Genomic DNA, 115,799 nt, shown 5'->3' on the forward strand with positions numbered 1-115,799 from the left:
ACTGAATAGTTAATTTAACAACTGCAGTGATTCACTTAACAACTGTGACAAGATAGGTCGTAAACTGGGGCAAAATTCACATAACAAATATCTCAGCAACAGAAATTTGGGGCTCAGTTTTGGTCATAAGATGAGGACTATCTGTACTTGATACTCTATGTGAACTTGAAAGGGCCAATTTAGTGAATCCTATAGACAGCTTTTTAAAGCCATAGGATTCTCATCTTAGTGCTTATAGCGATTTTGAAATTTTAAGATATTTTGATTTAGATGCTATGGGTCTACACTTTTTTTCTTCTTCATTTGCATCCTCAAACTATGAACCTACAGCTATTACAGCCTTTTGTCTGGGCCTCATATTAAGCTTGATTTAGACTTCTGTGTCACTGCATGCAGGAACGTGCGTGTCTGTCATTCAGAGACAGTTGCATAGCTGTTGCAGTGGTATTTCTGTAAATGTTAACATTCTGGTTAGGCAGCGCTCAAACAACAATGTGCCTTGCCTTCCACCTACCTCCCAACAAGAAGTCAGAATGACCAATCAGCATGCAGGAAGGGCATCTCAACATATAGTTGAGATTTGGGGGTATAGTTGAGATTTGGAGGTGTTGACTCATCTGCAATCATCTACAACCTGCGCTTAAACATCAACCCCTTTGCAGCATAGGTCTGCATCAACGCCTCTGTGCAGTTGCAGACAAGTCTAAATCAAGCTTTAGAAGGTCCAAGTGATTGATAGCAAACATAACAACTTATATGTTAAGTTAGTATCACAGTTGTTAAATGAATCTGGCTTCCCCATTGACTTTGCTCATCTGAAGGTTGCAAAAGGTGATCACGTGGCCCTCGGACACTGTAACTCCCATAAATATGAGCCAGCTACCAAGCATCTGAATTTTGATCATGTGCCCATGGGGATGCTGGAAAAGTTGTGTGAAAAACAGTCATAAGTCACCATTATAACTTTGAATGATCACCAAATGAAGGGTTGTCAGATGATGATTATCTGCAATAAGTTTTTAATTTTATTAAGTCATTCCTAGCCTGTCCCACTTAGAGAACCATTAGTAATTAAAGACTAGGATTAGATTACTCTGCCATTCCAACAGGCAGGCTTTCAATCATGGATCTTCCTTTCTGATCACAGGAGGAAATTCCATATTGTCTTATGACCTTTCCTAGCATTTTACAATGGTTTCTCTGAGCTTAACATAGTAAGAATACATTTGAAAGAATTTGGTATATAAATCAGTTATTGCAAAAGTTGCATTATTTTTGCTGATAATGCTATAAGAATATTATTGCCAGACAAATGACAACTAATCCAGTAATCCTGTGCATATATTGATTTCTCTTTCAAGGTGTAGAAAGAAACCTTCAGCCTTGGAAGAATATTGGCCTTCGGGTGTCAAGATCTTATCTTCTCAACAACAATGGTTTGATCCTAGAAAGAAGAAAAAGGATGGATCAGAGGGGACTGCTTTCCAATATCAAACCATTGTTGTTGAGAAGATAAGATCTGCTGAAGAGTCCACAAAAGGAACATCTGAAGGCCAATCTTCTTTCAAGGCAGAAAGTTTCCTTCTACACTTAGAGGGAGAAATCAATACATGCACAGGGTTACTGGATTACTAAAAGGATTATGTTTTGAATCTACAAGATTCATGGCTCCCCTTCACATGTCCTCAAGCTACCTTCTACTCTTCTTTAGCCCTGCAGTTGATTAGATTACCGTATTTTCAGGCGTATAAGACAACTGGGCATATAAAACGACTCCCAACTTTGGAGAAGATTTGCATGGTTAGAAAGTCGTCTTATACACCAGAAAATATGGTAGTTCTAATCATTACCAGAGCTGATACTGCTATCAGTTTGGTGACTGGCTATTTTTTACTTATCCTAGGTGTTTCATAATATTATGCTGGATTGTGTTTAAACCTTTCTGCTATGAGGCTTTGGGATTATTCATGGGTAAAGTTGCTTGGCAATTTTAACATGTTTTGGCACTTTTTAGGCCTTGTTATCAGCCTGATATTTTAGGATGAAGGACATATTTTAAATACTTTGATATTCAAGGCATTTACAAGTTGGTATCTATACCAAAACTACATAAAAGAATAGGTGTGTATCATGCATATTGTGTCATTGTGGAGAACAAAAGTAGTATAGGATTATTTCAAAATCTATGTGAATTACAACAGTCCTGAAAAACCAGACAGCTCATGCTCCTATCCTTGCTTAGTAATGTAACTCATAAGGATTCAGTGTTTCTCAGGGCAGAATGACACATTCTGCTTGGCCCGTCATCAGTGTGGGCCACTCACATAAACAGGAAGAGATGATGTCATCCACCCTAAATGTGCTGAACACAAATGAGGAACAAACGTGGGGATAGTAGGATAGTAGGCAGTATGTAAAGAGCCTTTGGTTACCTCGCTCTCATCATTTGCCTTATGGTTAAAGGACTCCTAAGGTTCAAAGCGACAATGAGTGTCCAGCACTGTTTCACAACAAACATCTAAACTAGAGGTGTCCAATCTAGAGGCCACATGTGGTTCTGGAGAGCTAGAATGCAGCCCCACAAGATTATCAACAATATTTAAAAATAAAAGAAATTTGTTATGTATATACACATTAACTATACTATATATTTTATATGCAGCCCAGGACAATTCCTCTTCACTCAGTGTGTGCCAGGGAAGCCAAAAGGTTGGACAACCATGATCTAGTCTCAAAATATTTTGAATATATAAAATGGTAATAATTTCAGATCCTACAAAACTCAAACTTGCCTGGCATTTTCAAATTCTATTCGTGCTCATTGCACTGCAACAGTTAAGCATTCAATTACTTCAGCTGTCTAAATAGCCAGTCGTATGATTTTTTAAAGAAAAATGTGCCACTTTATTTTGTTTTAAATTTTACCTATAACAGCCAAGTATTTGAAAATATGCATAGTTTTCCAAGGACAGATTGGATAAAGCTCACATAATCAGAGGTGGTGATAAGATTTTTTTAACGATATAATATATGAAATACTCTTATTTTGGGGATGTTGCCATAAGAGGAAGCAGCTTCTTGAACAAATGAATATGGTTACAAATAGATTCTGGGCTGATTAGGTTCTGTTGAATCATAGAATCCCAGAATCATAGGGTTGGAAGGAATTTTGGAGGCTTGAGTCAACCTTCCGCCCACTGCTGGAACACTTCATACCATCCTGGATAAATGATAGTCCTTTAAAACAAAAAACACCTTCTGGTGATGGAGCACACTCAGCCTCACATTCAACTTAATGTTTAGAGTTAACATTTTACTAGCAGTCACTACTTCAGGAGGCAAGCTGTTCTCTTGCTTAATGGCTTTCATGGAATAGGAAATTTCTCCTTATCTCAAGTTTGGATCTCTCACTGTAATGGTTCTTATCCTACCCTCTAGTGTTATGTAGAATAAATCCACATCCTCTTCCTTGTTACTTCCCTTCATTTAATGGAAGACTACTGTCATGTCTTTCCTTAGCCTTCTTTTCTTTAGGTTAAACATACCACAAATGGTTGTTGTGGGATTTAGTCTCCAAGCCCCTGACCATCTTTACATCCTCTACACTCTTTCCAATTTCTCAGTGTCCTTATTGTATTGTGGCAACCAGAACTGGGCACAATGTTTCAAGTTTAATCTGACCAGCACAGCATAGAATGATGCTCTCACTTCATGTTATGTTGACACTATACTTCTATTAATGCAGCCCAAAACTGCACAGGCTGTTTTGGGATGTATACCACATTGCTAGCTCATGCTTAATCTGTGACCTCTCATAAATACTATTTTCTTGTACCTGGGCATCTGGTTTTTCCTGCCTAAGAGCAGAACCTAACATTTCTCATCACTGAAAATTTAGTTAGATAGGATCATGATCATGTTCATATCTCTTAAGACCCTTTGGAATCTTGAACTTGTATTTTGGGGTGTTAAAATTGTGTCATCCCTTCGTATGGACATAGACCCATTAAGTACCGTGCATTGGCTATGGTTGTTCAGCCATCTATGAATCCATCTAAGAGTGGACCATGCATTCCACATTGTTTCAGTTTTCCAAAACAGAGATTATGGCCAACTTTATGAAATCTAAGTATACTACATCTGCAACATTCTGTTAGTTCACCAACCTATTTACACGATCAAAGAAAACAATAATGTTTGTCTGGCACAGCTTGTTTTTAGCAAACCCATACAGGTTTCAGGTAATCATCCTCTTCATTTATAAGTGCTTGCAAACCTACTGCTTGATTATTTTTTCCCTAGGATTTTCCCTGGTATTGACATTTAAAACCATCTGTCACCAAGCAGATGGCGCAGACTCTGAATGCTCTCCAAAATTTGCTAATGACTTTCAGACAACCTTGGCAACTTCATTTTTGTGTACACAGGTGATGCCCTTTTATGTTTTCACACACAGAGAAATGAAGAACTAAAATGTGCAGAGAAATATAGTTATTGCATACTGCTTTTGTTGTATGAAGTTTTACTAAACTTCAGTGGTGAAATAAAAGCCTTTGAAGAAAGAATCCTTTGATGTGTATTGACCTTTTTATTCCAAAGTTAACATTTTACTAGTTTGTAAGTCTTTATTTTGTATACTGCCTCTTATATTGCATAGACAATATTACATCAGACATATCCAATTTTACTCAATTTTTGCAAAGTTTAACAGGATGCATGTGCAAGTAAACATCCATAGGTTTGTCACTATTATTACTTTTAAAGTAACTTTTCTCATACATATATATATCCATGGCTGCCTGACCCTCACCACAACACAGACTGAAGAAATATGTGGGTGTGATTTCTCAGTACAAATTTTTCCCTTTCACATTTTCACGAGGAAGTAAACAATGGATGAAGTTTGGTTCATAATTCACATTTCTAACTTGTCTACATCTTCTTTAGAATCTAAAATTATATGTTGGGCTTATCTGATAATGTTAGGAGAGGATTACCATAGCTGGAGAGTTATAGTTATATTTATAATTATATAATTATTATATAATAAACACAGGATACAAATAAATAAATAAATAAATAGAACACCTATAAGTTAAAATCAAGAACATGGATCTTTATATATCTTCATTTCTGAGGGAATCATAGTTCCAGCATTATTTTCATACAATTGCTCTGCGTTGGGCATAGTGAATGCAACACACCAAGGCCTGTGCTTAGAGCATTTTCTAATGAGCCCAATGCAGCATTTCCATTATGGAAAAGTCAGTGGAACTTCAAATGCCACATTTATTATGCTGTGAGCACATGCCAAAGGTAGCTGTGGCTCATAAGCGCAAGAATTCATGCCGTCATTCCAAATGGCTTTGAAGCATTTAAGGCTCAGATTTTTTTCAGAAGAGACCCATGATTCTTCTTAGTGTGGCAGAATGAACTGCTGTGATAAGAAAAAAAAAGTTATTTACAGCATCATAAATGTCAAGGTCAAATGTTTTCTTCCTAATAGCTGAAGGCTAAAGCCATGCCAGCATTTACAGGGGAAAAAAGGCCCTAGGAATTCCTGCAATCTGGCCCTGGGCATATAAGAACCACAATAGTTAGGCAGCAGTCAAGATGGGGATTCTTTCAGGTCACAGCTGAGGCTCACACATCTTCAAGTTGCCAAGTTTGAAAGACACTGGTCTTCTGTTGGTGAAAGGAGCAACTGGATGAGCTGAGGACACCAAGAAGGTTGACAGCTGCAGACTGGTAAGAGGATTGAAGAAAATCCACAGTTGGCTGACAGAGATTTCAAGTAAAGCTGCTGGAAGGAGAGACTGTCCGAACAAGGAAGAAAATCAGCTTTGTTAGCAAGGCAGCCCTGCTCTAAATACTATTGCAAAGCTTGCTAGATTGGTTTAGGACAGTGTTTCCCAAACTTGACAATTTTCAGGCATGTGGACTTCAACTCCCAGAATTCCACAGCCAGCAATGCTGGCTGTGGAATTCTGGGAGTTGAAGTCCACATGCCTTAAAATTGTCAAGTTTGGGAAACACTGGTTTAGGAAGAAATTTAGAGCCTTTTGGCTTTCTTCCCCTCCATTCTGTCCCACTCTGCCCCTTCTTCTCCCAGGAAAGTAAAAAGAAGGCTAGCTAACTGTTTAAAAGAGAAATTTGCTTGGTTTGTTTAGTTAGGCCAGTATTTCCCAAACTTGACAATTTTAAGGCATGTGGACTTCAACTCCCAGAATTCCACAGCCAGCATTGCTGGCTGTGGAATTCTGGGAGTTGAAGTCCACATGCCTTAAAATTGTCAAGTTTGGGAAACACTGAGTTAGGCTTACACTTAAATATTCACACTAAGAATAGGCCAATATAATAACAATAGTTGTTGTGGTATTAGTTTCAACAGAGCAATACATTTCACTTTATGTCTATGGAGATTCTCAGTCATCCAGGTCATGGTTGTCCCAAAGGTGCTTTTTCAAGAGGCAACTGGACTTTCTTGTTTTTCTTTGAAGACATTTGGCTTCTCATCCAAGAAGCTTCTTCAGCTCATCCAAGAAGCTTCTTGGATGAGATGAAGAAGTTTCTTGAATGAGCTGAAGAAGCTTCTTGGATGAGAAGCGAAATGTCTCCAAAGAAAAACAAGAAAGTCCAGTTGCCTATTGAAAAAGCATCTTTGGGAAATTTAACTTTAATTAACATCTCAGCTCCATGTATGACTGTATTGGTTATTATTCTTAGCCACTGTCCCAAATTTATCTTCTTGTCCATTAGGCTTCTGGGTACAGCCTTAACATTTAAGAGAATCAGAGTTGTGCCAGGGTGCAGTGAAAACTAACCTGGAAATTGACGGTAATAGGATTTCCTGCCTGATATCTATTTCTCCCTTCAGGTGGGTAGGGAAGTTGCAAAGTATGGTTTCTAGTGGTAAAAATGAAGTTGCCTGTTGTCTGTCAGTTCGAGGGAACATCTTACAGAGCAAAGAAACTGTAACAACAGCAACATACATTAAATCAGTGTTTCTCAACCTGAGCAACTTCAAGAGGGTCTAAGACAGGGGTGGGGAACCTTGGCTCTTTTATGCAGGCTCAGGAATTCTGGGAGTTGAGTCTACAAGTTGTAAAAGAACCAAGGTTCCCCACCCCTGGTCTAAGACAACTTGCTATCCAGTCAGGCCAGCCAACTTATCCCGGCCAACTTGTCCTGCCTGGCCAACTCATGTAGGATAACTCTCTTTGGGACAATTCAGGATAACTCAAGAGGGGGACAAGTGAATTGCAGCAGGCCTTGTCTTGCTTTAGGTTTAAACCTTCTCAAGTTAGAAGTCCTCAAGGGACAGGTGAACTGCAATTCTACTTGTCCCTCTCTTGAGTTATCTCATGGCATGTTGTCCTGTGGCAAGTTGCATGCACTGAGCTTTCCCACAGTCAATTGGCAAGATGGCTAGGGTGAGTTGTCCCATTCCAACTTTAAGATGGGTGAACTTCAAGTCAGTCACATGAATTTTGGAAACTAAAGTCCACCTATCTTAAAGTCACTAAGGTTAAGAAACATTGCATTGAATAATATATTCAGTTTATATTTGCTTCAAATTTTACAACCTTCAATGAGAAAGTAAGAACTAGCAAGTGGTGAGATCCAATAAAAATATTCCAGCTCTATTCCTGTTTAGATTATTAAATGTATATACTACAGTTACTGAAAGCATGAATTTGGATTCTTTCCCCCCTTTTCATATACATATTATTTAGTACTTAAGTGATCAAGGAAAGTAATATAAAGAATTTTATTGTCTTTACAATTATTATATAGGGAAATAAGGCTTCAATAATAAACTTTAGCTAAGCATTTGCTCTAGATGAATACCTCAATTATTTGCTCACCTAGTTTCCATTTTCACTATATGATAGTAAGCTTTGTGTATTTATGATAACCTTAATCTGAAATACCTGTTTACTTTCATGAATAACCCTCAAGGATATGCCTCTTTATAAAAGGGCCATGCATGTTTAGCTTAAGCTTTGTCTAGAATTCAAGCAAATGCTACGCAGTAAGTCACATCTTATTTCATCAAATAAAATTCTTCAGTTGATATATTTTCATTATTTGCTATAACTACCTTAGATGTAAGTTAAAAATTAATATAAATTATTCTTAACACCCATTCCTCTGGTTTCTCTTTGTTTTAAAAAATATTTTAGATGCTTGCCTTTTGGACCATTCTGCTTTCATTGCTCCTTGCGGTTAGAGGTAAGACCTGATTGTTTTATGCAACAATTTCAAGCTGCTGTTTGTTTATCCATATTTTGTATCCACTGAAGTAGCAACACCAGGGAATTGTATTATGAAGCATCACGTCAAGCTGAACGGTCTTGGGATTCCAAATTTTCTTTCCTGTAGTCCTAAGTAGAAATATTACTAAAATTTCAGTCCCTTCGTAGGGTTTATGCATTTATGCATTTCCAGAAATGCTTCCATACCACATTCTTATCAACGGACAGGGAAAAACAGATAAAACCTAGCCAAAATAGATTACTATTTCTTGCAAATAAAACTGATTTCCATGCAACAAAATTAATCCACCTATCAAAGTGATGTAGAGAACTGAGGACCTAACTCCTTCCCATACAGCTTGTATATTGCTTTCAGAAGTCTTTTCATTCAAGGTTAGATTAAACCATATTGACTTCAGAAGAGTTTCCCAAATGTCAAGGAAAGCATGGAGAAAATCAATGACTTCGTAGTTTGATAAAAGAATGGATATGCCGCTGACATCACTACCAGAGAAGATGTGCTGGTTGAGGAATTCTGGGAGTTGAAGTCCACAAGTCTCAAAGTTGCCAAGGTTGGGGACTTCTGTTGTAGAAGATAGAATATGAACTTTTGCTTCAGTCACTCATGCCTTAATTATCTGACCCACATATAACAGGCAGAGAAGTTTGCTATGACCGCCTGGGCTGCTTTACAGATGACATACCATGGTCTGGAACAGTGGAACGGCCCATTGCACGACTCCCTTGGTCACCTCAAGAAATAAATACACGCTTTCTTATGTATACTAAAAAGAACCAAGACAACTTTCAGGTAAGATCTACCCTCCCTCAGTTAAATTTTGAAACATTTTGGAAGAACCATCTTTCAAAAAAATAGAAATGACAACGTAAATAATGACTAAATATTTGTATATAACTTCTTAAAAGAGAGGGGGGGGACAAACCTCTGTCCCAAAGCATAAATGCATATTCATTAGATATTTCTATTCTTTTTAATATATACAGTTTGTAAACAAAAAATGAACACATATTGGCAATTAAGATGTGTACAGTACATCTGGATTACACTGTGTTTCCACTTAAAGAGTATGTTTTCTGCTGTCTTCCCACGCTTGCTAAATCCATACCGGTAGTTCTTCAAATAGTGATGGGTTCCATGTTTTGAATGTACACTTTCAAAAATACAGTCACATCTGCCTAGATCTCTGCTGTTTGCTCCACGTGGGGCTGCCTTTGAAGCAATTCAGAAGTTGCAACTAAGCTAGATGTTACCTTGCTGGTTGTTCAATATCTAAAGAGTACAGTAAGGTCAATTTTGGGTTCAGCTGTGTTAGTTACCAGTGTGTTTCTGAGTTGCCCCCTGTAGTGAAGCTGCCTCATTTCTATTGACTTTCTGAAAGGGACTCAAAACTCTGCTATACCACTGCATTTTGAGTAGAACTACAAGGCTTCTAGAATTATTCCAGTCCCTATATCATCAGTGGCCATAGGAAATGTCTTTATTTTTTTTTCTTGTACTGAAGTAGAGTGCTATCTATGAATGTTTTTCTGCTTTTCTCTCAGGTTGTATCTGTCTGTGTTCATGTATGTGAGCAATGAGAATGACAGGGCAGTCCACTTATACTCTGCTGTGGGTCATATATTCAAGAGTGCACAGGAATGCATATTTTGAGTAGAGAAGCCACTGCCCAACTATCTGTGCCATGGGAATGCTCTGGCTTAAGTTTTTCTAGAATTTTCTCTACAATCCCCAGTCAGATTCAATCCTTCAGTTTAGTATTGCTTTTGCCAGCTACTTCATCCATACAGAGTCACCTTGTAGGGGATATGGATGGCATAGAAATTTAATGAATAAATAAACTAAATAAATACTAAATTTGGTTCCATTCTGTTCAGTTTTTGGAGAGTTGTTGTGCTGATGGACAGATGGATAGAATCCCAAGCCATTTTACATAATTTATTTCCAACATTTCAGTGAGATGAAAACTTTAAAAGGTATCATTATAGACATCCCATAATATCAACACAAAGGAGTCAGCATATGTGTTATACCACAAAATTAAAAAAAACATTCATAAATAGATTTTCTTCCTATTTTCATAGCTTCATAGCTATAATACTTTAGCAAGAGAAGTAGTAGTAATTTTAACTGTTCCGTCGTATCTGACTTTTGGCAATTTTATATGCAAGTGCTCTCCATGCTTTAGCAAGAGAAAGGCCCAGCTAAATAGACAGTTTGATCATGTGTATTTAAAAGTAAAGCTATTAATATAAAATTTTATTTATCTTTTTCTTGGTTACATTTGATTTAGTAATATATAACCCATGTCCAGTATATCTTTAAAAAGTTGATTTATTGAATCTTTATATATTTTACCTTGATGCCTTTAATAACTTATTACACTTGTTCCATGTGAGAGATCTGTAATGTATTTGATTCAATGAATAAAGAGTGAAGTGCATAAAAAGAATGAAGTTCAGATTTTATTCTCCTAAACATTTTATAAAATTAAGGTGATGGTTATCTTGGATAAGAGTTCAAGAGTTTCCCATATACTTTTTTCATGTTTTCATTTTTAGTTTTCCATGAAACAAAACTAATAATATAATAAATTGCTAATTATAATAATAAGCAATAATCAGAAAACAATACAATTCTTTAATCAAGGAGCTACCAAAAAGAAAACCACAGCCCCACCAATCCTGGCAGGGCAAGCTATTGTGTATAAACAAGAAGCAAACCCCAAACTCACTAGCACTGATTATGTTACCTAGTTAGGTAAACAAATGTTTGCACACAAACAACCAAGTTCACAGGGCACAAAGGACTCCACAGCATTAATAAGTGTGATTATGTACATGTCTTAGAGTATTAAAAAAAACAACCAAACCATTTAGAGAATATCTATAAGCAAAATTATTTGGTTCTTTTTGTATTTACTTTATAAAATGTAGACATTTTAATAAAGACATATATTTAAATACTATCTAGAAAAAAATGAGATGACTAATAATAGTTGATGTTTTTGGAACAGCATCTGAAATAAATATAATACTCTCGTTATATTTATTAATGCATTCAATTAGGGCCTGAGACACCAGAAAATACTCTTGTAGACAAAACTCTGATGTGGAACTGAGGGGAAAAAGTATATTACTGCTGCAGAAAATCTAAAATTAATCTACAGCATATATATTTGCAATACTTTTATTGTACAAGAATTAGATAGGTAGTATTAATAATGGACCTAAAAATCTCCACCCATACAACTATCTAATGTATGAAATATTAATATTTCCAAGGTGCTCATGAGTAAAGTGAAATTGTTTCAGTTATGACAATGCTTAAGAGTAGAGAAAAAAACAAAAGCTCTCTTGCTCGCTCTACCTAATATTTATGTAGATATTTATATTTTTACAGGAAATCAGTGCAATTCATCCAGAAACAATTGAGCAGTCCAACTTCAATGCCAGCAAGAAAATCCGCTTCATCACCCATGGATTCATTGACCAAGGAGAAGAAAGGTGGTTGTCAGATATGTGCAAGGTACAGTAAAATAAAAACATTTATATTATGCCTTAATTTTGGCACCTCTTAACACCCAGACAAGTAACTCTGAAAAGTATCACTTCTTTTTGACATAGATATGCCTGCTGGAACAATTAAGAAAAAAAATACAGGTAGTCTTCATTTAGCTATGTTATGAGAACTGAAACTCCATTGTTAAGCAATACAGTCATAAATAAAAAAAATGTGGCTTGCACTGCTTAGCAATGGCAGTTCCAGAAGTACAAAGTCTGATCCTAACTACCACTACTTCATTGCCATCATAAATTCAAATGGTCACTGAAGAAGTGCCATTAAATGAGGACCACCTCTAAGAACTTACAGTTGAGGGTGAATTTTAGAATTAGTTTGCCACTGTGATCAAACTGGAAGGTTTAAAAGTCAGTGCAGCCAAGATCCATGAAATCATATTAAGTTGCCCTGATCCTTTAATTCATAAAACGTCATATAATATTCACAAAATATTCACACAAGTAGATAGAGATGTAGAGAGCTAGAGAAACTCCAGCATGTTGCTCGATTTCCTTACACAATATGGCAAGAGGATCCCACCAAAATTTGCAATGCGAATTGCTTATGTTCAGGGTTCCAAGAAGCCAGCCATTATATTTCTCAGGACACTCTATCCCAGGGGTAGGCAACCTTGGCTCTTTTGTGACTCAGAATTCCTGAGCCAGCTATGCTGAGGGGAAAGGGAGAGGTTTCCAAGCTGAGCCTTCCTGCTCAGTTGAGACTAAGTCAGAAATCTGCCACGCCTCCTTCTGGGCTGGACCTTGCCCAGTTTTTGACCAAGGTGAAGCAAAACATGACGAAGTCCGACGCTTTGGCTCCTCCTACTCTGACACAGGCCCAGACAGCCTTTAAGGTGGGTGTGGATTCTACATCATCATGCTGAGAAAAGGCGTTCAGGTAAGACAACGCCCCTTCTCCAGCATGATGAGTGTAGAATCCACCGGTGAGACATACCAAAGCCGCTCATGTCCCTAAGGGGGGGGGAATAGTCTGGGCTTGTGTCCCACCAGAAGGAACTACTTGCTGTAACACTCTCTGGCCAAACGAAGCATCCGCAGAGGCAAACTTGTCTAGCTTGTAATGTCTGATGAATGAAGAAGGAGAGGACCAAGTTGCCGCCCTGCAGATTTCCTCAATGGACGCCTGGGTAGACCAGGCCGCTGACATAGCCATACTGTGAGTGGAGTGGGCAATAATGCATCTGGGGACCAGTAGGGACTGAGAGACATAGGCACAGGCAATGCATGCCTTAATCCACCTTCCAATGGTTGAAGAGGAAACCTTCTGACCCATGGAAGAAGGTTGGAAAGACACAAACAAGGCCTCTGACTTGTGAAAGGCAGAGGTTCATTTTACATAATAGCGCAGAGCCCTGCATACGTCTAGCTTATGCCACTGTCTTTCCAGCCTATGTGCTGGATTGGGACAAAAGTCTGGGAGAACTAGCTCTTGGGTCCTATGGAACCAGGTATTGACCTTCGGGATGAAGGATGGATCCAATCGAAGGACCACTCTATCCTCATAAAAGGTACACAGGTCACTCCTGACTGAAAGGGCAGCCAGCTCCGAAATACGTCTGGCCGACGTGATTGCAATCAGAAAGGCTACCTTCAGAGAAAGGAGTCTTAATGAACAAGACCTGATAGGCTCAAACAGTGGCGAAATTAGCGCCTACAGTACCCGTGGTAGATCCCAAGAGGGGTAGCGGTGAACCGCCGGTGGCCTGGCATTGGTCACCCCCTTGAGAAAGGCGCTTACTACTGGGTGCTGTGCTAATAGAACCAGATTGTCACAAGTAAGCCATGGACAAGGCTTCTACCTGTCTCCGGATAGTGTTAGGTGTCAACCCCTTATTTAAACCCTCCAATAGATAGTCTAAGATATTGGGGATGGTGACAGAAAGAGGCTGGAGTTGGTGCTTAGTGCATCACAAGAAAAAGTTCCTCCACATGGCATCATATATCCTGGAAGCGCCTGGAAGCTTGGATCATCGAGATCACCCTGGACGAATAGGATTGTCTAGCTAAATTTGTCCGCTCAAGTGCCAGGTGGCCAACTGGAGCCACTGGGGATCCGGGTGTTGAAGGGCCCCCTGGCTGAGGGAAATATGGTCTGGAGGGATCCTCCATGGCAGTGAGATTGAAAGTTCCACCAGGTCGGCAAACCATGGTCGTCTCGGTCAGTGTGGAACAACCAAGATGACCTCCGCCTGCTCCTGAAGCAGCTTGCGGATGGTTGCCGGAATCAGTGGGAGTGGAGGGAATGCATACAGCAACACCCTGGGCCACTCGCTGCGAAGAGCGTCTATTCCCTCTGCCCCCGGGGATGGGTACCTGATGAAGTACCTGGGCAGTTGGGAGTTGTTCGGAGAGGCAAAGAGGTCTAACTGGGGTTGGCCGAATCTGTCCAAGATCTCCCTGAACAGAAGTGGGTCCAATCGCCACTCTGAGTGGTCCACAAAGGTGTCCAATCAACTTTGACTGTGGACTTCAGCTCCCAGAATTCTGAGAATTGAAGCCCCCAAATCCTAAAGTGGCCAAGGTTGGACACCCTTGCTCTACGCCATCCTTTTTCCTGAGCCTCTCCAAGAGCCTTTTAATATGGCTTTGTTATTCAGCATGTTCAAACCTCATTGGACTGTTTTTACGACAATTATACCCATAGGCTTTTCTTTCTAAATATGTTTGAGGTATATGAAAGTCTTTATAATACTTTCTTTTGGTTTATGGGAGGGTGCCATTTTAACTGTAGCCTGTCCTTCAGCTGCCCCAATCAACATAAAGGAAAGCAATGATGAAAAATGGTGACATAAAGAGCCCAAATATCTATAAGTACCTGTCTACAATAAATGGCAAAGAGCATATTCAGGACATTCTTTTCCAAGCCAATGTCTGTCAGTTATGTATCAGACTATAACTCCCAGCTTTCCTAGCTGAAGTAGCCCCAAGGGACTCACTGTTTGATTCATGTGATACTGCTACTTGGCACATGACACCTGAAGCTGCCCTTCCATTTCTGCATTTGACTCATGTACAGAGTTGCTGCTCTTGTCAAAATTCTCCAGGTCAGTCTTTAGAGTGATGTCCAAGCAACAGCAAGAAAAACTAGATACAGGCAGGGTAAAAAGGGGCATGAAAAATATGGAAGGAGCAGAGGAACTCATGGTGATAGGTTAGGGCCCCATCCAATCTTCTTCCCTTTCCTGTTTGCTACTTAAAGTGGCAATTTTATTTTGCATATCAGCAGTACATCTACTGACATCTTGAAAAATTGGGAAGTTAGAACTACATTTCCGAATATCTGGAAGGGAAAGTTTTGAGAAATGCTGTTTATAGGACCTCCTAGACAAAATTCAGGGGGTGTGGTAGCGTCATCTTTTCCCTCAATTTTATTTTTGAATCTGTTTGCAGAGAATGCTTCAAGTGGAAGATGTGAACTGCATTTGCATAGATTGGGTCAAAGGTTCCAGATGTGCATATACCCAGGCAGCTAACAACATCCGTGTGGTAGGGAGTGAAGTTGCTTATTTTCTAAATATCCTTAAGGTAAATGAGTTTTCAGTCATTAATTCATGATTGTCAATCTTATAAATAATGGAGAGCTATAAGTTTCTATCTACAGCTAAACAACAATTTTGATACTATTTCAAGAATTATCTGACATGGGACAAAATTACAGGTAGTCCTCAATTTACCATTCAAAGTTTCAATGACACTGAAAAAAGTGACTTATGACCGTTTTTCACAATCCTATCTATGATGGTTGCAGTGGCCCATGGTCACATGATCACCTTTTGTAGCCTTCTGACAAGCAAAATCAATGGGGAAGCCAGATTCACTTAACAACGGTGTTACTAATTTAATTGTTGTACTTCACTTAACAACTGTGCCAAGAAAAGTCATAAAATGAGGTAAAACTCACTTAACAAATGTTTCATTTAGCAACAGAAATTTTGGACTCAATTACGATGTTAAGTTGACGACTACCTGTACGTTAAAAATTCAATTATTCTTCAGACATCTATAACTAGGGCAATTAAGGCCATGATTGGGTTGGAAGATACACTATACATGTCGTGGTAATATCTAAATATCTCCCCCCCCCCCGCAAGCTAGGCTTACAATGCAAATTTAGTGCCTGTAATGAATTGGATGCAATTGTCAGCTCAAACTAATCTGTATTATATGTGAACATGTGGGAGTGGCAGTATTTTGGCAGTCATCTCGGTCTGTCCAAAACTGCATATTAGTTACATTGCAAGAAGAGCAAGCGGGAGATGGAATACTGTGACCTAATTGAAATCTGTCTTTATGCAGATTCCCATTGGTAAGATACTTCATAGCCAGGCCTCATATGCTACAAACAGATAACTATGAGGGGAATTAAGCTGGTAATTTTAGACTTTTAATGGAGTTGAACAACATATAAAATTAATTAAATGAATTATAGCCTTGTTTTGGAATTTTGGTCTCAAACTACCTGTATGATAACTTGGCAGAGATTTGGTAAACAGTTTTCATTTTGGTCACACTGAAAACAGACAATTACAAAGACCGTTAATTATTTTATCAGTTTGATCATAGCCTATCCTAATAGCTTTCTATGAATCCTGTCTTAGATTTCTGCTCCTAATCAAACTCTGAATTTAAATCTAAGTTGGAAAGAACCAGAGTAGTACGTACAAATGACACTGTTGAAAGAAAAATCTTCAAAAGGGTCAGCCGGGAATAAACAAAATGGAATAAACAAAATGGAGACTGCTTTAGAAAGAAGGTTGTAGTAGTTTATTGAAGAGCATAACCAGACAGAAATGTGACTCTGGGAAAGCTGATCACATGTAGCAGGGAGTGGTGGGTTTTTATACCTTCTTGGGCTTTTGTGTCTGGAGTTGTTCCTGTGGCATGAACTTTGACCTGAGGTTCAGTGTGCCCACCTATATTCTAATGGTGGTGGGTTAATCCTAAAATTCATTTCCTGCTTCCCTGGGACTGTGGTTGATGGCTATGTCCTGTGTTGGATTATTTTGGGTGAGGAGTTGTTGATTCTAATCCCATCAACTCCAAGCTTCCTGGCTCCAGCCTTTCTGGAAGGATTATTGAATATGCATTTCTACAGAGCTAGCCTCTGCCTGGGTTTCTGGCTAGGGGGTGGGAGGAGAAGTTTCTGCCTTTTTAAGATTTTCTCCATTATTCCTTTGGGAAAATATAATATTCTGTCTGTTTAATATTCCCCAATATGTGAAATAGTCATGGATTAAAAATAGACTTATTCATTTTCTCCAAAATCTAGATTCTGTCTAAAAAAAAGTTAAGTGCAGTAATAGGAACCCCACAGATATGAAACTAGAATTCTTCTTTGTCCCCCTGACTCTATAATATATTTGTACATCTTTGGGTTCTGTATTAGCTATCTGTGCTAATATATCATTCAGCTGGTTCTATGATAAATTCAGCATCTAAAGAATTGTTTTAAGCACATCATCTTAGAGCCAGCTTGCAATCAACTGAGGTTTCGTGAAACTACTTCTCTCTATGACTTGGAGTTGCAAGTCACAGAAATACACTTACAGAGCTAACAAAGTATATGACAACTGCTCTTGTCTTTAGGAGAAATATGGATACCCTCCCTCCATGGTACATTTCATTGGCCATAGCCTTGGGGCACATGCAGCTGCTGAGCTGGGAAGCAAAATAAAAGGAATTGGAAGAATCTCTGGTAGGTTGATGCAATGTAGCATGATTAATATGAAAGCAAGTATTACTGAATCTAAGCTCTGAGGAGTCAATGTAGAAGATTTTATTGAATTGAGAAAGTGAATGTAAAAAATGAAGCTACGTTTAATATGTGCATAGTTATATATTTTTATATCTTTCCCTGTTTTCTTTGGAATAGCATCTATTAGCTTAAGAGTATTACCCTGAATTGTATGATGAGTTGTGCTGCCAATTAATAAAAGAGATATTCTATTATACATGGTACAAAGGCAGAAGGTTTAAATACAATTAAAATGAGCATCTTAGATGAAAGAAATGATCTGAGAGGCCAAATGGAAACTATTTTTACACAGACTGTTTCCATGTCTTACTTGTTTTTTTAATTCTTGCCTTGATTCTCAAACAATAAGGCATCATCATAAAGAAATTTGTGTGGCCTTTCACATATAGTGCCACTGTATGGACTGCTCTGGTTCTTTCCAATTTGTATTTATTTGCACATTTATTACAAATGGAATTTATTTTTATATTGCACATTTTCTAATATACACATTTTGGATGCAGCATTATATAACATAATTGTCCACACCATACCTTTTTTTTTGTTTTCCCTTTTAGCCAACAACTGTATTTAAAAAGTTAGAATGTTTTAAATAAGTTGCCTTAATTACTGTATTTTCTCTTGTAGAAATGAACTTTCATTATTGATTTTCTCTTACAGCATTTTTTTATTTGCCCATGAAAATACAAACATATTGATTATATAAAAATGAAATGGAAGAAATCCTTAGTGTTTCTCTTAATGGCCAATTAGCCCTATAAGACTTTCTAGTGACAAGTGTTTGTGAAATTCTGAGCTGATTTCAAATACTACTACTAGGGGCATTCTTTGATAACTGGAGACTGACAGGAATTAGGATTGGTCAGTACTACCAAGAGCATGCTGATATTTCACTTAAATCATTATAATTGGTCCAAAAATCTTCAACACTCCTCTTAAAAACATTCATTTAACATTTATGCCACTACAGGACTAGATCCTGCTCAACCTTATTTTCAAGGCACTCCACCTGAGATAAGATTGGACAAAAATGATGCTGAGTTTGTTGACGTGATTCATACTGATTCAGCACCAACCATTCCCAATCTAGGTAAGCTGACTACAGAATAGTACATAATATGCAAGAGACAAGTGTAAACCTATTCAAACATAACCTTATTTTTTTATGAATTTTCAGGGTTTGGGATGAGTCAAGCAATTGGGCATCTTGATTTTTATCCAAACGGAGGTGAATACATGCCAGGATGTAAGAAAAATGCTCTTTCACAAATAGTGGATATTGATGGCATTTGGGAAGGTAGGTATCATAGTGATCCCTGCAAAGAAATATTCAATTGTAGTACAGAGATACAAATTTCACTCTATTGTATCAACAGTAAAGTACACTAGGACAGAGTCCCAAGCTGATGCTCTCTGGAAATCCACAAGGATTTCTAGCCAGAATGGCAATTGTAGGAATTTGGAGGGTTCCAGTTTTTGCCCATAGCATGATGAGGCAGAATCAAGGTATCTACATTTCCAAAATAATAAAACACAAAACTAGAAAAGGTGCAATAAACATAAGAAAGAAGCATCACTTAAGAAAGAAACATCACTACTTTCTTTAGTTCAGAGCTTTCTATTCGGAAAAAGCAGGAGTGAGGGATAAGGGGAGGAAGAGATGCAAAACATACAACAGATACACACTCAAAAGCATTATAACATTTTTTAAAAAAGTATATGTTGTCTAGAGACAACATCTGCATAGGATTGGTCTCTGCAGCTGATCAGAAATGTATTTTGCTTGTATTGCTTCTAAGGTGATTTTTAGAGAAATTCTCATAAAAGGTGTGCTTTCTTAGTTGCCAGATCACCAGTGAGTTTATGTTCTTTTTTTGTACAATAATTTCTCCAGCAGTTTGCAGCTTTTGTATGGGAAAATCCCATGATGAGGATTTTATGCCAGTTACCTTCTAATACAATTTATAGCAAAATGCTTTTTTTTTTCAAGTGCATTCAGACAGAGCAATGGAGCAAAATGTTAAATGAAACTTTTGCTTCAGTGAGAAGCTTTGGGATTGCCTCCTATGGGGCTGTAACGTCTATGGAAAGCCAAGGGACAGGAACTTTTGCAATTCTGTTGTAGTCTTGTTTACATCTTTTTCACAGGAAATATATTTCATTCCAAGTTAACATTTTGACATGCATTTATGAAAATAATGATTTTTCAAAACAAAAATGTCTGCAGAGAAATGTTGCATCTGAAACTGCTAATATACATTTCAAAATTCTCAGCCTGTGTACAGATATACAAAAATTAATTTAATTAATATTTGTTTACATATTTATGTATTTGTCTTCATAATTAACATACTAAATTGTACCGTTTCATTTCAGAATTTACTATTGTCATCAAATCTTAATTCTCAGCTTACACTATAAAGTCCTAGAAACCAGGAGAGTGTGAGTTCTAATCCTGCCTTAGGTATGAAAGCCAGCTGGGTAGCTTTCAGCCACTCAATCTCTCTCAGCCCAGTTCACCTCACAGGGTTGTTGTTCTGAGGAAAAAACAGAGGAAGAAGGAGATTTAGTATGTTCACTGCCTGCAAAAAAAGTAAAAAATTAAAGATAGGATAAAAATCTAAATCAAAATAAAATAAGTAATAGCTTTGAAGCCAGTCTGCCTTCTACCTCTTATTTAAATTTTCCTCTTATTTAAATATCATTATATGTTTATCCCACTTTTATTAAAACCCTACATATAAATAGAAATGGTTTAATCCATATTTTAAACCAGAAAACAAAACTTTCAAAGCATCCTCCTTTCTATTTTGGAACACGTTAATCTCATCATGAAACGACTAGGTCAAGTTTTCTGAAGCCAGTTTTACATCCTGGAAAATGTTATGCACCTTGTCAGAATGTTAATAATTCTAATGTGCTAAAGACTTGAAAGGATAATAGATGCACTCAAGATTGATTCCAGCAAATGATAAACAGCATAGCTTGAACGAGATATGTTCCAACTGTGCTTTGTGATTGATATTTTTCATTTATTTGTAAGTCTCCCAGAAAAATCCAGTTACTGATGAAGTACAATAAAATAAAGCTAACAAATACATTGCTATGAAACAACTTGCAATTACTAAACAGTTTTTCAAACCCAGAAGAAAGCTTTATAGTTAGCTAACCTATGGCTAAGTAACAAATGTATACCTGCCAGTTTATTTGGTTCTGAAATAAAGACCTTTTTTGGTTATTGTTCAACCCCCACAACCTACATTTACAATTCCTAAATGACTCACTCTCACAAAACCAGTACCGTGGGCTATTGAATGCAATAATTAACATGGCCCACTCCCAAGGCTAAGCACTGCAGTTGATTCCATAACTGGATTTTGAAATGTTCATGTATATTTCTTAGATATTTGGCGTTGTCCACCAATTTGTTGACACTTTTATTAACAGCACCAAACTCCTTGAAAGAAATTGTTCTGTCTTAACTCTTTTGGCAATCAGTTGTTTGGGCAGACTGGATTCAAAACTCTTGAGCACTAAGAAGCTTTTAAAGTCTGCTGCATTTCCACATTCAGCCTAGTCCCTATATGCCACCTTACATTATGAATCCAGCCATGGAATTCAGAGCATACATTTCACCAAAGAAATCTGTGTTTCCTTTTCCATGTGTCATTACAAATCTCTGCACTTAGCCAAATATGAGAAATTTAACAAATTTTCTTAATTTTTCTTCTACTATAATTCTATTGGAGCAAATGCAAAAATATGATTTTGACAATAAAATACTGCTCATTATAAGAAAAGTCCTTAAGTGAAACATTTAAGTTCTCTTAAATCTCAGAGCCCACTATAGTTTCTAGCACCCTGTGTTAACAGTTGCAGATTTATACTGTGACAGCTCTTCCCCCACTGTCTTGCCGACAACTTCTTTATTAGGTGATGAGAAAGTTCATGGATATATCATGCCTAGCTAATTGGGGAGCCTCCTGCAATATGCTTTATTCTCAGGGATAACCCAACCCATGTGCCAGTCTGTTGTCTATATTGCTTATCCTCATCTGTTGTTCATGACTACTGAAAAACTGAGATTTCCTGAAGCATTTTTCAGATACAATGTCCCTCCCAAATAAAAATTGTTCTGGTCAATCAAGAACAGTAAGTAGGTGCAGAATTGTCAAATCTTTCCTTTGTTAAGATAAAACTATTTTAATTATTAAGTCATATGTACTGGATTGGACAACATAATAAGAAAAATGAAAAATTTCTAAAACAGGGCAGCTCCAGAAGTCTAATATTTAGATACAGTAATCATGCAATTAATTTTTCACTATAACTGCTATTATCTCAAGGAAAGAGGTTTTTAAGAAATGTTTCAACATTTGGCAAAGGGAATAAAAGTGATGAAAAAAGTTGAGAGAATGGTCTTGCTCCAGAACTAAGGAGGTAAGTGTTAATTCAATCTTCTTCAAAGCACTTGATAGGAAGAATCAAAACGAATAATATCTAACAGCACTTTCTGCTTCACAGGAACCCGTGACTTTGTGGCCTGTAACCATCTACGGAGCTATAAGTATTATTCAGATAGCATTGTTTTTCCAGATGGATTTTTGGGTTATCCTTGTGCAGCATACAACTTATTTGAAAGAGTATGTCATTTGCATCATTCCAAAATATTAACAGAAGAATGTAGTGTTTTGACTTTTTTGTCACAGCATGCAAGAGAGAGAAAAAAATCAAGGGACTATTAGTTTACAAGAGATTCTGTTCACATGATATCTCCACTGCTTTGCCCTTCTCTAGGGTATTGCTTAATTAGCAACTTTCTCTTTTTTCAGGAAAATTTAATTTACAGTTATGGTCAAAATGGCTAACTGCAATTTGCACCTGCTTTCAAAACAAATGTAAAATTGCATGTTTAATCCTTATTTGGCAATTAAGGCACAATTTATGGGTTGTCCAATTGGATGCATGGCAAACTGTCTAAAACAATCAGTTATCTGGCAGAGTGAATGACTGGAGGTGCCAGCATGCAGACTTGAGCCTCAGATGTGTACGATCGAATTATATAAACATTAATATGTTTATTTTTGGAGCTATGCAAAAATCTGGATTCTGAGAATGGAAATATGATTTGGGGCATGGGGAGAATATGCACATTGATCTATCAGTATCCCCTCAAATTCATTTTGCTTTGTCACCACATGAGCCTAGGAAAAATTCATCTTCTTTGAGAAGTTGCTAAGAACAAGAAAATGTTAAGTTCCATTCCCTTTGCATCCAGATCTTTCCATTCTTAGTCCAGGAATGAATTAATTGAAAAATCATCAAGCTAGAAACAAAATGTACAGGGGCAAGTTAATAAGAACTGTATGTAGTTCTTCAATAATCACCCAACACTTTGGGCACTATTTTTGAAAATTATGCTGAATTTTGAACTTTCAGAATACACTTAAAATTTTGTACAGCTGGAAAGGATGTTCTTCTGACTATGTTTTTTTAAAAAATAAATATACAAATATATATATATATATATATATATCTTGTAGCATGGCATAAAATGTATTGTCTTGAACAAGGAAAATTACTATTCAGTAGTACAAAGGACAGGAAAAAGAAAAGACAGCATAATTAGCTGTCATTTTCCACTAGTGCAACAAATGTAAAGGAAATTAACAGGACTGAATATTTTCCTCTCTATATGTTTTCATTAGGGCAGCTGCTTCCCATGTCCAACAGGCGGATGTCCCCCTATGGGTCATTATGCAGATCAATTTAAAGACAAAATCACTTCTGAATTTACTAAGCTTTATTTGAATACTGGAGATGCCAGAAATTTTACTCGTAAGTGTGGGACTGAGAATTGGGGACGATTGATGTTTGTCTTCTTGCAACTGTGTCTATTTATATCTGCATATACTTGGGTATATATACGCACAAACAGACACAAGTACCTTCACCACTGTGAGAGGAGAAAACCCAGATTACCTCCCAGATGATTAACCAAGATTGGTTTGGGTTGTAATGAAGATAAGAATGGCGAGAGAGAGAGAGAGAGAGAGAGAGATAGAAACAGAAAGGAGAGAGAGAGAGGGACAGAGACACACACAGAGAGAGAAAGTGGGTGACCACTCCTGTTCTTGACAGAGAAGATGAATGTCTAACAATAGCTCTCCCCTAAAAGGAATGAAAGCTAATCACATTATGTTGTGTCCTGAGCCTGCAAAAGCAGGTTCGGGATGTTGCATTGGTCCTGGGCATTCCAAAAGCTGCCCGGGACCAGACAGAGCGGTGCCAGCCTTGTGCACATGCGCAAGGCGCAAAAACGCTCTATTCTATTGGTGGATGTTGTCCAGGTTTCTGGCCATATAAAAAGGCCTGCGTGCCTTTTTGTTGTTGTTCGGGTGTTGTTAGAAGAATAATAAAGACCTGTTTAACATTGCCATGTGTCTTCATCATTCACATGCGAACTAAGTACTTAACACTGGTGACGAAGGTGGGATCCTTTGCAAGCTGAAGAAAAAGTTTTAAGGACTTACCCAGGAAGTCCTGAAGAGGGGAAGACAGCGTCTGAATCAGCATCCCAGCCTGCCAGTATAGCATCGCTGGAGGGTGAGCTCGGCTAAAGGACCCTTTCCCCAATAGCAGTTTGCAGAGGAGCGAATGGTGAAGGTCATAATAGTAAGATGGTGAAGATTGGCTGTTTGTCTGATTTTGATGTTTCACACCCAGAGAGATGGAATTCCTACATTGCAAGGGTGGAGAATTACTTCAGAGTAAATCAAATTAGAGAAGATGGCTTGAAGGCTGCAACTCTTTTGTGTGTCTGTGGACAGGAAGCTTTTGAAATCGCAGAGAATCTGGTGGCCCCTACACCTCTGGAGTCAGTAACATATACTGACTTGAAGAAAATGTTAAAGGAACACTTCCAGCCAAAGTTACTTGTTATTGCTTGGAGGCACGTATTTAAGCAAAGAGACCAGAGGCCGGGTGAATCTGCTGCGGATTTTATTGTGGCCTTAAGGCAAGCAGCCAGACCTTGTGAGTTCAAGGATCTGGAAGAGAGGCTGCAAGATCGCTTCGTATGCGGTTTAAGGAACAGAGACTTACAACAGAAGGTTTTTGCAAAAGAAGATGTCTCTTTCCAAGATGCACTATGAGAGGTGACAGCTGAGGAAGCAGCAGACGGGGCTGTGAAGACCTTACGGCTCACCAAGAACCCTCCAGACACAGCCACCGTCCATCAAGAGGACGCTCAAGAAGGATTGGAAGTGGATCCTGAAGAAGAGGTGGATAGGCTTCACCAGCCAGATGAAAGGAGGCAGAAGGAATGTCCGGACAAGGCCCCAGCATCTCTTCAATGCTTCGGGTGTGGAGGACGTCACAAGCGAGCTGACTGCAGGTTCCGCTCCGCCATTTGCAGAGCGTGTGGCAAGCATCTGTCTGTTCGGGTCACCAGAAGGTCCAACTCATGAAGAATTGCGTCTGAAAGGTACCAGGGTCCCCAGCCATCATAGGGTGGGTTTCTACGCATCGCGCATGAGTATTTTGAGGACAGGGACACATAAGCCCCTTAAGAAGAAACTGTCCATTAATGTAAGGTTGCAAGGGGTTCCCTTATCAATGGAGTTGGACACTGGGTCCTCTCTCTCCATTATTTCTATTAACACATTCAAAAGGATATGCAACAACAGTGGCCTTCGAGTTAAACTCAGGCCATACAATCTAATACTTACAGATTTTCAGAATTCTATGGTGTGTGTTAAGGGGAAGGCCACCCTTAGAGTACAGCATAAGGATTTTAAGGGTCCCCTAGATGTGGTGGTTGTTGGGGGTGAACGTACGAGTCCTATTGGACTCGATTGGTTCGAGACTCTGGGAATCCAGGTAACTGGGCTGCACCATTTGCAAACATTGAGCCTCGCAGAAGTCTGCAAGGAGTTTGCAGATGTGTTTAGTTCAGAGCTAGGATCCTACAAGGGGCCTCCAATTTCGCTACGGTTAGACCCAACCATCACGCCCCTCAGGGTTAAGCCTAGGAGGGTACCTTTTGCCCTCAAAGGCAAGATTGATGCTGACAAATTGCTCCAGCAGGCCATTCTAGAACCTGTGGATTCAAGTCCATGGGAAACCCCCATATTAACGCCTCTACAGGCTAATGGGGACATACGTATATGTGCAGACTACAAGTGCACACTGAATGAGGCACTGCAACAGCACGCTTATCCAGTGCCTGTGGTAAGTCACATTCTGGCCTCCCTCAAGGGGGAGTGCATTTTTGCAAAGCTTGACCTGGCATAGGCCTATCAACAGCTATCTGTTGATGAGGCAGCTGCTGAGGCCCAGACTATTGTAACTCACAGGGGGGACTTTAAGATCAAGAGACTGCAATATGGGGTCAATGTAGCCCCTGGCATATTCCAAAGTGTCATGGGGAGCACACTTCGAGGTATTCCTGGGGTCTGTCCCTACTTCGATGACGTCATTGCTGGGGAGTCATCTCAAAATTTAGCAGAAAGATTAAGGGCTGTCTTGCTTCGTTTTTGAAAAGCAGGCCTTAAACTAAAGAAGGATAAGTGTAAGATAGGAGTCACTTCTACTGACTTCTTAAGATTCAGGATAGATGCTCAAGGCATTCAACCTGCTGAGACTAAATTGCAAGCTATCCAACTGGCCCCAAGCCCTAAGTCTGAGAGTGAGGTGCAAGCCTTCTTGGGGCTATTAAATTTTTACCATGCATTTCTCCCACATAAAGCTGCAGTGGCAGAGCCATTACACAGGCTCTTAGACAAGCAGACTTCTTGACAGTGGACTAAAGTCCATGACAAGAGTTTCAATGAGGTTAAGGCCTTGCTCACTTCTAATGCTGTTTTAGCGCATTTCAATGAGCAACTGCCTGTTTGCATCGCATGCGATGCATCTCCTTATGGGGTGGGAGCTGTACTCAGCCATCTGAAGGTTGATGGGACACAGGTCCCTGTGGACTGTTATTCAAGGACTCTGTCTTCTGCAGAGCGGAATTACGCTCAAATTGACAGAAAAGCCTTGGCCATAGTGGCTGGCATTAAGAAATTTCATGATTTCTTATATAGCCGCCATTTCATGGTCTATACTGACCATAAGCCTCTGCTGGGTTTGTTTATCACTAACAAACAGACCCCACATATCATTTCTCCTCATATGCTGAGATGGTCCATTTTCTTGTCAGCATATGACTATACATTAGTTCACAAACCAGGAAAAGAAATGGGTCATGCAGATAGCCTGAGCAGATTACCCCTGAATCATTTGGAGCCAGATCCTGCTCCAGCCATTAATTTTCTGTTCATTCAGGAGTTGCCTGAGTCTCCCCTCAGTGCTAGGGTTGTGGCTGCAGAAACTGCCACTGATCACACGCTTACATGCGTGCTGACATGGGTGTTGTCAGAATGGCCTGACAAATGCCCAGATACTGAGTTCCAAAGCTTCTGGCACAAGAAGCATGAGTTTTCCACTTTCAAGGGATGCCTGTTATGGGGTAGTAGGGTAGTGATCCCAGCCTCATTGAGGTCTAGAATCTTGATCTCTCTGCATGAGGGACATCCTGGCATAGTCAGGATGAAAGCGCTTGCGCGCAGCCATCTTTGGTGGCCTGGACTCGATAAAGCCATCGAGGCCCAGGTGCACAGGTGCCAAGTGTGCCAACAGTCTCGGCCTGAAATGCCTCATGCCCCAGTACATAGGTGGGAGGAAACTCAAACCCCATGGTCTAGGGTCCATATAGATTATGCTGGGCCCTTTCAGGGGCAATTCTTCCTGGTTGTTGTTGATAGCCATTCCAAGTGGCTAGAGGTTGTTCCTGTTTCCTCCACTACTACTGCCAGGACCATACAGGTGTTGAGAGGAATTTTTGCATCACACGGTCTTCCAAATGTTCTGGTTTCAGATAATGGCCCTCAATTTACCTCTTCTGAGTTCCAGGCTTTTCTTCAGGCCAATCTGATCTGGCATGCAACATCGGCTCCCTTCCACCCATCCTCCAACGGACTGGCAGAGAGAATGGTACGCACCATCAAAGATGCTCTCAAGAAACTGACTTACGGTAACTGGCATCACAGGTTAGCAGATTTCCTTCTTGCACACCACACCACACCATACACTGCCACAGGGAAGAGCCCTGCTGAACTCCGCTGGGGTTGCCGCCTCATCACTAAACTGGACAGGTTGCACCCTGACCGGGTGGCTTCACAGGTGTCACAACCGCGGGCACCTAGGAGACTCCAGGTGAGCGATCCGGTCTGGGCATGAAACTATGGGCCTGGTCATCTCTGGGTCACAGCTGTGGTCTGCAAGGTCTCTGAGCTGTTGTCATACTAAGTTGCCTTGGCAGACGGCCATGTTCTTCGCAGACACATAGACCAACTGTGTTGGAGACTGGACTCTTACCCTTCCGCTCCTGGCTCTGCTCTGGGGGGGGGAGGAGGACCATAACATGCATTCTGGGTCACAGTTTCACAGGCCTAACAGGCCATCACTAGCTGCTACTGAGGCTATTTGGGATTCATCCCAAGGTTCCGCAAATGCTCCTAACAGGAATTCACGGGATAGGGGGTCATCCCACACATCCATAATCACTCCAGACAGGGAGTCACACCGGGGGTATCCACAGTATTCATATATGTCAGATAGTGCTCCTGACAGGGAGACTGACCGGGGGTATCCACACAAATCACAAGCAGCAAGAGAAAAAGAATTCCATCAGGAGCGCTTGCCAAATTCCGCAATTGCTCCCAAAAGGAGGTCACCAGCAAAGGGGGTTGCCATGGAGGTGACTCCTGACTCTGGCACCTTGGGCACATGCTTAGGGGCCACAGAGTATTGGGGCACTTCCGCTACCCAGTCCTCTCCACCTGCTGGCCTTGGGCTCGAGGGACAGTGTTCCCAAGAGGGGTCCATTGTGGACTCGGGAAATTCCACCTCTCCATGATATACTGGCTTGGACTTAGAGGGTTCAGTCAGCCAGCAGCGGGGCAGTTCAACCAGGTATTTGGGACAGCAAAGTCCTGGCCTGCCTAGCCTGGTAGGTGAGCAGGTGTGCCAGGCAATCTCTCTGGCCCTTAGAAAGTCGCAGCAGGCCAAGTGCCCACCCAAACATCTGAGAGACTTTGTGAAGTTGCTGTCAAATCATGAGGGTTCTGTTCATGAGGCCCCTGAATAACAGGAGTAACTCGGGTAGATTATTTTGTATTATTTTTTGATTTCAGATTTCGGATACATTTATTGTATGAATAACGTTGAAGGAGTTTTGCCTGAGGGCAGACTCGAGTATTCCACATTCTTTGCATTTGATTAATGAAACTATATAACACTCTTCCAATGTATGACGTACATGTGTGTGCGCAGGTATGTTCCATCTAGGGGGGAGGGGTGTTGTGTCCTGAGCCTGCAAAAGCAGGCTCAGGATGTTGCATTGGTCCTGGGCATTCCAAAAGCTGCCCAGGACCAGACAGAATGGCGCCAGCCTTGTGCGCATGCGCAAGGCGCGAAAACGCTCTATTCTATTGGTGGACGTTGTCCGGGTTTCTGGCCATATAAAAAAGCCTGCGTGCCTTTTGTTGTTGTTCGGGTGTTGTTAGAAGAAGAATAAAGAGTTGTTTAACATCGTCATGTGTCTTCATCATTCGCACGCGAAGTACTTAACACATTATATGGGGTTTTTTTCCTGGAAATTAGATCACTAAACATCAGTTAAGCTATAAGATGCATATGTAAGAAGCAGTTATAAATAATAATAGTAATAGTAATAATAATAGTAGTAGTAGTAGTAGTAGTAGTAGTAGTAGTAGTAGTAGTAATAATAATAAAAATTGGAAGGGATCTTCGAGATCATTTAGTCCAACCCCCTGCTCAGGCAGGAAACTCTATACCATTTCAGACAAATGTCTGTTAGAATATCTGCCTATACCAATATTATAGTAGGTAGAATTGGGGAGAAGCTCTATACCTCCTACAGATGCATGAAGCCAAATAATATGTAATTGGGAAGCTGCTTCCCACCTTAGCCTAAAGTTCACCTAAAAGATGAATGCAAACAGTGCCAGCAGCCTGTCTTTTAACTTCATAAGAGCCCACAAGGCTGAGCAAAAACTTATCAGCCTCGTGGAACAGCATAGGAGGGGTCTGATTTTTTTTTATTTAAAAGTTTTATTTTCCATTTATCAATTACATAAATATAAAAATTCACATTTAACAAAATAAAATAAATTCATACACATAAGCATAGGTGTTGCTTGCCCACCTCCCCCCAAACTGTATCCACCCTCTCTAACACTCTCCCTTACTTCCCTCCTCTTTCTCAAGGGGGGGGTCTGATTTTAATCTTCAGTTATCTACATTTTTACTTTGAGCAGGTTTTGTAATAACACTATCTGAAACTGAAAAGGTGATGGTGAGGAGGATATATGATGCCTGATATTATATTGAAGCTTCTCTACTTCCACACTACATTTAAGCTATTTTGTGACATTATTTGTGGGGAATCCAGATTATGAGCAGATTTCATACATTTTGGATATGTAATAAAATACATGGACTCTGGAACACTATTTTTATTGCATGAGAATAATAAAATAGGGGTAATCCTTCTTGATTAAAGCTAATTGATATTTTGGGTCTTCAAAGTGAAGCTCATTTTGTGAGTGTATTATAAACAGTCAATTTTAGTAGTAATAGAAGCTTGCTTGCCTAAAACTAAATTCTCATTAATGGTGGTGTCTAGGTTGGAGGTACAAGTCATCAGTCACTCTGTCTGGAAAAAGCAGCATCTTGGGATATATAAATATTGCCCTGTATGGTAGCGGAGGGAACACAAAGCAATATGAAATTTTCAGGTAAGTTTTGAGAAATACCACATCTAAAAGTAGAATTTTTTACTTGTTATTTTTACTTTTTTGATTTTCTTTATCTGAGAAGTGTATCTAAAATATTTATTTTAAAAATAAGATAAATAACAATATACATGTGTTGTTTTAACATCACAGAATATTTAAAAATAGTCTCCCATCTTCAAGAATTCTTTGGAGGGTACTTTATTTATTTCTCAGATTTAGTTTCAGTATATAATCCAACCTTTTTGCAAAAAAGTGAACCACATTTAGAAAGCATAGTAGCACAACAAAAATGAAATCCAAGTATGTGGGACTTTTATGCATATATGATATCAGGATTTATTCATTTTTAGAATTTACATCTATAGGTACTTATGTACAGATTTTTCTGACATTTTACTGTTAGATATATCTTTAGATTTTACGTTCAGATTTTGCCATCCAGATAATTCAATTTGATATACTATTTCATATAACCAGAATCATTTTATTTTTCCAATACCAATGAGTACTCAGTCAATAATTTTGCCATATTGAAAGAAGAAATAAGGTTTAACAAATTAAATAGAAAAGAATAAAACTGCAGCTAGTGTTGCAATAGAGTACACTGAATTTCCTGCTGTAATAATATCCTGACTGAATACATTTACTTCTCTAATGAAGAAAATTGACAAAAATAAATAATCCTAAACTATATTTCCACTATAAATACAGGTAGTCTTCATTTAGTGATCACAATTGGGACGGGCAACTTTGTTAGGCAAAGTGGTCACTAAGTGAAACAATGATTGTCCTTGAGATTGTCCTTACTTCAGCTTTTCTTTGCCAGAGACCTATGAATATTGTAATTGCAAGGATTGAGCATAAAACTACCTTTTCATCACTATCATAACTGTGAATGGCTACTAAATGAGGCAGTCACTAATTGAGGACTACCTGTAGTATAATGTACAGATAGTCCTCGACTTACGACAACAATTGAGTGCCAAAATTTCTGTTGCTAAGTGAAACATTTGTTACATGAGTCTGTCCCATTTTACGACATTTCTTGCCACAGCTTTAAGTGAATCGCTGCAGTTGTTAAATTAGTCAAACTGATGTTAAGTGAATCTGGCTTCCCCATTGACTTTGCTTGTCACAAGTTTGCAAAAAGGGATCAGTGACTGCGGGACACTTGCAATCATTGTAAATATGAGTCAATTGCCAAGTGTCTGAAATTTGATCACGTGACTATGGGGATACTACGATGGTCGTGTGAAAGCTGGTCATAAGTCACTTTTTTCAGTGCCTTTGGTCCCTAAACAAACTGTTGTAAGTTGAGAACTTCCTGTAAAATGCTTTCAGACAATATTTTCAATTACTGTCTATTGATGATTTTCCTGTATTAATCTACTGCTTGTTTTTTTAAAAAAAATCCAATATTTATTTCATTCACAAAACGTATAAAATGAAAGTAATTACAACCATTTCAAGAGTAGCAATGAAATTTAAAAACTTCTAAAAGCTGGAATTACTCACCTGGTTCTAAATCAGTGGTTCTCAACCTGTGGGTCGGGACCCCATTTGGGGTCAAACGACCATTTCACGGGAGTCGCCAAACAAGGCTGTCCGCCATTTTTTCCCCCTTTTCTTTGGCCACACCCCTGGCACCCGGTGATGTATAAGTGGTTGGGGGGTCACCACAACATGGGGAACTGTATTATGGGGTCGCAGCATTAGAAAGGTTGAGAACCACTGTTCTAAATTATTAAAACCCTGGGAACAATACATGTTCTTAATATTAAGACCAAGAAGCGACATATGACAATTTTTTTCATTAGTTGGCAATCTAGAAGCATCTCTCAAAGAAATCAAGAAAAAATATTGGAATCAAAAGTTAGAATTTGATTCCCCATCTTGTCAGATAAAAATAGAATCTGGATTCTGATTTATCCAGGTATTATATAGAACTGTGCGTATCAAATTTATTCTGGATTTCATTTATTTAATTTTCAAATGATACATAGATCTCTTATAAGGGTCTCTGCCGTAAAATATCCTTTCAACAGGCTGAGATTACAGCTCCCATAATTTCTGGTATTCCAGATGGTTGGAAATCCCAGGAACTGTAATTCAATTGATCTGAAAGACATTTATTTGAGGATTTATCTCAAAAATTATTTTAAGCACATTGCATTTTCATTTTAGTATCTTTGTGTTTATGACTGCCGTTTTCTCCAAAGGATTTTTAAAATTACACTTTCCAAATTATTATGATGTTAAGTTTCCACTTGTCATTTGCTGTGACTATTTGAATTACAAGCTGTATTATAATTAGACAAATATGTCACTTGCTACTTGACTAATATTTAGCTCAGCCAATAACATGTTATAGTACCAGAAAGTAGTTTTACTAGCTGGGATATATTAAATGGTTATGACAGGTAATTATTTCCATTTAGATTGCATTTAATCTGACTCTTGAAAATTATCAAGGGGAAAAAAACTTACTGCAATATATTCATATGCAAATATACTACTAAATAAATTTCTGAGTCCTGTATTCTTGCATGAGTAATCTTTTTTCCAATTTTCTTTTTTCAGATGCACTAAATTTTACACGTCATTTGATCCATCTTTTTAGTAAACTTCACAGAAGCTAGGTCAACCAAGAAAAGGTCTTGGTTAAAGTAAACATCTCTCATACAAAACTTAGAATATTAATATTGATGAATATTTCTTAATTTATTTTTCAGTTTGGAGGATTATGCTAAAACAAGACACTACAAAAATCAGTTTTATTGATTTGGAAATTGATGTCTCAAAAATAACTTACATTAAAAAAAATAGGATAATGATAACATTAACTCAATTTTTCCCAGCAGCAAAGATCCAGGTGCAGACTGGAAAAAAAATAGATGCATGTATGTATAAGGAGAAAAAAATAATGAAATGACTTTATCTGTTTTTTGTTGTTTTGTTTTTAAGGGGGAGGCTCAGACCTGGTGAGATTCATACCAAGCCAATAGATGTGGAACTTAAAGTTGGAACCATTACTAAGGTTAAATTTCTTTGGAACAACATGTTCATAAATCCAACTCTTCCCCGACTGGGAGCCTCAAAGATTATGGTACAAGATGGAGAAACTGGAAATGTGTATGTATACCCTCACTAGTTCAAGAACAAGTAATAAAAAAAACACACTTACTAATTACAATTTAAACTTTCAAAATTATTTAGATTCTACAGATGTGGGTCTTACAATTTAACATGATAGCTTGTATGTTTTTTATACATACCAAATTATTCTAAAGCTATTTTAGTAGGACATAGTTGAAACTCTCAGCTATCATGATGGACACTAATTTACACTGGTTTTAAAAGAAAATTCTACGAATTTGTTGAGAGGAGGGTGATCAGTAACTACTAGGTTTGATTATTGCACAATTCCTATTTAATAAGCAGCATATTATAAATAGTGGATTCCATGCAAGAACTGGAAAACAAAAGACAGCCATGACTCAGTGGGGACTGTCACAAATACATCTGTTTGACCGCAGAGTTGAAGAAAATGCTAAAATAGATTGGCCCTTAGCCTGATTCAGCAGATTTCTTATCATCTCATAATAAGCTGTATGTATCTGGGTAGAGATGCACAGGGTGTTATCCAGCTCAATCCAGTTCTTGTGAAATTCCTTCTCCTTCTCAAGGAAAAGTTGGATGCCCAGAAGGTTCAGGTGGAATGGAGAGTTCATGATTTCTAGGATCATTTCTAGGGCTTAGCTGTTCAACCCCACACTCTCCCACTGTTCATTGCTTATGTTCTCACTGCCCCCAATTTCACCCACTGGCTACCTGTACTAGCCGCTTTTTCTGCAGCTATGGTGTCCACTGGCATGTATATGATTTGGGAATGAGGCTCATCTCACTGAAGAATGAGAGTCTTAACATTCTGGATAAGGCAGAGGAGCCAGGCAGAATTGATTATTGCCATTGGACCCAGCTTTTGCCTAATTTGCATGCTTAAATGGATGATCCTTTCTCACTGTGCTTCCCATAGCCAATTTCCTTTATATTTGATTAGACAAAATTGTGTGTAAAGAAGAATCATTGAAAACAATGAGGAAAAAGTCAAGTTTATATTAGGTCTTGCTGATCAGGACCCTAAAATAGTCGATCTTGATAAAAAAAAAATTCTGTTTTTTGGAATAAGATATGGTGGAATATTCAAAGAATTTTTAGAAAGAGGGTAAAATTTACCCCACAATTGTTTTTGTTAGGTATTGTTACTGATTGTGATGCTAAGGAAGTTATATTGATGCTAAATTTGATTACGGCCGCTAGGCTGTTAGTAGGCCAGTATTGGAAGAAGGAATCCTTGCCTACCTTGCAAGAGTGGTTTTTTAAAGTTTCTTATTTGGCGGAAATGGCAAAGATTTCGGCTTTCTTAAAGGAGCAATCGCAAGAGAAATTCTTTGCGGTATGGGAAAAATGGATAAATTTTATACAATATAAATTGGATATAAAAAAATATCATTTAGCTTTTTAATAACTTGTATATAAACTTTAATATTTTATAGATTGTACTTTTTTATATCTCTTTTCTTCTTTCTCTTTTTTTATTATCTCTTTTTCTTTCAAGTACTTTTTCTTTTTAATACTTATGCTTTTTTCTTACATATATTTTATTGTTAATTATTTTATAAGTTGTTTATGTAAGGTATTTAGATATATTTATGATTTATATTTTTTCAATTTTTTTAAGATTCTTAAAAATTTTAATTAAGCCTATATTCAGCTCTGGGAAGCTCGGGGGGGATGGAGAGGGAGGGTTGGGGTGGGTGGGTTAGGGTTGTTTTTTTGTTTTTTGTTTTTTGTAAAATATTTAAAAATTTTCAATATAAAAAAAAATCTGTTATTGAATTGTGTGAATCTGGTGCCCTGGGTGTGAGAAGACTGTAACAGAGTTTGGACCGTGACAGAATTTGATGGGGAATCAGCAAAAAAGCGGGCATAACAATCTGACTGATTACAATCCAAGCAAATAGTTTTACTTCTATATCATGGGCACAGAGTTGTAGCCACAAATATCTTCTTTGAATATTAAAAATGGGCGTTCTTTTCTTACTCTTACTTATTTTTTTTTCTTTTATAATTTTGTACTAAATACAAAATTATAAAAACAAAGATACAAAACTAATCATATACCATTTTATCGTATACCATATATAAAATACCTCAAAGTGATTTTGAATTAATTGCACTTCTTGAGAGTAATACAAAATATTAAAGTTCATGCTGTGAACAGTGACATCAAAGTATATACATTAATGCTGCTTTTTTTAACTCTCCAGATTCCATTTCTGCGGCAGCGAAACTGTAAGAGAAGATGTGCTGCAAACACTCACACCGTGCTGATCTTGAAATGTGGAAGGCTTTTGTGCAAATCTTAATAAAAAAACTCTAACATTTCAAGCACCTTATATATTCTTGTGCAAAAGTGATGTTAAAAGGGGACTTTAATTTTAAAGACAGAGGAACTCTTTTCCTTCACTGCCCTTGCTCCATTATGCCAATATAGGGTTGCTGTCACTGCAGTAAGAAAATGACATGCAAAACCTTATAAGCATTGATGCTTCTGTGCCGATGTAAAGTTAAAACTTATCCAGATATTTTCTCAGCATATGGAACTGGTCCAAATTATTGTATTGCATTAGACAAAGACAAAAGACTCATCAGATACTGGGTTGAAAGTGCAATTGCACCTTTGCTTAATAGTGCTGAAAGAGAGAATGCACCACTGTATCTACAGGGTGAAAGCAAAGTAATAGCTAAGGGGGTTCAAGGTAGGCCACCTCTTAATCTTATTTCTTAAATAAGGTCCTCGGGCTTAGTGCTAGCTCTGTACACCCAGACTGAAGAAAAATTGCATGATAAAAATGTGTGATATGTACTTAGGATGTTATGCTTTTCTTCTTTCATGGACTTAAATATTTCTTGGTTGTATGATAAACAACAACACTAATCTCAGACCATTGTCTTATCTGGAAAATCTATTCTTACTGGATAATTGGATATCAATTGCACATGAATCCATATTGGTGTAGTTCCAATGGATGAAAGCAATGGATGAAAACTAATCAAGAAGAAATTTCCTGACAGAACAATTAATCAGTGGAACAACCTGCCTCCAGAAATAGTGAATGCTCCAACACTGGAAGTTTTTAAGAAGAGATTGGACAACAATTTGTCTAAAATGGTAAAGGGTTTCCTGTCTGAGCAGGGGGTTGGACTAGATGACCTCCAAGGTCCCTTCCAACTCTGTTATTCTATTCTATTCTATTCTATTCCTATTCTATTCTATTCTATTCTATTCTAAGTCTAGTCTAGTCTAGTCTAAATTCTAATTTTAAAATAATTAAACAAATATTTTGTCACTCACATTTGATTTAGTCCATTCTTTGGCATCCTTTTGTTAGACACAAAAATAGTCACAAATTGAAATCCACTCTGAGTTACAAATAGAAAGGAAGTTTATTAGACTTCACATCCAAGTCTAAAAAAATAACGGTTTGCAAAGCGTGGTGGATTCAGGAAGGCAATGCAATGTAGCCAAGCACTGAACCACACCCCAAATTCCAAAATCACATATTATTATACATCCTATCGTGATGCCCCATTCCCTCCCCCATGGCCCCATTGGCTTAGGCTTTGGAGGTTACAATCTATCAGGAGCGCCTAAACAGAATACATTATACCAATAAGATCCCTCCCCTACTATCCTATATCAATTCTAGAGGAGAGATGTCTCCCATCTTCTACACCTGTTAGATCCAGTAGGGGTACCAGGCACCAAAAGGTACTTAAAAACAATTCCTAGATGGTGACTCACACTGGGCCCCATGGTAACTCCTGTTCTTCCCCCTTCCTCCACCTGAGGCTTGTATGTTCCCTATATACTCAAAGCATCTACTCAGGCAATTGATTATACAATGATAATTATAAAATATAAAATATAATTACATGATAATACTAAAAGCATATATATATTTATTTTTAAATATTCTCCCACACTTTCTTTAATGATTATATTCCACCATTTACTTGATATTATTGTACAAGTTGGCCATGGTGAGTTGGCTTCAGCAACTTGTTCCATTCCACAGCAAACTTGAATGTATACCTTCCTAATTTACAAACAGTCTTTGGATGTTGGTAATGGAATCAAGTAGAATTTTTTAAAAAGATAATATTGTCTTCTAGGAAGGATCTGAAACTAGAAGAGATAAGCAACCTCTGCTTGCACCATGCTTACAACTGCTTTGTATGACAAGTCACCACATCAATGCATTCATAGTTAACAATGGGTTTCCATCAAACATCCTCTTTTAATAATGAAGTGAAGCAACAATCCCTTTGTTGGGTAGTGTTTAAGCAAGCTACATTTTGCAGCTATCCCACCAAATGCAAAGTTAAATGAACACCAAATTGCTGTCCATTTTCCTGGCTTTCAGTGCTAATGGACATATTTTTGTGACCTTTTTCAATGCTTACAGTTTTAAAATAGTAGCAACAAAGAGAACTGCTGTTTGAAATGCAAGTGGCTGTAAACCATATATTATTTGTACATACAGCATATTCTGAAATCATTCATTTCAGTGTGTCACTAAGGCCTAATTGGTATATATTTTGGTTGACATATATTGTTCTCTTGTAAAGGTGTCAACTTCCTCAGTAACAAAAGGACTGCAGTTTGTGATATACAAATTAGGCTCCTCACCATATAATCAGGCCTATCAATTAGGATGCTATTTGCAACAAAATATGCTCAAAGTGCATGCAAGATTGATGGGTCTTTTCAGACTTTAACACTGTACTATTCATAGCAAAGTTTTTGATCAGCATCATATCAATTAAGAGACATTTGACTTGTGAAACTGATGTAGCCTGTTCAATAGAGTTTGGCAGCAAAATTCAGCTTTTGCTATCAACATTTGAAAACACCCTGACATTTCTGTAATGAAACACAGTGTTGGGGTAGTTTAGAACAAAATCTGTAATGCATCTCCTTGGTGCAGAGCTATATTCCCTAGGATTTAACATCCCAGAAATAGTAAAGGGGAACAAAAAAGGAAAGAAACCTATTAACAAAGGTCTTTTACCATCTCTACATTGCTAGGTAAAAATCATATCGAACAAGTTATTATTTGACAATATGATCTAAAAGTAAAGTTTCTATTACCTTTAAACCAAGTTCTGGCTTGTAAATACTGAACATGTTTTGGTCCCTCATAGCAAGCTGAAAATGGATATAAGCTTTTTCCTACAACGGATGTTTTAAGCTATCCTATCACCACCAGATCTCCACCCACAATTAGAACAACTATAGGTAGTCCTTGACTTACGACAATTTCTGTTGCTAAATGAAATTTGTTCCATTTTATGACTTTTCTTGCCACAGTTGTTAAGTGAAATACTGCAGTTGTTAAGTTAGTAACCTGGTTGTTAAGTGAATCTGGCTTCCCCATTGACTTTGCTTGTCAGAGGTGATCACATGACCTCAGGACACTGAAACCATCGTCAATATGAGTCAGTTGCTAGGCACCTGAATTTTGGTCATGTGATCACAGGGATGCTGTAATGGTGTGAAAAACTATCATAAGTCACTTTTTTCAATTCCGTTACAGTATAGTAACTTTGAATGGTCGCTAAATGAACTCTTGTAACTCAAGGATTACCTGTAATTGTGCTTTAATATTAGCTTGTTCCTAAGCTCGTAGTTGAAACCATAAATTATGGTTAAGTAAACACTTTCTTTGTTTAAAGCAGTGGTTCTCAACCTGTGGGTCGGGACCCCATTTGGGGTCGAATGACCATTTCATGGGGGTCACCAAACCATGCTGTCCGCCATTTTGTTCTCTTTTCCCTAGCTGTCCTACTCCCTCTTATTGGTGGCCACACCCACTTGGGGGTCACCACAACATGGGGAACTGTATTATGGGGTCACGGCATTAGAAAGGTTGAGAATCACTGGTTTAAAGGATCTGGAAACATAGTCAAACCCCTTATTTCTAAGCCATTAGTTAACATATGTGCATCCAATACAGCCTGTACTTTTGTGAGCCTGCTTCTTTTGCCCATCTATACATTTTTTACATTGATTTTCCCTTGCTGAACATTTGAGTTATAATGATATCTTACAATAATGATGCCGATTTACACATTCTTTCAATACTATATTATCAATTTCCAGATGGGGGTTCCTGAGTTGGACCTTTTCTTTTGTGTAGAAAATGGTTGTCAGTGAGTGATGGCTAAAACTACAGGTAGTCCTCGACATACAACAGTTCTATTAGTGACCGTCCAAAGTTACAACAGCACTGAAAAAAGTGACTTATGACCATTTTTCAGTTTTGACCTTTCCAGCATCCCCAAGATCATGTGATCAAAATTCAGATGCTTGGCAACCGGTTTATATTTATGACTATTGCTGTGTCCCAAGGTCACGTGATCCCCTTTTGCGATGTTCTGACAAGCAAAGTCAATGGGGGAGCCAGTTTCACTTAATAACCAGGCTAACTTATCAACTGCAGTGATTCCCTTAACAAGTGAGGCAAGAAAGGTCATAAAATGAGGCAAATTTGTTAAGTGAGACTTAAGAAATGGCTCACTTAACAACAGAAATTTTGGGCTTATTTGTGGTCGTAAGTCAAGGCCTACCTGTAGTCCCCTCAGGTTGGCAGCAATTTCTTTGGGAGTTTTTTTTTTTTTTTTTGCAGAATGCAACTCCAAACTTCTCACTTGAAGAACTGCATGTAATCTAATATTTCAACACATCTGAACCACTCAGCGGGACTTCTTCCCACAGACACCTTTTTCTGAAGAAGACAGACTGAAGTAGTCCTAGTGTGTGTGTTACCTGTGTAAAGCTTCAAAGGAAAGAATTTGAAGGGTGCATTTGTAATGCAAAACACTGTTAATAATTACAGTTTGCAGCATAGCAGATGCCATCTAATCTACCTCCCTTTTCTGACGGCAGACCATACAAATTATAGGCTGAGAAGGAAAATTTAAGTGTAAAGGTTAACAGTTTAACAGAAAGATTCAGAAACTGAAATGCTCGACAAGGTACCATGCAATCAAATGCAAAGGGGAAAAAACCCTCCCAAGTGTAATTAAGTGAGGCACTTATTTATTATTATGCTAACATCTCTTCACAAAACTTTAACATAGTTTTTTTCTCACCCCTGATGCTCTCCAAGCAAGCCAAATACAATTTTATCTCCTTTCCAATCAAAAGAACCACTCTGCTTGGGGATGACTGGAATTCGGATTGACTTCAGTCACCTTGAGGACACAAGATTGGGAAAAAAATGCTTTATCATAATACATCGCCCCAAAGGAGTTGCCCTCCAGAAGTGTGGACTTTACTAGAAAGGGGAGGCTACTGCTAAGAATTCTGGGAATTTGGACCCATACTGAAGGCACATGGATTGGAGAGGTTGATTAATTGGTGATTGGCAAGGACTGACTGATTTTTATCCAACAAGCAGATTTACTATATTATCCCTTTTAAGTGAAGTTGGGGAAAACACAGGTTTTTTGTATGTGTGTGCACAAAATAAGTTTTCAGTCAGGTCCATATATCTATCAGGCATGCATTAGCATGTGCTTTGCATGTATTTTCCATGGTATGTCTAAGTATGGTTGGTGAACATTTGCAGTGTTAAAAATCAAAGAAGTGTCTAAGTCTGAAATTTGCTGATCCTTATCTAGAAGGAATGCTGGCAGAAATTGTAGGGTCAGCTGTAGAACAGCAATTAATTAGATAATTTTAATATGAACATAAATATTTCAAATAATGCACGAAGCAAGTAGCATGACATAATTATCTGACCTCTATCAACATAGAAAAGTACTTTCATATGGAAAAATATTATATAAACTGCTGAAATATTAAAGCTGTTATTTTAAAAATAACCCCTGCTCAATACACCTTAATAGCAAAACACCTGATAAGTGCTTTGCCTATGACAAAATTCAACAGCAGGATAATAGACTATTTCTTTAAATATAGATTTTTTTTCTCAAAATGCAGTAACTCTGGAACAATCATCTGTGTAGGTAACTTCACCAAGGTGTCTTGTTTGTTAAGCATGAATAAATATAAATACAATTATGGAGAACTTTTAAGAGCAAAATCAGTCCCACTGAAATTTCTGATAAACAATGAATGAACAAACATCATTTCTACATTCTTGTTAGATACTTCTGTAATCTTCTGCTATAAAATCACAGTTGTTCTCTTTTAAAACAGATTGAAATTTCATTGTACGTGAAAATAACCTTTTTTCTTCTTGGTTTCCAGTGACCACAGCTGCCACCAGAAAAACTGGGACAATGCTCTTGTGTCAATTATTTTTAAAACAATTCTCAATATTTTACTTTTTATTTCAAAACTTCAACTAATGTATTTGGAAGTGGCGGTTATCTCATCTTTGCAGAAAGTCATCTCGTGTGAAATCTCTTTTAAATTCCTTACTTGTTGACACCTTATAGTTTTTATGCTTCCTTAAACCCAAAGACAACTGCATTTTGTCCATATATCCTCAAAGTCTCTTCTTCATCAAAGATGCCCCTGAAATCATTCATTTTCTCCAATTGAAGTAAGTGACTTCTCAGTATGTGTCAAGTTATGGCTTTCTCCTTGCACAGCAACTCTCTTACAAATGGAATTGATAAGAAATATCACAAATTTTTAAATACTTGTAAACTTCCACATGATTGTTCAAAGAGAGAAAGTTTTTAAGTAGCCCCATTCCAGACATTAATGTTCATTTTAATTTTCTAATGGTACAGTTCAAATATTATGCAATTAAGGTTTCCTTGTCTTCTTTGATTTGGTGTTGACCTTTTTCCATTTTACGTTTCTTACTAAGATAAGCTCCATAGTTCACATCTGTGTGACTGCATACAGAGCAACTTCTGCATATATTTCCAAATGTTCTTCCAACGCCAGAGCGTTCGTCTGCAAAACACAAATATTTTGCATCATATGCACCAGTTGGTTTTTAATTTTCTTCTTTTCTATGGTGGAATGGCTGGATTAACACATTAACTATTGCAACAAAAAGAATGCAGTTATTACATGTTATCATGTTCTACAGCAGTGGTTCTCAATCTTTTTAATGCCGCAACCCCCAACTGGTCGTAAGTCAAGGACTACTCAACCGGTCGTAAGCCGAGGACTACTCAACTGGTGCAGCACCGTTTGCAGAATGGGACTTTTGGCAGGCTCAGCAGGGCAGAGACAGCCTGGACAATTCCTATTGTCTTTTGAAAGCCAATAGAATTAGACTCTATTCAAGAGAGTCTATTCTATTGGCTTTCAAAAGCCAATAGAATAAAAGGGAGTAGCCCAGCTAAGGAAAAGGGGGAAAAATGGCGGACTGCGTTGTTTGGCGACCCCCGTGAAATGGTCATTCGACCCCAAATGGGGTCCCGACCCACAGGTTGAGAACCACTGTTCTACAGCCTTGTTTCTCAACCTCATGGCCTTTAAGATGGGTAAATTTCAGCATAATTGATGGTGAATACCGATGTGGTGAAGTCCATCAGACACTTAAAGGGTCTGAGATCAAGAAGCACTGCTCTGTGGGAATTCCTTGGTAAACGATTGGATTCTGTTTCGAATATATATATTTTGGGGCCAAAAGACCTAAAGTACTACACAGGCTTAGATTTTAGTTTCTCTAAAAGGACTGCATCTCATGCTAAAAGAATGAAAGACATTCAAGTAGGTGCAATCTTCTTACCACAATTCCACAGTAGTTTGAAAAACAGACTTGTTGAAATATTGAAATAAGATTGTTGGACGTACAGGTACAATGATAGCCAGGGAAATGACTGAAGTCTGGGAAATGGGTTGTCAGTCAACAGGACTCTGGATTTACCATCAGCTTATCAGGTACTTAGGAGCCCAGGGCTTGGCAGCACAATGAAACAACAGCCAATTAACAGGGACATGAAAGGAGCCCCCAATCAGGCATCCCATGAGCAACGGTGATGTCACTGGCTAATCCTTTTAACCAGGCAACACGTTAGGTGCTTCCAACACAAACATGTACAACCAATTTGGGATCTGACTGCACAAATTAAACTATTTGGAGTCCTTCTGATATTAAATGTATCTTCACCTATATCTCCACAAGCTCAGCCAACAGCCATTGGGGGAACAGAAACTGTTTATCAATTCTTTAGGGAAGACTAAAGGACAAATACCAAAATTCTAATGTTGGAAAGCTTGATCCCTCCATACTGCTGTGAGAGGGAGAAAGTTTCATTATGTTTGTCTTTGGTGTCAGCTGCAATATTCTAAACTCTGTATGTGTGTCTATGCTGCCAGATGAATTCCATAATCAGCTTTGTTACTTATGAAATTTGAAGCTATAAAAACAAATTTATTTCTTGCAGAAACAGTTCTAATTTATCATTAAAACTAGCTAGTCTCGATTTTTTTCAATATATCCAGCCACGGGCAGAAATATTTCATCTGCTATTTTATACTCATCTTGTGGAGTTAGAATATGATCGCTTATTATCATTGTTCTGCTTAAAGTTGAGCACACTTGAATGCTAAACATTCGGGTTACAAATTTAAATCAATCAATTCCTTTAGCAACTTTGTGGTACAGCTTATAGACTGGGGTGGGCAACTATGATCCCTTTATTGTGGACTTCAACTCTAGGATCTGGGTATTCTGAGTGTTGAAGTTCACAGGTCATAAGTCACAGTTGCCCATCCCTGTTATAGACTGATGTACGCATTAGTTTTTTCTGCTGCATGCTCTCAGTTACTCACCTCTACTTTCCAGCTCTGATTTATATTTCTTGAAGCATAACATCCCCCATCCACAGCTCTGCCTTTGCTGGCTAGAATTATAGCAATTTTGAAGGCCAAAAGTGCTTTGGCACAGGTAGGAAGACTCATGTTGTAACTTCTTCAACCAAGGGATCTTTCTCTGAGATTCTCCTGCAGCTGCAGGAGAGGCCTCCATATACTTTCCCCTTGAACAGAATAGAACTGGAAGAGACCTTGGAAGTCTTCTAGTCCAGCCTCCTGCTCAAGCAGGAGGACCTACATCATATAGTCTTAGAAAAGACTGCAGTTACTTTAAGAAAATAGCAATAAATCAAAGTTTCTCAAACTTGACAACTTTAAGATGTGTGAACCAACTTCTAGAATTCCCCAGCCATGCTGGCTAGGGAATTCTGGGAGTTGAGGTTCCCACTTCTTAAGTTGCCAAATTTGAGAAATACTGCAATAGATACTGCATAAGCATTTCGCCAGGCTCTGAAAACCATTTGTTTTCTAGGAACTCACTACTCTAGCCAGCATAAACCTGTGCTGATCTGGATGATAGATGTGCCCCAGCATATCTGGAGAAAGTTGCAGTAGACAATGTTTAAAATCACCAAGCTGTAAAGAAGCATGGAAAAACACTGCGTCTATTCTTCCTTTAAACCAAAGTTGGGACAGACTTGTCTATTAAAAGGAAAGTGAGTTTGGCCAATAGCTGAGTGCCCCATCATGGTTTCAAAGAATAAAATCTGAACCCTTACGTGGAATATGGCCAGTGTACTTGGGCATCATTCCTTCAGGTCTATAGAATCTCTGGTGGTGTGATTCTTTGGTTACAGGCACTTCTTTCCTAAAATAGAATAGAATAAAACGTATATCAATATTCTAGCAGTTCTTGCCATTTTCCAACTTTTTTGGCTCTTGTTATGCACCCTGTTGGATCTTCTCATAATTCTCCTAATAGTTTTCTTCTCATACTAATTACTTTTTATTTTTAAAAAACAAAAATCCAAATTCATGTCAGGCTGTCACCATTTATTCCTAGAGCTTTTAATAGTTATCTGGCACAAATAATCACCCATGCAGAGACAAAATAGCTTTACTCCTACTGAATTTCTTGCCTTAATAATAAATAACAACAAACACTGGTTTGGCTAGGCTTGGTTGCCAGAAATATTTGGCTTTCTTACTATTACAGCTGAGGGTGAGAGGCAGGAAACTCTATATTGATTTAATTTAATTTAATTATTTAATTTAATTTAATTATTTATTTTTGCCTTTGAGTCAGTCTTGACTCCCAGTGACCATCTGGACAGGTTCTTAAAAGTTTTCTTGGCAACGCTTTTGGAAGAGGTTACCATTGCTTTCTTTCTAGGACCAAGAGAGAATGACTGGCCCAGAATCATCCCTCTGAGTTCACGCCAAATGTAGGATTAGGGCTCACAGTCTCTGGGTTTCTAGTCTGGGGCCTTAACTACTACACCACTATTAGGATAATAATAGACCATTACAAAAGACCAATCCTTGTTCCATTTTAAGTCCATTTGTGGCTTTAAAGGTTCATTACTTATGCAATTTATATATTTATTAACATTATATTTCCAAACGATTCCTGATCCATTAACAAATACAGTTCTGTAATATAACATCAACATTCTCTCAAGAAAGAACAGCAATGTATACCATTTGATCATCTCAATGTGAACTTACGTGAAATCTTGTTTGCCTCCATCCAATGAGTTTTTAAAATCTCGGTAGCAGTTTTCTGCCATCACATGATAGCGTACTCCATGACCAAATTCGGTGACCTTGGATCTAGGCACAAAGCCACCCCAGCCTGGTATGGGTGGTTCAAGGAGGCTTCTTTTGGTCTCCACAGGCCCTGTAACATGGTCAAAAGAAGAAGTATTGTTAAGCTAATGGAGGCTGAAGCTAAAGGAGGCTGACATGGATTCCAAATGGTACAGGGGAAAAAATGTAAATCAGGTCCAACATTAACCATAGTTGAAAAAACAGATCCAAGTTTTGGCATATTCCCTAGAATTTCAATAAGTCTTCCCTTAAATAGTTTACTAAGAACCTACCATATAGCAGGGGTGGCTCATCCTTGCCCCAATATCTACCCAAGTCATTTACATGGCACATTTTTTTCCAGTCAGAGATGAAAAGCAGCAGATTTGAAGAAATTCTACATTTTGCAGAACTTAAAATAATTCTTTAGAAAATCTTCCCAATGCTCCAGTTCTCTGAACTCAAAGTCCCAATATTTTCGGTAAAGGATAATTTCTCGCCTCATCACCTGCAGGACCATCTCCTCTGAATTGAATCTGCCTGTGCAACTCAGACCAAGCAAAAAGTGTGTGAATTCTCTTCCCCCAAGATTCTAAAGGCACACAAGCCGAACAGTATTACATCTCCTGCATTCTCAAATAGTATTCTCCATGAGGCCAGGCCGATTCCCATTTTCTTGTCATTCTGGAAAGCCATTAATGTTTTATTGATGTAAGCTGCCTAGATTTGTTACAAGTGGCTGGCACACATCTTGTAAAAATAAATATATATTGGTTGGGGAAATTTATGGAGGTGTCTACCAATCTGAAAACTGCTAGCATGGGGAAGGCTGCTGTAGAGAGTTAGGAAAATGGTCTTGACAGAAATATTCAGGAATTGTTACCTAGGCAAAAGCAGGTGAAAAATTCTTAAGATAACATTCAGAAGTGGCTCAGGCAGAGACTTTCCTAATTTACGGGAGTATAAGAAAGAGAAGGTATAGCATTATCAGATAGGGAATTCTGATAATTCTGTTATTATAGTTAATCTCAAGAAAAGTAGCATTAGTCTTCCTATGTAGTTGGCTTTCTGGTCTGGTCTACCTAGTAGAGCTAACATCTACTAGACCTTTGCAGCTTGGTGGCCCGGCTGGAGGGGGAAGAGGGGAACCAGGCTTCATGAGTGGTGGGCTGGTGAGTGGGCGCGCACACACATGCAGCTCCACTTATGCAAAAAAGAAGCCTTTGGGATACAGTTTCACACTCCTTCAGGGTTCTCCAGACCAAAAGCTTTTGCAAAGGGATGGAAGGCCTGAAGCAGCGCAAGATCGCTCCCCTGAAACATTTTGTCTGTTTGCAAAAACTTCTAGTGCAGAGAAGAGAAACCTTTGGGGGGGGGGTCTCATGCTCCTTCAGACTTACCAAGGCCGCCCAATGCTCCAAAAGCAGATCAGGTGTCCAGCTCAGGCAGCTTTGATGAGTCAGCGAACCTGAGCAGGGTGTGCTCATGCCACTCAGACTTGGCGGCTTGGCTTGGCAGCCCAGCTGGGTGGGAGAGGGGAACTGGGCTGTGTAAGTAGCAGACCAGCACACACATGCGTGCACGCAGTTCCACTCACACATGAGAGAAGTCTTTGGGGCACTGCTTGTGCAAGTGGAGCTATGCACTTGCACCAGCCTACCTCTATGCCGCCCAGTTCTGAATAGACCATGGCCCGGTAGTGGGCTACAACCCGGAGGTTGGAGACCTCTGTAGTAGAGTCTTTGATCTCTTAGAACAGTCCAAGAACTAAGGATGCCTAATGACCACAGAGTATTCATGGACTGATGACTGATTATAGTAAAAGTGGGAAATGTGATAGGAGAGGAATGAAATACTCTGAACAGAAAAACTCACCCTAAAAGTATGCCTCACTTATAAAAATCAAATAATATATGTAGTAGAACCTCAATTGTGGAAAATTCTAAATTTGCAGAGTATTTTTTCTAGTTCTCCAGCTGAGCTTTTTAGAGGACACAAAGCAAGTTCACATAGAATCACAGTGAGAAGCCAATACATGTTTCTCCTATGTGAAATAGCAAGGTTATTAGAGCCCTTTGTCATGTTTTATCTTTCCAGTCTTGCATATGAAAAATAAAACACCAAAGGACTTGACATGGGAGAAATACTCCTCAAACCCCTCCCCCAATGAGAGAATTGCTATTATCCTGTTCTTCATTACAATTCATCAAAGAGACTTTTCCTTCCCATCCAGTGCCTGCCTCAGTTGTGGGTAACACAAGTCCCTTCAGTAGAGCAAAAAGAGAAAAAAAATCCTACAGAATTTGGTATCTCTGATGATAAAACACCAAGCTTTGTCATTTAGCCTTAAGCTTCGGTATTTGGGGAAAATAAAATGAACAAAGAGCATTGTTTTTGCCACTATTTCTTGTAGTAAAGAGGTCTTTCCTACTGAAGCTTCTAGAATGCAAAATTCTAGTTGGAATGAAGAAAGCAGGAAATACGTCCAAAAGCCAAGAGCTCAAATGTTATTTTTTCCCCATGTTCTCCTGGAAAGAAACCAGAAACAAAACTGAGTTTGCGAAATATGAGTACTTTGGGGAAGATAATCAATGCTATTATATACTGAGAATATGCCAATCAGAAACAGAGCAGATGATATCAGTGGCAGCATTAGCAATATGCAGCTTCCTTTAAGGCAAAGGACACTTCCATTGGGAGACATTTCACAGAACTTTCCCTTCCTGATCCTTCATAAACCATTATAAAGGTAACCTTCAATCATCTTAATTTGGACTAGTAGTAGGCATTCTCTCTACCACTCCCATATTACAAATTCTAGGGTATCAAAAATAATCCATTGGATTTGGGAGGGTAATCAATTCAAATGAATATATTCAAATAAATTAATAACCTGGTCCCTACTCCACGTAAAAATAAAGAAATAGCTAGGGCCCTGCCCATCCACAGTTTCAGTATGTATTGCATGCATGTGTCTATTTGCAAGACGAGAATCTAGTGTGATGGAAGAAACCATCCTGCAGTGAAACCATCATTTCTTCTCCTTCTATTAAAAACTTCTGCTAGTGATAATTCTAGAAGGAAAACATGAAAGCATGTTTTTTACAATGCCTCTAATCCAGATTATGCATAGCCTCTGGATTTGTACAGGCACAACTCAGAAAAAGAATTAAGACCTTGTAGACCAGTGGGTCGGGACCCCATTTGGGGTCGAACGACCATTTCACGGGGGTCGCCAAACAAGGCTGTCCGCCATTTTTCTCCCTTTTCTTTGGCCAAGTTCCTGGCACACGGTGATGTATAAGTGGTTGGGGGTCACGACAACATGGGGAACTGTATTATGGGGTCGCGGCATTAGAAAGGTTGAGAACCACTGTTGTAGACCGTTAAAACTATTCATCTAAGCAGTAAAAAGAAATCAGTTTGGATACATTGCTACAGAGGCTGTCAATCTAAAGTTAAGACAGGGTTTGCTTATAACATTGGCTCTATTACTTTGCTAGCAGAAAGGCTGAACATAAATGCTTGCTTGTTCCCGAGAGCTCAGATGCAGTGAAGCAAGAACAAAGCTAATAAAACAGGCCATCTCAAACCCAATATTGCAAAAAGGACAAAAAAGTGTGATTTCAATCCCTGAAACAAGTAATGCCAGGAAGACAAACAGATCCAAAGATGATTCAGAGTCATGTAAAAAGCAACTTTTGGGGGGCTTTGAACAAAGCCCCTAAACCAAGACAGTGTACAATAAAAAGTATATTAAAGACACTATACCCTGAAATTAAATTCTGTATTTTATTTTTATATTTTGATAAAGTTGTAAGACTAATCAATTAATAAACTATCTATTAAGAACACAATTCACACCCTGATTTGTATTCCCTGTACTTAATCAGCAACTGAAAGAAAATTTTGACAAATTAATTTATCTATTTAAAGGTTACTTGTAAGGCTGGCTTAAAAATATTCTTTCTTACAATCTTTTTGTTCCAATGTATCTTCATTCTGTACACTTCAACTCATCTAAATATCTGACTTCATAATCTTCATCTTTTATTGTAAAGTCATGATTACATTATTCATTGATAGTGCAAGAAACATTCCCTTTGGCATGGTTATGTTTTTAAAGATTTACTGTCTTATAGTTTAGTTCATTTCCAATTTGAAGACTCTAGGTGTCCAGATCATAAAATACAACTGAATCAAAAGAATATCCATAGAATGCCTAATCTGTATCCTGGAGCAATAACTCAAATACTATGAATGTCCATTGTGCTTTTTGATTCTTTTAGCTTTTTCATTTCTACCAAGTTGCATCTTCTAAGGGTTAGCCTATTTTTAAAATGAGAATACTTCTTCTCCTATTTGACCTCACTTTTCAAGTGATAATTTAATTTAAATATTGTTTTGGTCCAAATTATATATTACTTACTGTTTACTGTGGCTTGCTGTTACACTTGAATTGTATCACATCTTAAATATTCAATACTGCCAGATATGTTTGTCTACCTAAACATAAGCTATTGCTAGATGTTTTTCAGAGAAAAGTCCTTTAACAAAGACTCCCAACAGCCTTTCAGCCATTTCCACAACAACCAAATATTCTGGATTCTGCTGTACTCAAAACAACTAAAGATGCAATTATTTGTCAATACTGTTAAAGTACAATGGCAATAAAAGGGATTTAAGTAAATTCAAGTTATTATAAATTATGTATACTGTACCCAGCACATTGGGATGATGTTTGTAATTATAGTCATCAAGTACATTTAATATTTCTTCATTAGTGCAAATAGGCGGTAGCTGTGGCACGGTGGCTGCTGTATGCCTCAGTTCAGCTATCTGGTCATTGTTTCTCTCTGTAATATCACGAAAGGTCTTAACACACCACACAGAATCATTTCCAAAGCTAGTTCCAACACGATAGAATCTGAGAGGGATGTATCCTACAAAAAGCAAAGAAATGTAGTCAGGCGCCATTCAGAAACCTTCAAAATAGGATAGCTTAGGATTTTTCATTAAGTCAATTGTTTATGTATATATAGGACAGGGGTCCCCAAAATTGGCAGCTTTAAGAGTTGTGGATTTCAACTCCCAGAATTCCTCAACAGCATATCAAAGTTGCCTGGCTGGGAAACAATGATCTAATCCAACACTTAAAAGCAGAGATCTTGTACTATTACTTCCCTAACCAATGGCCATCCATCCTGTTTAAGGAGTTCATATCTTTGGAAGCAGCTACTTCATTATAACCTCATTAGTTAATTAGAGTGTCCATCATAAAACCAAAGTTTTATTACCTGCATTCACAAAGGTGTGCCAGATAGATTATTTATTGGGTTATAAAACAGAATGTTTAGTTCTGGGGCTATATCTTTCAAAAGTATATTATTCTGCCATCTCTTGCCAGGTGATTAATTTATATTCATAACATTTGATCATTATACTTCTCCCACCCATCCCTATAATATAAATTATTATACCTAGCACAAGGCAACGATTAAAGTCTGGCGTGCATGTCACTAAGGAAAGGAAGATTGGGGATCTTTATATTTGCCCTGAACTACAGATATGAAAATGAAAACAAAGGAGATAGACTTCACCTTGAAATATCATATGAAACTCTCAGCAAAGAAAGAGGCCAAAGAAGAATATGATATTGATGGTATTTCCAGAAGACATATTAAAGATTAGTGCTTCCCAACTAAATTATCTCCAGAAATAGTACCACTGCCCCTGTATTAACTGCAGATCAGGATGATTACGAATCCTTGGAAACAGAGAGTCAGTTCATGTGGAAGACATCAATTTAGGGACTGCTACCTTACTATTTCTTTACAGACATTGGTTCATCCACAACCTGAGCATTTAAACAACTCTGGGTACAGGTGGTGCACGGAACCTAGTTTTAATCCAGAAAGAACATATTCCAATGCAAGCTAGTGTCCAGATTACCAAATTAGCTAGAGCAGGGCTTTTCAACCTTTTCACCCATTGTACCACTTTTAGGATATGGCAACATCCGAGTAGTGACTGTTCGAAGTTATAATGGCACTGAAAAAAGTGCCCCCCAAGCCACAGCCGAGCAAGACACCTGCCTGCCCACCCAGCGGCATTCTTCCTCCTGTCCAAGGTTTTCATTGTTGTAAGCATTTCTGTTGAGAATTGGCAGCGGGGGTGGGGTGGGAGGTGTTTAGTTTTTATTACCCCCGTCTGCTGGGTGCTTGCAGCAGATTTTGGTCACTTCACATGACTCTGGGACACTGTGACCGTCATAAATATAAATCAGTTGCCAAGGATCTGAATGTAATCACAAAACCCTGGAGATGCTGCAACATTCCAGCTGATCGGCGCTTCTTTTGGGCTCGGCAGCTGGAGCCTGGAGCTGATCCTGGCGCTTCCGCTGAGCCCTGATAGCCCTGCACTCCAGCCATCTCTTGCTCAGGCTTTTGCGGTGCTGCCACCATTCAGCTCATTCCCCTCGCCCACTACCACTTTTCTAGGATGGTCGCGTACCACCTGCTAGGTGCCAATGTACCACAGGTGGTACCCATACCACTGGTTGAAAAGCCTTGAGCTAGAGCACATAAAAGACTCCAATGTTGTAGCTAAATCATGACACATACAAAGTAGCAGTGAGTATCTTCAGTTTGATAAGTGACAATAATTCCAGATCCATTTCAATCATCTATGATTGGACCAGAGCTAGCTAACAGCTCTTTGCCTTTCAGTGAATAGTGAAATTGGATCACTGTTTCAGAGAGATTTCCTTACCAGATTACTCAATGCCTTCAACATAGCAGAGCTTCTAATGTACTGGAAAAGTTCTTAAAATCTCAGGGAGATATCCAGAGATATATCTGCTTTGAAAATAACTCATGTTGAATATCAGTGGTTGACCACAGGAAATATTTTATGACATTTTGTATTATGTCATAAAATACTTTATGACAATGATGGTGAACCTATGGCACGAGTGCCAGAGGTGGCACTCAGAGCCCTCTCTGTGGGCATGCACACCGTGGCCCCAGCCCCACAGCCCCCTCCTCACCAGCAGCCCCCTGGAAGAGAGTTGTTCCTGGGTGCGGCCCACGTGGAGCAGCACAGCCAACCACATGGCAGCTGGGTAGCAGAGACAAGACTCCACCCTCACGCCCCATTGTGTGCAGATGATGCTGCGGGGCACGAGCAGAGGGCATGGCCACCATGGTGCTGCAGGGCCGCCTGGGCGATCTGCGGCAGACCATGAAGGCAGTGGTGGGGACAGAGCAGAGTGGGGGTGGGCCAGTTTTGGGGCACTCGGTCTCTAAAAGGTTCGCCATCACTGCTTTATGATAATTATGTCACATTTGCCAAATTTCACTTCAAGTCATGGTTCCCAGATTTTAGATACATTCTGTAAGTTAGCCATTTTTGTCATACCTTTGTTGAAAAAGTTTTGCCTTTTGATACACTCTTTCGCCCAGTTAAAGGTTCCAAGGAACAAGAACTTTAGCAGTATATAGATAAAACGCTACTGGTTAAACATAATATCCTTTCATACGATCATGTAAAGCTTTCTTTTTAGCTTTAGAATACTAATAAAAGTTATAATCTCATTTGTTATTGGTACATCAATGTATTAAACAGTAACAAAGAGATTGAGCTGAGAAAGTTGATCATTGGCTTCCTCTTTATCTGGACATTGCAATCCTTGTCAAGTTAATGACCAAGAAGTAGCCAAAGCTGTAAACTGTTACCTGTGTATCCTGGTATCAACGGATGATATTCATCTACTTGCCGCCGAAATGCTGTCATGCTTTTTCCAGCTACAATGACAGAAAGCAAATGCTCACTGTGGCATCCACACTTTAATATGACTAAGCCTTTAAATGGCCAGTTTACTTAAAACATATTGACTTCCAGTTTGTCAAACTCTTCACAGTCAATCACTTCTGCATCTTAATGTCATGAAGACCATCCACATGGATATAGGCACCAATTATGAGAAAGAAGCCTTCCAAAGCAGATTCAAAACAGCTCAGGAAGGACAGCAAATGTCAGAGATAAGAAAACCCTCCCTAGAACCATGGTAACAAGGACCTACTATCCTTCATATAAAAGAAGTGTTTGTGTAATTTCTTAAGGACACAGGCACCCTCAAGTCAAACCCAGTTCCTGTTGACTACTACATCCATGTTGCTTTTTTTTTTTTTTTTTGGCAGCATTACAGAAGTGATTTTGCCTTTTTATAGGACATTATTTTTCAACTGTCCAGTTAAACCAAAAGCCCTGGAACTTCTAGAGAGGTGTTTTGTTTTGTTTTGTTTTGTTTCCATCCAAGCAAACACAGACCCCTTAGCTTACAAAAGCAGTCAAGGGGAACTAGGAGCTATCCAGAACCAGCCCACAAAACACAAAACCCAACTTTCCAGGATTTGGTCCCATGTTATCTGGTAGTCATTTTCTGTCTTTAAATGTGGCAAACTGTTAACTAAATGGTCATACATAGCTTCTGGTAAGCAAATTCTCCTTCAACCTCACCATTTTAAAAGCTAACAAAGCTCTTCAGATCACTACAATCACCCATATCTCCCACTAGCCTTCAGCTGCCAGCCTTCAGCTGCCCAGGTTTTATTGGCTTCTGCTGCTTTCCCATAACTTTCTTTTGTGCAGAATATTAGAAGAGAGAAAAACGGTGAGAAAAAATAACCAGGCTTGAGGTCTACTCTAAGAAGCGCAATTCCGCAAAAGCAAACTTGCGAGTCGGAGAAAGAAAAACAATTAACGCCTTCGGTTAGTAAGTGTTGTAAGCGGAAAAGAGGTAGTGCGACCACCCTCCCGATTTCAGTTTTGCAAAGAACCCGCCAGGCATAAGGAGGGAATCGTTTACCACCGTAGTATCTGCCGACTACACACTCCTCCGCCGAGTCTCTCCCGCCCCTCCCAGAAGAGGTCAATATAGCCGGCTCAGTCCCACGGCATTATGACCTCAGTCGGCACGATCTTTACAACGGGCGGGAGGGAGACTTCCGGAGTTTAATAATAATAATACTCGGGCAGAGGCGGTTTAGCCGGTGTGTGCGTAAAGGGATCGGGCAGGAAGAGAGAGGAAGAAACGCGCTTCTTTTCACTGGTCAGTTTTTCAAATTGACCGCTTGCCTTTGGGTGCTGCAACGATCCCCGAACGCTGCTCCTAAGCAAGCAGGAAAGTAGCAATATTGTTTTTTCAGACGCAATTAGTCGCCAATAGATTTGAATCTGGAGTTTTCAAAATTTTACTCCGGTAAACTAAGCTGCATCCCAGATCTGGATGAAGGCAGTGTTTCATTAAAGACTGAAGCAGGAAGAACTCGGTTTTTCAAGGATATAGCATGTCTGCACAAGAATATATTCGACGTGGATACCACCAGGGTGATGAGATTTTAGATCTACGATTCATGGTCGGCATGAAATCCACCATTATTTAGAAAGCATCAGATGACACAGCAGGTATCATGAGTGATAAACTAGTAGAGCGTTGCTTACTGGTTAGCAAGGACCATTAAACCTCATGGTGATTACTATAAATCAAAAGTTGGATTTTGTCGCTCTGATTTCAAAAACATTGTAATTTTCAGGAATGTTGGATATCAATTAGAAGAAATGTCAATTTCCAAGGGAAGTTTTCCGGAGATCAAAAATACTAAAGAATAGCTTTGCTTCTGGATTCAGGGTTGGTTCCCCCCCCCCTTTATTTGTTTCTTATATAAGGTTATTTTACAGTATTTAGTATATTTCAAAAATAAATTTGGAATATCCAATTGCAAAGATTTAATAATTAAATACTAGGCAAAGCACAACAGTGAAAAGTATCTGAAAATACTTGCAAGCTTAAAGAATAATGTATAGAATAGAACAGAAAATAACTTTTACACAAGAAGCCTTTAAAAAAATAACACAAGACTTCCAACATAATTTACTAATTTATTTGAAATTTTAAACAGCAGTGTTTTCAGATATAAATGTAACAAGCTGTAATCGTCAGAATTTAGTGGTGTTTAAAGAATCTGGAACAAGGAAGGCAGTCAATAAAATCACACCAACCAGATTGTTTTTATAATCTGTTTTAGAAGTTATCCAAGCATAGATGTATAGATTGGTCTTATGTCCCACAACCTACACAAAACATACCTTTTTTTCTCATAAGTATTGCAATTTGCTATAATAAGTACATGACCTTTGTTTGAAAAGTAGATCTTGTAATATTAATAAATTTGTTTATTCAAAAACAGAATGCAGAGAAATGGTTGAGATCTTTTAGCAAGCCCAGATTTGATTGACAAGATTTCTAGTTTCCAGAATTCTTAAGATTTTGCCCAAGCAGAAACTTCTACGAAAGCAGAATGTAATGTTGCTGCTCAGGGTGAAGATTGTATCAGTAGACCAAGCTTTCCTTTTACAACTTTTTTACTAGATTACTTCACTGAATAACTTCATTTATCTATTTCTCTTATATCCTGCCTTTTTTTCCAGGAACTCAGTGGTGCACTTAGACCTCCTCCTTCATTTTTCTCCCTCCTGACAACTCCATGAGATCAGCTGGGCGATGAGAAAGCCTTTGGCCCAAAGTCACCCAATACATTTCTGTAGCTGAGAGTGGACTTGAACCTGTCTTTTCACACCTAATCAACCTAGTTGGCCCATTTGCGAGCAACTAGCAGATAATAGATATAACTTGTAATTTATGGAAACTTTAGCTTCTTACTCACATTTTGATAGTTTCTACCAACTTAGGATAAATTCTACCTATAAGCAAGCATTTATTTACCATTTATTTTAAATGTAACATAGTGCTTCATAATAAAACCTGAAGTTGTCACATCATTACACATTCTATTTCTAAACTGTTCCATTAAACATCTATCCTATTTCCACTATTATTTTAGGAAGCAGGGGTGGGGAGTGGAACCTGAGTGGCAGAGAACACCAAGCAAAATTATGCTGTTTGGGGCAGAGTTGACAGCAGGAAGGAAAAATATTTTCCAAAAACCTCAGTCTTATTCAGTGGCATTCTGTGTGTGTGTGTGTGTAAATTGTTGAAAGCTTTATATATATAACTAAAAGTAGCAGAAGCCCCATAAGAGCAAATCAGCTAATATATTTGTACTTCTGTTGGCAGGATTATAACTGAAGTGGTTTGTTGGCTACACTATATATTTCGCAAGCATAGCAGCCCTCCATGAGTTATCTCCCTTCATTGGCTGCAGGCATACAAAACAAAGCACATTGAGGCATTAATCAGATCAGATTCTTACATGTCTCCATCCAAAGGCAGTATTTTCATGTAAGCTCTGCACTGCTAAGCAACTGGTTAACGTTAAGATTATTGTAATCCACTTTTTAAAAAGGAACAAATCTTTTTGCAGAAATTAAAGGACCTCTGGCCTCTCACAAGCTAGACACGTTAACACTCTGTGGATTCTCAATAATGCAGGAATATAGTATTTTGGACCTCGAATAGTAGCTAGTTTGTTAATAGCTTGATTCATGAAGACAGAGAGAAGTATAGATGCTTGCTATGCATGACTTTTGTTTAGGGAAAATAAAAAATTACAAAAATAAATCTTGCTCCTATCAACCTTTCTGTATCAGAAATATAACCCATTAAAAATAAGGTAAAATTAAATGATACTTCAATAAATATAAGCTAGAAAGGGGGGTTGCAGGAATCCATTTTGAATTTGGTTCACTATGGAAAAAGGGGAAATTGTTAAAAGTGGATTGATTAACCTATGGCTTTAAAAAGCAATTCAGATTGGGAACTGATTCTAACCAGCCTTCCTTAGTTAGAACCAGATGGCATTTGTGCAAAGAAAGAAATGAATAAGCAAGAATATAAAGGATCTGAAGTGACTGAAATTTGCAGAAATGTTGGAAAGTATATTCCTCACACAAGCTGACAATTAATTCAAGAGTTTGAGGGGAAAAGTACCGATAACTTAAACATCCCTAACATGTTCTTTCCTGCAATAAACCTGATGGAAATTACTTGCATCCAGTTTTTCTGATATAAGTTATAAGTACTGAAGTTCATAAACCCATTTCCGGGGAGTAAACCCCCTGCTCATTTGGAGGCTTATTTCTGAAGTGCAGTTTTGGGTTAAAATTTGTATCTCCATTATGTGAGGGGTTTGTATTTTGAAAAGGAAATGTTTCACATCTCCTGCCAGTGCCATTTTTTTTGCTATTGCTCGTAGTCTGACCTTTTCACCTGAAAAAAAGGTGTTGCAGCTTCAAAAAATCGTTCATGAAAGTTAATGTGACTTTTCAAGCCACAGTATTGAACAGCAAACAAATCTTGCTTTGTCGCACTTTTTAATTATTTCTGCCCTTGTTATGTTGATTCTAAGCCTTAAAACTGCACTCTATTGAAGTTATGACAACGTAGCAAGTAAAAATGCAATAACAGTAATCCAAGGTAGTCATGGGACTAGGAAAAAAAAATATGAAGCTGTAGTCTTACAATGGGATCCTGTGATTCTGTCAACAACTCTGTTCCACAATTTTGGATATAGATTTCGTTAATACAGAAAATGTACCATTGGTATATTGCAGCGTTTCTCAACCTTGGCAAGTTTATGTCAGGTGGACTTCAACACCCAGAATTTCTCAGCAAGCATGGGAATTGAAGTCCACCCATTGTAAACTTGCCATGGTTGACAAACTGATCTATTGCTTATCCAGGCACTGAAGCCTCCAATGTGTGATTTTATATTGAGCCGATTCCTGACTTGATATGTGGTCTGCAGTCAGAGGATGGTACAAGGCCTGTACGAACTTCAACTCATCTGCCATTACCAGAGCTCCTTCTTTTCTGATGCTTCATTTTGGTTCAGTTTTGTCTTGCAGAAGAGACGTAATTAAAATAAAACGTATGCCTTGAAACAGGAGTTCATTTGGTGTGATAATGCGGTAACTGATCATCTACTTTCTATAGAGTAGGTATTATCCAAAGCAGAGCACAGATGCAGAGCATTAAGGCAGCCTATACCTGTTAAAGCAAAAAGAATGAAAAATCCGGCAGTCTGCAAGCTATTATTTGCGTAGCACGGAGAATAATGTGGTACTGTCTGACATCCTGACACTCCACTCCCCTTATTATAAGATCATCTTTGTGCATTAAATCCCTTGTCATCTTTAAAAGCCTGTAATTACTGAAGTCACGGCAGAAGCTATATTATTTAAAATTAAACACTGATGCAAATCAACAGGGATAAAGATCATTCTGTACAAGAAAATACTACTTTCAGGAAGAAAACATCTGTACAATATTTAAATATTGTATATACATCAAATAATTTTTGTTCATAGCTCATTCCAATGGAGTTGCTTATTTGAAAGCTACAGAAAGGCATTCAGTCACTCATGGGGGAGGCTTTTAAAAACACAGCAGTCAGAATAAAAGAAGAAATGCCAGCATGCATACTTTATAATTATTCCAGGAGAATAATTACTGGAGGAATAAGATGCTGTAATTAAAATGACCCAATCTATTCCTCTGATAGTAAATCAAAGCTTATTCTCTTCTATCAGGAAATATTATTTATAGGATATAATGCAAAGGGACCTTTAAATTCTTCCCAGAAAATCAAAATGTTTGCATGATGCAAAGTTGGTCCCTAAATTATGTAAGTGCTTAATAAGGAATCTTGAGATTTTTTTGGGGGGGAGGAAGAAAATGATTCTATGGCTTTTCACTCATGCATAGCTAATAGGGAAAAAGATCCAGCTAAACAATTAGCTTTCAGGCATCTTGAAAGCATAATAGATTTCGATGGATGACAATGTTTTGTCAGTGTTGTGAAAAAAAGTGTCAGCTTCTACCTGACAAAACAGGCCTTCTGTCATGAATTTGGCCTCAAATCCAACATGTTGGAATTAGCTACCTATCAAGGCCTGAATTGTAATGCTCAACTGGAGGCAATCTTCGTATTTGCAAGTAGTTAGCCTGGAAAGACACACTAGGCTGGCAGTGTATTTTCATCAAATCATCTGTAGTCGTATCAGAGGAGATTTGTCCATGGCATAGACAGCTTTAGACAGACTAAGCAGAGGCAGCCTCCCTGTTGCTAGGGATCTTCCACAATATAGTGCTTTCAGGATGTTTTGACATTGTAACTTCCAGAATTCCTATACAACATGGCTGCTGGTTATACATCTTATCTAGGAATTCTGGGATTTACAGGTCAACATTACTGGATGACATCAGTTTGGACAAGATGGCACTAGAGTTTTAGTCAGTTTCTATATGAGACTGATGTTTCATTTTCCCTTCTTGGATAATAAGTTTGTCAGTTAAAGCTTCATTCACATTGAATGTAAAGTATTGTTGTGTACCTTGGAAGCCATTTAAGTGATCAAAGATATAATGTCTGTACTCCCTCTTCTGGTCAGAAATAACATTGCTCAATTACTTCTTTTTTTCTTTTTCCTCTGCTGAGAAGCTACTCTTCCGGAATCAGGCTATTGGTCACAGAATAGAAGAAGGAATATTCAGCTTTTTCAATATCAGTTTATGCAGTTACTTCAAAGGGAAAATGTAGGGAGGGCTGTTATTTTGCAGAGAATGGTAAACAATGTAACAACATACATCGAGGTCCCCAACCTCTGGTCCGTACCAGTCCGCACAAACAACCAGTCTGTAGGATGCAGGCAACACACAAAACCACACACTCTCCGGTCTGTGGAAAACCCTTTCTCCAAAGAACCGGTCTCGGGGGCCCAAAAGGTTGGGGACCTCTGCCGTACATAGTTGTAAATTTAATAGGTTTTTTTTCAATGAAATGTTGAGTAACTTATGTGGAGTTATATGAATTATTTTATCAAATAATTAAATTGGTCCTAGGAAAATGTTATCGCTTGTATGAGATATCATTCCCTAGGATCAACACAGGAAGTTTTTCCTTTGTTTGGCATGGCTGAGAAAGGCAATGAAAATGGATTCTTTCATTCTACAACCTGAGGATAGAGATGATCTCTGTTTAACTATTGCTACCACACCCTCTTGTTTGTTTTGTTCAAGAACTGGCTGAAGAGAGGTATAGATAAATAAAGCCAGAGGCTGGCCAACAGTAAAATGGGAAGGAGGGACACTTTCTCATTTACAGAATTGGTTTAATCTTTGGAAAGCATTCCTATTCAATATTGAAAAAGGGGGAAATGCAAACATCAGTGCTGCAAAATTAAAGTTGGTGTTAATTAATTGGACAGAGCACTGTAACTGAGTGCTTTTAAAACTATAAATGGCAAATTATTCAGGTGCAATGCTACTTCTCTCCACAGGGAGGAAGAATTCCTTTCCTAAAACAATGTTCTAATGTGTTTCTACAAATTAAATAAAGTATACTTCTTGCTTCAGCACTTCCTCCAAATGTTACTATTGGATCAATTTCTTTAATAAGATTGCAGCTCTAACAGGTTTACTAACTTAAAACTTCATTGAACAGAAGCAAACCCCCACCAAACCAACACATCATTTGATCCTATAAAGAAATAGTTTCATGCTACAAAGACCCAATTTCTAAACCTGGTTTGTAGCAGCTGTTCATTTGTATTTTTACATGTTTATATTCCAGTATTCCTACTTCATCAAATAAATAAGAGAGGCTGACTTTTAAAATTGCTGAAGACTTAACATATTTCTATTGTGAAACTGATAGCCACAAATCGTGATTATAAATTTCACTTTTAGTGCTCCAAAAAAATAAAGTAGATTAGTTGGTACCCTAAATGTAGAAATAACAGGTTTGATTATTAGGCCCTAAAATTCAGAGCATATGAAAGACATCAAGTACAGCAATATGTCTCCCAGTGCTTAATTTTCATTACATATTTGGGTTGTTCAAATATGTTGTTTACTGGGTAGCACCTGGTAACTCCTTGTTCAGATTTTCAATTGGTAATTTCAAGAGCAAAAAATAATAATTAAAAATCCTGATGCTTTTCTTCTTCTATGCTTTATCTTTCTAGCCTAAATTCAGGATGTTTTTGGCAGCCAGTGAACAAAACATTGAAACAATAAGTGGTGGGGGCCATGGAAAAGAAAAAGAAAAAAAAATCAGTAGTTTAAGAAATCAATACCAGCTTTTACACTTTTAGAAGTGGCAACATCTATTGCCATGGCTTTAATCTCAGTGTCTCCAAACTGCATTAGCGTTTTAATTTCCCTCCGGCCTGGCACAGATTTGTCAGTTCCAGTGAGATCCAAGCGGAGTGTGCCACACTTCCTCACTCCAGCTTCAGTGATGAAATTCACATTATCGTGTTCTGAGCTGTAGATGTTGATCACAATGACCAGCTGAGAAGGCTTGGCAGGGGTATAGCTGCGGGACACGGTCTCACCAAGTGCCACCGACTGGTCAGCCGAGATAAATTTGTCGAAGACATCAGTGCACCAACGGGTGCCATCTTTAACTAGCAGCTTTTCAGTAGGGTGCTTCCCTTCTACGTAGCGATTCAGGACCCCCACCCCATAGGTCAAAGGGGAACGGCGCACTTTAATGACAGCAGGATCCAGACCAAAAAGGACGGCTCCTTTGAGGATTGTAAGCCCCACATCTTGAGGAATGATGATTCGGCATTTTGAACCAAAAGCAATCTGGACAGCTTGTTGTAGTAGTGGGGCTTCTGCAAATCCACCCACAAGAAACAGGAACTTTACATTTGTCAGTTCAGGTTTTTCAAAAATATCACCTGAGCAGAGAAAGAAATCGATGGGGTCAGAAAAATAAGCGCACCCAGTAAAAAAAGAATCTAGTCTTATGAGAATAAACTCATGATAAAAAGGCTAGGAACAAAGGTGTGTATGTGTGCCTATGGGGGAATATACTGATACTGTATATTCCGGCGTATAAGACGACTTTCGCAAGGGTTAAAATCAGCGCCGAAGTCGGGGGTCGTCTTATACGCCAAGTCGTCTTATACACCGGAAATACTGGTCGTTTCCGGCATATAAGACGACTTTCTAGGCATGCGACTCGGCGCCAGAGATGGGGGTTGTCTTATACGCCGGGTCGCCTTATACGCCGGCATATACGGTACTTCTGTTCATAACGGGAGATAGTGTAAATAAATCAAAATGGGCAATGTTCTTCATATATAACCTGATAATCTCAACGATAATCCTACAAAAATGATAATCTTTAAACCCAAATATAATTATTTCTGGCATACTGAATTTGTATTTTTCAGGTTATATGTTCCGTGGGACTTACGATAAAAGACTTATACATTCAAATTCAACAACTACTAAAAAAAATACAATATGATAAACATTTTGGAATAATAATTTTTGTGAAGAGATGGTCTTTAAATTCTGAATGTTCTGACTCTTAATGACTATTTTAAAGCCTTATACACCCTTAATACCTACTGAGATGCTCTATAATTTGGTCAATTGTAGGTTTGAAGAGGGCATTCATTGCATCAGGACTCATTCTCAGCATTCCTTGAGAGGACCACTTCACAAAATCCACACTGAAAAAAAAAAAAGAAAGCAACTTTTAAAAAAACCTCTCCTAGTTCTACGTAACATTCTTGGAGATAGTCATGAAGTCAAGGGAGGCAACATTGTACAGGTTAAGAATGCCTTGTAACTTTTTGTAGGGAATGAGGGAATGTGAAGAGATGGATCAATATTCCATTTGGGAAAAAGATTGAAAAAGATCCTACTGAGTATTCATAAGTCTACACGCAGGTTAGTACAAGGATGTACACTAGCTCTGCCCCTTCAACTCCACCCTCGGTCAAACAGTCAATCTCACTTGTGCAGTCCCATTTTCAGTTTAACATCAAGATGGAGAAGTTTTAAGGAAAGGTCAGCCCACATTCCTGTGTACGCCTCTACATTTATAACTTCCTAGAAGGGAGATATTGTTTAAAACTGGCAGGAAACTCTTGCCTATTCTGCAACTGAAATGTAATTTATTTTTTGTGCCTGACATCCCTTCTCTCTGCAAAGTAGTCAGGCAGAGCTTCTCATCTGAAGGAAGATCTTGATTTGATTGCCACTTGTTAACAGCTGAAAAGTAATTCACAGCAAGGCCATGCTTCTAAAGGCTTTGCACTAGCCAAACACATGTTTGCACAAGGAAGGGCGCTCACTTTCTCAAGAGCTACTTTTGAGTTGGTGAGTCTTTTGGATCAGAACAGCATGATGACAATGAGGCTAGCCAGCTAGTGAAATTCAAGTGTCATCTTTTGTGTGAACAGAAATGTTTCTGTAGCAGAGACCTGGATTTTTCACCCTCCTGTTAGAAGAGACATTTGGTGCTTTTTAAAAATTCTAAAGATATGCCATTGACTTTTACATAGTTACAACACCATCCTTTCTATTATTTATTAATGGGACATTATTCCAAACAGCAGGGGGGAAAAACCCCCACATCCTTCTTACACCACTTTTAAGATTGTTTACATTAGCAGATGCTATGATAAACAGTTTATATCCTCATGATAAATGGAGCAATTTCACAAAATGCAATTTTAAGGAAGGGACAGAAAAAGCTGTGGTTTCTTTTTTGTAATGGACTAGTTAAGGAGGGAGGTTTGGGTTTGGTAATTTTACAATTTTAATGCTGGAAATGAAGGGGGGGGGGGAACTTTGTATATGCTAGTGTTCCTTAACATATTGTCAGCAATTTTGTCCAGATATACTTGAATTAATTATTCAATGTCATGCAACTAAACACAAGAAACTTTCTGGAGTTTTCTATGATGAATATTATGCACATTTATCCCCCTCTCCCCCCCAAAAACAAGGTATCAGTGACTCCATATGATTTGTTACCAGAAAAAACAGCCACAGAACGGTGTGACTAATTTCTGACTTACTTGCTTTTCCTTAAGGCATGTTCTACACTGTGACCTCGAAACTTCTTGTAGTAGTCAATGAAAGAAAAAGGCAGGGTGATATTCAGTGGATTGGTCCGATCAGGAGCCGCTGCTCTCTTGCGAGATTCAAATGCTATCATCAGATCAACCCAGGCAGCAGGCCTCTTGATTTTAAATTGTTCAATAAAATCTTCACCAAATATTTTGCACAGAAGTTTTTCAAATTCATAGTCCACACCTAAAGAGCCATATGGCCCTCCTGCATGAGAAATATAATATTGTTACTAGATAATATTATTTAAGAAATGACACAGCGAAAAATGTATGCTTTTTTTCTTCTTCTTTTTTTAAAGCAAGCTTATAGAATCTTGACTGGATTCTATATGTCCAGATATAGAAGAGAACCACTGAAATCAGGGAGACGGATAATCATGATTAATTCCAGTCCCACGAGAACTGCTTAAGCATGTTATGACTAAATGTGGATCAAAATCACTAAGGATCTATCACTTTTGATCTCATAGGCACATGAGGCTTCCAAAACCTTGGATGTTTCTCCCACAATCCTATATAACTTGCTGTTCAGTGTTAGTTTTTAATTTAATATTAGCAAATAAAGCTATTCAATCCTTTCAACTAATTTGAAATGCAGGTTACAGAGAAGTAACTAAATTACTTCAAATGTGACTTTAATATTTTGTCTGTAGCTAAGAGGATAAGTCCATGATACTCAGTGTAGAGAGTGTATAATTTGTTCTTGAGGAATTTCAGACCTAGAATTATAACAGACTGTCAGAGAAAAAATAATTCTTAAAAAAAAAAAAGACGGGAAGCTTTACATGATTTTGCTAAGAGGACTGATGATTTATGAATTTGTGAATTAGAAAGGGTTAAAGAAGAAGGGGGAAGAGTAAAATGGTAATTACTGGATAGAAAGGGCAAAAGTCAAAAAGCTAAGCTTTCTTTTTTCACTTTTAATGTACTGTAAAATTCTGATATTTTTTTTTAAAAAAGATGCAACATTTGGATGTTGTAGAACCTTACTAATCTGTAGCAAATCATGTAAAGAGCTACAAATAGATCTTCTGCCCCTACTGCCCCAAAATAATAAATCATCTCCATACGTTTCCCAAATTATTAAAGAGAAGGAACACTGACAGTAAACCCAGAAATCTATTTTGCCTCAATCAGGAAAACTTCTTGAAAAGTAGTGATGGAAGGCAGCATCTTTTAAATGGGTCAAACTGAAAGGGAATTATAGCATTTATTATGCTAAACCCCAAGTCAGTAGAAATTAAAATAATCACTTTGTTGTACTTCATATGACATCAACATGGTCTCATGAGTGAGCAACAGAAATATGTCAACTCCTACTGGCATTATCAAATCTTTGTATTTTATATGCTAACACTAAGGAGCATTAGTGGATTTATAAAGATTTTGCCTAGAAAATTTGAGCATGTTTTTGCTGTTATAAAAGGCTATCAAAGGCAATGGGAGTATTGCCATGAATTTTCAATATCTTTCCCATATGATCAGGATGACAGGAATCAGTTGCGTTTGTTCTTTGCCATTAAAATGCTCATGGCCAAACATGCTATATTTGTATACTCAGTGTATAAGGGGATACAGCTCTAACTTTACGTATCCACCCATAATTGTGTCTAGGAATCTATGTGAGAGACATCCTGGCACCATCAGATGGTCCATTCATGGAGAAGAATGAAGCATCTGAATAAAAGCCATGGATAGTAGGTTGTCCGTGGCTAGCCAAAATGATGATCCCACAACATAACTTAACATGTTCTTTGAATGTGTCATTTCTCAAGAAGTCCCCAAGTGAATAATATATGTACGCATGTAGCAGTTCCTATGTATGCTTTCTTCATTTAAAATGCCTATTAGAATAAACTGATATTCTGATCTCAGTAACCCAGAAAAACTCATAAGGAACCTGAGGGATAAAATTATACAGTAGAACCAATGCACTGTATGATTTCTTCTTCGTTGCTTGAAGCAAAGAAAGTTGAGGCACATAATGCCAGAATAAGAACAGTTAGGTTTTCTCCCTCGATGGATATTTTGCATTTATTTTAAAAGGTACTTCATAAAAATCACAAGTGGTTTATAAAAAAAAAAATCATGTAACTGAAGCCTGTGCCAAAAGCTACAAATATATTTCACTGTATGAGTTAATTTGCTACTGAGTAGGCAGTGATTTGAAAATGGAAAGCAAATTAGGAATGCAGCACATTTAGCCACTGATGCTTGAACAGAGTACTGAATGAAAACTACAATGTCTTATTTATAGTCATTTGCTTTAAATAATGTGAGTTAATAAAGATAAATAGGTTTATAGTGGTTCCTTCACCTCAAAGCATTGTAGTAACTGAAGCCTGTGCCAAAAGCTACAAATATATTTCACTGTATGAGTTAATTTGCTACTGAGTAGGCAGTGATTTGAAAATGGAAAGCAAATTAGGAATGCAGCACATTTAGCCACTGATGCTTGAACAGAGTACTGAATGAAAACTACAATGTCTTATTTATAGTCATTTGCTTTAAATAATGTGAGTTAATAAAGATAAATAGGTTTATAGTGGTTCCTTCATCTCAAAGCATTGTGCTTTCATTATGCCTTTAAACAACCTTGCAATTGTTCATCTCGTTTGGATTATTGCAATACACTTTACATGGGGCTGTCCTTGAAGAGTATCTGGAAGCTTTAGCTGGGACAGTATTAGGTCACACAAGCAGTAGAACCATCTTCGTCCCATTACAATGGCCCATCCCACCCAATCAGGCAAGGAAGTAATGTTGGGGAGCCCATCAGTTAAAAATGCTTGAAGCATGATCTTGGTTCAAGGTTTTTGCCACAACCAGTGTAACAATCAATTAAGTGTGACTACAAAATATGAAACCTTCAGATCTGGACGCTGTCTAGAAGGAAATTATAGACCTGTCAGTTAAAGAATTGTGATTGGCAGGATCCAGGTAGAGAGCCTTGTCGGTCATTGCCCCTTTCCTTTGAAACATCCCCCCCCCAACAGGTGAGGTGGGCCTCCACTTTCCTGGCCTTTTGGAAATGTCTGAAGACCTCGCTCTGCCAACTTGCTTAGGGCTCCCAAAGGAACACGCAGCCATGGGCCTGGTTAGTCTCTTGAAGACCCTCCCTCTTCCCCCCTTTTAAACTTTAAATTTAACTATTTTTGCCTCCTAATATAATATTTATGTTTTCATATCTTACTTGTACACCACTCACAACCCAGAGTCCCTCTGTGAGGGAGATGGGTGGTTTCTAAATTTATAATATATTTAAATATATAAAAATAAATTGTTCTTGAATGAGTCACACAACAGCAACTGAGTTCTATGCTTCACTGTTATTATCCTCTTTGGGTAGCAGATGTCTTATTTAAAGAATTTACAGTTCGGTTCACAGTCCAAATCTTTTAAGCAATTCATAGACCAACAAAATTACGATTACTTTTAGATGGTGGTGAATTTTTTTTTAAATAATTAGGATAACGCTACCAAAAAAAAATCTTCTTTCTGAAAGCCATACGAGTCAATTAATTTACATGGGGCATAAGAGTTTATTAAAAACATGCTGAATTGTGTATGTATGCAGGCTAAAAGCCACTGAAAAATTAAAGCCCTGGTATGATATGACTTGTATCAGCAAGACTTTGCTAACAATCTTGACTTCCATGGATCAGCTGACAATTTAGGACAATCTTTAAAAGCAGCACCCCGTACATAAATTACAAAGGTAGGGCATCTTTTAGAAGGATACATTCCAAATTCTAAAATTCTTTAGCCAACCTGTCTGGTGTTGACCACAGGTCCACACCTCTAGAAATGCCCACATTATGGGAAGCAATGGATGGGTATGGAAGTAACTGCAGTAAGGAACAACAGAAGTTTTGTTCAGTAGCCTAGAATTTTTAAGACGTGTATATACAAATATGCCTTTATGTGGCCTTCAGCATTTATTAGAATCAAATAATCTTAAAGGCACACCAAAGGGAACAAGACAAGCGTTTCACAGAGAACCCAATTCCGCTGGCAATGCAAAACCAGCAAGAGCAAAGGGAAAAGACACTACCTTCCTCCAGCTCGGACCAGATTTCTCCTATGACATTTTCAACCAAAAAGGTGCGGCTCTGTCGATTTCGTCGAATGTGTTCTTTTGCTAGAGGTGACACAGAGAGAAAATGGCTTGAGTATAAAAGAGCAAAAGCAAAGCTGTGTGCATATGGAGCAGAAAGCCGATGCAGGAAAGTGGGCTGGACATCATTTGGTTACGAATTACAACCCATACTCTGATAATCAAAACTCTAGTCCCAAAATGGTGTAGCGCTTGGTATAATTCTTTCAAACATTGACTCAAAGTAGACATCAATGGTAGTTGGAAAGCTTTTAATTCTATATCAACCAAACCTTTTATTGTAAACTTGCCATAAACATACCATAAAGATAAACAAAACAAATTCTGCTGAAAGTGGTTTTGCAATATTTTGTTATTAGTTATACTATTAATTTATAAATAACTATGAATAAAAGAATCTGTCAAGACATTAGGGCAGATCATTTGCCTAGTCAATCCTAGCTAATCTATAGGAGAGAAATGCACAACATGGTGCCTACTCACAACAAACTGTCTTTACGCACTCCCTTTGCACTCATTAAGTCTCCTTTTCCCATCTTATTTCTTAAAGATTATTTTGATTTGAAAAAACTCAAAGAAAACAGGAATGCTGGAAAACAGAAGACGACCATCTTATTCTTATCTCCAGCAATGGCCATAGGTCCACAAAACAAACAGGATATCCTGCTTGGAAAAATTGCCTTCTGCTCAATGGGCATTTTGTGATTGCTGAATCCTAAGCCAAACAATATCATCATCATCATCATCATCAATTTATATGCAACCTGACTCCCATCAATCCCAAACATAACAAAATAAAAAAGAAACTATTATCATTGTTCTTGGAGTTTTAGTTGTTGTTTTCTCCTCCCCCCCCCCCCCTTACAGCTAAGATGAAGAGAAAGGCCCTAGGCAGTCAGAATAAGTTGAATCAAGAGATTCACTGGGAATTCCTGACAGGAAGGTTCTCTCAGGTTGAAATTATAACCTCTTCCAGTTTGCAGTGGTCCAGATTATGTAATCTGAAATGCATTTATGTTTTCCTTTGTTCACAAAAATCAGCATGGTTGGTTAAAGAATGAGGAAAAACAAGGGTTTTTTTTTTCTTTTATTCTCCAGTTTTGGAAAACAATTTCACATATTATCTTTTTTGCCATAATTAGGCATATCCTTGGGCCCTGGAGCCAGGATGATTGAAGTTCCTGTCTGGAGTTCATAGTTTCCAAATAAAGAAATAAAGAAAACCAGTAAATTTGGGTCACTGTGCATTATTGTTTACTAAATTTTAATTAAAATGTTTATTTTCATTTGACACCTATTCCTAAATTTGTTCTATGCCTCTCAGAGCTGCAGTGTTTGAGCTGCACAGCCATATACATTTCTTAAAACATTTACTTAAGTTAAATCAGTAAATAATACCCATTAGCAGTTTATTGTTCTCTAAAACTGCAAACAGTTTAGTTTGATTACAGTGGTATAAATGAATCTTTAACACACATCCACCTGTGTTTGTGTGTAAATTTCATAATCCCAGGAGAAAGCTAATAAGCAAGTGAGGGTTTTATTTGTGGCACCTCATTCTTGGTTTCCCCATTATCAAACTCAGACCAACTTACAGAGAGAAAATTTGTCTAAATACTTCGGTAAGAGAATGTGTGGAATGTGCAGGAATTAGATGCATCATCCAATCAAAGTCTGATTAAAAGGGCGGTACCTGGCGTGAAGCCTGAGGCAATAGTTTCACTTGGAGTGTAGCCATTGACTGGCGCTCTGCTGCTTAGGTCTATCATCTGATGAAGGCGGAGTTTCCTGCAATAAATTGATGCAGCTTCTGGTTCCAAGGCAATTATCAGTTGTTCAGGAATCTCCGGGGACGCCATGCCTGCCTGTGAGAAATGAGATGGAATTGTAAAAAAAATCATTTATTTATTTTTACATACCTACCACGCTCAAAAGTACAGGCAGTTCTCGACTTACAACAGATTGTTTAGTGACCTTTTGAAGTTACAATGGCACTGAAAAAAGTGACTTATGACCGTTTTTCACATTGCAGCATCCCCATAGTCATGTGATCAAAATTCAGATGCTTGACTCATATTTACGACAGTCACAGTGTCCTGGGGTCATGCAATCCCCTTTTGTGACTTTCTGGAAAAGCAAAGTCAATAGGGAAGTCAGATTCACTTAACAACCGTGTTACTAACTTAACAACTGCATTGATTCACTTAACTGTGGCATGAAAGATTGTAAAACAGGGCAATATTTATTAATTAACAACTGTCTCACTTAGCAATAGAAATTTTGGGCTCAATTGTGGTTGTAAATCGACAATACCTTTAATCCTAATCCTGACTTTTCTTTTTTCTTTTCCTCCCGTCTCTATTACATATTAATTTTTTGACTGAATATTGAAATATACAGTTTTGTTTTATTGGAGATAGAAATCTATACAAGCAAGGCCTCTAAGGAAAAGGTGGAAGAGTCAGGATCAGAAAAAGGAAAGGAGGCAAGGTTGTCGTGAAGGAATACAAGCTAATTTGAGGGCGAATCCACATGGAGCTTGTTTCTATCTGTCCTGTTTGCTCCCTAGAGACTAAAATTGACATTCTGAAACTTGAGCTGGCCACAAACAAGGAGTGTATATCGGAGGTGGTGACCCTTTGAGAGCTGTATGCAACGAAATTTCATTTTGATGTATGCCAATTGGTGTACATTCAAAGTGACAATAAAGTTGTTGTTGTTGTTGTTGTTGTATACTTTGCTTACTGAGTATAGTGTCAGAGGTCCTTAGAATGTACCAAGAAATATTTTAAACCAGGTGAGGCAAAAAAAGAGCAAGGTTACTCTAATTGTTTTGTGCAATTTAAGCCTAACAGTTGGATAAATTATTATTTGTTAGGCTTTTCAAATTAAGTTGCACAAAACAACCAATGTAACTTTATTATTTTTTGCCTCACCTGGATTAAATTCAGCTCTTACACTCTGGGAGAGCATCTAATAATTCATTTATTTATTATAGTTATAACTGACTTTCCATTAAAACTGCCCAAAATGTTGTACAAAATGTTTAAAATATATCTGATCTCATACTGATCAATCAATAAAATTAAAAGATTTATTTGGACTACTAAGACTATTTATGCAAGGTCTGAAAAGACCGCATGAATCAATACTCTTAATCTGTGACAGTGACTTTAATTCATTAGAATATAATCTTAAAAGTTGCATTTTTCTGTCTTCCCCACATTAACTTGGTCCATTAACTTCAATGGGCACAAAACAATTGTGAGAGTAACGAGATGAGGTTGAAAAAATAATATATGGGAGTATCAAAAATTCTGGGCCTTTGACAAATTGGAAAAGCCTATGCATTCAAGCCAAAATAAAAATATTTTTATTTGAGCCATGACAACTTTTTTTTTTTAAAAAAAAAATGTTTCATAGTATGAGGCAATGCAAATGAAGCTCCTCTTTCTCAAAGTTGCTCTCAACTCCCACTTTGCAAGCTCTAATATTTAAGACTCTCTAATATTTCAGTCTTGAAAATCAGCTTTTGTATATTGGGGCTAAATACGCCTACCAGCATTAAAACAGTGTTTTAGTTTTTAAGAAGCTATCAGAAAATATTGATCATGCCAAAAGAAACACCTTTTTTTTTCCACTTGTTCTTAATCTAGCAGCATTGACTACTATTTGGTCTAATCCATTTTCAGGGGTCTGAAGCTCAATCCCAGGAGTGAAAAAAAACTATTTTAACCTACAATAAGCAAGGCTGATCAAGGAGAGTGGAAGACGATATATTTCAAAAGGTTTAGTTTTTAAATGAGTACAAAACCTACTGCTTCCTCAGTTCATGTGGGAGTCAACAGTGAGAAACAGATGCAGACATTTTGAAGGGACACAAGTTCCTGGCACTGTTTTTAAACCAGGATACAATAGATGGATCACAACAATATAACTCATGTATTTACTAACATAACATTTAATTTCTGCAAACTGCTTTTGAGTGGCATGGATGCAATAGAGCAGAGTATAAATGTCTATGGAGATTCTCAGTCATCCAGGTCATGGTTATCCCAGTGTCCCAAAGCCTTAACATTGAAGTTTACAGAAAACCCACACACAAATCAATATTTACATTTTGACTCTCACCTCCCATTGGAGTACAAAATGGGAGTTATCAGAAGCCTACACCACCGAGCTGATGGCCTGCCTACCACCAAAGATGGGAAAGAAAAAGAACTAAAACACATCAAGGAAGCCCTCAGAATGTGTGGCTATTCCAACTGGGCCTTCATCAAATCCCAAAAAAGACCCAGCAGGAGCTCCTCCATAACAGAACAGAACAATAAATAAAGCAATGTTGTCATTCCATACATTGCAGGAATATCTGAAAAGCTCAGGAGGATCTTCAGCCAACACAACATACATATACACTTTAAACCCAAGAATACAATAAGGCAGAAGCTTGTCCACCCCAGATAAAACACCCAGACACAAACTAAGCAACATGGTATATGCAGTACAATGCAGTAAGACATGTGCAGCTCTGTACATTGGGGAAACAAAACCACCACTTCATAAATGCATGGCACAACATAGGAAAACAAACCCATCAGGACAAGATTCAGCAGTCCATCTGCATTTAAAAGACAAAGGCCACTCTTTTGAAGACAACAAAGTCCAGATTTTAGACAGAGAGGACCGCTGGTTTGAAAGAGGCCATCTACGTCAAAATTGAGCAGTACTCTCTCAATAGAGGGGGAGGGATACAATATCATCTATCTCCAGTCTACAACACATCCTTTTAGCAGTTCCAAGAAGGTTCCACATCCATTTGCACAATTCAGATGATCTTCCTTGAGGACACAGATAAACCTCCAAGTGGCCTCAACGGTTCCCTAAAAGAATGCAAATGACCAGCTATCTGCAAGGAATATAAATCCTTCCATTCCCCATCATCCAGTAAGAGCTAAGGAAGCTTCTTGGATAAGAAGTAAAACGTCTTCAAAACAAGAAAGTCCAATTGCCTCTTGAGAAAGCATCTTTAGAGCAGAGTATAATTTTTAATTTAAAAAACGTCCTGTTTTAATGATCTGCATGGCATATATATATATATATATATATATATATATATATATATATATATATATATATATATATATATATATATATATATATATTGGACTGGCAAGATATTTTATGAAGTATGAAACAATGTCTTCTAATTGGCATTTAAAAAAATTGAAGGCTAGGGATAAGTTTCTTTTTATTAAGTAATGCACTAGAGCCCTCTTTTGGGGGGAAGAATAGTACTCCAATCCCCAACATAGTTAGGTATCTCTAAAATATAGTAACTTCTCAAAAAATAAAAAAACAAATTTAACACTATTTGCTTACAGATGTTCATTACCCAACTAAGTAATACGATGTGTGTGTGTGTGTGTGTGTGTGTATACACACACATTCTACTTCTAAGTCATTATTAAAATTACAGACTCTAACTGTATAGCCTAATTTAGAAACCTCTTGTCCGTAACTTTTTAACCAAAACCCTTGTCCACTGTCAATTATTCTTCTGCTAGTTCAAAGCAGCACTCTGAAATTCTCCATTCAGAAATTTAAAATCTCTTAAAATTGGCACGTAGCTGATTCATTTTCCTTTGATGGATTAAGCCAGAGTTTTTAAACATTTTCAGTCCACAGAATCTAGTATCCTGATAGATAGGCAAAGCTTAGCTGTGTTTAAGTGAAATCCTTTTTTCCCTTGGCCTTACTCTTTCATAATCTTCTGGATTAAACATTTAATGCTAAATATTATAGATTTTTTAAATTAGTAATTGAGATGATCCTGACATACAATAATACTTCTGTTAAAAAAATAGTCTTTTTATTGAAGAATCATCACTGATCGATACAATGATTCCTTGATTAATTGAAAGTTAATTAACCACTTTATCTAGCTGAATTGAGTAACAACGTGCACTTTCGTTCATGCCTACAGAGAAGTGGAATTCAATGAAAACTGCTTCCAGTTATGTGTGGCCAGAATTCAAAGAACTGAATTATAGCATATATAAACATGAATTTATATATATATACACTATCTATGTTACAAATAATATGGCATAAAGGAATCCAAACACGACATGATTTGTCAATATTCTGGAGCATTCAAACAGAAATGAAATAGATTAAGTATGCTATTTTAGTAGAATATGCATCTACTTCTTCTGTTGATCCCTTGGGGTTTTTGCAATTTTCTATTTTAGGATATTTCAGCCACAAAATGAGGTGTGTGGACCAGTTTATAGTACCAAAAAAGAGAACTTATTTTGTCCCAGAGACATATTCCAAGTGTATATCCCAAGAGTAGGCAACCTTGGCTCTTTTATGACTCGTGGACTTCAACTCCCAGAATTCCTGAGCCAACATAGTTGGCTGGTATATCCTAACCAACCTCTAATGGATACTGAAACTGGTTTCAGAAGCAAAATTGTTTTAGAGATAGAAAGCACTGATTTCATTACATGAAAAATTAATCCAACCCCACCATTACAGGAAATACAGGCAGTCCTTGACTTGTTACCTCCATTGAGCCCAAAATTTATGTCGCTAAGTGAGATAGTTCTTAAGTGAGTTTTGTCCCATTTTTGCAACCTTTATTGCCACAGCTGTTAAGTGAATTACTGCAGTTGTTAGTAATAGGATTAAGTGAATCTAGCTTCCCCATTGACTTTGCTTGTCAGAAGGTTGCAAAAGGGAAAATGTATGAGCCCAGGGCCATTGCAACCGTCATAAATAGGAGTCAATTGCCAAGCATCTGAATTTTGATCACGCTGCAGCAGTTCTTAAGTCTGAAAAATGGTCATAAGTCAGTTTTCAATGCTGTTGTAACTTCCTAATGGTCACTAAATGAACTGTTGTTGAGGACTACCTGTAGTGGGAAATCATTTCTTGAACATACATTTCCCAAAACAAATCGGTATTACAATTATTTTCTATTTTAATAAATTATACGTTGGTAAGGGGTCCCCAACCTCTGACCTACTACCGGGTCATGGTCTATACAAAACTGGGCTGTACAAGAGCAGGCTGGCATGTATGTACAGCTTGACTTGTAGTTGAGTTGTGTGCGCATGTGCACCGGCCTGCCACTCGCGTGGCCCGATTCCCCTCTCTCCCTCCCCCAGCTGGATCATCAAGCCGCAAAAGTTGGAGACTGCTGATCTAAACCACCTATCGTTCTTTCTTAAAATCTAAGATAGGAATTTAACTTCACAGGTAATTTACTTATGGTAGTTGCATTGGTTTCACTAACTGCATGTTTATTATTTAGGATGCTTTAATGAAGGGGGAGGGGCGGATATTCTGCTCTATAAAGCAGGTCAGAAGGAGCCAACTTTTGCTTTTCTTGCACACCAGCTTCTCAGATGATGCACATTCCTGTTTGTCAACAAATAGTACACATTTTTGCTGACTAAATTCAGCTGGATAGCTTATTCAACTCCAGCAGTACTACTTTGTGCTCTAAAATATTTCTAGTTATTTAGAAGTAGCAGTGAAAGATTCATTCGAAGTACCTAACCTATTAGTTTGTTGTTATGTTGCACAGCAAATGCAGGGGGGACAGATTCTATTAATCTTATTTGTGCAATCCAAGTCCTGCAATTAGGTCTAAATTGGAAATTGTTAACATATATTTCTTGCTTTGAGCATTTTAACACAATGATCAATTAGCTTCCTTAATTAATTACAGCTTCAAAATGATGCAACCTTATCCCACTTCACAGGCTCCATAACAAACATTAATATTAATGTAACAAAGGGGATTAATTAGTGTATCACCAGAAGAATCATATCCACAACGTTTTGTGATGATAACAACAAACCACTGACAACCATCTGTTTCCACTAACAAAGGGTATTTGCATGAATTTTCCCACTCCCCTTAATATTTCAAATGTGATGCATTTCTTTAGATATTCTGCAGACAGAAAGTGAACCTCTGTTCAACCAAGCTTTAAATCGCTACTTGCCATGATTTTTTTTAAAAATGCTATCCTTCTTATATAAACTAATATTTAGTCATGAGTGAGCAAGAACCACAATATCCTCCAGAGAACTGAAGAATTCCACAACTGAAATCTTAAAATTGACAAGTTTGAAAAACACTGTTCACTTTGCAGCAGCAGTCAAAAAAGCTAATGCAATCCTTGGTTGCATAACCAGAGGCATAGACTCAAAATCACATGAAGTATTGGTACCGCTTTATAAAACCTTAGTAAGATCACACCTGGAATAATGCATCCAAGTTCGGTCACCACATTACAAAAAAGATGTTGAAACTTTGGAAAAAGTGGAGAGAAGAACAACTAGGATGATTAAAAACCTGGAAATTAAAACATATGAAGAATGGTTGCTGGAACTGGGTATGGCTAGAAAAAAGAAGGACTAGGAGTGACATGATAGCAGTATTCCAGTATTTGAGGGCTGCCACAAAGAAGAGGGGGTCAACTTATGGGTGAAAACTAATCAAGGAGAGAAGCAACCTGGAATTGAGAAACTTCCTAACAGTGAGAACAATTAATCAGTGGAATGGCCTGCCTTCAGAAATTGTGGGTGCTTCATCATGGAAGGACAGAGAGACTGGACAGCCACTTGTCTGAAATGGTATAGGGGTTTCCTGCTTGAGCAGGGGTTTGGACCTCTAAGGCCCCTTCCAGCTCTATTCTGATTGATTGATTGATTGATTCATTCATTCATTGAAAGTTGACACACTGGGAACAATCCAATTAGCAAGTAATTTGGAACTAAGGAAGATTTGAATTTAGGCCAAAACTTTAAATTACCTCAACAAACTTGAGCGCAGTAACCATTTTTCTATTTTTTTCCCCAAAAAATAACATAACACTGCAGTTAAGATTAAGGGATCAATCTGAAGAAGCAGTTTCATGTAGTCCTGCCCCTTTGCTAAAACAGCATACTGCTGTTTGACCTCCAGCACTTACTGTGAGCTGATACATCTAGAAAGCTGTACATGGCCCATTCCGAAGGTACTGTGGCAGTTTGTTCCTGATCCAATTAATCATGATTGGTTAGACTGCACTTGTTTCATCTAAATTAGGACTAAACTCCAAGGATATGAGCAGATAGACAAAAATGCAAAATATAAAGTAGCTTATCAATGAACCAGTATTCTGGGACAGAGGAATTATTACTATTATTATGTTTGATTGCATAGTTAACTGGATATTTAGACTGGCATTTATATCCACCTCTCAAATCCTTTTCAAGGACCTGGGATAGAGAGGTGTTGTTCTTTAATGGCATTAAAGGTATTGTCACAGGATGTAAACTGTTCCAAGTAAAGCTGCTTTTGCAACTAAATGAGGGTGATTTTGTCAGGGCCAATGGTTTCAAGTGATGCTCCAGCTGTTTTGGGATTACACTATTACTATTGGCACTATTTTTGTTTTCTTTTGCCATAGTCATTCTACTTCTATTTGCAGGTCTTGTGTACCGCATTACTTCTTCCAGTTCTTTCTCTTCTATTTTGCTATCTCCAGGTTCTGCAACATCCACTATCCAGACTTTTTGGGTGGGGTTTTTTTTTTTTTTGGTCTTTCTTATTGACAATTGTAATATCTAGGTCAGGGGTAGGCAACCCAAAACACTCAAAGAGCCACTTGGACCCGTTTCCCACCAAAAACAAAACACTGGGAGCCGAAAAACCCTTTTGATATCTAAAAGGAAGATAACACTGCATATATCCTTTTTTACCTTTTATATATACAGTATATATATGTATATATACATACATATATGTTTTCTGAGGTTTTCGGGGTGTTTATATGTAGGTCTTTGGTTATTCGGGTTTTCTCCCGCGTCAAATTGGAAACCCCCCATCCAATCAGAGCACAACCAACCCCCCATCCAATCAGAGCACAGCCAAGCTCCTAACCAATCAGAACACACCTCCATCCAATCAGAACACAGCCAAGCTCTCATCCAATCAGTTCATACCTCCACTAGCAGTTAAAAGGAAGAAACAGCTACAATCACACATTGCTCTTAGAAGCACGAAGCCGAAAACACCAGCCTGAAGATGACGAATGAGACTTCGTTGAAACGTCGCCAAGACACTTCCAATTTGACGCGGGAGAAAACCCGAATAACCAAAGACCTACCTATATATACATATATACATACATATATACACGTGGGAGAAAACCCGAATAACCAAAGATCTATATATATATATATACATATACATATACACATATATATCTCATAAAGGTAAAAAAGAATATATGCAGTGTTATCTTCATTTTAGATATCAAAAGGGTCTCTCTCTGTCTCTCCCTTTCTTTCTGCCTTTGGTCTGCCAGTCCTCTTCCCCCACTCGTCTCTCTCTCTCTCTCTCTCTCTCTTCCCTTCCCTCTCTCTTTCTCTCTCTTTCTCCCCCCCCCCCCTCTGATCTTCTGCTCACCTGGCAAGCTGGCTTCAAGCTGTTCTCCAATAAGCTCAGAGGTAGGCAACCTCAGCTCTTTTATGACTCATGGACTTCAACTCCCAGAATTCCTGAGTCAGCATAGCTGGGCTAGCTAGCTCTCTCCTACCTTTCCTGCTTCCTGCAGAGATGCAGCAAAGGGAGGAGCCACGCCCAAAAAGATTTTCAGCTTGTCGGAGAACAGTGAGTCCACTCTCTTTTAAACACACACACACACACACACACACACACACAAACACAGAGAAAGAGACAGAGAAGCAGGGAAGCGCAAGTGCCTCTCTCTGTCTCTGTCTCTGTCTGCAAATGGCAGAGGAGGCTGGGAGCCACAGGGGAAGGCTCAAAGAGCCGCATGCGGCTCTGAAGCCACAGGTTGCCGACCTGTGATCTAGGTGTACTTTGCCTATTTTATGATCCCACGAGTTCTTGCTTGCAAATTTCTTGCAGATCAATGTACTACTGTTGCTACTTTGTTATGTAGTTGTTTGTAATTAACCTGTGCAATCTTTTTGCAGCAGCTAATTAGATGATCCACTGTTTCATCAGCCTCTTTGCAGAGGCAGGTTTGCTGTCATTTGCTCTCTTCTCAATTCTGGCTTTTTATGCATTTTTCCTTAAGACTTGGTCTTGTGCAACAAGAATGATCCCCTCTGCCTCTTTCTTCAACTTTCCTGCACTTAGCTATTGCCCGGCCTGTTATTATTGCTTTGCTTGCTAATTTTTAGTGTACTGGTCATGTAATGCTTTGTCCTGCCATGTCTCTTCTATTTTTCATTTGGTCTTTCTTGTAGGCCAGTTTTGTCTCTTTTGTACTCAGTAAGCCTTCTTGGTGTATTAGCTTCACTGCATCATCTTCACTGTCCTTCATCCAGATTGATGTTATTTCCACAGATCTTCTTGAGTTTTCCCGTTGATGGTAAGGATGACACATTTGTCCAGTCCAAATTCCATTGCAATATACCGACAGTTTGAGCATCCATTCTATTTCAGATGGTGTTTTTCCAAATAGCTTCAGATAATCCATGTAAAGAAGGTCAGATAACTGGCAGATATTTTTGATATTAATTTTACTGACATATGGTTGATATTCCACTATGGAGCCAGTTTGTGGTGAAGACTTTGTAATGCAATGTAAGTTGTAAGAATGTCTTTGTCCAAGCCAAGCAGAAGAAACATCTTTCTTAATTATAATGTTACATTTCTATGTGTTTAAGATTCAGCATCAATTTTCTATAACATAAATTCATTAGAAAGTCTGGTTCCTTTAAAGAAACTTTCATAGCAACAAGTTTCAGCTCCCAAATCAACAAAAAATACCTATTATTTTTACCATTAGATTTATGAATTCTGATGTAGAGAGTTTCATGTATAAAATAGTAATCGAAAGCCATTTACATGCCAAAAAAATAAAGCAATTTAAAAAAGGCAGGTTGAAATTTCTCGGGCAAATATATTGTTAAAGTAACACTAGCTGTTTCATCAACTTGTATTCTGCCTTTGCATATGAGTAATTATCCCTGTTCAGGTAATAGAAACACATTTTGAACTCACCTGTTGAGCAGCAGGGAGTAGCCCCTTGTACAAATACATATCCTCATCAAAATTTGTTATGGCCTCCCACCTCAAAAGACTTGTTAAAGTCCATATATGTAAAGCTTTACCCATGAAGGCTTCCAGATAAGTTTGAGCCCTCATTGTACAGAGATCGTCTGATTCAGAAGGTAGCTTCCAATCATACAATATAGGCAACCAGTGGGTTTTTCCAGGGTGTGGTTAATAAGTCAGATGGCCATTGTAATAGTGCTATCTAAGGCAGGGGTCCTCAACCTTGGCGACTTTAAGACTTGTGGACTTCAAGTCCCAGAATTCCTCAGCCAGCAAAGCTGGCTGAGGAATTCTAGGAGTTGAAGTCCACAAGTCTTAAAGTCGCCAAGGTTGGAGACTCCTGATCTAAGGGATACCCATTTTTTTTTTATGTGCAAGGCACATAAAAGATGGAGAGCGCTTGTATGGTCACAGGCACCATCTTCATTTTTTTGGCCATAGCCTGCAGACATCTTTGGTTTCAACTACAGATATTTCCATTTTGTCACATTCCCTGCCTGCCATTATTTTCTTCATTTTTGTAACACGTTTCTCCTGTATGTGTATTGATCTGATTATTGATTAGTTAATATGTTCACAAACTCAACAACATCTCACTGCAACACACGCGAATTGTTAGTAGAACATGAATACTTTATTTGTTTATTTTTTATGGTTACAGATGCATACCAACATAAGGCCAGAGACAAGACAGATTAACATTAGACTCTAATGTTTGAGCTTTACCTACAACTGTGTCCTTCTCAAAAATCTTAAAATAATTTGGATACATTACCATTAGTAATCTTTTTAAGATAGATAGTTGGAAAAAATGTACAATTATTCAAAGTTATCAGAATACATTAGGGGTTAATCAAAATACCCACAGCACCTTTAGGAAACATATGCTGCCAAGGCACTGACAATAGGATTGTATACATCATGCTAGCTCTCAAAATTAAACAGATGATATTCTACAGATGCATCTAAATGTCTAAAAAGGAAATGAGTCTAAAAAGGGAAAGAATCTCAAAGCAATGGACCATGATATAATAAGGCGATCTTCATCAATCATAAAAACAAAACAAAACTTGGACCCAATGCCAAAAGTTTCTAAATTTATCAAATATTAGGAAGAAGATGAGTATTTCTCAAAGAGACATATGGGCTGCTGAAAAAGACAAAGGAACTTCTTCAATTCTGTCTTTATTATTTATAAGTACTTCTCAATTTATAACCGTAACTACAATTTCAGTTGTTAATTCATGATGGTCATAAAATAGAATATTCTTTGTTGGGTCACCATATGATCAGATCTGATTTTACAATCTGATTTTTTGTGGTGATCATTAAGTAAATGCGACAGTCATAAAGCAAGCCTTCTGTTTGCTGTTTACTGGATTTTACCGGAAACTGGACATAATCAGGTGCCGGCAAAACCATGGTAAATCATTATCGTAGTAAGGTTCTACAAATGGTGATAAATGCAGGCTGGTTGCCAAGCACCCAAAATGCGGTCTCATGACAATGGGGATGGTGGTTTGGATGTCACAATTTTGAAATCAGGTTGTAAGTCCCATTTTGGGGGGGGGGGGTCTGTCAGAACTTTGAATGGTTGCTAAGCAAGTCGAGGACTACTTGTATTGTCCTGGGTTTTGTTGTTGTTGTTTTTTTAAATACAGACCATGTGGGTAATGAGACTACAGAACATCTTCGAAGCAAATGATACTGCAGTGTTAGTAACTAATTAGCTATCATAAAAATATGAAACAGGGAACTTCTAAAGTTGCAAATCTGATGGATTGCTAATGTTCATCTGATGTCAACCATCTACCTAGACATGAAATAGCTCCACAGGTTTTCTAAGCTACTTTATTGACTATAATAACAGAAACTTGCAAATATGATTGTGCTGTACCTTCTCCTTGTTATAGTTCAATGAATTAGGGAAGTCTCTGAGATACTTCAAAATGTTATCTGAATGTTTTGGAATTTAAAAATACTTTAGCCCCTCTTGCCTAGGCACTACACCTGCATGTCTCCATCAAACTCATCTTTGTTACTCTCTATACCTGCAATGTTCACTTTACCTTGTAGGCAGCTTGCCTCATAAACTGCTTTGCAGGCTGCTTCCAGATAGCAGGCACTGTGATGACCCATCGCACATCAGAATTTTCAAACTCTGACCCAGCTTGATCACTCAGTTCCTAAAATAATCGGAAGAAATGCACTGGTGAGATATAAAATTAGAACCATCTGTTTCCAAAATCAGTAACACTTTTTAGTGGTTCCTGTGAAAATAATTTTCTTGCCTCTTGCACTGTCTGTCAATATCAGTCAACCTGATTGAAACAGAACACTGCCTAGATAGCTAAATCAGGGTTTCAGTTTCATCCTATCAAGGAAAATATAGCTCAGGAAGGACAAGTATTTTTCCAAAATGAAGGTCCAAATTGAACAAACATAATAATGCATTTTGTTTGGATCTGGTCCAAATGTCTTTTCCTAAAATTAATCAGGTTTAGTGGCACTTGTAAACATATAGCCATTCTATTATCATTTCTTTATTTAAAAGGGCTGTTTTATTTAAAGAAACATTCTAATTAAATCACTTTTTTCATTTTAAAACTTAGAGTTAACTGCAAATTCTTTCCGTGTTGGCATTTACTGCTTGTTTTCTTTAAATAAAATCAGAAGTGTCTGCTCTTAATATATAAGGGAGACTAGCTCAAGTGTTTTCTTTAGGCATCTGTGTCCAATTGGTTTCTGGTGGTATTTATGATGAGGAATTCCATCATGGGCAACAATTTTGTGTATCCTTTTTGTTTTCTTCGTTTAGCCAGAAAAAGAATGAAAAGGTGTAATGTTATTTCCTTAAGAGGAAAAAATATGTGGTAAACCAACAGTACAACAAAAAGATTTAAAATTTGTGGCTGAAAAGGGAAGGTCTCCCTACCAAAGGGTTTTTTTTTTTAATTGCCTGAAAAATAATGCTACTAATTTTTTTTTTTTTTTTGCTTAAACCTTGTGTCTCCTCAAGATGTGATTCAGCATGTTACTGTAAGGATTCTCCAATTTCCTTTGATGTGCGCCTTTGCTCCTTTATAGCTTTTTCAAGGTCAGCTTTCCCCTAATACCATACTGCAATGTTTCTTGAAGAAGCTGATTGTTTTAAAATAAATTTCAATTTGGGTTCAGGCCTTGATATGAGACAGAGGAAATGGTCACCTTGGATCATTTAACCCAGGAATTGGGGTGGGTGGGTATTGTTAAACTCAAGTGGCAGCATCTAACCAGCCTTAGCTGATACCAGACCTTCCTTCTTGTAGTCTGGACAGGAAATAATTAATTCCAGAAACAAAGACCTCAGAGCCTGATTAACAGTATCTACTGGAAGGAAGAAGGAATGTTAAGATTACAACATACAAATTCCAGCAAGAACTCTACTTCTGTGTGAGAATCCTTTATATAGGCAATCTAAGAATTATTCTCCATTTTCTCATTCTTTTTTTAATGCAGGGAGATGGGACCTGGAATTAAGGAGAAACTTCCTAACAGTAAGAACAATTAACCGGTGGAATAGCTTGCCTTCAGAAGTTGTGGATGCTTCATTCCTGGAGATTTTTAAGAAGAGACTGGACAGCCACCTGTCTGAAATGGTATAGGGTCTCCTGCTTGAGCAGGGGGTTAGACTAGAAGACCTCCAAGGTCCCTTCCAGCTCTATTCTGATTGATTGACTCAGCTCTTCTATGAAGCTGGTGTAGTCTCCTCACTGTTTACTGCAATTGTTTTGGTAACTGTTCTTCCTATTATCATTACGAGAAATAACTCTCAAGGCTAACTTAAAAAAATATTATGCAAGGCTGAAATGATTAATATTTGGGATGGGAGATTAGACACTTCCAAAGCTATAAGGCTAGACAGGAAAGAAACCTGCTTCTAATAATCTCATATAAATGAGACCTGGAGAGCGTTGGCCATATTCAATCCAATCAGAAAAGGAAATGACTATAGAAGGAGGCAGCTCCTCAGATAACTCAGTCCAGAGCCATTTAGGGCTCTAATAGCCCCTTGAATCAAACCTGGAAGTCAAACAACTGCCAGCGTTGCTCTCAATGAGCAATACCCAACATCATCCACACCATGTTTTGCAACTTCTGAATGCTTTCCAAGAGGAATTCCATATAGAACACTTTACAGCACGGGGTGTCAAACTTGACTGCATCACATGATGTATCGTGATGTCTCGCGATGTTTTTTGCACCAGAGCTGGGGTGGGCGTGGCCTGCGCGTGACGCATCTGGCCCGCAAGCTGCCAGTTTGACACCCCTGCTTTGCAGTAACCCAAATGGGAAGGGACTGAGGCATAAATGAACGATTGCCAGCACATTCTATTTTATGTCCCATTCCTACTGCTTGCAGCATGTGAAAGTCTTCTCTATGGTTACTACTATTCTTCCAGTGACTGGCAATGCCATATTTAGGTATACAGGTTAGCTTTGAAACTAATTTGCTGCAGTTGATATTAATCTGCTAAGAGCTCCTTATTTATTTATATTGTGTAGTTTTATAATTAAATTATTGATTTCTATTTTATCTGCACTGCTGAATATTTACATCCCAGTTTTTATGGAAGAAAATTCGTGTAAATATAATCAATTTTAAACAAAAACCTCTCCAAACCTCAATAAATATTGTGAGAAAGTAAGGAGTTAGAAACAGTCATAAGCAAAACCATCATTCAAAGTCAAAGCAATTGCTTTCTTACTGAGATTGTATCTGCCACTCTTATTTCTTAGAAAGCCACTGGGGAGAATCATGTCTTTGATCATGACTATGGTATGCAAGACAGATGGATTTAATTTTTTACCTACAATAACATTTCCCATAGAAACTCGTATTATATTTCTTTGGCTCTGAGTGCTATTTTGCACCAAGAATTATTTTTCTTCCACGATCCTGAATCAGGACTAGGAACAGGAAAGGGGGAAAGAATTTATTGTCAAAAAGAAGAAAGGTTTGCAAGCCAATGCGCGCACACACACACACACGTGTGTGTGTGTTTGTGTGTTTATGTGTGTGTTTCAATGACTTCCAAAGAATGTGCAATTTGAGAACACTTCACTGAGAATACTTCCAGAAAAGTGCACAGCTGAAGTGTGATTTCAATTTGTTCTCTTGTACTTTGTCCGTAGAATTTGTATGAGAAGAGAACTCCAACAGAACTGGAATTGAACAGAAAAAGGATGACTAGCCTAATGGGAGTGGCTTGACATGGAGATGGGCTTTGTGGCTCCCCACAGATTAGAGATGCACATAGCCTTGGTTCAGAACAAGCAACCACTAGGAACAGACAATCTGGCTCTCTATAGGACTTTGACCCAATAATTCCAGATCTTGTCATGACCCGTGACAAGAATCTATGGGAATGGTAGCCCAATTGCATTATTAACTTTGCAATGATAGATCAACTCCGGGACCTATCTCTGTTTACCAAATTACAGAATCTGGGGAAATCCCACAATCAAAAATCAGATCCTTGGGTGGCCTAAGAATCACTCAATGATCTTTACTCAACTTTGCTTTCTGTCCAAACATATATTTTTAAAAGCAAAATTATTTGTTGCCAAGAATTTGCTGAATATGCTGAAGCAGCACCTAATTGTTGCCACTGTATACTGTGGAAGGAGGATGTTACCAATGTATGCAACAGGATGGAATCTTCTGGAATGTCTTCTTAGTGAGGAAGGAAGGAGTTAAGTAGTTTAGATGTTTTAACGTCAGTGTTTCTGCATTTCCTACAGCTGCTCCACTTTGTTTATATCAAGAAAAACTGCTGCAGGCTGGAGTTTGGCAAGGTTAAAATGGTTGAACAGCATTTGTGACAGCTACAAATATAAAGAGCTGGAAATAGATGTTATGGGTTTTTTACCTTTAATGCTTGTTCCTTAAAGTACTGTAGAGCATATGCGAATATTTCAAGGGCCTTGACTTTCTTGCCATTTGCTGCTGACAAGTCAGTTTCTAGAGTAAGGTTCTGAGGAAGAAATAGTAAATATTAAACCATGCTTTTTAACTTGAGGGAAGAATACAACATTGAACTTCACTCATTATGCCTTCTGCCTAATACTCACAATTCTTACTGTTTTCAGGTTGTAACACTTTATTTTTATTATTTCCCCCTTAGTTGTGATTTACAAGTTTAATGAGATGCTGCCTTGATACAGATGTGTCCTGGGATTCACCAGCAGAGCTGAGATTAAGTAGAACCACTGTATATGGCAGACTGACTGGACAGTGTTGTGCATTAATTGTTTTGGGTTTTTTAAAAATCTTATTGAGCATCTGTTTTATTCAGGAAATTATTTGGGGAATGTGAAGAGTAGCTGCATGTTAATATTTAAAATGTTAAAGGAGGTGTGTGTGTGTGTGTGTGTGTGTGTGTGTGTGTGTGTGTATATATGCTTTTTTTAACTACTGGTAGTCCTTGACTTATGATTGGCCATTTACTGACCATTCAAATTTATAATGGACCTACTGGTGGGCTACTTACAACCCAGATTCAAAGTTCTGATTGTTTCCCCCCCCGATCACATGACCAAATGTCAGATGCTCATTAACCAGGCCTCATTTACAGCTGATCCTACAGTCACGTGATCACATTTTAAACTCCCCCCCCAAAGGCCTTTACTTCCAGTTTTTAGCAAAACCTCATCTGTAGTGAACCATTAGTTTGCTTAAGGACTGCAGTCATTTTATAGCTACCACAAAAAAATTAAAAAAATGTTAGAAAGACTCCTTTATTGTCCTAAAGTTGAGGAGTATCTCTTATGCGATTGGACTACCTCTAAAGAAGATGAGAGAAGGTGAGAAGAAGAGATGTTCTTGCTAATTGTTATTGATGCCTTGAAACTATATAACTAGAAAATGGCTACAGAAATTATCCCACTTTTTATCTATTAGCAGAAAAGTAATAAATGCTTTAGCTGTTTTACATATAAATGCTGGGCAATATGTAATGTGAGCCTGGGACATCTGCCAGCCCTCAGAGGGAAAGGTTGAGACCTCCATGCCTTGAGGCAAGTGAGTCAGGAGATGAGGATCACATGGGGCCAATGATTGATGCGTGGGGACGGCGAAAGCTGAGAACAGCGAAAGGCTATGGGGCGGTCTTTGAGGCGGAAGAGTCACCGTTGCTAACAGAGCCCCACTCTCAGTTGTGGATAAAAGACAGGGGCAGAGACGAATGGGTGTGACAGACAACTATTCGTCTTCCTGCCACTTGTATTTGGAACTCCTGACACTTCTGCTTGGAATTTTGCCAGAGTTTTTCCACAGATCCTATGGCGCTGGAAGTCGGAGGGTAGGCGTGTCTTATGTTAAACAATAGTCAGCTTGCTTGAAGGACTTTTGGCTGCAAGCGTGGTGAGACTGAGAGTAACTCAGGGTATTGGGAGACGCCTACAGGGGAAAAGGGAGCGAGCTCCGTTGTTTGGAGGCTGTGTGAAACTGCTGGCGTTCCTGAAATAAAAAGAACGTTAGAGACTATTTGGCGCGTCTGTTGTGTTTGGGGAGCTGGGTCAGAACAATAGCCAAGTGCCCTGCAATCATGTGATCATTATTTGCAATCTTCTCTGCTGGCTTCCCCAGAAAGTCAATGGGAAGCCAGCAGGGAAGATTGCAAATGGAGGAGATGGGCGATTTGAAGTCCATTCCCCTCTATGCAGAGAGGGGAAATTCTCCCAGCATTGGAGGAATAGACCTCAAGCCTAGCATCACTTCTCTGAGCCTTTCTGTGATGAATTGTGCAGTTGGGGGAGAATCTTGGCAATCATATCATGACTTGCCAGGGAGACAACATATTCCAAAAGAAGAGACAAAATTAAGAGTCCTGAACTAGATGGGGAAGGGAGGAAAAGGTTCAGAGTATCCATAGCCTAGAATTTCCCAGGGTATATCTACTAGGTTAGAAGGTTATAGCTACAGTTTGCAAGTTCTACCTATTAGATGTAATTAAACAAAGAACTGGACTCAATTGGACTTTACAATGTCATTAGTCCTACAGTTTTCAGAACACTGGTATTCACAAATATTTTCCCTTCTGTGTCTCTGTGTGTGGAAACTCTGGCTTTAAATAAAAGGGTAGGAAGTAAAATGCTGCAGAAAAATATTTATTTATTGAGACAGTATATTAAAACAAAGTGTTAATTATATCAAATACTTATATAGAATATAGAATGTATTCTCTACTTACACCAGTTGTATGAAGCTTCATCTTAAATTTTTCAAAATATAGCCAGTGTTTTGATTCATTAGGATCTAGGTCATGATAGAAATCTCTAGCTGCATAACCAAAACTGTGGAACTTTCGTTCTGGGGTCAAGAGAATAGTTGTTGGTGTCTTCTGGTTGGACACACCAGGATCTCCTCCTTCCCATCGCCTAGAACACAAAGAAAATAATTTAAAATCCATCAAAATTTGACATCTATTGCTATTGAATCTGCGTATTTTATCCATGCAAACACAGTAGCTTTGTGGAATTATTAAAAAAAAATTGAGATACAACTTTCTAAGAAAATTACAGGCTCAAAATCCACCAGAGGTTAGGTATAAAGTGTGCCACTTTTCTCATGAAGTGCCCCTGAGCACTAATGGACAATCCACAAGCAGGACCTTATTGTTACCAGGTCTTGCTTGTGGGATTCCTATGATGGATCTCTGTGAGAAAAAAGCAGATGGGTTGATTAAATCCATCAAATGCCCAAAGCGTTGTAAATCATATTTCCTCAGATGTACTACAAATAAAAACACCAACTATTTTATATAATAGAGCCCTATTTTAAAGAAGTGTCCCCTAAGGCTCTTGACTACTAGGGGGGGGGGGGAATCAACCAAATGAATGGTTTTTGGTTTGGAGAAGGTTGTTCGCTACTAATGCAAGAGGTGAGCTGGGCTGCAGCAGCCAGGTTCTGTTCCAGCATGCAGAATATATTAAAATGCTCAGTACATGCACTGGCATTGCATTTAGTACAAGAGATCGCATTTGAGGATCAAATAATGAAGAAGTAAAATTCTGGGAGCATATATAGAGCATATTTTGTGGGTGACAATATGTATTTTCTCCTTGCTGTTCTTGCTGTAGCACACAGTTTACTATTAACAATGTCAATAGCACTCGTGAGCTAAGCCTCTTAGGCTTTTCTGGTGAGGTCACTTGTCAAAAGGGCACACTAACTAGTCACAACCTCTTTCTCTTGAGTCAATACATTAGCACTGCACAATTATTTCTTTGCAATAAAACATCCTTTGTTCTCAGTCCATGAAATTTCCTTCTCAATATATCATTAGGAGCCCACTATAGAGCAGAGAGAAGTCCAGTGGCTTGTTTGTGGGGATACACAAACAGTAAAAGTCTATTGAATTAACAAATTATAACTGTAGACAATAATATACAAATATCTTCAATTAAACTTTAGTGGAGGCACATGGTAATCTGGGACTCATGGTAAAAAGCAGATAAAATGCATCATTTTGTGCCATTCGAAGTCTGAATTGAGATTGCTGCTTGTGAAATCCTGTGCACCAGCTGCACAAATAAAGCAAAGAAAAAAAAATATTGTTTTGATTGGGAATCCTAATAACTGTAATTTTGACTCATTTTTGATCTTATTTTAACTGCAATAAGCCTTTTGCTGGATTGAATCTCTTCCCAGTGCTCTTTTGCCAGCCACTTTGGGTGCACTCTAAGATTTACAGAGCTACTTTTAGTATATGAATGAATGTTTCTATCAAACCCTTCCTCATCTTGGATAGTCCAAGTATTTAAAAATTGCCAACGCACCCTGAGACTGTGCTTTAGACTGCACACGTTAGTGTGCGAAATTCAGCTAGTGAAGAATTTCAGCTTTTATCTAATAATAGTAAACCAGCATTTCTTCCTTTAGGATGTAAAGATGAGTAATACTGTACTGTGTGAAATGTTAGTAAAAGAATGTGACAGATTCAGGTTGGGATTTTCTTAGTTCTTTCTACCTTCTTATAACTAGAAAAAAGAGAACAGATTCTGACCTAGATTTTGTTCAGGCACACTGATTCTTGAATGTAAAAATTCTGCCCTCCACAAGGAGTAATAGCATTGGATAAAACAAAGCCAATGCACTCCAGCATTTAAATCCTGCATTGAACTGGCATAACTCTTGAAATGCACGATCACAATCTTGCATAATATACACATGTTGGTTGAACCAAAGGCTTTATATAACCATAACACTTCCCCACCAAGATATATTTAGGACTATCCAGACTATCCTGTCTGCTTTGCCTGTGGACAGTCCCAAATTCAATCCAAAGTACTTCTAAACAAGACTTAAAATAGTCATTTATGTGAAACTCTTGAGAGCTGCTAGTAGTTAATCAAGAGCCTTTGTCCACACAAACCAATAGCCAGCTTCTTATAAGCCTGTTTCCTATAGTCTTGTGTTTGTTTTATTTTATAATAAGAGTTCTATTTTAAGAAATTCCACTGATGAAAACTCACATTGCTTATTAACAAAGCACTGTCCATTTATTTTTGTACACATTCTTATTTAATACCATCAAAGAAAAGGCAAAGCATAAAAAGATAAGAAAAAGTATTCTGACCTGATGGAACAGTGGTCCCTATTTATTCAACTACTAGCCTATCTCTTTTTTCCCTGGCCCATCCTAGTATCACTATCTCTGCAACTCTGCCCTAAGCTGAGACTTCCATTCTACATCTCTATTCTACATTCAGGAATCTTGGCAATGCCTCCAGTCTTATTATTATGCATTTCGAGCACTATAAATAAAGCCTTCCCTGTCACTTTTCTCTGTTAAGCACTTTGATGTTAACAAGGGAAGGTTAAGAAGCAGGAGTCAAGGCTCTGCTTAATTGCATCATTCTTAGGATAGTTATAGGAAGTCAAGGACAAAATTAGTATCATGGTACTTATATGGTTGGAGTCACTTAATTGTGTTTTAAGCTACTTTGTTTCAATGAGAGACAAAGCCTTTTAATAAGGCTTTTGACAAAGCCTTAGTAAGACCACACTTGTGGTAACCAGTTCTGGTTACCACAATATTAAAAAGATATTGAGACTCTGAAGAGTGTGCAAAGAAGAGCAACAAGAATAAGGGGACTGGAGGCTAAAACATACGAAGAATGGTTATAGGAATTGGGTATGTCTAATCTAATGAAAAGAAGGACTATGGAAGACATAACAGTGTTTCAATATTTGAGGGCATCCCACAAAAACAAGGGGCTCAAAATATTTTCCAAAGCACCAAAAGGCAAGACGAGAAACAATGGATGGAAACTAACCAAGGACAGAAGCAACCTAGAACTAAGGAGAAATTTCCTGACAGTGAGAGCAATCAACCAATGGAACAACTTGCCTTCAGAAATTGTGGATGCTCCATCACTGGAGGCTTTCAAAAAGAGACTGGACAATCATTTATGTGAAATGGTATAGGGTCTCCTGCTTGAGCAGGGGGTTGGACTAGAAAACCTCCAAGGTCCCTTCCAACTCTATTATTCTATGAGAAAGTTAAACATGTATACAAGTACTACACTCCAACAAAAAGTTAATGTGTTGGAGGAGATTATACAGTTTTTATGACAGCACATAATGAATCAATAACATAATAATCCAGTCACGTAACCCGGTTCTTGTATACATATTTTAATCAAAACCAACCCTGTACAGAAGAATAAGATTTTTCTATTATTATCTGTATTCCAGGTAATAACAGAAATTGCAATCTGTTGTGGCATCTGCATTCACAACTGCTCTTACGGCATAAAGACTAGCAACTCCTTGGAGCCGTATTTGTTTTTCTTTTGGAGGGGAGCTATAAGAAATATTTTACATCTTACAGAACAGGATAGCAAAGGAAATTGGCTTACTGGCCCCTCCAGCTCTGTGATCTTGCTGGGGCTCACATTTTTTGCAATCACAACCCACAAGAAACTTCACACTCAATTACACATCTCCCAATCCACTCCATTGATTTCTCTACAGCTGTGTTAACTATAGTGACAAGACAGTAATTTTGTCCCTTTTACATTTGATTGAAAATGAATAGTAGAAAAGGATCAGTTCAAAGCAGTAAGAAAACTGTGGAAGGGTGAGGGGAAATAAAAAAGAGTAAGATAGAACTTTTTTTTTTATTTTAATGTAAACATCCTCAAATGTAATGTAGCTAGAAATGCCATTTCCTGTAATAAATATCTTCCAAAGTACACTTATTATGTAAATATTGACTTTACAACTTTATCTACATTACAAGTTATGACACAGTTTAATAAACATAAGCATACTTTTTAATTTTAATTTACTTTTTTTAAAAAAAAGTTCTCTAGATACAATTCTGAAAAAGAAGAACTGCTGTTGGGATTTCTTACATTCATTTTTATGAACTCTCTGAACATAGAGCTTGGATAGCTAAATACTAGTTGATAGCTGAAATACTTAAGGAAGTTATAATTTGGGAATTCCAATCACCCTGATCCAGTTTTCACTTTTAAACTAATGTTCAGATTTGATCCAGTAGTCACAATTCATAATTTTTGTATGATTTGTTTTTAATTGCAGATTAATGGAAAATTGCAAATCATAGGGAAAAAGCCATTCTACTATGCTTTTTTAAAAAAAAAATTAAAAGGAAATCTATTGCATTACAGTATTGGCCATTCCCTTTCTAACTATAGAAGTCTGAAATCTAATTTGCGGGGAAATATTTACATCTAAAAAACTTTGACCATTTCTGTATAATTTACAATAATTTTATTTCCTATTATTTTATGAAATACTGGTGCTGTTGAGATAATTGCTTATTTCCATATGTTTGATGCCTCTGCTTGAAAATGCATCATCAGACATGTCTGGAGATAAGCAGAAAGAAATTCCATGATGGAGCAGCCCGGACACCATAAAATAAACCGTGCCTTGCCAAAACCTTGTATATCAAGAATTCCTCCTCACAATGGATCAAGTGACCTAGAAATCAGACCACCCAACCCTCGGGAAGGACACCGACTCAGGGTAGAGTACCAGAAGGCTGCATATAGGTAGCCGTTGACTTAAGGCTCATCACTTAGCATCCATTCAAATGTAGGACAGACTCCCCCAAAGGGACTTATTAAAGTTTTTCTTGAAAAGTTTTGACAATGTCCAACCTCCCTGCAGTTGAGGGCGCTGTATTGCAGTGATTCTACTCCTACTTGTAAGGAGGGTATCTGGGGTTTAGGAGCTGTGATGGGGGTTACAACATATATTTGTTTCCAATAATCATATGTAATATCACAGTTTGGGGCGTTCATCAGTTTGGGGAATGGGTGTAATCAGGGCTTTTATTTTTCATAGAACGCCCAGAACGGAGTTCCGGCACCTTTTTTGGATGGAACCTTGTAGGGTAGGCAAGGCGGGTTATATGACATGTGTGAGTTCCGACGTCTTTTTTTTTTTTTTTTTACAAAAAAAGCACTGGGTGTAATCAACAATGACACTCAATTCTACTATATAGAAGATAGGAGAGGCTGTGTATCTTTTGATGCCAGGACAGGATGTATAAGGGCCAGTAAACTAAGATGGAAACCTGATTTATCAGAGATTCTCTGGAAGGCTTCCTAAATATAGGAATTGGGAAGTCTGCCTGCCTCCAAGGGGTTACGCTCACTCAGAAATAATAATTTAGTGTGGCTTTTAGATATTTCTACATTCATTTAGGCAGATAAAATCAAATGTCAGGTATTGCTACTTATAGTTAAAAAAAAGCATTAATCAAGCCAGCAATTTTACCACAGAATGAAGTAACTCTTTATATTTCATTAAGTTTTTAATGCATTTCCCTTGAGTCCCCTTAATAACACCTACTAATCATATAGCTCCAAGTACTGAGGCTGGGATAATGGTCCTCACCTCATTACATGAATACATTCAGGTTCCTTGGTGAAGCTGTAAGCATAACCACTCGAAGTTGTGCCAAAGTCAATGGCCACCACAACAAGAAACGTCTGTTCCTCGGCATCATTTGCATCCGAGTCCTTCTGTCCAAGGAACAGAAATGGGACAGTTCAAGGAGTTGTTGTAAACATTACTGGGTCTGTTTGATCCTCATTTGATACAATTCAGGAGCTGAAGACTGAAATGATTTGCCAACAAAGTTAACTTTTTAAACAATAACGTTGTAATGTTTCTGAAATAATAATTATGTGCCATCAAATCATCTTTGACTCCTAGCAACCACATAGATTTTCATGGTGATGATGATGACGTCCAACACATTTTTAAAATATTAGGTTGGAGAAAGCTAATACACGTAGTCCTCAATTTACTATCACAACTGAGCCCCAAAGTTTATGTTGTAAAGTGAGGCGTTTATTAAGTGTATTTTGGCATTTTACGACCTTTCTTGCCACAGTTGTTAAGTGGATTCACTGTTAAGTGAATCTGGCTTCCCCATTGACATTGTTTGTCAGAAGGTTGCAGAAGATGATCACATGACCCCAAGACACTGCAACTGTCGTAAATATGAGTAAGCCAAGCAGCTGAATTTGAAAAGGATGCAACAATGGTCATTAAGTGTGAACAACAGTCATAAGTTGCATTTTTCAGTGCCGTTGCAACTTCAAATGATCACTAAAGGAACAGTTTCAAATCAAGGATTAAGTCGAGGACTACCTGTATAGATTATACGGCTTACCGCAATGTGGGAAGGAGACAACGGTGTGATTCCTGGATCTCCTAAACTTCTTGCTGGAGATGCATAGGCAGATGTTGAAACTGCATCTGAAAGAAAATGGGAGCAAACTCTGAATGAACTCGGCATCTTTCAAAAATGAAGAATGCTCCAAAAGGGCATTCAATTCACATTGTCAAGTTGGTTCAGAGCCAGAAAATAACCAAAGCAATGGGCATAACAATCTTCTACATTACCAATTTCAGTCATTAATGCCATGGTCATTTAAATTTAAATGACATTCTTCTAATCATGAATACACTAGACTATTCATTTTGACTAGGCCCCTAAGGGTAGATATGGTATGATTTTTTTTCTCTCCATTCCATTTATTTTTCTTCAGGAGTTTGGGTTAAATTCCAAGATGCTCTGGATCTTATGACTAATTATCTTCAGGCAGAAATAAAGTTTATTAATATTGGCTAATGCGGCAACATAAAATTTGAATAAAACAAATCAAACAGAATATAAAAGGATGCAGAGCAAATGGATTATCCTGTTACCTCAAAGCACAGGAAGCATATGACAATGATTCAAATCATGTCAGGCAATTGTCAACAGAGAAGTAGTATTTCCTTGAGGCTTCCTATTGTGCATCTTGACTAAGGAATTAGGAGAAATATCTTGTTCCATAATTGCTATTATGCTAGAAACAGGGTGCCCATTTTTTCTTCAGCTTACAATGGCAGCCTCTCCTTCAAGCATTTGCTTTTATTTAGTGAAGCATGAGCTGAGAAATCAAAATGTATTTCTTGTGTCATTATTTTCTAGAGATATGTAGATTGGCTCTGATCTTTGAATGATCCAACAGAAAATTAATTCAATTTTCCACTATTTCACAGGCATCTGATAACATTCAACAATTCAATTTTCTAATTCTGTTTGGAAATGTGATTTAATTTCAATATTTGATTGTATCAGCTTCAAACTAAGTCTCCAAATAAAGTTTTACTCATTTGCATTATTTTCACTTGAAATAGAAGAAACTGATTTAAGTTTGTTTGAATAGAATGTATTTTATGTTAGTTCATTCTAGCAAATATAGCAAGTTTCCTCTGAGTTTCCATGGCTACCACAATGAATCACACATCCTATAATCACAACAGTGGGGTGGGGAGCTATTTAGTGAAATGCCATGTAAAGTAGTTGCATTCAAGAAATAAGCTTGCATAACAGCAATTATGAGCTTCCGTCTGTTTTGGTCTCTAGGTATCAGCCATCTGTATAGCAAAATATGAAACCCAAATTAAAGTTTGGTTCACTTAAGAGTTTTCTGAAATGCCCCGAAGACAAAAACACATTTTTCTTTTGCATAAGAGCTCTTGGCTTCTATTTATTTTTATAGCATTTTTTCATTTAAAAAGCTTTACAGTGCTTCTCTTGTTGCGCTTTAATGACTTAGTTCTTCAATGTGAGATGCGTATGCATTTGTTTCCCCAGATCCTTTCAACTCAAATGAACAAAACTTTCTCAACTTCACCAATTTCGATGAAATCCTTTTGTAATAAAGACTTCTTATAATGACAGTCCAAAACCAAAATGCTCTATAAAAATAAAGGTAAAGGAGTCCATGTGAATTTTACTCCAACTATAGGGGGCGGTGCTCATCTCCATTTCAAGGCCATCATTGAGCCAGCGCTGTCCAAAGACATTTCCACTTCATGTGGCTAGCATGACGTCAGGGAGTGTTATTATCTACTACCAAAGTGGTACCTATTTATCTACTCGCATTTGCATGCTTTCAAACTGCTAGGCTGGGGCAATTATGGGAGTTCATCCCATCACGTGGCACTCAGGTCTTGAACCTGGGCTGTCGGCTTTCCAGCCGACAAGCCTAGCATCTTAACCACTGAGCCAGACTGCCAAAAATGCTTTATACACAAAGAGAAACACATCCCATTGAACAAACTGGAAAAATTCTGTTTCATGTAACAATGATGCCTTGGTTCTCATTATTGATACCAAGAGTGGATTTTATTTCTTGGATGGATGAAGATTCGGGAAATTATTCAACCAGAAGGGAAAGTTTAAATATCTTCATACTATACAAGGTGGCCCCACTGTAGACTGAGACATCTTTTATATGCACACCCATGCGCACACACACATATACACCGTCACACACAGAGCCTGTTTGGTATTGTGGTTAAGGCATCAGGCTAGAAACTGGGAGACCATGAATTCTGGTCCTGCTTTAGGCACAAAGTTATCTGAGTGACCTTGGACCAGTCACTTTCTTTCAGCAAAACACTTCGGAAAAACCTTGCCAAGAATACTGCAGAGACTTTTGCTCAGGCAGTTTCTTAAAATTGGGCACAACTGAACAGAAGAATTAATATTCAATCATGAATTGTATATAAAAAATAATAAAGCCAGGATATAAAATAATAAATAAATGCAAGTGTTGTTTCCATGATAACTAATAGTTTTTTAGTCCATGACTGACTAAAGGTTAGGTGGTTGTGTTGCACAGTTTCATTAAGAAACAAAACTTTTGCAGCTTGTTCTAGTGCATGTCTTTTCAGAAAGAAGTTCTGTACCACTCAGTGGTAGATACTCCATATATCCCCCTTACATATTATTACACTGTAGTAAGTGAAGTGCTTGCTTGTAATTAGCTACAATGTATGAAACTGAATATGCCAGTTATGATTTACCAAACAAGCCATGGCTAGAGCCATGACTTAGCACAATATATGAATACAGCCTCCAAGACAACTATGAGATTATGCTCAGTGAACTGAAAAAGATAACTTTTGAATGTGAGTAAAATATCCTGATTGAATGTTCTGCCCCATAACAATAATAAAAATCAATTAACAATTGTTAGCTTCCAGATCTGAATTATCCATTCCTTTCACAATCTTCTTGCTTGTTTCTTAAAGATAACCAAGTTGGCTAATAGGACCCATAGGGGTTTTTTCATTTCATTTTTTCATTTCATTTCATGATTTGATAGGCTATTGCAGCTTAAAATGTTCTTAGCTTTTCATCTTACCTTTCCTCCAAATATTACAGCAATACATCTATTGTTGAAATGACTGCATCATGGACAATGATGAAAGCTATTTATCTGAAACTGCTTCTTAATAGAGCAAAATGTGTCTGATATTTGAAGAACTTAACACTACGAGCACTAAACACAATATTATTTTATCCAGGCTAAAGATACATGATCACAAACTCAAATTTAAAGATGTCCACAGAACAAGCTACAGCTGAAATGTGTGTGTGTGGGGGGGGGGGGGAAACAGCATAGAAAATTTAAAGAAACATCCTAATGCATATTTTCCTGGGAGTAGCCATCACTGACCACTACAAGACTTTCTTCAGAGAAAACACATCTTAAAGGAAACTGAAAATGTTTTGTTTCTTAACGAAACAGGAACCTGACTAAGGAAAATCTTTAATGAATTAATTAAGCACAGTCAATATAATTCCTCTCATATTTCATAATCTCTGCTTGGTCCTAATGCATACTAGGACTGTATAACAAGTTTTAAGATTTGGGGGAATCTTACAAAGAAGCCCTGCTCAAAATAAAAAAGCTTATTAAAACCAGCTATATATGTTTATTTGTTTGGTATAAAACATAATCATTTTGTTGCTGAATCCTGTTACCCATGAGGCCAGGGCTGCAGCTGGAATAGATGCTTCCCAGCTCCTCAAAGACCACCTGCAAGTATAATGTATCCCCAGAATGATCACACCATTTTTTAATGTGCCTGCTAAATAAGAAATGTAACAGATTCTCCAGTGGTGGGATTCAGCCAGTTCTCACCAGTTCAGCAGAACTGGTAGCTAATTTTTTTTTTTTTTTTTTTTTTTTGTTGCCCAGGCCCAGAATGGATTTCAGGAAGCGGTATCCACACAGAGAACCGGTTGTTCACATATTTGAATCCCACCACTGAGATTTTCCCTAATAGCTTAGCATCATCATCCCATACAACTTGCCCACCATGCAAAGGGCACTATTCAACCTGATGCAGTGGGGAGGCAGTGGGAGCTTTCCCAGTGCTATGCCCTTCAGATGTGAGATTGTAAATCCCTGTTGGCCAGGAAGGCTGGAGGTGTGGGTCCAACTCACAAAAGGCTGGGTGTTTCAGCTCTGCTGTCTATAAAGGCTTATGCTGAAAAGCCTGCAGTGCTGAGGGGGCCTAGAACCATCAACATAATTTATGGCCAATTTTTGCTGCAACATCTTACTGCTCTCATCTCAAGCAGTTTTGCCTTTGTAACAAATTTTATTACAACAGATTTTATCTTATTAATACACAACATGATGTTTATGGTATCCAATACAGTATTTTACGTATTAAAAATCTGCAGTGTTCACAATGACACACAGAAGTCACGATCTCTTCATATAACCAATTAGGAATTCAACTGAGTTATGTATTTAAGCACTACCAGTTATATACCTAAATACTTGGGATTTAGTTTAACATCAATTTATGCCAGTTGCCTACTTATATAAAATATACCACACTAATTATATGACAACTAAAGAACTTTGCTTTTCAATTTTTCCTTTTTTTTCAAATTCTATCTCTATCATACTTTAAATATTTACCACCAAAAGGAGATTGTAAGTCATTATTTGGAGGGGGGAAAAGCCATTGTTCATTTTTTTTAAAAAATGGAGATGCTATTTTACAATATACGTTCACAGTACTAGTGTGCAAAATGCAACAATTTAAAGTATTTTCTTCACTTTTCCTGATATCCTTTTTTCCCCCTTCTCTGGTCTCTGATTCAGCTAATCTATATGTAATACATCATTCAGCTGCACACTACAGAGAAGCAGTTCTTAAATTATATTTTTTCTTCTATTATCAACTCCATACAAAACTGAGCTATACTTTCTATTATCAACTCCATGCAAAACTGAGCTACACTTGACAGTAGGATTCAATTTTGCATGTCATTCCCAACGTGAAGGAAGTTGCACAGCTAGCTGTTACTCTTTGACAGTTCTGAAGAACTGGCACATTTTACTAAGCAACGTGACAAGCAACGTGGGGACAGCCACACCCATGGCTGACTTGCACTTCACAGAACAAAGTATTACAGAAAATGATCCACGAGGGCAGAGTCCCCTCCCATTCAGCATACACAAGTAACTGCTGAGTAAGGGTCAAGTTTGTCCTATCCCCTCCCCCCGAATGTTCTTTTTTTCTTCAAACTATTGCTTTTGATAGGAGAGGGAAAAACTATCCTAATTTGCACCTGCCCTGCACCTACTTTATTAAGGGCCACGAAAATAAAGGTCGAAGGCCCCAGGAATCCAAGCTGCAACTACTCCCCTTAAAAACTGCAGAGATCAGGAAAAAGTGCCAAGGTTGTCCTATGCGACACATTAATTGGACCAATCACAACTGTGAAAGCAGGGAAGAGGGACAGAAAGAACTGGCCAATAGCTTCCCCCTCCCCCTCTGCGAAATGTAAAGAACTGGAGAGTTTTCTTTCTCTGTTTCTCCATTGTGATTTTAAAAGAGGAGGCTTCGCTCCTCAGCCTCCGCTCTCTGTGCAGTTACAATGCCCTTTCTCTCCTTTGGGAGGGAAACACGCCTCCTCGGCCGGCCCCTGCTGTCACCGGTTCCGGGAAGCTCTGCATTGCCGGCAGCGGGTGATCTGCACCCCGCCCAGCCGCAGAGCAGATGCAGAGCCCTGGAACACCCGCGGCTCAGCCTCGCCGGAGAGACGCGCCACCGCGGGGCGGGAGGAGGAGGAGGAGGAGGACGACGAGGGGGGGCGGCAGCAGCTCGGATTCCTCCGCATTGTTTTTCCACCTGGATCCTATCGCCGGCCATTTCACCTCCCGATCTGCTGCAATCGCCCACCCGGCCCTCGGGGACCACGTGACGGCTGGGCAGCCACCTCAGTCGAAGGAGACGAACCGCTTCGGCACCAACTCCTGGCGCAAAGCTCGCAAACAACGGGCAAAGGGGACGCAGCGCCAGGCATTGTTTTTTTAAAAATAAAAATTAAAAAAAAAGCGGGGAGGGAAGTCCCACGCCTGGACATCCTCTATTGTCTCTTCTAAAATTCTGCGCACCCCGCAACTAAAGGGGGGGGGAAGCCCAAACACGCGTCGAGCCACCAGCCTTTCAAACCTCTGGAAATCAAACCAGACCTGCCGATAAATGGAACCTCCTTTCCTTCCTTAGCCCCCCCCCCCCCACCTTCCCCAAGATGCTTATAGTGGAAGTCTTTCTCCGCTCAGTGGCAAAGTTTACGCTCAGAAAAGGACCAAACCTCACGGCCTCCCTTTGTCCCAAACCAGCACTAAGGCAGTTTCTCTCCACGATTACACACGCACTTTTAAACTGTACTACACATACACACACAAGCGCTACATGTGCTTGTCTTATTTCGCTCCAGTGACCGCACAATATATTTCAGCAAATCGGTTTCCACGTCTAGCGACCGCATTCGCAAATAAGTCTTGCTCATTATTAACTGCAGTTTGCTGCGGCTTTAGCGTCCTCGGTGAATTCGGCCTGTTTAGTTCTGGTTCAAGCGCCTTGCGCAAACCCAGAAAATTTACAAATTGGACCAAATGTTTCGCGTCTGCTCAGCCGGTGCGTGGGCAGAAGTCGGTGCACGCGAGCGCTTCGCGTTATGAACAACGCGTGAAGATCATTAGTATCCTTTTAAGCCCGGGCAGGCGTCTCTTTCTAATTTTCCTTTTTTGCAGAAATACTACTGACGCCAACTATGTTTCTCCACACGGGGTTCCTTTCTATTCAATACTACTCACTTTGCAAGATTATATACCGCTAATATGTGCCCAATAAGCTTCAGCATTCTAGCGGAGGGCTTGCCTTCCGACGCTCAGCCTGCAAGATGTAACCCAGGAGCCGACCGGCTCCTGCCCCCACTCCACCCCACAAGCCCGGAGCCACTGCCTGTCCCCCTCCAAGGCATCTTCTGCATTGCTCCGCGTAGCGATTTTTCCTGAGGGCAAAGCCTCCCTCCAAACCCCGACATGTCTTCCCGTCCCTGCCCGCGGGACCCTCAAACCCATTACCTGCTGCGATGCCTTCGGTCCCCGCCATGTCTGAAGGCGTCTACTGCGCCCTCCGCTCTCTACTTCAATTACGCGAGGCGAGATCAGCAGGGAAAGAGGGAGGGGGGCAAACCCACGAGCGCGCCTCTCACTCAGCAGTCTGAGCCATTTGGCGGGAGGCTATTCTGCTGCAATTGCTTCCTTCCCAGATCTGCGGATGAGGAGCCCAGGCAAGCTCCCCCCCCCACCCGATCCGCTTTTCCGTCTCTTCTCCACCCACGCCTGGCCGTGCAAGACAGCCAAAGGGAAAGGTTAGCGTTTGACCCTTCTGTTAGCCAGCCTCTCTCTCTCTCCCGCTGCTGCAAGGCTCTGGATGCTCAAAGTTCTGCAGCGCCCCTCCCCTTTGAAGCGAGAGACTGGCCTGCCTCCCACCCCCTTTCACTCAACCTGGGAGGGAATCGAAGATGCCTTTGACAAAAGAAGGTTTTGGCAAGGAGCCTTACAAGTAATAGTATGGACGATAGGATCAGCACACCACATTGCCTTATTCGACATTCCTTCCATCCCCAGTATTGTCCTGGGGATGGTGCTTTAACCACAGCTGCATAAAATAACAGTCCAAATTTACATATGGTGTATCTGTTCCCTTAAGAGAACACAGAAAACACTCAAGCCATAAATAAACAAGCTCTCCTAGGGCCCTTTCTGAAGGTCGCCCCAGATGTTGTAAATGGATTTGAACCACTGCAGAAGACAGCTCCGACAGAGGCACAGTGACAATAGCTAAAAGCTTTTTATGAACCTGAGTGACATTGGGATATTGAGGGGAAGGGACAGCCACATAGGCTTTGGCTACTCCTTACACACCAATGTGTGAATGGCTGTATATTTACCAGTTCCAAGGAACTGCAGGGTTGGGCAAATTAAAAACAAATCCTAAAATCTGCTCATTATTAATTGCATTACAAATATTTGGGCATCCAGCAGAGCAAACCATAAGAGCGAATTTCTAATTTTGTTCTGAATTATTTAAAAGCTAATATCTCTCCTGGTGGACATATCATGATTGCACAATGGCACATCAATATTTTTCCTCCTTTTACTTCACATATATTAATATATAGTAGAAAATCCAAATGTATTGCTTAAAAAGATTAATAATAATAAGTTGTAAGGGACCTTGGAGGTCATCTAGTCCAACCCCTTGCTCAGGCAGGAAACCCTATACCAGGGGTGTCAAACTCAATTTCATTGAGGGCCGCATCAGCATTGCAGTTGTCCTGGGGGGGGGGTAGGTGTAGCCAGGGTGGGCACAGTCTACTGGGTGGGCATGGCTGGGGTGGGTGTGGCCTACTGGGTGGCCATGACCAGCTCTACATCGTTCATGTCAAGGGTGCCTGTAGGGGCCTGGGCAGGAGTGGGACAGATCTGAGGGTCTCTGGCAGAAGGGGGTGGGACCAGGGCAAGTGCCAAGGCATGGTCCACTGGAGGAACCTCACTGTTCCTCTCAGGCCATGTGAGGGGGGGGCTGGATGGTGCTGCAGGCTTCCCGGAGCCCTGGGCAGCAGAGGTCAAATGCCCAGCCCAGCCCTCAAGCACCTGCAGCACCAAGCCCATGCCCACTACTCCAAGGAGGTGCCCAGCTGCACTTACCTCCTCCTCAAGGCTGCTGCTGCTGTGCTTGTTCTCCTTAGCCAGGTTGCTCATGATGGGTATGAGGGCAAAGTCAGAGGGAAGCCAATTCCCTCTCCATGGGAGGAGGCCCGGCTTTGTATCCAAAGCTTCCTTAGCAATAGGATGGGAGACCCCAGGATAGGCCAGGAGGAGGGGGCAAGGGGATGGTGAAAGGGCAGCAGGGTAGGACTAAGGCAGGACTTCCCTCAGACCTCCCTCTCCTTTCTTCCTTCCTTCCTACAGAGTGGTGGGAAAATATTTGAGATGAGGGAAGGAGAAAAACAGGCAAGAAACGTAGCGGGCTGGGGGCAGGATGGCATTGCGCAGGTAACGTCGACTCTCACGTTGCTCATGGCGTCCCCTCCCCCAAAGCCCACCAAGCCAGATATGTGAAGCAGGTGAGGGCCATGTGCTGGCCACTTCCAGATGATGGTGCATTTCTTCATTCCTCACAAAGGGTGACACCTCCCCAGCCTGTTTTTCTCCCTTATCTCAAATATTTTCCCACCACTCTGTTCTTAGGAAGGGAGGGAGGGAGGGAGGGTCTGAAGGAAGTCCACAAAAAAATAGAATAGATGGCCTTGTGGAGCTAAGACTGAATGCATTTCAGCATAGATGGCCACCACAAAATTGTACATTGGCTCCCAGGCGGCCTGGGCTGGGGCCAAGGCAGCGGAGGCCATTCCCTCACTGTTTCCAGCATGGCTTCACAGGCCACATGAAACCATGTTGTGGGCTGCATCCGGCCCCCGGGCTTTGTGTTTGACATGTCTATTCTATACCATTTCGGACAAATGGCTGTCCAGTCTCTTCTTGAAAACTTCCAGTGTTGGAGCATTCACCACTTCTGGAGGCAGGTTGTTCCACTGGTTAATTGTTCTAACTGTCAGGAAGTTTCTCCTTAGTTCTAGGTTGCTTCTCTCCTTGATTAGTTTCCATCCGTTGCTTCTTGTCCTGCCTTCAGGATATAGTCTATTTCACTATGCCCTTTAAAGAAATGTATCGAATGAAGACATGTTAGTCTTCAGCCTAGTTCCAAAAATATCTAGGGACCCCTGCCTTCCCCATAACTTGCCGATTCAAGAGAGAAATAAGAAGGTATCAGAAAGAGAAAAAAGTGTAGCTCAGTCTGCCAAAGGAAAAAGTCCTGAGAAAAAGTAAATATTTGTGCCTTCAACTCAGTTTTTGACTCATGGCAACTGCCTGGGCAGGTGCCTGCAATTTTCTTGGCTAAGTGTTTCAAAAATGGTTTTGCCATTGCTTCCTTCCTAGGGCTGAGAGAATAGTAACTGTGCCAAGATCACCGAGCTAGCTTTGAACCTAGCGAGACTAGAATTCAGAGTCTCCCAGTTTTAGCCTTATGTTTTAACCACTACACCAAACGGTCTTTAATATCTGTACCCACTTTTATTCTGGTCCAACTAACTGTTCACATTTGAAGTGGGGAAACTATGAGGGTATTACCCCCCCTAAATTTTTTTATGCTTCCTCTATATCTTAACTTATCTTAAATAAAATAAAATCAGCTTCCTTTGATCTGGGGAGTTTCTCCCTCCCAACTTCTAGGTTGGTTCAAATTCACCATTACTTGAGTCTCTTCTAAGCAGTGTGCTCAGTGTACATACCTGCAATTACACACCTGCACCCTGCAAATTACTCTTATAGAAATTTCAGTAGGACACAGAGTGCCCAATCTTGATATAAATAGAAGTCTTATGTTCTGACCTATGACTGCTGTAGAGAAAAATGAGATACAGGAAAGAGGGATAAGTATATTTAGAGATATTACAGCTTACGGAAATAGGAAAAAAAATGTCTGTTTGTTGAATCCAAAGCCATCTGACTCCAAAAAGAGTTTACGAGGCTTACAGTTTTTAAAAGAATACATACTTTTAAAAAAATGGAACATGACCATCCAGACAAATCTGAATCATACCCACAATAAATTACTGGGGGGGATCCATGAACTAGAACATAACCTGGTCTTCAGAGACATGCCAACTATATGAAGGGTAGGAGCCATAGATATTCCTAGAGGAAAGCTGTTACAGCAGAAAGGTGCCATGGCAGAGAAGGGCGCAAGTACTTGATTCTGCAGAATGACAACATCTAACTGAAGGGGCAAGCAAACACTACTGGATACCTTTGTACTTGTCTCTGTTGTAATTGAGATGCCTCAAATGTAATTATTTTATCCATAAGAGTGTGGTGAAAGCTTTACTGTGGACACTGAAATTTCTAAATCGTAATCAGAAGTTGGAAAAACATAACTAACCATTATCATACTACCAAATGTACAGGTATAGTATAGGGGGTACCTTGCTCAATAGTAGTAACTGTGAGAGGGATCTCGGAGTCCTAGTGGACAATCACTTAAATATGAGCCAGCAGTGTGCTGCAGCTGCCAAAAAAGCCAACACAGTGCTAGGCTGCATTAACAGAGGGATAGAATCAAGATCATGTGAAGTATTAATACCACTTTACAATGGCTTGGTAAGGCCACACTTGGAATACTGCATCCAGTTTTGGTCACCACGATGTAAAAAAGATGTTGAGACTCTAGAAAGAGTACAGAGAAGAGCAACAAAGATGATTAGGGGACTGGAGGCTAAAACATATAAGGAACAGTTGCTGGAATTCGGTATGTCTAACATACAAAGAGAAGGACGAGGGGGGACATGATAGCAGTGTTCCAATATCTCAGGGGCTGCCACAAAGAAGAGGGAGTCAAGCTATTTTCCAAAGCTCCTGAAGGCAGGACAAGAAGCAACGGGTTTCGGAAACTAATCAAAAAGAGAAGTAACCTAGAACTAAGGAAAAACTTCCTGACATAACAATTAACCAGTGGAACAACCTCCTCCAGAAGCGGTGAATGCGCCAACACTGGAAGTTTTTAAGAAGAAACTGGACAGCCATTTGTCCGAAATGGTGTAGGGTTTCCTGCCTGAGCAGGGGGTTGGACTAGATGACCTCCAAGATCCCTTCCAACTTTATCATCATCATCATCATCATCATCATCATTATTATTATTATTATTATTATTATTATTATTATTATTATGAATTGGATTACAATCTAGACCTCCATAACAAGCTTTCTAATGAATTGTCCCACCTCCCCATAGTTTCTTCATCCACTGTACAAATGATGCTCACCTTAGAGCCTATACATTTTCCAGTATATTAGTTGCACACAATTCAATTCTACATTGATAAATGTTTATGTTCACGTTGTGATCAATACTGCAAACTCAGTTGGCTGGCTTGATATAGAACATACTGTACTTTCATGAAACATCGGCATAAATTCTGACACTAGTTTTTCTTCCTTTGACCGACAATCAGATCATAGAATAACCACAGTGCAAGTACTTCACATGTGTTTGCAGCTGTTTTTTGTAGCTTTTCAGTAGAGAAGATATACATTTAATCAATGGATGTTTATTCACATTTATGCATCAGAAAATGGCCCTAAATTCTGACAGGAGACAACATTTCTAATGGACAAACCAATAGAATATATTTGTTGGAAGCTAATTATTATTTTTACACAACAAAAGAAAAATATTTTTTTACATTCTTATATTAATGGTCAACAGTAGGGAACGAAGTTGCTCATATTGTCTACTCAAATGAAGCCAAATTGTAAGAAAACTTAGCTATATCACTTAAGTTCCTTGGCTGTTGGTGAGAGGTGAACAGTCTGCAAATACTCCAAGATTCTTTACTAGTGCTTCAGATGTTCTGTTTTCCAGACGTGAACCCTGGCATTTCAAAAAAGGCCCTTTGTCAAATAAAGTTCTGGGAACTGCTGCAGCACAAAAAACTGAAGAGAGAGATTTATGGGGCAGGAGGCCAAATGGAGAAATGGTTCAATCCTTACAAAACAAAACAAAACAAAACAAAATATCTCTGTATTGAACACAAGCTCAGCACTTAAATCAGGCATCAGCTGCTCTGGTGATGAGATCCTCCTATTCGCTATTATGCAAGAAATTCCCAGGGAGATAAGGACAGCCATGCTTCAGAGCTGTAGGTCTGATCTTTCACCCTTGCTGCCATGTAGTAAGGAGTAACATCTGGCAGTTTCCAGTCTGCTATAATTATATATTTAGAATCTGACAGCAAATGAATAGGAAACAGGAAACAGGACAATTTTTCACTCTGTGTTCTAGTATTTTAACAGCTGAAACTTCCAGATATTCCTTCTTCTGTACTATTCTTTTCTCACTAAATGTTAAAATGATATAGTTTGGAAATGCCAACAATATGCATAACAGGAAGTAGAAGCATTTTTCCTATTTCCCTCCTCCTCTTTTAAATCACTCAAAATATCCATGTAAACATGGAACTTGGAGATAAAAAACATATTTCTGAATATCAGTCATATGATGAAACCAATGTCTTCCAAGTCAAGTTGCCTAAGTTACAGGCCTGACTGTAGGTGTTTTGTATAACGCAGGAACACAGCTGGATATGTCACTAGTGAATATAAAAATAAAACATTTCTAGGAAGCTTAGCAGCAAGGGTTTTTTTTTTCCTTAATTGTTTCAGCAATTGACAGTGATCCTACCCAACTCAGGAGGTTCAGGATGTTAACCCAATCCTCTTGTGTAAAATTGCAATATGCTGACAAAGTAGAGTGATAAATGTAACAACATGGTTATAATGGCAAAATTTTAGTTGGTCATACAGTCCAACTGTGTTTAGACTGGTTTTAGCATTTTTATCCACCTATCAAGAGGGATAGGCAGATGTTGTTTAATAATATTAAAGGTATCAATTACGTATTATTATGGTTGCCAGATGTTTAGACTGGATTTGTCTTTTTTAGTCACCTACTGAGTCTTTCCCAAGGAACTGGGATAGACAATTGTTGTTTGATGGTGTTAAAGCTATGGTCTCAGGATGTAAGCTGTTCCAAGTAAAGCTGCCTTTTGCAATTGACTAGTAAGTGATTTTGCAAATGCTGATGGTATTCAAGTGGTCCTCCGTATGTTTTGGTGTTGCAACCAAGGTGTCTATTACTACTTTACTCTACTCTACTCTACTCTACTCTACTCTACTCTACTCTACTCTACTCTACTCTACTCTATTCTATTCTAGCACATGCTTGTCTGTTTGAATTCTAAAGTCCAAAGCCCTTTAGCTTCCTCATTTTCGAGTATTTTCTCTATGTTGTGATCCCATCAGTTCTTGTTTGCAGACAAATGGTATTTTTTGCAGATATTCCAATGTACCTTTATTGCTTCTTTGTAATGTCATTGCTCATACTCAGACTGTGTGATCTTTTTGCTGCAGCTAATTAGGTGGTTTCTTCAGCTTTTTTGCAGAAGGGGCATTTGCTTTCTGTTGCTAACTTCTCAATTCTGGCTTTATGTGCATTGTTCTTAAGGCTTGGTCTTGTGCAACTAGAATTATTCCCTTCAAATTTCCTGCTCTTAGCTATTGCCAGGTCTTGTTCTTATCTGGTTTGCCTGCTTTTGGGGGGAGGGATACTATAATATTATTATTAATATGCCACACAACTCTTGGCAGTTTACTAATTGTAAAAAAAGATTTAAAAGCAAGGCACAAAAACAAAAAAAAACAGTCTAAAACAAAAATGTCAGAGAAAACAAACCCAGATGAAAACAAGGAAAAGGAAGAAAGGCATGTCAATTATCCTTACCAAAGGCCTGGTCTTCGGGTCTATTCAAAATTTTAGTAGGGTGGAGGTTATTCAAATTTCTAGAAGGCAAGTACTACTACAGAAAGGGTACATTTCTGGAATCCTGATAAGTGACGATGTTTAATCAGTGGAACCCAAAGTGCACTAACCTTGATAAATTGAACCAGCCTGATACTATGGGACTAAATGTTATCCAGAAACAAAAGCGACAGAACCACAGTAACATCTTTAGTAGACGACCTAGGCAGATGGAATGTATGATTGACAATGTGAGAAACTGAGTTTAATCTGAATCCTATGTCCATTCAATGGACTGTGACACAAAGTTGTGTTTTCATAAGACAGGCCTTAAGGGAAAGAATTCCCACTGGGATAAATTAAAGTGTGAAATTACTGTCTTATTCCTTTTGTGTTTTCAGATAAACTGGTGAACAGACTTATATATGAAAATATGTGGGGGCTGACATAGATTCAATTTTTGTTTCATTAGACTATTTGTTTCTTACTCTCCTCATTCCTAACTGCTGATGCGATTCTTGATGCCAATGATGGTCATCGTCATTATCATCATACAGTAGTGATGGTAATGGTAATGCATTGTATGTGAGGCCAGGCACACATGTTATGGCAATGGCATTTCTCTAGCTTTACTTTAATTTTGCATTCTGTGTTTGCTCTGGAATAGTGGAGTTTATGTTTTATATCTTTCCTGCTCTATGTATGTATTTATAGCATATATTGTTTTATTGCATTTTCCTTTTAAAGAATATGTGTTAGAAACATTTAATAAGTAGTACCCTAGTCTTATGGTATATTTTAGTTACAAGGTGAGTAAGTAATGGGAAAGATATATTTATTATGCTCAGTTTTAGGCTTCAGGTGCACACATACTTGCTTTCCTTTCAATTCACACAATTCTTTGTGGGTCCCACATTAGGGTTGACAGAAACCCAGCAGACAGAAACACTACCAATATTGATCTTGATTTCTAAAGACAACATGGATACATCTATGTTTTCTTGACAAAAATATGGAAGTGGTTTGCAACTAGCTTCTTCCACACAAGCACAGAAATGGTGTAGCATTCAGCCAGAGTTCAGTCTCTGCAGGACCCAGATTCAAAAGAGAAGCTATCTGTAGCAATGTGAGATCTTGGTTCTGACCTAGATTCCAAGCATGCCAGAGAGAAATGTTATCCCAGCCCAGAAGGAGCAAAGCCAGTATAACCAGCAGCATTATTCCTAGGCCTTTTGTATTTGTGGATAAAGGAATTATTATGCCCAATAGGGCCATTTTAAACTATAGGCCAGAGATCTATCATCTTATATTTTTAATTTTTCAAGAAAGGAGAGTGATATTGGGAAGGGATAATAAGATTCGATGGAAGAGGATAGCTGAACATTAGTCAATGTTAGTGACGATGATCTATCTAAGGAGCTGTCCATGGTTCTGCAAGTCCAGTCTGGTGTTATCTGACTGATTAAACTAGTTTGGGGTTACTGCCAGGCTCCAAGGCTCCCTCTTGTGATCAGTAATAAAACACATTCATAATGCTGATTATCTTAGATTAGTCTCTAAATTAAAGCAGCGCATAGAACAACGCACATAGCATAACCTCCCACTCCAAAATTGCCTCTATGCATTGCCTGCCATGTGTGCATGTCAATGAATCCAGTCAGCATGTCAAGACATGCATGCACAGACACAGACACAGACACACACAGACACACACACACAGACACAGACACAGACACACACACACACACACCACACACACACACACACACACATATATTGTGGTAAAATATTGGGTTGATTTGATTATTAGACAGATATATTTCCATGCCTAGGATACAGTATTTTTGCTAAATGTAGATGGGAAAGTTTATAACTATTTGTAGACCCATTACATAAGGGGAGGAGAACATATTAGGTTTTTAAATTTATTTTTCAGAATCCAGCCTGGGTGGATTTTTTTTATGTTTAATGTTAGATCTGTTTGATATTTGGTTAGTTATTGTTCTGTCTTTCTGTTCTGAATTTTATTTTTGTTATAAAAGAAAATAAATATATTAAAAAAGACGTACATGCAGTGAACATATGGAACAATTTAAAGCAAGTACCACATAACAATTTTAACTTGCATATGGAACAATTTAAAGCAAGTACCACATAACAATTTTAACTTGCACATTAGCAATCAAAGGCAAATTTATACAATAAGGCAACCAACCAATAGAAACTCCTGCCAGGAATTTTTGAATAGGCAAATGTGTGTTGTTAATATATTAACACTTCTTCATAATTTTTGTATGATACATTGCACAATAATTATGCTGTTTACTATACAATAGATATGAAATCTATTGATCTGGTATATTTGAGGCTTACAAATACTGGTAGTGAAATTATATAGGTACTTAGCTCAATGCTGACAAAAAATGACTAAATTTTCTGCTTTTTGATAACAGTATTGCTTGTTATGTTAAAAGATTGCATATAGTCACGCATTTATTTCATGGCAAATAATGCAATTAATTTGATTTACTGGAAAAAAATGCAGACAGATTTCTAATTTACCTGTTTTCTTTTAATGTAGATTCAAAATGAGGCTCCATTCCAGAACATATTAACAGAGAAAAATTAAACTGAAAAGGAGACAAGATTTGAATTCATAATACTGCAAAGCCAACTGATCTCAGTAAGGGTATTTAAACATTGAAACAGTTTGAATATATGCATCTCTCTACAAAGGATTCTCAAACTACTATTATGAACATAATATACAACAGCTATAAAAATAAATGGAGATTATATATATATATATATTCAATGTGCTATATGATAAATGTACAAAAGATAAATTGTGTTCAACCAACCAAATATAGGTTTTCTTTCATACAACTTTAATAAGATCCTATGTCGATAACATGGTACTCTCTAGATATTTCGCATAGTAACTCTCGTTAGTCTAGCTCACGGGTGTGAAACTTGCGACATCACGTGACGTGTTGCGACGTATCGTGACTTTTTTCCCATTGCTGGCAATGGGGTGGGTGTGGTTTTGGCGTGACGCATCAGGCCTGTGGGCCGGCAGTTTGACACACCTGGTCTAGCTGATAATCTAATACATTACAAAAGTACCTGATTTCAGAAGGCTGAAAGAAAATAAGCAGAGTCACTACTGATTGATTGATTAATTCCTGGGAACCACATAGACAAACACCCAAATCACCATTTCAAATGGACCGAAAATACTATTTTCACTTCAGTGACATTATGATGTTCTCAGCCACAATTCCTGCAGCCATCAAAAACTACCCCATTTTTTAAAGTCCAGCTTCTAGCCACAAAGAGACAATCCCTGGTTCAGCAAAATGTATTTTTTCCCCAAATGGGAATTTTTTTAAGTATAAAGCAACCTTAACAATATTTGAAGCAAATGAATGATGAGAAGTGTGGGAGAAGAAAAACTGGGGAAACCATTTGAAAAGCAGTTGAAGAGTTAAGCTCTTTTGTTTAAAATCACTGACTGTAGAAGTTGCTTTGAGTCTTAATTATCACAATGGTGTGAAACATTAAATTTCATCCATAGAATGGATGCACATTACCAACCACCTACTTCAAAGAATTTTGTCCAACATATATTGAACAAATTCCTCCACACAACCCTGCAGAAGATTCTCCAGGTCTCTTTTATGCAAGAGGGCTCATGTCACTTAGAACAGGTTGGCAATCTGCAGGTGCAATAAGGACAGCCCATTCCACTTCCCTTATCACCACAAGGCCATCCGCATACTTCATAATATGATTCATAGCAGACTTACACAGCAGTCAGGGGTCATGAAGGTGAACAATAATGGACTCAAAACACAGCCCTTTGGGGAACCTGTACTCAAGAAGATGGAATTGGAAACTTTTTTCCCAACTCGCACACACTGGGATCTATCAAAGGTAAACAAATAAGAACAAGAGAATTTTATATGATGTAGAACAGACATGTCAAACACAAGGCCTGGGGATGTGGCCTGCGAAGTGGTTTCATGTGGCCCATGAAGGCATCCTGGAAACAGTGAGGGAACAGCCCCCTCTGCCTTGGCCCTGGCCCATGCCAGCCGGGAGCCAATGTACAATTTTGTGGTGGCCATCTATGCTGAAACGTATTCAGTCTTAGCTCCATAAGCCCCCCCCCCACATGGCCTGGAGGAACAGTGAGGCTCCTCCAGTGGACCATGCCTTCGCACTTGCCCTGATCCCACCCCCTTCTGCCAGAGATCCTCAGATCTATCCCACTCCTGCCCAGCCCCCACAGGCACCCTTGATGCGAACAATGTAGAGCTGGCCACACCCACTCTATCCATGCCCACCCAGTAGGCCACACCCACCCTGGCCACACCCACTCAGCCCCCTGAGGGCAACCACAATGCTGATGCAGCGCTCAATGAAATTGAGTTTGACACCCCTGATATAGAATGTACTGGGAAATATACAGTAAGGCATGGCAACAGAGACAAGATTAGATACTAAAATATAAGAAAAGGATTTGCTAGAATAAGTCACCACAGATAGGAGTTCAGATTTCATGTCCCATAATAGATACTACAGAAGATTGAGTTGATAATTTTCACTCTCTGTCTCTACCCAAAGAGCTTTTCTATCAACTTTATAATCTTTATGGACCATTTAATTAGTCTAATTTAAGCCGAATAAAACAGGAGCTTAAGGAGAAATGGGTTCTTGCTTCAGCTTTTTAATATGGTAATGAATTCTGAGCTACTATCCTGTGAAATGACAAATGACAAAATAAATGTAAATTTAATTTTTTGCACATTCTTACCTTACATGATGAAGAGAATGAATATATTTCCCTTGGTGATTTATTCTTTATATTTAACAACAACAACAAAGATCTAGTAAGGAGTATTACATCAAGAACTTATATGACCTTGAATGAGAACAAGATTAAAAAGTTATGCAGAATATTTTAGCATGCAAAATTGATCAAGTCTTGAGAACCAGATTGACTTGGTTCTGCATTCCAATTAGATAGCATTTGTACGCTTAGCAAATGTATCCTGGAAATGCATTGCAGACATCAAATACAGTTTATGGCTGAAATCATACCTTAATCACTGCAACTGGCTACTTCAGAAATGAATACTGCAAATTATCTTGTGGAATTTAAACAAATAGCTTGCTGAAATATATAACCCATAAATGGTAATCCTATGCTATATACTAGTGGTGGCGAACCTATGGCACGGGTGCCAGAAGCGGCACTCGGAGCCCTCTTTGTGGGCACATGTGCCATTGCCCCAGCCTTGCCTCCCCAGCGACCCCCTCCTCTCCAGCAGCCCCCCTGAAGGAGAGTCGCCCCTGAGCATGGCCCACACGGAGCAGCGCAGTCAAGGACATGGCAGCCAGGCAGCATAGACAAGACTCTGCCCTCACACCCCATCGTGCACTGTTGATGCTGCAGGACG

The 115,799-nt window shown here is 38.5% G+C and overlaps 3 protein-coding genes across 3 annotated transcripts; 1 reads left to right on the forward strand and 2 right to left on the reverse strand.

The window, feature by feature from the left end:
* Nucleotides 1-7,956: 7,956 nt before the first annotated feature.
* LOC120296601 (inactive pancreatic lipase-related protein 1-like) lies at nt 7,957-35,935 on the forward strand. The gene is made up of 13 exons (XM_039336548.1): nt 7,957-8,035; nt 8,187-8,235; nt 8,915-9,069; nt 11,680-11,805; nt 15,249-15,383; nt 17,445-17,553; nt 18,584-18,703; nt 18,791-18,910; nt 22,138-22,256; nt 23,322-23,451; nt 30,365-30,476; nt 33,441-33,608; nt 35,807-35,935. The coding sequence occupies exons 2-13, from the start codon at nt 8,187-8,189 to the stop codon at nt 35,868-35,870; spliced, it is 1,407 nt and encodes a 468-aa protein (XP_039192482.1). The 5' UTR covers nt 7,957-8,035; the 3' UTR covers nt 35,871-35,935.
* A 6,335-nt stretch (nt 35,936-42,270) lies between these two features.
* CUNH10orf82 (chromosome unknown C10orf82 homolog) lies at nt 42,271-55,013 on the reverse strand. The gene is made up of 6 exons (XM_039352494.1): nt 54,974-55,013; nt 53,841-53,909; nt 50,826-51,047; nt 46,024-46,195; nt 45,075-45,163; nt 42,271-42,480 (listed from the first exon to the last, which is right to left on the reverse strand). The coding sequence occupies exons 2-6, from the start codon at nt 53,896-53,898 to the stop codon at nt 42,320-42,322; spliced, it is 702 nt and encodes a 233-aa protein (XP_039208428.1). The 5' UTR covers nt 53,899-53,909; nt 54,974-55,013; the 3' UTR covers nt 42,271-42,319.
* A 1,020-nt stretch (nt 55,014-56,033) lies between these two features.
* Nucleotides 56,034-103,280, reverse strand: HSPA12A (heat shock protein family A (Hsp70) member 12A). The gene is made up of 11 exons (XM_039351202.1): nt 102,993-103,280; nt 95,924-96,009; nt 95,140-95,267; nt 89,453-89,639; nt 87,131-87,235; nt 83,288-83,404; nt 70,818-70,989; nt 69,062-69,148; nt 64,954-65,212; nt 63,494-63,597; nt 56,034-62,814 (listed from the first exon to the last, which is right to left on the reverse strand). Exons 1-11 carry the CDS (start codon nt 103,018-103,020, stop codon nt 62,180-62,182), a joined length of 1,908 nt encoding a protein of 635 aa, XP_039207136.1. The 5' UTR covers nt 103,021-103,280; the 3' UTR covers nt 56,034-62,179.
* Between the last annotated feature and the right edge of the window lie 12,519 nt (nt 103,281-115,799).

The sequence above is a fragment of the Crotalus tigris genome, unplaced genomic scaffold, assembly GCF_016545835.1.
Source record: "Crotalus tigris isolate CLP2741 ecotype Arizona unplaced genomic scaffold, ASM1654583v1 scf7180000017536.10889498, whole genome shotgun sequence".
Classification (NCBI taxonomy): domain Eukaryota; kingdom Metazoa; phylum Chordata; class Lepidosauria; order Squamata; family Viperidae; genus Crotalus; species Crotalus tigris.

Bases quoted from the DNA above. Each gene is read 5' to 3' on its own strand.
- CUNH10orf82 (XM_039352494.1), bottom strand. From the start codon at position 53,898: ATGACAGCATTTCGGCGGCAAGTAGATGAATATCATCCGTTGATACCA. The intron at 45,164-46,023 runs GTAAGTTCACAT...ATTCTATTTTAG, and splicing joins GGAGGCAAACAAGATTTCAC to GAAAGAAGTGCCTGTAACCA. The intron at 42,481-45,074 runs GTAAGGGTTCAG...TGTGTTTTGCAG, and splicing joins GTACACTGGCCATATTCCAC to ACGAACGCTCTGGCGTTGGA.
- LOC120296601 (XM_039336548.1), top strand. From the start codon at position 8,187: ATGCTTGCCTTTTGGACCATTCTGCTTTCATTGCTCCTTGCGGTTAGA. The intron at 11,806-15,248 runs GTACAGTAAAAT...ATCTGTTTGCAG, and splicing joins GGTTGTCAGATATGTGCAAG to AGAATGCTTCAAGTGGAAGA. The intron at 22,257-23,321 runs GTATGTCATTTG...TGTTTTCATTAG, and splicing joins CATACAACTTATTTGAAAGA to GGCAGCTGCTTCCCATGTCC.
- HSPA12A (XM_039351202.1), bottom strand. From the start codon at position 103,020: ATGGCGGGGACCGAAGGCATCGCAGCAG. The intron at 69,149-70,817 runs GTACCGCCCTTT...TGTCACCTCTAG, and splicing joins TGCCTCAGGCTTCACGCCAG to CAAAAGAACACATTCGACGA. The intron at 63,598-64,953 runs GTAAGTCAGAAA...TTTTTTTTTCAG, and splicing joins CATGCCTTAAGGAAAAGCAA to TGTGGATTTTGTGAAGTGGT.